This window comes from Equus caballus, unplaced genomic scaffold, assembly GCF_041296265.1.
Source record: "Equus caballus isolate H_3958 breed thoroughbred unplaced genomic scaffold, TB-T2T haplotype2-0000748, whole genome shotgun sequence".
In the NCBI taxonomy this organism is placed as follows: domain Eukaryota; kingdom Metazoa; phylum Chordata; class Mammalia; order Perissodactyla; family Equidae; genus Equus; species Equus caballus.
The window spans coordinates 42-142,696 of record NW_027221979.1 but is presented as its reverse complement, the minus strand read 5'-3'; the positions used below and the strand labels follow the sequence as shown (position 1 = coordinate 142,696).

At 46.4% G+C, this 142,655-nt stretch overlaps 2 protein-coding genes, 3 long non-coding RNA genes and 1 pseudogene across 7 annotated transcripts; 4 read left to right on the top strand and 2 right to left on the bottom strand.

Moving 5' to 3' along the window:
* Nucleotides 1-22,265: 22,265 nt before the first annotated feature.
* On the bottom strand, nucleotides 22,266-32,233 carry LOC100056032 (ral guanine nucleotide dissociation stimulator). The gene is made up of 14 exons (XM_023634734.2): nucleotides 32,065-32,233; nucleotides 31,510-31,626; nucleotides 30,455-30,645; nucleotides 28,890-29,002; nucleotides 28,395-28,756; nucleotides 27,397-27,612; nucleotides 26,934-27,037; nucleotides 26,390-26,456; nucleotides 24,805-24,858; nucleotides 24,312-24,386; nucleotides 23,715-23,747; nucleotides 23,228-23,349; nucleotides 22,918-23,021; nucleotides 22,266-22,592 (listed from the first exon to the last, which is right to left on the bottom strand). Exons 1-14 carry the CDS (start codon nucleotides 32,197-32,199, stop codon nucleotides 22,435-22,437), a joined length of 1,851 nt encoding a protein of 616 aa, XP_023490502.2. The 5' UTR covers nucleotides 32,200-32,233; the 3' UTR covers nucleotides 22,266-22,434.
* Nucleotides 32,234-46,391: 14,158 nt separating this feature from the next.
* On the top strand, nucleotides 46,392-56,346 carry LOC138922308 (ral guanine nucleotide dissociation stimulator-like). 2 transcript variants are annotated; one of them, XM_070259057.1, is made up of 14 exons: nucleotides 46,392-46,562; nucleotides 47,001-47,117; nucleotides 47,982-48,172; nucleotides 49,625-49,737; nucleotides 49,871-50,232; nucleotides 51,015-51,230; nucleotides 51,590-51,693; nucleotides 52,171-52,237; nucleotides 53,769-53,822; nucleotides 54,226-54,300; nucleotides 54,865-54,897; nucleotides 55,263-55,384; nucleotides 55,591-55,694; nucleotides 56,020-56,346. In XM_070259057.1, exons 1-14 carry the CDS (start codon nucleotides 46,428-46,430, stop codon nucleotides 56,175-56,177), a joined length of 1,851 nt encoding a protein of 616 aa, XP_070115158.1. In that variant the 5' UTR covers nucleotides 46,392-46,427; the 3' UTR covers nucleotides 56,178-56,346. The 2 variants fall into 2 exon arrangements, with proteins under 2 accessions (XP_070115158.1, XP_070115157.1); XM_070259056.1 differs by having other exon boundaries at nucleotides 46,405-46,562; nucleotides 54,865-55,384.
* An 18,327-nt stretch (nucleotides 56,347-74,673) lies between these two features.
* On the bottom strand, nucleotides 74,674-76,571 carry LOC138922311 (uncharacterized). Of its 2 annotated transcripts, none has more exons than XR_011435398.1 (2): nucleotides 76,442-76,571; nucleotides 74,674-75,559 (listed from the first exon to the last, which is right to left on the bottom strand). It is a non-coding gene; the product is annotated as an uncharacterized lncRNA (long non-coding RNA). The 2 variants fall into 2 exon arrangements; XR_011435397.1 differs by having other exon boundaries at nucleotides 76,370-76,559.
* A 14-nt stretch (nucleotides 76,572-76,585) lies between these two features.
* On the top strand, nucleotides 76,586-124,190 carry LOC138922310 (uncharacterized). Its single transcript, XR_011435396.1, has 3 exons — nucleotides 76,586-76,656; nucleotides 79,473-79,660; nucleotides 123,824-124,190. It is a non-coding gene; the product is annotated as an uncharacterized lncRNA (long non-coding RNA).
* On the top strand, nucleotides 109,928-114,182 carry LOC138922312 (uncharacterized). The gene is made up of 2 exons (XR_011435399.1): nucleotides 109,928-110,135; nucleotides 112,253-114,182. It is a non-coding gene; the product is annotated as an uncharacterized lncRNA (long non-coding RNA).
* A 17,336-nt stretch (nucleotides 124,191-141,526) lies between the features above and the next one.
* On the top strand, nucleotides 141,527-142,455 carry LOC138922309 (ligand-dependent nuclear receptor corepressor-like protein; annotated as a pseudogene).
* Nucleotides 142,456-142,655: the final 200 nt, after the last annotated feature.

Below are 142,655 nucleotides of genomic sequence, written 5' to 3'. Positions count from 1 at the left end.
GAGGTGATGTTGACAATCCCAAAGTTATTAAGTGTACAGCTGCCTCGGCCCATGAGGACAGTATTCACACTGTCTGAATAGCTGTGGGAAAAAGAATAGTACCTATTAAGGATAGAGGGGGAAAACCTAAATTCAGTAAAAACATTATAACATTTCCCCAAACTACACTATTCAATTATTTTAGATATGATCATTAGAAAAAAAAATGAAGAAAATGTATAATTACACATTTCTACTCAGTAAGAGAAATCTGAATTAATTAGAATTTTAAATTGAAAATATTAAAACAAAAATCAATACTCCTACACTAGAAAAAATGAAAATTAGAAATCTCATACCACACTGGAAAAGTTTATACCATTTCTTCAATTTCATTTTTCTATTAATGTGTGTAAACTCTGTAGAACTAGCCAAAGTAATTAAATAAAATAGACATAATATCCAAAAATCATGAAAGTTTATACATTTTGGTAAACTTTTAAAAGTTAAAATTTATCTTTCCTAATTGAAAACTGGGTTAAAAATCTATCACAAATATACAAGTACAAAATTGCAGTGAAAGTTCCATCTTTGGTATATTCACATGAACAAACAAAATAATTATCACCTCTTTGAACGGAAGTTATAGACTTTTTCAGGTCAAAATTCTGTTAAAATATAACTATTTGAAGTGTTCAAAAATTTGCATTAATGTTAATATGGCAACATTTTAATGTGGACAATAACAGAAAAACGTCATTCCCTCCACAGAATTCTGCCTCTAGAAGTACATTTAACAAAGTTGGAGGAAACAGGATGCTTGTTGATAGTGACAGGCTTATTTCAAAACCCAATTATATCTGTTCATTCCCTTTTGCTAATTAAAGCAAAAGGCATCAAAATCTCTCCTAACGATGTTCTAATCAATACGTGTTAGTGACCTTCCCCAGGCAGTGCTGCATCTGGACTAACGCTTCACCGCAAACCAGGTGCATACTGTAACTAGTTCCACCGGCACGGACTGTAAAGTCCCGACACAATCACCATTCGGGCTATGATTACCTAGAAAATAATCCTACATATGTGTCCACAGATGCCAACCCTGCCAAGATGTCCTAGTCCAGAACCCCCCAACCCAATAAACAGGCTATTCAAAACTCAACGCAACCGCAGGGGTCAGCAGCTCCTGGCACCCACCTCCCCCCGACTAAGCTCCAGAAAGCGGGCACGCACACTCAGGCCGTGCTCGCCCACTAGGAAGAGGTGGGTATCTCCAGGGACGATCCCGCTGCTGCCAGCAGCGACGTGCGGCAGCCTGGGGTCTCCCGCTAGTTGCTGAGAGCAGCTGGACCCTGAGTGGCCAGGACCGTCCACTTCCAGGCGTGGTGCTCTCGGGCACCAGCATCCTCAACCGAAGGAGGCGCGGGTGGCAGCAGCGCATCGGTGCGCTGGGGAAAACAGGGAGTGGGCGGGCAGCCACGGACACCACCGCCCGGACTAGAAACCCCCCCCCACCGGGCAGCTCCCCGCCTGGGCGCCCGCGTTCCAGTCGGAGAAGCCAGGCGGTCGGAAGCGCCCCGACTGCGTGCAGGGCTGCGTGGGGCGCCCGGGGCGCCGCTTCCGCGCCGAGAGCCCGGGCCCGCGGGGAAACGGAGGCCCGCCGGGTCCCCGGGAGCCCGGCTCGCGGAGCGAGCAGGTGACGGCGGGGGCAGGGCGGCTGCGACGCCGCGCGGGCGGCGGGCGGGTGTCGGGCGAGTCTGGGCGGCGTCGGGAGGGACCGGCGAGCGGGGGAGGGGCTGAGGCGGGGGGAGGAGGGAGGAGGAAGAGCGAAGGGCCCTGGCGGGACTCCCGGCGCCCAGCTGCCCGGCCCGAGCCCTCAAGCCACCGCCCCCAGGCCCCGCGCAGACGCTGGACGGTCCCCGCCTCCAAACCTCCCCCCCCCGGCCCGGTCAGAGAATAACTTACCCGTTTGCCGACGCAATCGCTCCTGCTGGCCCCTCTGACGGACTCCTCCGGCTCGTCGTCTTCCGGTGATGAAACCGGAAGTCCCACCCCTCCCCAAGAGGAAAACGGAAAGCCGAAGGAGTCAATCTAAGGAAGGGGAGACGCGCGTCAGGCTGAGAGCCTGGCGGCGTCTGACCGGGAAGGCCACCTGGCACTTCCAGCGGCTCCCCGAGCGGGTAACCCCCGGGCGATCCCGCCTCCTCCCTCTCCATCCCTCCTCACTCCACCCCTTCGCTCGCCCGCCCGCGGTAAAGAACCCCGAGGGCGGTGCGGGAGAAACGGACGCGCCCGGGCCGGGCGGGAGCCGGAGGCCTGCGGGCCGGGCGGCCGGCCTCCGCCTCCACCGGCCCAAGCGATGCCCGGCGCCTCTGAGGCCTCCTCTAACGGAGCGAGGTTTTCCTGCTGTGCCAGGCGCGTGCGCACCTCCGGGTTAGGAGAACAGCCTCTGGATGCTCCTAGCAGGGGTCCTCAGAGTCGCAGACCCTAGGAAGCCACGAGCCGAATTCGGATTCTAACGGGTTCTAATGAAAAATGCAGGAGGATCGGGGTCCAGTTCTCAGAAGAGGGGGCTGGGCTGCGCTGGGCTGGGCTGGTGTCTGGCTAACACAGAGGCTGAGGGAGGGATGCGCTGGAATGAACATGTGGAGCGAGAAGAAGCCCAGACCAGGTTCTTTGTGTGTCTGTGGCCGACTGCCTTCCTCCAGCTGCAAGTGCAGAGAACGTGTGTCACCACAGGGCTCTTGCACTGTCCAGCACACACTCACGCAAGGTTTATTTTTATGAATACAACGTAAAACCAAGAACATTCCCAGTCCTCGTTATCTTCCATAAGAGCATCTACCAAATCTAACTGACAGTCCAAACCTGGACAGTCCCAAACCTGACATGTTGCCCTCCTTCAATACGATGACGTCCCCTCCTGATCATGTCACTATATACTCCCAATAAGTATACTGGGTGGTCATCTTTATCCATGTGCATATGCTTCTTTGGTAAAATTTTTTAAAGCAAATACTTAAATTTCTCTATCCCCAACCTCTTTGTCTTCTTATTACTAGTTAATTGGTCTTCTGGCTAATCACTGGGCGGATTTCTGTCATCCCTCTGAATGTAATCTATCCGGAAAATACTTCCTATCTGGCTCCCAAACCACAGCAAGACCCAGGTAGCCACATGGCTTGGGTTTGGGTAGAAAACGTGGACCCATCAATGAGAGCTGGGGAGACCCATCATGACCCGGGGAGGCAGAAAACCACGGCTCTGGACTCAGGCATCCCAGGGTTGGAATCTCCTAGATTCAATGACCTCATTCGTCCTCCTCCTCTCCTCACCTGGTGGCAGCTGAATAATTGACCAAGACACTGCAGGTCTCAGAGATTCAGCAGGAATGCAGATCAGCAAATACATCTTCTTATTTAGTGACTTGGTAAAACTGATGTTCCCTTGCTCAGAAATGGTTATATTTTACAACCAACTTTTGTTAATTGACTACTATGAACACCCTTGTTAAAATATAAATTGGCGTCAGAAACCTCGTGTACAGTTAGTCCTTGGGACCTCTGCCAAATACATCAGGTAGGTCCACGGAATCCGAAAACCTCACAAGATTCAACCAAATCTGGCGAGCATGGACTGTGCTTAAATAGTGACGAGTACCAAACACCTGCGAATATTTAACCAAGAGGACTTGATGTTGTCCAGCACCAGAGAAGAAGTGGCTCCTTATGGATGCCTCAGCGAGGCTGATGCCACAGGTGGGTCCCGTTTCTGTGACAAGAGGCAGGGTAAGCTGGCCCCATGATCCAGCCGTTTTAGACATGACGCAGCAAGCTTTAAAACTGACATTTCAAGCACCCACAAAGAGATGGAATGTGTGGCACTTTGTTTTTATTTGGAATCATAAGAGAAACATTTTTAATAAACCCTTAACTTCTTCTCCATTAATGCTATTTAAATAGTGAATTCATAAAGACTGAAGTGATTTGTTTACTTATACTTAGCTGTAGAAAACTTACGTGCTTTTGTTTATTTGTTTACACCATCAAATCCAATCAAGCCAAACAAGATGGTCGACTGAAATGACTGATGAATGCAACCTGAGCTGACAGCTTCAAATTTGGGATGTGTTACTGATGTCAGGTTGATCAGTTCTCTGTCTAAAATTGATGCTATTTAAAGCTTTGAACAATTTAGATGTAGTCACTGAGTAAAATCCCAACGGGGTGAGAGAATTCCATCAGGGCTGATTCTGCTGTGGTGAATTTCCACGTGCGCAGGTGTCAGAGGGAGAGTGGCCTCTCCCGATGGGGTAGTGAGACAGAACAGGATGCAGGAGGGGCGGTGGGCTGGCGTCACTCACAGCAAAGGTAAAGAGGCTTAGAATAAAGATAGACGCATCTTCTCACAAGGAATCCCAAATGGCATAAGAGTGTGAATATTGGTCATTTCTGTTTCAAAACTTTTCAAGAAAGGAAAAAGTGAAGGGGAGGCAAGAAGTGAATATGTATCACGCTTCAATAACTCATCTGAAAATGAACCCCCAGGGAAATCATGGTAGTCGGTGGGGTAGACCAATGTTTTTATTAACAATATAAAAGGAATGTGTGGTGAAAGCAACGGTGACATAAGTACTGACAGTCAGTGGATGAATGATTATGTGTCCTGAGCACCTCAGGACACAGCAAACTAGAGCAATTCCACCAATCAAATGGCAAGAGAAGTCTAATCGAAGAACCCTCCTTGTGCTGGAAGGGCAGAATGAGTCCAGTCCGGGGACTACTGGGGCCAGACTTGGGGAAATCAAGTTGTTGAAGGTAGCTGTGACTTTAGAGAGGTGTGCAACAGAGACATTAAGCCATTTCCAGTGTCTCTACCTTTAAAATAGTTTATTACTGGTCCAAATGTCCAAAGACGTATTAAAGAGGGAAAATATTGTTTACTGGACAGAAATTCTCTGGATATTTAGATTCTATTCCTGTCCAGGGATGTGAGAGAGGGGATATGTCAGCAGCTCAGATGTAAGCTGGAAGGTTCCCGTCGTTGTTAATGCAGCTTAGCCGTCTCTAGGAAAAAGGCAGCAAATAATTGGGATCCTTCTATGTAGTTCCACCTAACAAAAGAAGAAATAAAGAGAAACTGTTATTTCCATTCAAATAATGGAGGAAAAGTAGTGTACAATTTAAACAGGAAGATTTGATGACATAAATTCAATCTAAAATATGCAGCATGTCGGAAGGTTACTGATGTGGACACCCTGTGGTTTGCACACTGAGAGATCAGCCCCCTCAAGAACCTGCTCACTGTTGATTTTCTCCTTCTGCGCGTGCTCTCCATCGTCCACAGTGCCCAGCGGGAGCATCATCACACTCTTTTGGATAACATCCTGGAATATATTGGCAATTGGTGTGGTTGATCCATCCCGGATCATATCTGGTTCTGTTCCAAACACTGAAACACAGGAAAAGAAGGCATTGAATAAATTAATGAGAAGACTACCCCCAGTGATCTCCGCAAATGTCGTGTTCACTTTATCTTTCTTTCTTTTTTTTTTTTTTTCCCACCATGAAATTTGGTGGCTGGGATAAGTAAGCGTCCTGATATCATGCAATTTATATTCTAAAATAGTCAATAGAGTCAAGAAGAAAACTGTGGTTGCCTTATTTACTATTATCTACTTTCAAAAAATATTTTTAAATAATATTTTAAAGTAACGTTAGACTTACAGAAAAGTTGCAAAAGTAGTACAGAGAGAGTTCTCATATATTCCTTACTCTGCTTTCCCTAATGTTAACATCTTACATAACTATTGTACAATTATCAAGAATAGGAAATTAACATTGGATAATATTATTAACTAGACTCAGCCTTTATTTGAATTTCACTCTTTCCCTTCTGCTGTACCAGGATCCAATGCAGAATCCCACACGGCATTTTGTCATTGCTCCTTAGTCTCCTCTTGTCTGTGACTGTTTCTCAGTCTTCCCTTGTCTTTCATGACCTTGACCCTGCTGAAGAGTACTGATCAGTTGTTTTGTAAAATGTCCCTCAGTTTGGGTTTATCTGACGTTTTTTCACGATTGGAAGAGGTCATGTGTTTTTGGCCAGAGTACCACAGAAGATGTACCTACCTACTTTTATGGTTGCTTCACGAATTAAGTATTAGAAACACTAATATTAAATATTAGGAACACATTTCTTTGGTGTTTTGTGTTTCTTTTGTAACCAACATATGAATAAATCGCTGTACTCAACTTTCACCTGAATGTTGCAGTGTTTGTACTCAACTTTCAAGGTATCCCAGGAAACAGTTTTAATGGATATCCTGGGGTCTAGAAAGAGATGAGTTGAAACCTTCTAGGCTATAGGGAAAGTTGCCAGAGATGGAGTGGGAATGAAAAATAAATGAAGACACAAAAGAGAACATGCCGTGTCTTCTGGATCCACAGAGCAAGGCGTGAATGTGAATAAAGATGATGTACACTCGTGCATTGCTTAACGACAGGATACATTCTGAGACATTCATCGTTAGGTGATTTAATTGTTAGATGGTTTAATTGTTGTGTACTCACACAAACCTAGGTGGTATAGCCTACCACACGCCTAGGTGATATGGTGCTAATCTTATGGGACCACTGTCATACATGCAGTCCGTTGTTGACGAAAAACTCATTATGTGGCAGACGACTGTCCTTTGTTGGCAGGACTGGTTTAGCACACAGACAGACAAAAAGGTGCCTTATGCATTCCTGCATTTTCCTGTATTTCATGTCTTTACTGTTGAATTTGACATTTCAATCACACATCTCTCTTCAGCTGGCATTCCATTTAACTTCCTAACTCTTCTTCCTCTTTTCTTCACCCCCAAATTTTACTGGTAAAATACTGCTACAACTGAGGGCAGTGGGGATGATTGTGTAGAGAAGTATGGCTCTCGGTGTTGGACTTGTCCTCTAATTTTTGACGTCTGTGTCCCTTGTACTCATAGATGCAGAGAGTTAGTGCTCCAAGGAGGTCTGGAGGCCATTAAACCCAGAGCTCTGTGACCGGGAAGAGCAAGTCCCCACAGGGCAGCCCGGTGCCAGCTTGCTCGCTCCACTACAGTTTAGCTTCTTCATTTTTAACCCCAGAGGACTTCCTTTACTTTCGTGCAAGTTCAGCTGTGCTTTTAAAAGTTTTTATGTATCGGCCAATATTTCCATGAGTTTTGCAGAAGGAGGGTTGGGAGGTTTCCAAGTCCATCATTTTCCCCCAAATTCAGGTCTCCAGAACGTGAGTTTGAACCCTGGCTTCGCTACTTCTAGCTGAGTGCCCTCCAGCAAATTATTTAATCTCTTCTCGCCTTAATCTGCACCCCGGGGAGGGCTGTTGGGAGGATTCATGAGACAGTGTGTGTAAAGAGCCCTGAACCACACCGTTTACCGTCAGTAATGCAGCCCATATAAAAGGAGAGTCCACAGTGAAGTTTTAAAAGTGTCTGCTTTATCTACAGCCCCACCGGGTACCACCCCTTGTTCCCAGTGTAAACCAGCAATCAAAATAGCATAAGTCTAACCTGTTTTGATGGCTCTTTTTGCTGCAAGATACTGATTATCTTTAATATTTGCGATCCATGGGTGTAGTCCTAGTGCCATAGAAACAACCATCTGGTTGGAACGATTTCTTTGGGAAAATATATATTCAAGATGCTGCTTTACCTAAAGGTAACATTTTCAGTTGTAAGAGAAAATTTTGAGTAGCTCTCATAGCCTTGTATCAAGAAACTGATTGGAATCCCAAGCTGACGCATTCAAGCGTTCTGATTTTCCCTCAGCTCTTCCAGAGGGAGGACGCGGAGTGAGCCGGGTCTCCAGGACGGAGAGCTGCGCCCAGTGTGAGGAATGCTTGCTCTCACTCCCACCCCTCCCGAGACCCCCCAATCCCCCCTCCCGTCCCCACCCCTCCCCGACCACAGTGTCTCACTGTTAATGTCGGCTTATTATGAATTTGGGTAATTATGAAACCTTGAATGATATTGTGGGTAATACAAATATGATGAATGTTTGAGGTAATTATGAAACACAACACAAGTAGAACTTCTCAATTTGAATATCCCTCTTTTTGGACTTATCAGTATCTTAAGGAATATTTTGGGAACATTACACACTTGGAAATTTCCAAAAAGTGGGAGCAATTTCACGCTAAGCTGTGAAGGAGGCTCATTGACAGCATCTTTCTCTCTCCCCTGGGCTCCATTCCGGTTGCCATTATGGAAATCCACCAGAGAAAAACTCCATACTCTGAAATATTCATCCCTTCGACAAACATTTAAGGCACACCTGTCACGTGGCAGGAACTGTTCTAGGTGCTGGGACATAGCTGTGAGCAAGACGAAGACCGTCCTGCGCTCATGTAAAGTGTGTGCTGTGAGGAGGAGGAACAGTCCATCCAGAAAGGGAAGGAGGGAGGAAGATGGAAACAAAAAGACGGAGGGACGCAGAGGGGAAGGAGGATCTTTGAGAATGTAATTAGCGCTAAGACGACGATAAAAGCGGACAGTGGATGGAGAGAGGGCGCCGAGGTATTCCTTGAGCTCCCTTCTTCAGAGTCTACCTTCTGTGCAACTTGAGGTACACTGATGATAGGTCGATACTTCAGGCACGCACCTCCTTCCACACACAAACATTTTCATTAAGGTGGCTGCTTTCAGGGGGTTCATTTCAGACATCATGGACGAACCAACGCTGGGGGTAAAGATTTTCCGGCTCAGTCCAGCCGTAGACAAGTAGCTTCTCCGTCTGTGTGTAAAACCCATCTTGCCTTTTTATGCACCATTTAGTTTTCAAAAATTTCCCATCACTCCAACTCCAAATGGTTATTTGTCTGATGACTGTAATTGCATATAATTGAGGGAAGAGATTTTTACTGAACAAAAATCCTGTTGGTTTCTTGACATTTGTTCCAGTCCCTTCTGTATTGGAAAAAAGTGATACTTCAATGCTAACAACTGAGTTGCTCACTACTGTGTGGCATGTGGCTCTCAGGAACGGCGCTGCTGGACAGAAGAACAATGCACGTTTGTTACCTGTGTTTCCACCACGGACATGTTCATGTGAGGGACTAGACGGATTGAAAATTTTCCTACAACTCGGCCAGGTATGACTGTTTTAGCTCCAGGCTCCTCAAAGGCGCCCTCAATCCCGTGAATAGAAAGAGATGGGTACCTCCATAGGTGCATTAGAATTTCCTCCTAAATTGAAATAAAAGTATTTTATTATATGAAAGAATGTTTAATTAAAACTCAGTTGAATTGTATTGCTTGCATCACCAATTTCTGTACATCTGTGACACGGTTAATGGCAAGTTAATTATCGCCTCACTTAGATATGTCTGGACAAACAGTACAAGTGGACTTTCCCCTCAGGACACGAGATCTCTGCTGCCTTCGCCTGCCCAAGCCACTCCCATTGGCGAGGGCCCCTCGTCGCTGAAGTTTGCAGTTACTAGATGGCAAAGGGGCCCTTTCAGAAACTTGGGTTCAGTTATAAATTTCTATCCCAGTCATTGCGATGATAATTTGTGTGCTAAATGTATTTTATTTTTCAGAAGGCTTCAAAGAACTCTGCAGATGTTTGAGCCAGTTTTCAATCTTGCTATGGCCGCTGTAGAGCTAGTCTGAGGAAGAGCTACACTTCATGATAAGAAACTCTATCGCTCTCTTCTGCATGCTTCTCCCTCTCTTGGCTGTTCCCCCAGGAACCAGCCATAGCTAGCAAACACCCTAGCAGGCAAGCGTTTTAGAAAGGAGGAGGAGGAGGAGGAGAAGGGAAAAGGAAAAAATCTAAATTTGCCAGTAACGCTTTCGGCTTTGGGTCTACTTATTACACCAAGGCAGCAGTGACGTGGCAGTCTACAGATTAGCCCCTAAGTCTCTTGGTTTTGTCTAGAAAAATGAACAATTAGGGTCATGGAGCTGGAATAACCTCAGACTATCCTCAATCTTTAAACAGTTAGGGAGCCCAGCTCACCGGCTGCAGGCCGGCTTGGGATTGAGTCCAGAAAACTGATTTGGAAAAACGCATCTGTGAAATGAGCAATTGCTCCACGGTTAGGTGCCTGAGTCCGGTGCCAGTGGGACCCCAGATAAAGGTCTGCTTGATCTAGACCACAGGGAAGTGGCCTTGAAAGTGAAAGTCCCCCTTGGAATTAACATCTGCTTTCAGTTCTAAGATGTGCAGATAAACAGGACACAGTAAATTAAGCCTTGGGAAAATATTTGTTACCATCATTCTTTGTTCAGATTATCCATCAACTTGTGATCATACCTTGGTGTCAAACAGAAATTTCTTAACCTGGCTGCTATTCCGGTATTCTTCTAGGTCCAGGTCAATGGCTTCGTACATTTTTTTTTTCCTCTTCAGTAAGAGGAGCCACGTGGTCATAGATTCCAGGGATCAGAATATGACCCGATGAGTCTACAAGGCTACCTACAAGATACACCCAGGAAACAAAGCCACACGGAGTCACCGGTATGCTGATGTTCTGGCCCTGGAGCAGGATCACTGGGGACTCTCCTGGGCTTGCAGCAGACCTTGTGACCGGCCCTGGTCCCCACAGCAGGGCCACTGACAGCAACTCACATCCCAGAGGTGATGGTCAGAAGAAAGAGCTGGTCACCAGGCAAACTCAGCCTGACTTGGACCCGCGTGAATGTCCACCTTGTCAATGGCGGGATGAAAACACACGGCTCTGCAGTAAATTCCATTGGGTATGACTTACCTGCATTATATCCCAGTTCTCAACTCCACCTTTATATCATAAACAAGCTTCTTTTTTTTAAATTTTATCTTATCCTGAGTTAAAAAGTAACACGTTCATTATTAAGAAACTTTTTTTTTTTTGAGGAAGATTAGCCCTGAGCTAACTACTGCCAATCCTCCTCTTTTTGCTGAGGAAGACTGGCTCTGAGCTAACATCCGTGCCTATCGTCCTCTACTTTATACGTGGGATGCCTACCACAGCATGGCTTTTGCCAAGCGGTACCATGTCCGCACCTGGGATCCAAACCAGCAAACCCCAGGCTGCCGAGAAGCAGAACGTGCAAACTTAACCACTGTGCCACTGGGCCGGCCCCCAAAATTTTCAATATATATGTTTATATATATATATATACACACATACCTGAGAAACTGAAAACCATCACTCCTTCTCAATTTTTCTCCTCCTACATACACCATAATAATATAATAAATACTCATCTTTAATCAAAAGCATCATATCCCTGAGGTCTAGTCTATGAGATATACATCATGACCACAAAAGCCTCCACAGTGAATAAGAAGATACTCAAATCTGTTCTTTATGAAAGAGTTTTGGACCGATAGGAATGGGAGAAAATCATCAGTGACTATCTATAAAAGAAACAGAAGTCAAGATTTAGCAAACACTGCTCAATATCTTGAGAAAGTACTTATCAAAGATACAATGCAACTAGCAAGTAGACGAACAGAAATGACAGGAAAATGTCTCCAGGGCAGCCAACTTAATCCCCATTCAAGTAAAGACACTTCATAAAGATACGCTTCATATTCTTGATGGGACAGTCTTTCTTGACAATATCAGAAAATTACTGCGAAGCACTGTACTTTCAAATCTTTCTGTTAAAGTCGATAATTACAAAGCACAGAGTTGAAGGCTCTATGAGGATGGATGCCTTCCACCTAGTGATTGGACACCTGCTGTGTTCTAGGCCCCAGAGGAATGAATACACAGGACAGCGCTGTCTCTGACCACAAAAGGCTAAATATCAAGTGTGACCCGACATGAGCAGACCACCAGGTGGCTGGCTCTGTAGAGACACAATCAAAGCCAAGGTAAACACTCTACCAAAATCTACAGTAGTGGGGACGGCAGTAGTGCGATACATAACGGGCTTCCCAGCACTCTGAGAATGATCATAGACAGCAAAGCCCTGAGGTCTGAGGGTGTCAAGGGAGCAAAATGTGAAGCGATGTCATCACTGTTCTGGTTTTCAACCACATCCTCCTTGGGCCCCCTCTCCTGGTCCTCCGAGGACTTTGCCCAGACTTGTGTAATCCCACTTTGGGGACAGTACTGCAGATTGCTGTGCATGCATCAGCCTCCCTGCAGGTCCTGAGTTATGGAATTCTCCTCATTTAGCCCAATCAAGCATGTTGTATACTGAGTAAATGACACAAACTCATTAGTAAAATTCAAGTCAAAATAATAAGCTGAGCACTGAGCGATTGGGACTGTCACTGATTGGCAGTCCACCCTCTAGCACCCTCACCAAAATCAAAACAAAACATCAAAGTACCGCCAATAATACAATCACTAAGTCTTCCCTTTAGGGTATGTCCCTCAACTTCTGCTGGCATTCTTGTGTGGAAGAACAGAGCTGCAAAGATGAATAAGAGACAGACCCTGCTCACAAACCAGCCAGAAAGATGCAGGGTAAAGAAATAACTCTGGGTCCACGTGCAAAGAGCTCTAAAGAGGGGCAAACCGTCAGGAGCACAGAGAGCACACGGTGAACCAGCCAAGGAGGAAGCGTCAGGGAAGACGACGGCATCACAGTGGGGCCTCAGAGGTTGAGTAGGAGGCGACAGGCACAGTCTCAGTGGTGAGAAGAGAGATGCATGTCTGAAACATCCAGATTGACAACAACGAAGACCCGAAATACTCTAGCAGCCAGGATGCTCAGTGTCCATCTTATGACACTGAGCTGTGACATTTTTCCTGTCAATTTAGCTGGTGTTACCAGACATTACCACAGTGCGTGTTTGTGTATTGGGGGATTCAGATGTCATTAGCACATTAGGCTGTGATTTGAGCAGCGCGGGCTCTCCACATGTCACTGCACATCTCCCGTAGAACTGCCCGGCCCGGTCCTCGGTGTAGGTTTCCACCTCGGACCCTGTTTTCTCAGGACACAAAGCAGCCATCCCAGCTGCTGGCTCAGGCTGTGCCAGCAGACACACATCCTGACAGGAGAGAAGCGACATGTCCTCCTTTTCCTTCCCTTTACATCCTACGGCGCCGTGATAGTTGGTGCGTCCTTCCGGGCTTCAGAAACAGTTCAGACCTTCACCGAGCCTTTCCAATCTAAAAACTTCTTGCCTTTCCCCTCACTTTCCACCAAGGGGGTCATCTCCTGCTATGTTGATGAGTTAGATCATTACAAGAAATACTTGAGCTCACTGCCGCAAAGTCTACAAATATCCCACCATTCTTAACCATCAATGACTCCTCTCCTGATTCCATTGAAAATTCATCTTGATCCTTGGTTTAGCCTAATTGTCTCCCTTCTTCCTCCTCTCTAGAGAAGTTTTATTATTGATTCCAAACGTCATGTTCTCTGCTAGCAATCTCCCCTCCCCTCCCCCATCGAATTCCTTTCACTCATTCAATCTCTTCATTGTTGAAACAACAGCCTCTCCTGAACCCATTTCTCTCTAGTTCTCGCCCCACGTCTTCCTTCCCCTTCACAATGAAGCCGAAAGATCAGTGTTCATGGAATTACCAGCTCCTCACTCCCCCACACTTCAGACAATGGTCTGTGTATTAATCAATCTTGATAATATCACAGCTATCTCCCCATAATTAAATCCAAAGAGTGTTTCTGCATCTTTCTATTACTTGGAACAAACGCAGAACCGGGCCACGATTTTCTTTTGGAATGATTCCCTGTCCTCCGTTTCTCGACATCTCAGGCTCCTGACTGCCTGTGAACCAGCTCACACTCCCTGGTGTCCTTCACAGGGTCCTTCTCACACAGCACTATTGCGAAAGCTCAGGACTCAATGTGAGCCCTATTCTCTCCATTGACCCTACGTTGTCTCAGTACTCTTGTGCATTTCTTCTATTGCTTCAATGCCTTCCACTGTTATCTCTATGATGGCGATGTCTAAAAACCACGTCCAGATCTTATTTCTGAGCTATAATGCTCCAGGTGTATGTTATAGGCACCTTAAGCAAACATATTTCCAACGGAAGCTGTTAACTCCCCCTCGCCAACTAGACACCCCTTCACCTCTCGGTCTCCGATCTCGTCTGATGACTACAGTTGACATCCAGGGAGTGATGTTTAACGCAAACTCTCAGAACCACCTGACAGAACAAGCACTGCTGCTGCCAGCACACTGAGCAGTCACCCTTCATCTCCGCCCCAGGATCCACACACGTATTCCTACTCTATACTCCGTTTCAGTTCAAAATGTCAGGTCCTCCGAGATCCCTTTGTTCAAACTGCTGCTGAAGTAAGCCTTCCCTCCCCGCCTGTTGTCTGGTGACTTTCCCTTCAGGCCACTGTGGAACAAATTAGGACATTCTTTTGATTGCATATTGTGTAACCTTTGAAATTGTCTCAAATAATAGTAAAATGATTATAATCACAGTGGATATTTGACAACTGAGATATGAAAGTAGAGAGCAGAATCCTGATTTTATAAAAACAAATGCATGTTGACCTCTGCAGGGAAAGTTCATCCTCTGTCGCACCAAACAGCATCATCCCAGGGGATGAGACAGTGAAGCACGAGGCCTGTGCTCATTAAAGAACAAGGTTCCTGCCAGGAGGCCAGAAAGTTTGTTTTTCCATTGTTTCACCTCACAGTTAGACGCTTTGCGTGCCCTACGTGAGCAATTCATTTGATTTTTTTTGTTTCTTTTCCAGATTGGCGCCTGAACCAACATCTGTTGCCAATCTTTTTCTTCTTCTTCCCCTTCTTCTTCTCCCCAACCTCCCCTCCCCAGTTCATAGTTGTGTATCCTAGTTGTAGGACCTTCTGGTTGTGCCATGTGGGATGCCCTCTCAGCATGGCCTGATGAGCCGTGCCATGTCCCTGTCCAGGATCCGAACCCTGGGCTGCTGAAGCGGGGCACGGGAACTCCACCACGTGGCTGTGGGGCTGGCCCCCCAACTCATTGAATTTAACATGTGCTCTCTCTCTCTCTCTCTCTCTCTCTGGGTTGTCTTGTTTCAGTTTCGATGGGCTGGGGAGTAAGGTGAACATCCCTGAGGACTCCCCTTGCTGAGTGGACATGTGTGGTCCTGGTGAAAGCCCTCACCCAGTGGGGCTCCTAGAGATGTGACTCAGGGCCACTAATTCCCTTTTGGTGCCTGGCAAACTGGGACTCATCTTCCTCTGTCTGCTATTTGCTCTGTATTATGTCTGCTCCTTTGGAAGACAAAAATTTGTGTCCAAAGGGAAAGTTCCAGAAATGCTTCCAGGGATGATGATGGGACTTTGATTTCCAAGTGAGTATTTCTGGCATCTGATTCAATTCCGTTGTCCTTAATCAAAAGCTGGCTCGTTCTGGATTGGTTCCATCCTTTCACAGCGATAGCACCATCTTCTACGGTCATTACCAAAAATGATCATTTCGTTTGAAAGCTCTTCCCTTAGAAGCCACTGCTGTGTTAGTACTTTATCAAGTTAAAACACTTAATTTTACATGCCTGGGTTTCTGTTTTGGTTTTTTGGTTTTTGAAAGCAGCTGAGCATGTTTGAACTGAAAATGAAAAGTATTTATTATGGAAGTACCCATGCTACCTCATTAGGATAGAATAGGACATATCATTTATTTGTTATAAGATGCGAAAATTCAGAAGTTTTCCCTTGATCGGTAAAATTGCCCCTCTCAAGAAAGGTTTTTTTCTTTATGTTCAGTAACTTATTTTGGAGACCCACGGGGTCATGTCCAGTGAGATAGTTCTGTTGGAGTGAGGATAGTGCTGCTACAACCTGTCCTTCGTGCCACCTGCGACATGCCCTACTCTGCACCAAAGACCAAGGACGGTCCTTCTGAAGACAGGGCTATGTTTGCATTATGAGTTGAGAGATGCTGAAAAGACCTCCTATGGTTTCCCTTATACCCTACACTACACAAATAGACACTTATGCTTTTAAGTCTTGACATTTCATCTCGAGTGTCTGTTAAAACGTGAGTATCTAGGATAGAAAGCGGCTGTCCTCCAGAATCTTACCAGGGTTTCCTGCTGGCCACTTTGGAGGACAGAGCAGAGTGACCCACTAGGGGAGGGGCGCATGACTGCCGGGCCTTGGGGAAGAGCTGACCGGAAGCTGACTCACCAAGGACTGTCCATGCTTGTCTTGGTTTGCAGTGACAGCAGCTGAACGCAACTTAAAGGATTTTAATTTGCATGCAGCTTTGCACAACAACTTTCCATCTTACTTCATCCTCCTTGCTTCCTGTGACATTTGGGGATGGGATTTTTTCAGGGATTCACTGAACTCGTTTACAGTGTTCAAATAGTCTTGTATGATGTGTGCGCTTGTTAATTGAGGTATAATTGACATATACTTTATATTAGTTTCATTTGTACAATATAATGATTTGCATGTATCGTGAAATAATCACCACGATAAGTCTAACTAACGTCTGTCCCCAGACGTAGTCAATATTCATTTTCTGGATGAGGACATGTTGTGTTTTAAGGTGCAGAAGAATCGGTAATGATGTCATACTTTTCCGTATGCAACTTGATGAATTTGAACATAAGTGTCCACCCATGAGACCATCACCACCATCGAGGCCATAAACATATCCATCATCTACCAAAGTTTCCTCCCACCCCCTTTACTATTATCATTATTTTGCTTTAAGAACACTTAACAGAATATATACTCTGTTAGAAATTTGAAGTACAAAACACAATACCGTGAGATTGCTACATTATACGCTAGGTTTAATTTTTAGAGGAACCTCCAGACTATTTTCCATCATTACAGTATTAGTTTACGTTCCCATCAACAGTTGCAAGGCTTCCTTTTCCTCCACAACCTCACCAACATTTGTCACCTCTACTTTTTTTGATAATAGCCGCCCTAACCGGTGTCAAGTGATATCTCCTTGTGGTTTTGATTTGCATTTCCCTAAAGATTAGTGATGCTGAGCACCTTTTCATGTGGCTGTTGGCCATTTGTGTGTCTTCTTTGGAAAAATGGCTATTCTACTCCTTTGCCCATTTGTTAACTGAGTGCCTTGGTGTTTTTGCTATTGACCCGAGAGATGAAAAAAGAAAAAAAAATGTCCAGGCATTATGGATGCTTCCCAGTTGATGCAGATGATTTTGTCTTTATGGTGATGACAAAATATCGTGTTGTGTGCTTTTTCTTCAGCAGTTATCATAAGACTAGCAGTAGAATGGCAAAGCAGATAATCAGGATCTCCCGGGTTTCCAGTTTTACAACACAAATAAGACGAGTGGTAAGGAATTTTTGATTATTTCAAGGAAATTATTGAGATCACAGTCCGTGGAATGTAGGACTGACAGGTCCACGAGGAAATTAAAGTGAGGACATGGTGATCTGGCATCACTTCCGATCTGAAGGAACAGGTATCTTCTGTACGAATGTTTGAAGACATATTGGAAATCAGGAATTTGTGGTGGATGAATACATTTTCTGAAGGGTTTATTTCTTTATTTAGGAGGAAGATTACCCTGAGCTAACATCTGTGCCAGTCTTCCTCTCCTTTGTCCGTGGGATGCCTCCACAGCGTGGCCGATGAGTGGAGTAGGTCTGCACCTGGGATCTGAACCCGCAAACCTCAGGCCCCTGAAGCAGAACACACGCAACTTTAACCACTCAGCCATGGGGCTGGACTCTAACTTATTTAGTTGTGAACATGATCGTTTGGGTTATGTAAATATCAGGACCTGGGAGTGAGTCGCTAAGAGTGGGGTAGTTGATAATGTCACAATTGATTTAGACCCTAAAGAGGCTAAGAGCAACAACTGGCCAATGGGTTAACCAAAGGAATAGTCAGAAAACACAGAAAGGATGGGAATTGGGATCTATAGTAAGCTGGGGTATCACGTGTCCTCAGAGAGAGTGCCAGGACTTGCACAGGTGAGAATGGCAAGAGCAACAAAAGAGAATAAAATCACACTGAAACAAGGAGGGGGTGTTACGAGACGGGGGAGGAAAACTGATCTGGAGCAGTCCTGAGTTTTGACCTTGAGCTTTCTGTCCTTGACCCAAATCTGCTTGACGATGTCCTGGGACACAGGTCAGAAGAGCTCCAGAGGGAGAGAGGAAGGGTGGAAGTACAGGGAAACTGAGATAATTGTCCTAAGAAGCCATGCTTCATTTCTCATTTGGGTCCAGTTTCATGATTACTTTTACAGGACGAGAGGAAAAGAAGTGATGATGGTCAAGTCTTCGCAGAGGAAGCTGCGTGATCGTGGGAATCAACCCAAACCAAAGCCCGGATTAAGAATTCCCATCTCTTTGAGGATGCGCAGTTACATATTCAGAAGGCCAGTTACTAGAATGCCATCCCACCCAGCAGTGAGGGGTCGCTGGGAGAGCACGTGGCACCAGCCCCAACAGGTCTGCTGGCAGGAGAGAAGTGGCAAGCCCTTTGGAACTTGCCGTAGCCTTGCAAAATTGCACCTTGCAGCAGAGGTGAATTCCTGCGGGGTGCGCTCGCATGGGGTGCCCCGTCCAGTCCCATACACACCCCTGCCCTTCCTCAGATTTGGCAGAGATGATTCTGGGAACTGGTCTGGGCATCCCATAGCTCCACGGCCAACAATTGCTGGTGACTGTGGAAGATCTGAGCAAACAGGAGGGGACGGGGAAGAGGGCGGGAGAGAGCGATTGTGGACAGGCTCAGCAGCCAGGCAGAGAAAGTGAGCGCCCAAGAAGGATGTGCTGACAGCACCAGGAAAGAGAGGAGACGCTGGTGCCCCTGAGATGGAGCCCGGCACTTCACTGACGTCTCCTTGAAGGGTCCCACGTTTTCTTGCTTGAGCTCTTGCAACTTCAAGACATACCAATCCTTTTCTTTTATTAAACTCCTCTGTGGGACGTAGGAAGCATAGACAGGGATTTCTTGTGGAGGAGAGACTGGATTTCAGCTGAGTAGAGCAAGGAGGGCTTTCCGTTTCACGGTGCTCTCGCATTTTCCTTTCCGAAGTATATTATTTATCTGCGCTTGAAAGTCACAGAGAGTTACCGATTCGCGGGATGATTCCGTTGTCGCCCTCACAGCGACACAGTAAAACCTACCTAGTCGGAATGGATCATTCCTTCTGTGCAATACTCCGGTAGACTCCAAAGATCATTTCAAAAGCGCTGGTATATCTCTGTTCTCAAATAAGAGGTCTGCTTCCAGGTCTCCATTTTTCTGCTCTTTATTGCATGTTAATTCAGAGTTGCAAGGAGGAAAGACCACATTTGCCTCAATCTTTAGATCTCTATGTGCTGGAAATTGGATTCACAGAAATGGACAAGGCCTTTGAGGGATCGTGCTGTCAACAGAGACCTTTTCCGGCATCAGCAACGTGACAATAAACCGCTGCTTGTTAGGACTTGATTGTCTATTGGAGGGATGGAGCTTGCAGTATTATGGAAATCCTCTTTAGAATTGCTTACCTTCACGTGACAGATTTATCAGTTTCTGAGAGTGATGTGTTAAAATAACCTAGGGTGGCGCAGGGCTTAAACTGGCCCACTCCACTTTGGAGGCCCGGCATTGGCACGTTCGGGTCACGGTTGTGGACATTCACACCGCTTATCGGGCCATGCTGTGGCAGACATCCCACGTGTTAAATAGAGGAAGATGGGCACAGATCTTAGCCCAAGGCTAGTCTTCCTCAAGCGAAAAAAAAAAAAAAAACCGAGGAAGATTGGCAATGGATGTTAGCTCAGGGTGAATCTTAGCCCTTGGGCATCTTCAGCTGTGGTCATTTGCAAAATATGTAGACCATGCATGTACTGGGCAAGCCCAGGCAGGACAGCGCAGCCGGCCTCCCGCCTGGGTGCTTGGGGCTGCTTGTTGTGGAGCCTCTGCTGGAACCGTCTGGGTGGATTCAGTGCAGAGAATGATGACAACGGACTGCCTTGCTTCACCCTCAGAGTTTCCCCTGAGTTTTCTCCATCTTGACATGCAAAGCAGACACTGTCTGGAGCCCTCGTGTTCCTCTGGGACTCGGGCTTCCCTCTGCTCCTCAGCCTGGAGAGGAGGAAGCCCACGTGTGGACTTCAGGAGATTCCTGACCGCGTTTTGTGGGCTAGCACGTCCTGGGCTTGAAGTCCCCAGGGAATGAGCAGAATCCAATCCAGGTAGGACTGCCATGACCCAGACCCTTCAGGAAGGCAGGTTATGGTCCCCTAACCAGGCAGAGCACCATGACCAGCCGCGGGGTTTGTGGAGGGCGAAGGGAAGATGAAATGGGTCCTGGAAGAAGGTGCTTATAAATACCAGCTACCGAGAGGGAACCAGCTGCAAAACCGTGCATTTGAGGAGTATGAGTATTATTTCTTGATTCTGTTTGGAATAAGTTAGAGTGCATGATATATTTGTGTGTGAGTGAACATATATATATAGCTCTCTCTCTAAAATTTATATCAAAGTAACATAAAGACTGATGAGATACAGGTGCTGCACATGTGGGCCTCTTTTTGCTGGCGATCAGTTCATTTTTGGCCATTGGAAGCCCAAAGAGGCAGCGAGTTATTGTCCTCTGCCGTCTGGTAGGCTCATGACAAACAAAGCGCTGCAACCAAAGGGTCGGCTCTCAGGAGCCTCACGGCCCTGTGAGGGAAACCCCTTGGACACGGTGTCTTCCTCCTGGGCCTGCACTAGCCTTGGGACTTGGCACTTCTCTTTCTCTGTGGCGGGAAGGTACAGCCGGCTCCGGCTTCCATTTAGAAAGTCACCTTCCTGGATGGCTGTGCCATACCAAGAAGGGCCTGGGCTGCTGGGAACCAGCATTTCTCCTCAGCTGCTGGCCGTACTGAGGAGGCCTCCCTGGCAGGGTTCACGCTGCTGTGTGTCTGGGTGACACTTGCAGCCATCAGAAAGGAGGGGAGAACTCAGAAGGGCCAAGCACTTCCTGTGGTCCTAGTCTTACAGGGTCTTTCCCGGGGTGGGGTGGGGGGGGTGGGCGTTCAAAATGCCAGGTGGTAACCCTCTAGCTCCTGGTCACCGGGTGGGTTCTTGGAGTGAGCTCGGAGCAGTGTCTGCTCACCACCAGACTGGAACCATTTAAGTGTTTTAATTTTGTCAGGCTGTGTTTACCCGTCATCCGTTTGCTTGCGTTCCCTGCTGGACCCCTCAACCACCCTCCTCTCACGACTCATCTCTGAAAGCTTCCAACGGGAAAGGTTCACACCCACACCATAAACGGAGCATAAGGCTGGGCAAGAGAACACAGCCCTCCGAGGGGCTGCATGGTTTATAGGCTCAGGTCCTCCTGCCCCGTTAGGATGAGTCAGAAACAACATGCCTGAGTGTGTGAACAGGTGATTGCCTGAGACCACACACCTCAGAACCACAGGGGCCCAGATGTCACCCTGGGCAGCGAGGGAGAGTATAGGTCATTCTTTGGCCAGGATTAGGGTATCTAATGTTTGCAAAGCAGACTCCACCCGTGATCCGTCAGACCCTGCCAGGGAGGAGTGGCCACGAGGTACGGGACAGAGAGGCCGAGGCATTCGAGGGAATTTCTGCCCTTCCAAGAATTGCAGAAGGAAGTGCACGGAGGCAGGAAATCCTGGTGGACAAGGAGCAGTGATGCGTCGGGAAGGATGCCCAGATGTAGCCTTCAAAGCTGCATCACAGATCTGTCCCCCTGGATACCAAACTTGCAGGGAAAGGAATTCAGAGCCGTGGACCAGGATCCCAGAGGATTCCAATCCAGGTGAAGGGTGAACATGGAGCCCCCAGAGGGGCCGGGGGAGGGAGGGTCCTGCCTGCCCTTAGTCCATCTGCACATGACCTTCTCCGGCCTTGACCCTCCACATGCACGTTTTGAGCTTTTACATCGTTCTCTGCACTTAGAGCTGCTGCTGTCCAGAGCCTCATTAGAAAACGACAAGTTCCTAACATCTGGTGAAGAGGAACCTCCACAAGAGAAGCCGAAAACGTGGCCTCTCCTCCAAAGGGGTGGAAAAGCAGCCACTGTCCTGGGGCAGGTCGTGGTGCTGGCCCGTGCCATTTTAAAGACACCCGCATTCCAGTGGTTGTTGCTCTGCCTGTGAAAGTACCTCCACCCTCTAAATGCCAGGAGCTCTGGGTGCTGTCTCTGCTCCTGGCCCACGTGAACCACACTGAAATGAAGCCGTCCTCTGAGTAAGGGGGGGCGCGGAGGTGTCCCTCAGTATCCAGGGAGGGGCCTGGCCCTTCTCCCTTCTCTCACATACAATAAGCCGAGACCCTGCAAGATTTCTTCATTCCAGGAGGAACGCGAGAGTCTGTGTCTCCTTGACACGAGCACAGGAGGGGAAAGAACCAGACCGTGACTCGCAGGCTGGAACAGAAACAGGATTTTAACATCAAATTCAAAACTAGTACTAACTATTAACACGAAAGAAATACGGCCCCTTCCCAAGTGGTAAACAGGCGCTGGGGTGGAGCTGCCAGGCCTGTGGGGTGAGGTCGTCCCCTCCCTCTTGGGCTCCAGGGCTCCCAGGAAAAGGCTTAGAATGTTCTTCTCCCCATCAGCATGGGAGGAGCCGGCCTGGGGCCCCGCGTGTTTCCCAGCCGCGTCCCCGCCGCTGAAGAGCAGGCTGCACTCGAGCTGTTGGAAGGACCGGGATCTGCCACTGTTGCTGGGTTCTGCGTCAGGGGTCTGGTGACTGAAGAGAAGACACTGATGATTGGGGGGGTCACACCAGTATCCCAGCCCAACACCTCAGCCCCACTGCATTCTGCTCCAAACCTTGTCCTGAGTGTTCAGTCAACACTACCCCATTGTCCCTGACATGGGAGCTGGCATTTCGCTTCACCCATTTCACAGAAGAGGAAGCTGAGTCCCACAAAGGTCAAGGGAATTGTCCCTCACAGGCCTGGTCAGCAGTGGAGCTGGGATCCCCGTGCCGGCTGTCCATCTCCCTAGGCCCGTGCTTAGCCCGAAGCTTTCCGGAGCCCCTGGCTTCAGTCCCTGCCTGTCTGGACACTCACCGAGCCCTGAGCTGAGAGACGCGCGGTTCTTCTTGGGCAGGAAAAACCGGCGCATCTTGCCGGCCCTCTCCTGTGGGGGCTCCAGGTGGCAGGACAGGCTGTAGCTAAAGGACAGAGGGGACTTTTCAGCTACCGGGAGCCACACCTCAGGTGACCCTCCCAGAGACGGCCAGCAGTTGGAGTCCCAGGGCCCCACGGGTGACCATGCGACAAGCCCCGGGACTGACCCGGAAGCCACGGGCACGGGCTCCCTGGAGCTGGCCATCAGAGAGAGTCCGCCTTGCCCTCACCAACTCCTGCCCCGCCTCACCTCTCATCCTCGCTGAGGGGCTCCATGGCCTCGAACCAGGCCCCAAATCGCTCCTCAGCCTCAATGTGGTAAAGATGGACTGCCTCCTGGAGCAGGAAGATCTGCTCGGTGACTTTGAATTCCTGGGAGAAAGGACATGATGCAGACGGGGCCTGGGTGGGGGACCGTGCTGGGGACTCAGACAGGTGAGAAGAGGGTCAAGGAGCTGGTCTGGGGTCTTGGCCCACATGGGAACCCTCCTTCCCTCCAATTCCGTGCAGGACTTGCTCGTTCTCACAGTTGGCTTGAAATAGCTCCTCCTGCAGGAAGGTGTCCTTGGTGCCAGCCCCTTCCCCCACGCACCAATGGGACGGCTTTCCCAGCTCTGGGTGCCGAACTCTCCCAAGGAAAGCAAGGCCCAAGGCATCGGGCCAGAGAAGGTCTTCCCCGGAGGAGTCTCTGATTGCCACAGCCCCACCCTCCGCACGGGGAGGCCACAGCTGCTCACCTCACTCCTTTTCTCAAAATTGATCTCATTTCCCTGGAAGGCAGAGAGCCAAAGCCCATGAGCAACAGCCCCCTTAGCCCATAGCTAGCCCCCGTCTCCACCCTTTCTCAGGTTGCACTACCAGCAGGGTCGACCAGGGAGCAGGCGCTACCAGAAACGGGAATGGGTCCCGGGCAAGACTCTGAGCTCCAGAGCAAGGAGGCCACGGGGCTATGGCTCAGGGACATTCTAAGACAGCCCTCTCTGACAGACAGACAGACTGAGGCCTCAGGCAGGAAGGGATGCTCAGCCACTCGTGTGCTTCCTGCCTTGGAGGGGCCTGGCTTCACTCCCTGCAGGGGCGGGGCCTGAGGGAGAGGCTGAGTCCAGCTCAGACACACCCTCCAGCAGCTCCGCAGTCAGGCAGCCTGGACTGGCGGCTCACCTGGATCCTATATTCACTCATCACTAAGATGGCCATGACACCCAGCTCCCGGGGTGGCTGTGAGGCCCTCACGAGAGGACTCTGCCAAGGGTTGTGAGCTCAGGCCTCAGTGCAAGTCTCTCCTCCCAAATCTCCGAATCCTGATCCCCAGCCCCACCTCCAGGCTCACTCACCTCCAGGTAATCCTCCATGTTGGTGTCCAGCAGCAGTAGGTAATTGAGGAATGTGCCAAGGAAGGGGATGAGCCCCTGTGCCAGCGGGGTGGAGACGGTGATGAGATCCCGCTCTCAGGAGCCGTCAAAGACCTCTCCTCCACTCCTCACCCCAGCCTCCTGCCCAGCCCAAGCTACCCACCTAGGCGGCCTCCCCCCAATTTCCTCCTCTTCTCTCCTCCAGGAACCCCAAACTCCTCCAGGCACCTCCCAGCAGCCGGCTCTGGCAAAACCCAGGGTACGTGGTCCCCGCCCCTCCCTGTCCCAAATCCGTTGTGCGCCCATCCGTTCCAGGCCTCCTCCTGGTCACTTCCAATGCAGGCATTTCAGGTCTGTGGCACCAGGAGCAGGGCTGGAGGAGAAAGGCTCCCTCTCTGCTGGTAGAGACCTCCGGCTAGGAAGGGGAGTCCCCTCTCCTGCGACTCCTGGGCCCCTCCTCCACAGGCACCCTTACCTTCTGGGCACCTGTGGGGCCCGTCTCCAGGCTGGTCAACATAGAGGTCGCCTCCTGCCAGGGTGTTGACAGGGCCAGTGAGCCGACGCTCCCCTCCAAGTGTCCTCCCAGACCCCTCCCAGATCGGGGACCCTGGACATGTGGCCCCAGTCACCTGGTGCCCCTGCGGCTCCCGCCTCCAGGGTGCTCTGATTCCAGAGCCATCCCAGCTCCAACACTCACTCCTGTGTGACCTTGGGCCCGCCCAGGCCTCCCTGAACCTGTTACCTCGTCTGGAAGGTTTGACGGACTCTGTCTGCCTCCCACAGTCTCCTGAGGCCCAAGCGTCATCTGACCGTCATCACTGCTCTCCGCTCAAGCCTGCCTCTGGAGCCAGGTCCAAGCTCCCCACATTCCTCCCCACCCTTGAGCCTCGGCACCCACTGTGAGGCCTGCACCACGGCTCATCTCCCTCTGGCTCCCAGATGAGGAGACCAAGGCCCACACAGGGGCAGGGACTTGCTCAGGGGGCCCCAGAGGAGAGGCTGCTCCCCCTCCCAGCCACAGGCCCCTGTCTCCTCTGCCTTCACACCACCCTCTGCCCAGCCGCTGACCACAGTGCTGTCCTCGGGACTCTCAGGCTGTGTTCGGGCCCCCAGCTGGGCCGAGCCACGGATGGAGGGAGATGAGGTGTCTCAGGAGGCCTGGTCAAGTGGCTTCTGCCAGCCCCAACGCCCAGGAGTCTCTGATCCCAGGCCGAGGCCAAGGCCTTGCTAAAGCCCTCAGCTCCCTAGGATCCCCTCAGGGAGTTCCCCTGCACAGAATTCTTTCTTCATCCGCTCAGGATGGGGACCCCGAATGCCACGTCTGACTAGCAGGGGAGGGGGCGACCAGGGCACTGCGGGGTGGCATTTCCTTTCTGTTTTACGAGGAAACTTCTGACGTCTGGGCGGGAAGGATCCCTGAAGAAGCCATCAGTTCCCTGGGCACTTGCCCTTGCCCTCCGGGGCACATGTCATCGCCAACAAGGACCTGGGTGAGCATCCCACTGGGACTGTCTGCAGCGCCCACTTTAGGGGCCAGAGTGGGGAGTCACCGAGGGGACACAGATCTGTCCCAGGTCCAGTGTCCGTCCCAAGGCTGGGAAGCCCCTGAGTGCCCCCGGCCCGTGGGATCCGGCAGTGCCCATCCCTCAGGCAGGCAGGGTGCCCTTCTTGCGAGGCACAGTGAAGACAGAAGGAGCAGTGGGGCCCTGGCTTCCTGAGCACAGACTGGGCTGACTTCGGAAGAAAGGAAGCCCGCCCACTCGCTCCAGCCAGTGGCCAGGAGGAAGATGCAGGGCAGCTGATGGAGCAGCATGGAAGCCAGACACCGGCACCTTCTGCCAGGTCCTCAGCCTCCTGGAACAGTCCAGCCCGCACCATTCTATCCCATGCCCCTGGCCTCCTGTCCCAAACTGCCCCCACCTGCCCATGGAGCTAGCACATCCCTCTTCCTGTCCATCTTTTCCTGACCAACTTCACGTGACAGGAGAACCAAAGCTCATCCTGCCGGGTCCCCTCCCCTCTCGCTCCCCCTCCTTCCAGATGTGCAGCCTCCGTCTTACCTTCACCAGCTGCCTCCTGCTCACCCACTGGTCTTTGATGAACCTCTTCAACTTTCGAGAGCTCTTCCTGAGGGGAGAGGAAAGGAGGAAAGAAAACCCGGGGCGGTTGAAGGCGAAATGCCTTTGGCTGAGAACCCGGAAGGTTCAAAGGGCCTGGGGCCTGGACGAGGGTTTTCCCCGGGTTCTTCGGAGCTCTGAGGTCACCGTGGGACTCGGGTGGAGGCTCTCCTGCGGTCACCTGGGGCCTCCATTCCCACTCCGACTGAGCACATTGTTTCTAACAGCGTTGGTTGCCGATGAGGGCTCCGTTGCTGCGAAGTACACCCTTGGAAATCTCCAGTGTGGCTCAATCCAGGATGTGACAAGGGGGGAGCCACTGCCTAGGGTCTCAGAGAGTCTCAGAGACCCGAGCAAGGAGGCCAGTCCCCATCCCTAGGGTCCGCTGCCTCCCAGATGGTCCTAGCTGAATGAGGGGTCCATGGCAGTCGCACGGGGGATGTCTGGTCCGCCCTGGTGGTGCTTGGATGGAGCACGGCCTACCCACCTGGCAACTCGTCCCCATGTCTTTTGCAGACGGCTGATGGAGGGGCTCTGCAGAGCAGACACGATGGCACGCAGGGACGCATAATTTCCAAGGACTCGGCACTCCTGAGGAAGGGAAGGGAATGAGCTGCGACGGCGGGCTGGAGCCCTGCTTCCTCTGGCTTGTGTCCCCTCGTGGGCTTCTGCTGTCCTGGATGAGGCAGATGCCCAGGGAAGCGAGGGAGGGCACACCTGGGAGCTGATGAGTAACGCTCGCGGGCAGGAAGATTTTAGCTCAACCCAGGGCGGGAAGGGAGCTTCCCACCACTGGGACCAGCACTCAAGGTCAGCAGGCCCTTGGCAGCAAGGGGCCTAGGACTTTGCCGAGGCCCAGACCACCGACTTCAAGGCTGAAAGCTGCGAGAGGAGAAGGGGCAGTCCCCCTGACTCCAGGGAGGGGCTCCCTGGGCCCTGCCGCTACTGACCTTGGCCACCTGAATCCACAGCTCGACGACTCTGGCCCTGTCCTGGGCCGTCATGCTGAGGTCCCCAAGGCACGTCGTGATGACGCAGCCGGACACGTGAAGAAACTGGTTGATAGTGGCCCGAACCGTGGGAGCCAGGTACTCCTTGCTCCCATTGGGCCGCTGGCACCACACAAAACCCAGGCAGTGGCGGGGCTCCACCTTCTTGAACAGCTCCTGGGGAGGATGGGGACTGTCACCTGACCCTGCCACACCCGAGCTCAGAGTCTGCAGGCCCCCGCAGCCCCAGGCAGGAGGCACTGGTCAGCTGCAGCTCAGGAACCTGAGGAGGTGGCCTGAAGCTTCTGGGAGTCTCTGGGTTTTGTCTGTGTCCGCTGAGGCCGCCCAGCGCAGGATGACCGAGGACCCAATAGGGGCGGGGAAGAGAAGTCCCATTGGCTCGCAGCCCAGTCTTGCTTCCCCCAAGCACCAGAACACGGCTCACACCTGCCCATCTCAAGGGGCATCTTCCACCCGTTCTCATCACCCCCTGGTCCCACTCCCCTTTCAGCTGCACGTTCCCCCGAGGCAGCAACAACCATGGGCTTTGTTTGCCTGTCTTCCATGTCGGTAAGGACGCACTAGGTGTCTAATAAGTACGGAGGCTGTTGAGGCCTCCTGGGCCGATGGGTGAGTGACCCAGGACTTGGCAGCACTCCAGTGAGCTTCCCTCCCCCACCAGAGGGCTATTCTCTGCCCCGCTTCCTCTCTGTTCGACCTCATCCATCCGCACAGCCACTCTGCCCAGCAGGTGCCCGCCCTTGGTGTGCTCTCTACTGTCCATGTGGGGACAGCAAGGACTTGGGGGCCAGAAGGTGGCCCAGGTCACCCGGTGGGTAAGTGGGGGAGCTGTGACTTGCACCCACATCGTTGGATTGCGGCTGAGGGAACAGGAGGTCTGGGGCAGCTGATGGCCCACCAAGGCGGGCCCCACCTAGCCCAAGAGCCCCGCTGCTCACCGCATCCATCCGGGTCAGCTGCTCGGCCACCAGCTTCGGAGGGAAGTCCAGCAGCTTAGGCCTCTCCTCTCTCAGCTCGGCGCTCGCTTCTGCGGTGACTTCGGCAGCTGGAGGCAGAGATCGTCCAAAAGTCAATGGCGCATCTTGCTCCAGCTCAGAAGCTGGCACTGGGGCTGAAGCTGATGGCGCTCGCTCCGGCCCTGGAGAGGCCGATGGAGGTGAGGCTGCTGGAGGTGAGGCTGCTGGTGGTGAGGCCGCCTCCAGCTCCGGCGCGGAAGGTGGAACTACAGCTGGAGCTGCCTCTGGCCCCGGAGCTGGCCCTTGCTCTGGCTCTAGAGCCGGCAGGAGCTCTGGAACTGGCGCTGCAGCGGGAGAAAGAGAAAGTTTCACCTACGTACCCGACTTTACAAGACAGGAGAGACTCCGCTGTCTTGAAGGGAACCCCAGCCCGTGAACCCCACCGCAGACAGTCTTCCCAGACTGCTGTGCCCTCACCTTCCAGCTCTGCCCTCCTGGGCCCCAGATGTTGCAGCTGGACCTGGGGAAGGTAGGCAGGGCCTCCCAGGTGCGACCCAGGCCAGATGACACGCAGAGAGGCCAGCCGCATCCTGAAAGAGGGAAAGGGCGTGGGCTCCCAGAAATCCTGCATTGGGTCCAGCCAGGTTCCCACCATAGAAGACGCGGTACTGGGCGGAAGCAGTTGGGCCACAGAGCCAGAGGCCTGGCCGTCGCTTCCACACTGTCCTCCCAAGGCACCCTGCTTTGGGTCTGGGCCCTGTGCCTGCCCCTTTCCACCAGGGGGGAGTCCCACCCCGGCGCTGACTCCTGTGTGGCCATCCTGGCAGTGGCAGGCCTGCTCATCCAGCAGGTGGAACACGGGGTTTGTGTGAGTCTCTTCTTCCCACTGCCACTCTTCTCGCAAAGAGGCTGGACACAGTCCAGCCCAGCCCTCCACGCCCTTGTGCAAGTGGACTGAGGACTGAGGCCGATGTGTGAGCGGCTCGCTAACACCCCTTCTCTTCTGGGCCTGCTGGTGGTGGTCAGAAGGGGTGGCTATGGAGAAGGGGAAGCGGAGGGAGACGGGACTGTGGTGGGGATGGGTCGCCAGGGAACAGCTCAAGCCAGCCTCCCCTCTGGTTCCCAGGGGCTCTGGGACCCCACCCACAGCTCTCTTTCACTCCTATCCCCTTGCAGTAGAAGCCATCAGACCTCAGCCCTCCCAGAGGAATCAAAAGATGAGTGAGATCAGAGTTGTGCCGGGCCCGCCCCAGCCACAGTCCTCTGTCCTCTTGTTCTCCCCCAGCCCTGTTCTGTGGAGACAGGAGGCCCTCGTCTGGCACTCAAAGAACACTCAGGTCTTTAGTTGGCGCTGGGGTCCATCATGCATGAGAACGTGGGAAGAGGCCTCCAGTCGTAAAGGAGCATAGGAGGGCATCCCCTGGGACAGGCGGGGGACAGGATCTGTGGATGATATGGTGTGTGACTATCTGAGTCTCAGGCTGCTGCGGGGGTCCAGGGGCTGTGTCTGCTTCATTCACTGCGTTGTGCCAAGTGTCTCTAAAGCTCCCGCATGTCACAGGTGCTTAATATACAGTGTTCTCGAATGAACTCCAACCAGAAGCATCCCCGGTAGCTGAGTGGGCCTGGGGCCCCTCTGCGGCCCCGGAGACCCCTCCTTGGCTACTCCAAGGACCCGCCCCACGACCAGCTGCATGGAATCCCACACTCCCTGCCAGAGTGCTTTCCGTGTGCCTTTGCAAACTCAGAAAGGCCCCATCCCAGCGATGGGGGAGCAGACTGCTCTTCATCGGGGAGAGGGAAAGAATAACCAGGAACAACCACGGCACGTCTCTCAGCCCCTTCTGTAGAGCCAGGCCCCAGGGAAGCACCTGCCGTGGCTCATCCCATTCGTGCCCACCAGAACCCGATGAAGTTTATCCTCTCCCACTCCACTTTGCAGAGGAGCAATCGAAGCTCAGAGAGATGGAGGGCCGTTTCCAAGACACACAGCTGGCAGTGGGCAGAGTCACCACTGTGCTGAGGAGGGGCTGGGCACTCACGTAGCAAGTAGGTGGTCCAGGACCCCGTGGGAGGTGAGGACAGCCGCGCAGTCAAACACGATGGTGGTGACGTTGGCCATGTTTCGAGGCGCCAAGGCTGGTCCTATGGACGGCGGCAGCCTCTCCAGCAGGCCTGCCTGGAGGGCCCGCATCCTGCAGGCCTCATTCCGCTGCCCGAGTGACTCTCCGCGCTGGGTGAGATGAGGAAGGACACAGAGTCACCAGCACCAGCGTGAACCTCCAGGAAGTCAAGGTCTGGAGGTCCCCCAGGAACTGTGAGCCCCTCAGGGATGTGTGCAGAGGAGGGACAGGATTGCCCACAGCCAACCGGTTTCCAGGCTTGAAAAGTCCAATTTGAGTTTGGGCGGGGGGAGGATTATACAATGAGTTCCTCAGGACACTTGGCTGGCTTGGCAAGGACAGACCGCCCCGCACCAAAGCGTGCATTAAGAGCACTGACCAGCGAATCCAACACAAACATCCCCATTCTAGAGATGAGAGGACGGAAGCTTCGGGCTGCCAAGTGGCTGCTCAGGGTCCTGTGCGTCGGAACTGAGAACCGCCCTAAGCCAGGGCTGCAGGACTCCCCCGCTCCCCCACCTGAGGCTTCATGTGCTCCTGACATGAAGGGAAATGTCTGGTGGGAACCTCAGCCCTCCCCAGTCGGGAGACAGTGCACGGGCAGACAGACGCTGTGAGGATCTGGCTGACTACAAGAAAGGACGCTGGTTTTTCTTTCTTTTACACGAAAGGGAGGTTTGAGACCCTCGTTACAGAGGTTTCAGATTCAGAAAATGGCAGATTTCAAAGATGCCCCTGGCCGAGTGTGAAGCGCAAACATCAGTGTTTTGTCTACTCCGCCTAGGGTTAGGAAAGAGCGACTTCCCACCCTCCTAGGTAGCTGGTGAGGAGGCGTGGAAGTCCAGATTCCTTTGGGACTGGGCCCTTGGGACACTCCAGTGGGAAAGCCCTGGGCGGGTCCAGGGGAGGGCTCCAGATTTGACTCTGGATTGTGGACACACCCCGGTGATCTCAGGGCCCCGGGTGTCACTCACTCTCCCCTCAGTCCAGCCCCGGGCAAGGTCGGTGGTCTGCTGCACTTGCCCCCTGTCCAGGGAGATGGAGCCGTAGGACCCATGCGCCAGCTCCTGGACCATCTCCTGGGTGGAGCTCTGCAAAGACAGCGTCCGGTGGCCGCGGCGGCAGGTAGCAGGGGCCTGCCTGCACTTGCCCACAGGGGGAAAACTCTCCCGCACACCGAGCACAGACAGAGGGGCATCCGCATAGACCTCCAGACAGGGAGCGAATGAGATGACACCTCACGGGCTTGGGATTCACCTACGGGTAGGGCGGCTTGGCTCCCAGCACTCACCTTCCATCCTGCCAGCCACCACCTGGGATATGAACACGACATACCGCCAGGCTTCCAAGCCCTAACCGTCTGCTCCCGTCCAGGGTAGCTCCACGCTCATCCCTGCCTTCCGTCACTCCATGCCCGCCAACACACACACACAATAAGGGTCAAGGGGTGTGGGGCTGCCCGCATGGGAGGGTGGGATCACACTTGTGGCCTGACCCGGAGTGGCCCGCCCTGGGCTGCCTTGTGTTACCTGAGGGTTCCTTCTTCCGAATGGCCTGAGGTCTTGGAGGTGCGGTCTCAGCCAGTGTCGACAGCGCTGGAGAAGACTGTCATTGTTGGCTCTCTGTGCGCCAGAGCCTCGCAAAGAGGGGATACACGAACACATCCTCCTGTGTCGAGTGTCTCTGGTCAAATGGGCTATGTGTACAAAATGGCTGCCTGGTGACCAGAGTTCTAAGCTCTGTTGGGGTCGGTCGCCAAGGAAGTGAGGTCATGTCTCCAAGGTTCCAGGATGGGGGGCCCTTCCCTCCATCAGACCCACCCAAAGCCCCCTCGGGGCTGTTGACCGCTCACCCTCCTTGCCCGTGTCATCTCCCGAGCTGTACAGAAAGTTCCATCACAGCCCTCCCCACAGCTCCTTGGGATCGGAACCAGCGCCCCAGCTTTGAAGAGAGAGCGCCCCAGTTCGGATCTCCTTTTTCCTAGCAGTTCTGTGTCCTGGAAAAGCCACTGTGCCTCTCAGGGCCTCCCCAGTCTCCCAACCTGCACGATGGGATGGCGCTAGAAACACATTCCCAGGGACGTCTTCGGGTGGACATGTGATAACGCCTCCCATATCTGGGAGGTGGTGCCGCCTGGGTCTGGTCCCCGAACTTAGAGGTGGAAGAATTACAAGAAGGGGTGGATGCAGTCGGGAATACCTCTCCAAACAGGCCTGGATTCCAGCCGTGTGATTTGGGAAAAGTCACTGCCCCTTGGGGGCTCCTTGTCAGGTCTCTGCACCTTCAAGGGTTGGAAGTTCGAGGAAATTCAGATATTGTCATTCACTAGCATTCAACCTTTCCCAGTCTCCTGTTGGCCTTAGAACCAGACCCAAGCGCCTCATTGTCGGCCTATGTGGTGGGCAGCCTCCACCAAGGCTCCCAGCGCTCCCTCCCTCCTGCTGTGCACATCCTTGTGGAACCACTACATCCTGAGTAACTGGTTTCTGAGCAATAGAATACAGCCCAGCTGATGGAATGTCACATCCAAGTTTTAATTACAAAAACTCTGTCACTTCCCTCTTGCTTGCTTTCCTGAGTTCCCTCCCTTTATCTCCCCCTCTGTTTCCATCTCTTGCGCTCTCTCTCTGTCACATTTCTGGAAATGAGATAGCAAGTGGCGATGATTTCAGTTGCCCTATGTAGAGGCCAAGGGAGGCGAGATCTGAGGGAGCGCCCAGCCAACAGTCACATGGAGACTCAGACTCTCAGTCCCAATGACTCCTGACACCACCCGTGTGAGTGACTTGGGAGCAAATCCTCCCCTAGTCTAGCCTCAGTTGAGACTGAAGGTCCTGCTTCACGGAGACCTGGAGGCAGAGGCTCCCAGCTAAGCCGTGCCCAATGCCTAGACCACGGAAACCGGGAGAAGTTCAATATTCGTACTTCAGAGGTGCAACTTTTGGGAGCAGTGTTGTGAGAGAGAAACCCAAATGAACGCAGACTACCGGGTTCCCCGGTCTGGCCCCATTAACCGCCGCCCCTGCCGCAGCTCCTGTTGCTTCTCAGGCTCCCTCCAGCCGCCTGGGCAGCTTTCTGACCTCCTCTGCTCACGCTCACTTCTGCCCCAGAGTCTCAGCACCAACAGCGCCTTTCCCCCGACTCCCTGTTCCCGGACCTACGCAGGCGTGGCTCAGTCTTGTCCTTCTGGTCACAGCCTAGGTCACTTCAGTGAGGCCTTTCAGAATCTCCCAGGCACAGTCTCTGCCACCACACATCTCACATCTGGAAGCGTCTTCAATTGTTTCCTCCTTCTTGCTCCCATTTGGATAAAGTGAGCCCAGGACGAGGGGCTGTCTGCTTTGGCTGAAGGAGATGTAATTCCTTCTGGTTACCCCGGGCACACGGCTGTCTCCTCCAGGCTGAGTTTTTCCCACCACCAGTCCGTCGGGAAGGCGCACTAGCCTTCCCTCTCTCCCGTGGGGCAGGTGTCCCAGGAACATGGTGAGCCGTCCTCTCTCCCTGTCATGCAGCACCAGCCCCTCACCCCACGGCCAGAGAACTAGCACCCGGTCTGAGACTCCACCACATCCTGAATTCAGTTACTGCTGAGACCCTCCCATCCATTTGGGGATTCCCTGGTACCTCCTGAGGGCGTCTTTCCCTGAGACCCCACTCCCAGCCTGCCCTTGCTTATTCCAGTAACAATGGCCTTTCCTCAGAGCCCCCCCAGTCTGGAGAAGAAAGGTGTTGAAAGGTTCTCCGTGTTAATTTTCAGGGCCGGGGGAAATTGGTAGAAGTAATTTGGGTGTTTCTGTGCAATAGTTCCCAGGAAGAAGATTCAGCCCTAAAAAGAAATGAACTTCTGACACATGGTACAACGTGGATGAACCTTGCAAACCTTACGCTCAGTGAAATAAACGCAACCCAGAAAGACACCTATGATACGGTTCCCCTTACATGACGTGCCGAGCACAGGCAAATTCATCGAGATGGAAGGAAGAATAGAAGTTCACAGGGGCTGGAGCTGAGGGTCATGGGGAGGCAGTGTTTAATGGGGACAGAGTTTCTGTTTGAGATGATGAAAAGAAGTCTTGGAAATGAACACGGTGATGGTTGCGCAGTATTGTGAATGCATTTGATGCCACTGAATTGTCCACGGAAAAATGGTTCAAATGGCCAAGTCTAGGTTATGCATACTTTGCCACAATCAAAAGGCACTTAAAAATGCAGCGGGGGGTCAAGATGCAGGTTCTGGGGCCCTCAAGTCAGCATATGGGCCAGGTAGGTGTCCAGGGTCTGAGATCTTGGACCCTGGTGAGGCTCTGGAGTGGTCCTGATTGATGCTAGTTTACAAGTTCAAAGTAACAGGATTGGAGCAATTTCACCGATTGGGGGATAAGAAAGGAAACAACTGCATTCAGTCCCATCCAACGTGGAAGAGACCTTTTTCTTAATGGGAAGCAAATGTCAGTCCTTCAAGGAAGTCACTTCTCAACGTCTCTACCCCTCCCCAACCCCACCCGCTACTCCCAGAAAGACGCCGCAGTGCAGAGCTCGGGTACCGTGGTTGTGGCCTCATCCGTGAGTCATGTTTGGGGTCAGATCCCCTGTTTTCCTTCCCCAGCCGTGTGACCCTGGGCATGTCACTCAACATGACTGAACCTCCATTTCTTCAACCGTAAAATGGGGAGAATCATCCTGGTAGGGAAATTATGAAGGTCACAAGACTTTCTCAGAGGAGGTAGCACATGGCAGAGGCATTATGCTGAGAGCCGCGCCCCACAGGTCACACGTTTTCTGATTCTGTTGATACGACCTTCTCAAAACAACAGCATTATAAAGATGGAGAACAGATGAGTGAAGGCCAGGGGCTGGCCGGGCAGATGTGACTATGAAAGAGCAGCACGAGGGAGGGCTTGTGGGGATGGGACAGTTCTGTGTGTGGATTGCAGTGGTGGTGGCGCAAATCTGCATGTGTCATAAAATGGCATAGAACCGCGCGCGCGCGCATACACGCACACGCGCGCACACACACACACACCGCCCAGTGAGCTCATGTCAAACTAGCGACATCAGAAGTCTGCGGTCTGTGGGTTTAACACTGTCAATTCATGTCCTGGTCGTGACACTGTACTAGAGTCCCGCAAGATGTTAACCCCCGGCAGAAGCTGGTGGAAGGGTCCAAGGCACTCTGTACTATTTTTGTTGCAACTTCATGTGCTTTCATATTTATTCAAAGGGAAAAGTTAACAGTGAAAGACACAACAGGACACAGCCTGGCACGTAGTAAGTGGCAAACAACACGGTTCTCGGTGACAATTCTTTGCGATTGTAATTGCACGTTCATTTCCAGTCTCTCTCCATACACAGTGACCTTGGTGAGGGACGGACACACCTCACTAACGTCGTCTGCCCTCTGCCCAGCACAGAGCACGCGCCCACTCAATATTTGTCCACTAAATCCCCCGTGGTCCCTGCGCCAGGTGTTCTTACGTCCACGTTCACGGACCCTCCACGACAACCTTAGGCAGTGTTATTCTTCGTGCTGGGCAGGTGAGGAAACTGAGGCACAGAGAGGGAAAGTAAATTGTTCCAGGTCAACACACTGGACCGACGAGGAGGTGCCATGCCCTGCTCTGGAGGAGAGCAGAGGCTGTCCATGGCAGCTCCAGGGTCCCTCACGGCGGCTCCTCTCTGCGACTGCCAGGTCCTAACTTTGAGGCCAAATAGCTTGACTTCCTAGAGGGAGCTGGAGAGAGAAGTCACCTACCTGTGGCGCTGGGGGAGGTCGGTGGCACCAGTGGGTTCTGTGGGAGGAGCATGGAGGTCACAGCAGCTGAGGAGAAATGGTCTGGAGTGAGACCGGGGACTCCGAGGGGGGGGCATGGAGGCCACCGCGTGCATCTTTCCTATCCAGCCTGAGCCACTGATTGCGGGTCCTCTGGCTTCTTCTCCCGTGGGTGCCCTGGGATGAGGAGATCAGTCGCTCTCCCTAAGGGGCCTGCAGCACACGGTCATCAGAGCCCTGAGGACTCACCGCGGGGAGTGAGGGCTGAGGTCCGATGTGTAACCTGCTGTGAGAAAAGGAGACAGAATTGGCATGCAAGAGGGGCACGAATGTCCAAAATACAGCCCGAGGACCACCAGCCCCACCCACAACTGACACTTCCAGTCTACACGGTTCCACATTAGGATTTAGGAGCAACTATCTCTTATTCCTAAAAGGCTGACAAATCAAAGATCCAGTCCCTGTTTTCATGAGTTTACAATTTATGTGTGAGATCAATGCGCTAACCTTGCTCGAACATGGGTTTGCAAATTGTGCTCTTCAGGTTCCAGAGGTATTTAGAGGTGCTGGCAGGGAGAGAGAGGAATAGCCAGACTCTTGAATGCCCATTGGCTTCAGAGGGATACTCTCTTTCATCTGACTGGAGAAAGGCTTCTGTGCCTCAGGCAAGGGGACGAATCACAGCCCCAGAGTGCAGAGCTGCAAAGGGAAGAGAAGGATTCACAAAGTGCAGGGCCTTGGGGTCCCTGAGCCTTGAGGGAGGTTGCTCAGCTGGAAGACTAGACACACAGGATGGCTCCTGAGGAACACTGGAGAGTGCACATCCTCCTGGGGCCCATCCTTAGCTTCAGTATGGGGTTACTAAATAGATGCTCCCCAACGACGTAGAGGCTGTCGCTGTCCAGGATGAAGGAGCCCAGCTGAGTGCCCCCACAGGTCTCATGTCTCAGCTTCCGTGACAGCCCCTCTTTTTCCAGCTTAAGGCCCACAGTGTCAGGATGGTGAGTGAGGACAGTATCATCTCCGCCGGCTGTTGCAGTTTTCTCAGGCCTGGAGCTGGAGGGACACAGGCATGGGGAGGTGGGGACTCCAGGCAGGGGCGCTGAAACGCCTCCCTGAGGGAGGGGACAGAGACAGCAGGAAGACTGACGGGCAGCTTGGAACAGCCTTGGTGCTGGGGGAGGGTTGTAAGTGAATAGGACAGCCAAGGTCCCTGAACACAGAGGACGTAGCACCTCCAAATGTTGGTGTCGGTGCTCAACTCTGAAAGGACGTTCATGATACGGCAACGCACACCCTAACAACAAAGCATGCGGCAGCGAGCGGAGGAGGACTCTGGGCACAGGACCAGGTGAAGCAAGGCAACATCAAGTTGCTTAAATTGCAGCTCTGCCACTCACTTTCTGCATGCCTCTGGGTAAGTCTCCCAACCCCTCTGGCTCCTTTTCTTCATCTGTCCAGTGAGGTGAGAGTTCAGACCTCACAGCACTTAGCACTAGTAACCGTTCGATGAAAAGCGGCCATTTTCCTTAGGTATTAATAGGGCCCGCATTCTTGGTGTCAATGGACCTGGCAGGGAGAGAGACTGAGCCTTTTGAAGGCAACACTTAGGGCAAGCAGCCGTCCTGGGATGGAGGCGGCGATTGGGCTGTGTGGGATCTCAGAGCCAGAAACATCTCAGGGCCAGTGGAAAGGGAAGACACGCTGCATCACGGCTGCAGGACAATGGCGAGGACCTTTGGAGCTGGGTCGTTTCATCCTCAGACAAACGGGTTCACGACTGGGAGGTTCACACGAGGGCTGAGGCCACCCAAGTGCTCCTGCGGGGGTTCCCACGTTGAAACAATAGATAATGCTTCTAAAAGATTGATCAACATGCTCTTGTCCTGAGAAGAGTGGGGAGAGGCTCAGTAGCTGTGCACTGTTTCCTCATGAGATGCCTCTGTCCTTCGTAGTCCTTTTGGGGTTGCTTAACACTTGTCGTTTCAGCAGGTGCCCTTGCCCTGGAGGGAAGAGATAGCAGGGCTGCTGAGCGTTGGGCTAGAGTTTCAGTCTAGGGGGCCGGCCCCGTGGCCAAGTGGCTGAGTTTATGTGGTTTGCTTTAGTGGCCCAGGGTTTCACCCGTTTGGATCCTGGGTGCGGACCTGGCACCACTCATCAGGCCACGCTGAGGCCGTGTCTCACATAGTGCAACTAGAAGGATCTGCAACTAGAATAGACAGCTATGTACTGGGAGGCACTGGGGAGAAGAAGAAGAGGAGGAAAGAAAACAACGTTTAGCAAAAGAATTTCAGTCTTGTCTCTCCTGTGTGTGAGGACCTCCACATTCCCAATCTTTGTTCCTCATAGCTGTCTCATTTCATCTTTTCTCTCGGTTTCTTTCTGTCGTTAACCACTTCAGACACTTGTCTGTTCTACTAATGTCCTAACCTCTATCAGGCCTTTATCCTGCCTCTTCCTGCAGAGCAGCTATGCCTGGCACCTCACTGCCGTTCAAATCTCAGCTCAACCATCAGCTGCTCTGAAAGACCTTGCCAGACCACCTTCTATGAAGTAGCACTTCTGAATACACACCTGGCCCTCAGGTTTTCTCTTCCCATATCACCCTGAGTATTTCTTTCATGGAATTTACTATCATTTGCTGTATTCAGTCTTTATGCATTTGTCACCTTGGCGCCGAGTACCTAGTTGACACTCGCTTTATGCTGCTTGCTGGAATGAATGCATGAATGTAGCAATGTCTGTACGTGTCCACATTTGTGGGTTCTATTTGAACAGACAGAAAATCTTTCTGGATCTTAGTCATGACTTTGACTCTAGCCCTGTCTCCTCATCTGGCCCCAATGTGGATCTGAGAGCCCCTGAGTTTCCAGGAACCTGATATAGAGGCTTGATTGATGCCGTGGAACCTGTCGTACCCCAGCTCTGAAGATTCATTTTTAAAATTGAGTCCATGGGGGCTGGCCCGGTGGCGTAGCAGTTAAGTGTGCACACTCTGCTTCAGCGGTCTGTGGTTCCGGTGAACTGGCCCACTCAGCTCCCAGGCGTGGACCTATGTACCACTTCTCAAGCCACGCTTTGGCAGGCATCCCACGTATAAAATAGAGGAAGATCAGCACAGATGTTAGCTCAGGGCAAATCTTCCTCAGCACACAAGGAGGATTGGCAGTGCATGTTAGCTCAGGGTTAATCTTCCTCAAAAAAAAGAAGAAAAAAGTCAAGTCTATGAGTCTTTTTCATGCTTGTGTCCTGACCCAGGCTGGGCCTCCCCATCCCTTAATCCTGCCATGTGAGTCTGGAGTCATGGGATATAAACCGGAGTCCTGAAATTTGAATTCCGCCTTCAGGAATTCTTTGTTTCGTGAGTCAAGACCCTGCACATTTTCTACATGCTGTAGACATGATGCACACTCTCCACTTCCTCACCGCTCCATCCTGACCAGCTCAACCATTTGTGTAACATGCCTAGTTCCAGCAGAATGTTAAATATGTGACATGTGCTACAGACCAAGTTATGTCTGCGCGCCCCCAGAAGGATTCCTGAGCAGTAGAGCACAGTGGTCACATGGTTTTTGGGGGGTCTGACAGGCCTGTGTTCCGATCCTAGTTCCCTGCTTCAAGACTGTGTGTCCCTGACCAGTTGCTAAACATCTCTGTGCCTCGGCCACCTCATCGGTCAATCGGAAGGGCTCAGTTTGCTTTTCTGCAGAACCAATTTAGCCCACATTCTGCTGGATAGTGATTTGTTCTGAATGCTGCTGGGAAGTTCTCCTGCCGGGGCTGGCTCAGCTGATCTCAGCTGAGGCTCACTGATGTGCCTGCGGTCGGCCGCTGGCTGGCGGACCTCGGGTCTCCCGCACATTCTCTCATCCCCCAGTGGGCACCTTGGGCTCATTGAGCTGCTCCGAGTTCCAGGAGCAGCAAGAAATGGCAAGCCCTAGTGTACACGTGCTTCCCAAGCCTCTGCTTCCGTCACATTCACTAACATCCATTAGCCAAGGCCTGTCATGTGGCCGAGCCCAGATTCAAGAGATGGGGAAGTAGACTCTGCTTCTCACTGGGGAGAGGAATTTGTGTGAGGATGAAAATGAAAAGTGCTTAGCAAAGGTCCCGACATGTAGACAACAAGCGGTAAAGGACTCGCACCCTTTCTTACACCCAACTGTGAGAAGGACCCCAGCACGTGGGAACCCCAGCATGAGCACTTGGGTGGCCTCAGCCCTCGTGTGAACCTCCCAGTCGTGAACCCGTTTGTCTGAGGATGAAACGACCCAGCTCCAAAGGTCCTCGCCATTGTCCTGCAGCCGTGATGCAGCGTGTCTTCCCTTTCCACTGGCCCTGAGATGTTTCTGGCTCTGAGATCCCACACAGCCCAATCGCCGCCTCCATCCCAGGACGGCTGCTTGCCCTAAGTGTTGCCTTCAAAAGGCTCAGTCTCTCTCCCTGCCAGGTCCATTGACACCAAGAATGCGGGCCCTATTAATACCTAAGGAAAATGGCCGCTTTTCATCGAACAGTTACTAGTGCTAAGTGCTGTGAGGTCTGAACTCTCACCTCACTGGACAGATGAAGAAAAGGAGCCAGAGGGGTTGGGAGACTTACCCAGAGGCATGCAGAAAGTGAGTGGCAGAGCTGCAATTTAAGCAACTTGATGTTGCCTTGCTTCACCTGGTCCTGTGCCCAGAGTCCTCCTCCGCTCGCTGCCGCATGCTTTGTTGTTAGGGTGTGCGTTGCCGTATCATGAACGTCCTTTCAGAGTTGAGCACCGACACCAACATTTGGAGGTGCTACGTCCTCTGTGTTCAGGGACCTTGGCTGTCCTATTCACTTACAACCCTCCCCCAGCACCAAGGCTGTTCCAAGCTGCCCGTCAGTCTTCCTGCTGTCTCTGTCCCCTCCCTCAGGGAGGCGTTTCAGCGCCCCTGCCTGGAGTCCCCACCTCCCCATGCCTGTGTCCCTCCAGCTCCAGGCCTGAGAAAACTGCAACAGCCGGCGGAGATGATACTGTCCTCACTCACCATCCTGACACTGTGGGCCTTAAGCTGGAAAAAGAGGGGCTGTCACGGAAGCTGAGACATGAGACCTGTGGGGGCACTCAGCTGGGCTCCTTCATCCTGGACAGCGACAGCCTCTACGTCGTTGGGGAGCATCTATTTAGTAACCCCATACTGAAGCTAAGGATGGGCCCCAGGAGGATGTGCACTCTCCAGTGTTCCTCAGGAGCCATCCTGTGTGTCTAGTCTTCCAGCTGAGCAACCTCCCTCAAGGCTCAGGGACCCCAAGGCCCTGCACTTTGTGAATCCTTCTCTTCCCTTTGCAGCTCTGCACTCTGGGGCTGTGATTCGTCCCCTTGCCTGAGGCACAGAAGCCTTTCTCCAGTCAGATGAAAGAGAGTATCCCTCTGAAGCCAATGGGCATTCAAGAGTCTGGCTATTCCTCTCTCTCCCTGCCAGCACCTCTAAATACCTCTGGAACCTGAAGAGCACAATTTGCAAACCCATGTTCGAGCAAGGTTAGCGCATTGATCTCACACATAAATTGTAAACTCATGAAAACAGGGACTGGATCTTTGATTTGTCAGCCTTTTAGGAATAAGAGATAGTTGCTCCTAAATCCTAATGTGGAACCGTGTAGACTGGAAGTGTCAGTTGTGGGTGGGGCTGGTGGTCCTCGGGCTGTATTTTGGACATTCGTGCCCCTCTTGCATGCCAATTCTGTCTCCTTTTCTCACAGCAGGTTACACATCGGACCTCAGCCCTCACTCCCCGCGGTGAGTCCTCAGGGCTCTGATGACCGTGTGCTGCAGGCCCCTTAGGGAGAGCGACTGATCTCCTCATCCCAGGGCACCCACGGGAGAAGAAGCCAGAGGACCCGCAATCAGTGGCTCAGGCTGGATAGGAAAGATGCACGCGGTGGCCTCCATGCCCCCCCTCGGAGTCCCCGGTCTCACTCCAGACCATTTCTCCTCAGCTGCTGTGACCTCCATGCTCCTCCCACAGAACCCACTGGTGCCACCGACCTCCCCCCCCAGTGCCACAGGTAGGTGACTTCTCTCTCCAGCTCCCTCTAGGAAGTCAAGCTATTTGGCCTCAAAGTTAGGACCTGGCAGTCGCAGAGAGGAGCCGCCGTGAGGGACCCTGGAGCTGCCATGGACAGCCTCTGCTCTCCTCCAGAGCAGGGCATGGCACCTCCTCGTCGGTCCAGTGTGTTGACCTGGAACAATTTACTTTCCCTCTCTGTGCCTCAGTTTCCTCACCTGCCCAGCACGAAGAATAACACTGCCTAAGGTTGTCGTGGAGGGTCCGTGAACGTGGACGTAAGAACACCTGGCGCAGGGACCACGGGGGATTTAGTGGACAAATATTGAGTGGGCGCGTGCTCTGTGCTGGGCAGAGGGCAGACGACGTTAGTGAGGTGTGTCCGTCCCTCACCAAGGTCACTGTGTATGGAGAGAGACTGGAAATGAACGTGCAATTACAATCGCAAAGAATTGTCACCGAGAACCGTGTTGTTTGCCACTTACTACGTGCCAGGCTGTGTCCTGTTGTGTCTTTCACTGTTAACTTTTCCCTTTGAATAAATATGAAAGCACATGAAGTTGCAACAAAAATAGTACAGAGTGCCTTGGACCCTTCCACCAGCTTCCGCCGGGGGTTAACATCTTGCGGGACTCTAGTACAGTGTCACGACCAGGACATGAATTGGCAGTGTTAAACCCACAGACCGCAGACTTCTGATGTTGCTAGTTTGACGTGAGCTCACTGGGGGGGGTGTGTGTGTGTGCGTGTGCGTGTATGCGCGCGCGCGCGGTTCAATGCCATTTTATGACACATGCAGATTTGCGCCACCACCACTGCAATCCACACACAGAACTGTCCCATCCCCACAAGCCCTCCCTCGTGCTGCTCTTTCGTAGTCACATCTGCCCGGCCAGCCCCTGGCCTTCACTCATCTGTTCTCCATCTTTATAATGCTGTTGTTTTGAGAAGGTCGTATCAACAGAATCAGAAAACGTGTGACCTGTGGGGCGCGGCTCTCAGCATAATGCCTCTGCCATGTGCTACCTCCTCTGAGAAAGTCTTGTGACCTTCATAATTTCCCTACCAGGATGATTCTCCCCATTTTACGGTTGAAGAAATGGAGGTTCAGTCATGTTGAGTGACATGCCCAGGGTCACATGGCTGGGGAAGGAAAACAGGGGATCTGACCCCAAACATGACTCACGGATGAGGCCACAACCACGGTACCCGAGCTCTGCACTGCGGCGTCTTTCTGGGAGTAGCGGGTGGGGTTGGGGAGGGGTAGAGACGTTGAGAAGTGACTTCCTTGAAGGACTGACATTTGCTTCCCATTAAGAAAAAGGTCTCTTCCACGTTGGATGGGACTGAATGCAGTTGTTTCCTTTCTTATCCCCCAATCGGTGAAATTGCTCCAATCCTGTTACTTTGAACTTGTAAACTAGCATCAATCAGGACCACTCCAGAGCCTCACCAGGGTCCAAGATCTCAGACCCTGGACACCTACCTGGCCCATATGCTGACTTGAGGGCCCCAGAACCTGCATCTTGACCCCCCGCTGCATTTTTAAGTGCCTTTTGATTGTGGCAAAGTATGCATAACCTAGACTTGGCCATTTGAACCATTTTTCCGTGGACAATTCAGTGGCATCAAATGCATTCACAATACTGCGCAACCATCACCGTGTTCATTTCCAAGACTTCTTTTCATCATCTCAAACAGAAACTCTGTCCCCATTAAACACTGCCTCCCCATGACCCTCAGCTCCAGCCCCTGTGAACTTCTATTCTTCCTTCCATCTCGATGAATTTGCCTGTGCTCGGCACGTCATGTAAGGGGAACCGTATCATAGGTGTCTTTCTGGGTTGCGTTTATTTCACTGAGCGTAAGGTTTGCAAGGTTCATCCACGTTGTACCATGTGTCAGAAGTTCATTTCTTTTTAGGGCTGAATCTTCTTCCTGGGAACTATTGCACAGAAACACCCAAATTACTTCTACCAATTTCCCCCGGCCCTGAAAATTAACACGGAGAACCTTTCAACACATTTCTTCTCCAGACTGGGGGGGCTCTGAGGAAAGGCCATTGTTACTGGAATAAGCAAGGGCAGGCTGGGAGTGGGGTCTCAGGGAAAGACGCCCTCAGGAGGTACCAGGGAATCCCCAAATGGATGGGAGGGTCTCAGCAGTAACTGAATTCAGGATGTGGTGGAGTCTCAGACCGGGTGCTAGTTCTCTGGCCGTGGGGTGAGGGGCTGGTGCTGCATGACAGGGAGAGAGGACGGCTCACCGTGTTCCTGGGACACCAGCCCCACGGGAGAGAGGGAAGGCTAGTGCGCCTTCCCGACGGACTGGTGGTGGGAAAAACTCAGCCTGGAGGAGACAGCCGTGTGCCCGGGGTAACCAGAAGGAATTACGTCTCCTTCAGCCAAAGCAGACAGCCCCTCGTCCTGGGCTCACTTTATCCAAATGGGAGCAAGAAGGAGGAAACAATTGAAGACGCTTCCAGATGTGAGATGTGTGGTGGCAGAGACTGTGCCTGGGAGATTCTGAAAGGCCTCACTGAAGTGACCTAGGCTGTGACCAGAAGGACAAGACTGAGCCACGCCTGCGTAGGTCCGGGAACAGGGAGTCGGGGGAAAGGCGCTGTTGGTGCTGAGACTCTGGGGCAGAAGTGAGCGTGAGCAGAGGAGGTCAGAAAGCTGCCCAGGCGGCTGGAGGGAGCCTGAGAAGCAACAGGAGCTGCGGCAGGGGCGGCGGTTAATGGGGCCAGACCGGGGAACCCGGTAGTCTGCGTTCATTTGGGTTTCTCTCTCACAACACTGCTCCCAAAAGTTGCACCTCTGAAGTACGAATATTGAACTTCTCCCGGTTTCCGTGGTCTAGGCATTGGGCACGGCTTAGCTGGGAGCCTCTGCCTCCAGGTCTCCGTGAAGCAGGACCTTCAGTCTCAACTGAGGCTAGACTAGGGGAGGATTTGCTCCCAAGTCACTCACACGGGTGGTGTCAGGAGTCATTGGGACTGAGAGTCTGAGTCTCCATGTGACTGTTGGCTGGGCGCTCCCTCAGATCTCGCCTCCCTTGGCCTCTACATAGGGCAACTGAAATCATCGCCACTTGCTATCTCATTTCCAGAAATGTGACAGAGAGAGAGCGCAAGAGATGGAAACAGAGGGGGAGATAAAGGGAGGGAACTCAGGAAAGCAAGCAAGAGGGAAGTGACAGAGTTTTTGTAATTAAAACTTGGATGTGACATTCCATCAGCTGGGCTGTATTCTATTGCTCAGAAACCAGTTACTCAGGATGTAGTGGTTCCACAAGGATGTGCACAGCAGGAGGGAGGGAGCGCTGGGAGCCTTGGTGGAGGCTGCCCACCACATAGGCCGACAATGAGGCGCTTGGGTCTGGTTCTACGGCCAACAGGAGACTGGGAAAGGTTGAATGCTAGTGAATGACAATATCTGAATTTCCTCGAACTTCCAACCCTTGAAGGTGCAGAGACCTGACAAGGAGCCCCCAAGGGGCAGTGACTTTTCCCAAATCACACGGCTGGAATCCAGGCCTGTTTGGAGAGGTATTCCCGACTGCATCCACCCCTTCTTGTAATTCTTCCACCTCTAAGTTCGGGGACCAGACCCAGGCGGCACCACCTCCCAGATATGGGAGGCGTTATCACATGTCCACCCGAAGACGTCCCTGGGAATGTGTTTCTAGCGCCATCCCATCGTGCAGGTTGGGAGACTGGGGAGGCCCTGAGAGGCACAGTGGCTTTTCCAGGACACAGAACTGCTAGGAAAAAGGAGATCCGAACTGGGCGCTCTCTCTTCAAAGCTGGGGCGCTGGTTCCGATCCCAAGGAGCTGTGGGGAGGGCTGTGATGGAACTTTCTGTACAGCTCGGGAGATGACACGGGCAAGGAGGGTGAGCGGTCAACAGCCCCGAGGGGGCTTTGGGTGGGTCTGATGGAGGGAAGGGCCCCCCATCCTGGAACCTTGGAGACATGACCTCACTTCCTTGGCGACCGACCCCAACAGAGCTTAGAACTCTGGTCACCAGGCAGCCATTTTGTACACATAGCCCATTTGACCAGAGACACTCGACACAGGAGGATGTGTTCGTGTATCCCCTCTTTGCGAGGCTCTGGCGCACAGAGAGCCAACAATGACAGTCTTCTCCAGCGCTGTCGACATTGGCTGAGACCGCACCTCCAAGACCTCAGGCCATTCGGAAGAAGGAACCCTCAGGTAACACAAGGCAGCCCAGGGCGGGCCACTCCGGGTCAGGCCACAAGTGTGATCCCACCCTCCCATGCGGGCAGCCCCACACCCCTTGACCCTTATTGTGTGTGTGTGTTGGCGGGCATGGAGTGACGGAAGGCAGGGATGAGCGTGGAGCTACCCTGGACGGGAGCAGACGGTTAGGGCTTGGAAGCCTGGCGGTATGTCGTGTTCATATCCCGGGTGGTGGCTGGCAGGATGGAAGGTGAGTGCTGGGAGCCAAGCCGCCCTACCCGTAGGTGAATCCCAAGCCCGTGAGGTGTCATCTCATTCGCTCCCTGTCTGGAGGTCTATGCGGATGCCCCTCTGTCTGTGCTCGGTGTGCGGGAGAGTTTTCCCCCTGTGGGCAAGTGCAGGCAGGCCCCTGCTACCTGCCGCCGCGGCCACCGGACGCTGTCTTTGCAGAGCTCCACCCAGGAGATGGTCCAGGAGCTGGCGCATGGGTCCTACGGCTCCATCTCCCTGGACAGGGGGCAAGTGCAGCAGACCACCGACCTTGCCCGGGGCTGGACTGAGGGGAGAGTGAGTGACACCCGGGGCCCTGAGATCACCGGGGTGTGTCCACAATCCAGAGTCAAATCTGGAGCCCTCCCCTGGACCCGCCCAGGGCTTTCCCACTGGAGTGTCCCAAGGGCCCAGTCCCAAAGGAATCTGGACTTCCACGCCTCCTCACCAGCTACCTAGGAGGGTGGGAAGTCGCTCTTTCCTAACCCTAGGCGGAGTAGACAAAACACTGATGTTTGCGCTTCACACTCGGCCAGGGGCATCTTTGAAATCTGCCATTTTCTGAATCTGAAACCTCTGTAACGAGGGTCTCAAACCTCCCTTTCGTGTAAAAGAAAGAAAAACCAGCGTCCTTTCTTGTAGTCAGCCAGATCCTCACAGCGTCTGTCTGCCCGTGCACTGTCTCCCGACTGGGGAGGGCTGAGGTTCCCACCAGACATTTCCCTTCATGTCAGGAGCACATGAAGCCTCAGGTGGGGGAGCGGGGGAGTCCTGCAGCCCTGGCTTAGGGCGGTTCTCAGTTCCGACGCACAGGACCCTGAGCAGCCACTTGGCAGCCCGAAGCTTCCGTCCTCTCATCTCTAGAATGGGGATGTTTGTGTTGGATTCGCTGGTCAGTGCTCTTAATGCACGCTTTGGTGCGGGGCGGTCTGTCCTTGCCAAGCCAGCCAAGTGTCCTGAGGAACTCATCGTATAATCCTCCCCCCGCCCAAACTCAAATTGGACTTTTCAAGCCTGGAAACCGGTTGGCTGTGGGCAATCCTGTCCCTCCTCTGCACACATCCCTGAGGGGCTCACAGTTCCTGGGGGACCTCCAGACCTTGACTTCCTGGAGGTTCACGCTGGTGCTGGTGACTCTGTGTCCTTCCTCATCTCACCCAGCGCGGAGAGTCACTCGGGCAGCGGAATGAGGCCTGCAGGATGCGGGCCCTCCAGGCAGGCCTGCTGGAGAGGCTGCCGCCGTCCATAGGACCAGCCTTGGCGCCTCGAAACATGGCCAACGTCACCACCATCGTGTTTGACTGCGCGGCTGTCCTCACCTCCCACGGGGTCCTGGACCACCTACTTGCTACGTGAGTGCCCAGCCCCTCCTCAGCACAGTGGTGACTCTGCCCACTGCCAGCTGTGTGTCTTGGAAACGGCCCTCCATCTCTCTGAGCTTCGATTGCTCCTCTGCAAAGTGGAGTGGGAGAGGATAAACTTCATCGGGTTCTGGTGGGCACGAATGGGATGAGCCACGGCAGGTGCTTCCCTGGGGCCTGGCTCTACAGAAGGGGCTGAGAGACGTGCCGTGGTTGTTCCTGGTTATTCTTTCCCTCTCCCCGATGAAGAGCAGTCTGCTCCCCCATCGCTGGGATGGGGCCTTTCTGAGTTTGCAAAGGCACACGGAAAGCACTCTGGCAGGGAGTGTGGGATTCCATGCAGCTGGTCGTGGGGCGGGTCCTTGGAGTAGCCAAGGAGGGGTCTCCGGGGCCGCAGAGGGGCCCCAGGCCCACTCAGCTACCGGGGATGCTTCTGGTTGGAGTTCATTCGAGAACACTGTATATTAAGCACCTGTGACATGCGGGAGCTTTAGAGACACTTGGCACAACGCAGTGAATGAAGCAGACACAGCCCCTGGACCCCCGCAGCAGCCTGAGACTCAGATAGTCACACACCATATCATCCACAGATCCTGTCCCCCGCCTGTCCCAGGGGATGCCCTCCTATGCTCCTTTACGACTGGAGGCCTCTTCCCACGTTCTCATGCATGATGGACCCCAGCGCCAACTAAAGACCTGAGTGTTCTTTGAGTGCCAGACGAGGGCCTCCTGTCTCCACAGAACAGGGCTGGGGGAGAACAAGAGGACAGAGGACTGTGGCTGGGGCGGGCCCGGCACAACTCTGATCTCACTCATCTTTTGATTCCTCTGGGAGGGCTGAGGTCTGATGGCTTCTACTGCAAGGGGATAGGAGTGAAAGAGAGCTGTGGGTGGGGTCCCAGAGCCCCTGGGAACCAGAGGGGAGGCTGGCTTGAGCTGTTCCCTGGCGACCCATCCCCACCACAGTCCCGTCTCCCTCCGCTTCCCCTTCTCCATATCCACCCCTTCTGACCACCACCAGCAGGCCCAGAAGAGAAGGGGTGTTAGCGAGCCGCTCACACATCGGCCTCAGTCCTCAGTCCACTTGCACAAGGGCGTGGAGGGCTGGGCTGGACTGTGTCCAGCCTCTTTGCGAGAAGAGTGGCAGTGGGAAGAAGAGACTCACACAAACCCCGTGTTCCACCTGCTGGATGAGCAGGCCTGCCACTGCCAGGATGGCCACACAGGAGTCAGCGCCGGGGTGGGACTCCCCCCTGGTGGAAAGGGGCAGGCACAGGGCCCAGACCCAAAGCAGGGTGCCTTGGGAGGACAGTGTGGAAGCGACGGCCAGGCCTCTGGCTCTGTGGCCCAACTGCTTCCGCCCAGTACCGCGTCTTCTATGGTGGGAACCTGGCTGGACCCAATGCAGGATTTCTGGGAGCCCACGCCCTTTCCCTCTTTCAGGATGCGGCTGGCCTCTCTGCGTGTCATCTGGCCTGGGTCGCACCTGGGAGGCCCTGCCTACCTTCCCCAGGTCCAGCTGCAACATCTGGGGCCCAGGAGGGCAGAGCTGGAAGGTGAGGGCACAGCAGTCTGGGAAGACTGTCTGCGGTGGGGTTCACGGGCTGGGGTTCCCTTCAAGACAGCGGAGTCTCTCCTGTCTTGTAAAGTCGGGTACGTAGGTGAAACTTTCTCTTTCTCCCGCTGCAGCGCCAGTTCCAGAGCTCCTGCCGGCTCTAGAGCCAGAGCAAGGGCCAGCTCCGGGGCCAGAGGCAGCTCCAGCTGTAGTTCCACCTTCCGCGCCGGAGCTGGAGGCGGCCTCACCACCAGCAGCCTCACCTCCAGCAGCCTCACCTCCATCGGCCTCTCCAGGGCCGGAGCGAGCGCCATCAGCTTCAGCCCCAGTGCCAGCTTCTGAGCTGGAGCAAGATGCGCCATTGACTTTTGGACGATCTCTGCCTCCAGCTGCCGAAGTCACCGCAGAAGCGAGCGCCGAGCTGAGAGAGGAGAGGCCTAAGCTGCTGGACTTCCCTCCGAAGCTGGTGGCCGAGCAGCTGACCCGGATGGATGCGGTGAGCAGCGGGGCTCTTGGGCTAGGTGGGGCCCGCCTTGGTGGGCCATCAGCTGCCCCAGACCTCCTGTTCCCTCAGCCGCAATCCAACGATGTGGGTGCAAGTCACAGCTCCCCCACTCACCCACCGGGTGACCTGGGCCACCTTCTGGCCCCCAAGTCCTTGCTGTCCCCACATGGACAGTAGAGAGCACACCAAGGGCGGGCACCTGCTGGGCAGAGTGGCTGTGCGGATGGATGAGGTCGAACAGAGAGGAAGCGGGGCAGAGAATAGCCCTCTGGTGGGGGAGGGAAGCTCACTGGAGTGCTGCCAAGTCCTGGGTCACTCACCCATCGGCCCAGGAGGCCTCAACAGCCTCCGTACTTATTAGACACCTAGTGCGTCCTTACCGACATGGAAGACAGGCAAACAAAGCCCATGGTTGTTGCTGCCTCGGGGGAACGTGCAGCTGAAAGGGGAGTGGGACCAGGGGGTGATGAGAACGGGTGGAAGATGCCCCTTGAGATGGGCAGGTGTGAGCCGTGTTCTGGTGCTTGGGGGAAGCAAGACTGGGCTGCGAGCCAATGGGACTTCTCTTCCCCGCCCCTATTGGGTCCTCGGTCATCCTGCGCTGGGCGGCCTCAGCGGACACAGACAAAACCCAGAGACTCCCAGAAGCTTCAGGCCACCTCCTCAGGTTCCTGAGCTGCAGCTGACCAGTGCCTCCTGCCTGGGGCTGCGGGGGCCTGCAGACTCTGAGCTCGGGTGTGGCAGGGTCAGGTGACAGTCCCCATCCTCCCCAGGAGCTGTTCAAGAAGGTGGAGCCCCGCCACTGCCTGGGTTTTGTGTGGTGCCAGCGGCCCAATGGGAGCAAGGAGTACCTGGCTCCCACGGTTCGGGCCACTATCAACCAGTTTCTTCACGTGTCCGGCTGCGTCATCACGACGTGCCTTGGGGACCTCAGCATGACGGCCCAGGACAGGGCCAGAGTCGTCGAGCTGTGGATTCAGGTGGCCAAGGTCAGTAGCGGCAGGGCCCAGGGAGCCCCTCCCTGGAGTCAGGGGGACTGCCCCTTCTCCTCTCGCAGCTTTCAGCCTTGAAGTCGGTGGTCTGGGCCTCGGCAAAGTCCTAGGCCCCTTGCTGCCAAGGGCCTGCTGACCTTGAGTGCTGGTCCCAGTGGTGGGAAGCTCCCTTCCCGCCCTGGGTTGAGCTAAAATCTTCCTGCCCGCGAGCGTTACTCATCAGCTCCCAGGTGTGCCCTCCCTCGCTTCCCTGGGCATCTGCCTCATCCAGGACAGCAGAAGCCCACGAGGGGACACAAGCCAGAGGAAGCAGGGCTCCAGCCCGCCGTCGCAGCTCATTCCCTTCCCTTCCTCAGGAGTGCCGAGTCCTTGGAAATTATGCGTCCCTGCGTGCCATCGTGTCTGCTCTGCAGAGCCCCTCCATCAGCCGTCTGCAAAAGACATGGGGACGAGTTGCCAGGTGGGTAGGCCGTGCTCCATCCAAGCACCACCAGGGCGGACCAGACATCCCCCGTGCGACTGCCATGGACCCCTCATTCAGCTAGGACCATCTGGGAGGCAGCGGACCCTAGGGATGGGGACTGGCCTCCTTGCTCGGGTCTCTGAGACTCTCTGAGACCCTAGGCAGTGGCTCCCCCCTTGTCACATCCTGGATTGAGCCACACTGGAGATTTCCAAGGGTGTACTTCGCAGCAACGGAGCCCTCATCGGCAACCAACGCTGTTAGAAACAATGTGCTCAGTCGGAGTGGGAATGGAGGCCCCAGGTGACCGCAGGAGAGCCTCCACCCGAGTCCCACGGTGACCTCAGAGCTCCGAAGAACCCGGGGAAAACCCTCGTCCAGGCCCCAGGCCCTTTGAACCTTCCGGGTTCTCAGCCAAAGGCATTTCGCCTTCAACCGCCCCGGGTTTTCTTTCCTCCTTTCCTCTCCCCTCAGGAAGAGCTCTCGAAAGTTGAAGAGGTTCATCAAAGACCAGTGGGTGAGCAGGAGGCAGCTGGTGAAGGTAAGACGGAGGCTGCACATCTGGAAGGAGGGGGAGCGAGAGGGGAGGGGACCCGGCAGGATGAGCTTTGGTTCTCCTGTCACGTGAAGTTGGTCAGGAAAAGATGGACAGGAAGAGGGATGTGCTAGCTCCATGGGCAGGTGGGGGCAGTTTGGGACAGGAGGCCAGGGGCATGGGATAGAATGGTGCGGGCTGGACTGTTCCAGGAGGCTGAGGACCTGGCAGAAGGTGCCGGTGTCTGGCTTCCATGCTGCTCCATCAGCTGCCCTGCATCTTCCTCCTGGCCACTGGCTGGAGCGAGTGGGCGGGCTTCCTTTCTTCCGAAGTCAGCCCAGTCTGTGCTCAGGAAGCCAGGGCCCCACTGCTCCTTCTGTCTTCACTGTGCCTCGCAAGAAGGGCACCCTGCCTGCCTGAGGGATGGGCACTGCCGGATCCCACGGGCCGGGGGCACTCAGGGGCTTCCCAGCCTTGGGACGGACACTGGACCTGGGACAGATCTGTGTCCCCTCGGTGACTCCCCACTCTGGCCCCTAAAGTGGGCGCTGCAGACAGTCCCAGTGGGATGCTCACCCAGGTCCTTGTTGGCGATGACATGTGCCCCGGAGGGCAAGGGCAAGTGCCCAGGGAACTGATGGCTTCTTCAGGGATCCTTCCCGCCCAGACGTCAGAAGTTTCCTCGTAAAACAGAAAGGAAATGCCACCCCGCAGTGCCCTGGTCGCCCCCTCCCCTGCTAGTCAGACGTGGCATTCGGGGTCCCCATCCTGAGCGGATGAAGAAAGAATTCTGTGCAGGGGAACTCCCTGAGGGGATCCTAGGGAGCTGAGGGCTTTAGCAAGGCCTTGGCCTCGGCCTGGGATCAGAGACTCCTGGGCGTTGGGGCTGGCAGAAGCCACTTGACCAGGCCTCCTGAGACACCTCATCTCCCTCCATCCGTGGCTCGGCCCAGCTGGGGGCCCGAACACAGCCTGAGAGTCCCGAGGACAGCACTGTGGTCAGCGGCTGGGCAGAGGGTGGTGTGAAGGCAGAGGAGACAGGGGCCTGTGGCTGGGAGGGGGAGCAGCCTCTCCTCTGGGGCCCCCTGAGCAAGTCCCTGCCCCTGTGTGGGCCTTGGTCTCCTCATCTGGGAGCCAGAGGGAGATGAGCCGTGGTGCAGGCCTCACAGTGGGTGCCGAGGCTCAAGGGTGGGGAGGAATGTGGGGAGCTTGGACCTGGCTCCAGAGGCAGGCTTGAGCGGAGAGCAGTGATGACGGTCAGATGACGCTTGGGCCTCAGGAGACTGTGGGAGGCAGACAGAGTTCGTCAAACCTTCCAGACGAGGTAACAGGTTCAGGGAGGCCTGGGCGGGCCCAAGGTCACACAGGAGTGAGTGTTGGAGCTGGGATGGCTCTGGAATCAGAGCACCCTGGAGGCGGGAGCCGCAGGGGCACCAGGTGACTGGGGCCACATGTCCAGGGTCCCCGATCTGGGAGGGGTCTGGGAGGACACTTGGAGGGGAGCGTCGGCTCACTGGCCCTGTCAACACCCTGGCAGGAGGCGACCTCTATGTTGACCAGCCTGGAGACGGGCCCCACAGGTGCCCAGAAGGTAAGGGTGCCTGTGGAGGAGGGGCCCAGGAGTCGCAGGAGAGGGGACTCCCCTTCCTAGCCGGAGGTCTCTACCAGCAGAGAGGGAGCCTTTCTCCTCCAGCCCTGCTCCTGGTGCCACAGACCTGAAATGCCTGCATTGGAAGTGACCAGGAGGAGGCGCACAACGGATTTGGGACAGGGAGGGGCGGGGACCACGTACCCTGGGTTTTGCCAGAGCCGGCTGCTGGGAGGTGCCTGGAGGAGTTTGGGGTTCCTGGAGGAGAGAAGAGGAGGAAATTGGGGGGAGGCCGCCTAGGTGGGTAGCTTGGGCTGGGCAGGAGGCTGGGGTGAGGAGTGGAGGAGAGGTCTTTGACGGCTCCTGAGAGCGGGATCTCATCACCGTCTCCACCCCGCTGGCACAGGGGCTCATCCCCTTCCTTGGCACATTCCTCAATTACCTACTGCTGCTGGACACCAACATGGAGGATTACCTGGAGGTGAGTGAGCCTGGAGGTGGAGCTGGGGATCAGGATTCGGAGATTTGGGAGGAGAGACTTGCACTGAGGCCTGAGCTCACAACCCTTGGCAGAGTCCTCTCGTGAGGGCCTCACAGCCACCCCGGGAGCTGGGTGTCATGGCCATCTTAGTGATGAGTGAATATAGGATCCAGGTGAGCCGCCAGTCCAGGCTGCCTGACTGCGGAGCTGCTGGAGGGTGTGTCTGAGCTGGACTCAGCCTCTCCCTCAGGCCCCGCCCCTGCAGGGAGTGAAGCCAGGCCCCTCCAAGGCAGGAAGCACACGAGTGGCTGAGCATCCCTTCCTGCCTGAGGCCTCAGTCTGTCTGTCTGTCAGAGAGGGCTGTCTTAGAATGTCCCTGAGCCATAGCCCCGTGGCCTCCTTGCTCTGGAGCTCAGAGTCTTGCCCGGGACCCATTCCCGTTTCTGGTAGCGCCTGCTCCCTGGTCGACCCTGCTGGTAGTGCAACCTGAGAAAGGGTGGAGACGGGGGCTAGCTATGGGCTAAGGGGGCTGTTGCTCATGGGCTTTGGCTCTCTGCCTTCCAGGGAAATGAGATCAATTTTGAGAAAAGGAGTGAGGTGAGCAGCTGTGGCCTCCCCGTGCGGAGGGTGGGGCTGTGGCAATCAGAGACTCCTCCGGGGAAGACCTTCTCTGGCCCGATGCCTTGGGCCTTGCTTTCCTTGGGAGAGTTCGGCACCCAGAGCTGGGAAAGCCGTCCCATTGGTGCGTGGGGGAAGGGGCTGGCACCAAGGACACCTTCCTGCAGGAGGAGCTATTTCAAGCCAACTGTGAGAACGAGCAAGTCCTGCACGGAATTGGAGGGAAGGAGGGTTCCCATGTGGGCCAAGACCCCAGACCAGCTCCTTGACCCTCTTCTCACCTGTCTGAGTCCCCAGCACGGTCCCCCACCCAGGCCCCGTCTGCATCATGTCCTTTCTCCCAGGAATTCAAAGTCACTGAGCAGATCTTCCTGCTCCAGGAGGCAGTCCATCTTTACCACATTGAGGCTGAGGAGCGATTTGGGGCCTGGTTCGAGGCCATGGAGCCCCTCAGCGAGGATGAGAGGTGAGGCGGGGCAGGAGTTGGTGAGGGCAAGGCGGACTCTCTCTGATGGCCAGCTCCAGGGAGCCCGTGCCCGTGGCTTCCGGGTCAGTCCCGGGGCTTGTCGCATGGTCACCCGTGGGGCCCTGGGACTCCAACTGCTGGCCCTCTCTGGGAGGGTCACCTGAGGTGTGGCTCCCGGTAGCTGAAAAGTCCCCTCTGTCCTTTAGCTACAGCCTGTCCTGCCACCTGGAGCCCCCACAGGAGAGGGCCGGCAAGATGCGCCGGTTTTTCCTGCCCAAGAAGAACCGCGCGTCTCTCAGCTCAGGGCTCGGTGAGTGTCCAGACAGGCAGGGACTGAAGCCAGGGGCTCCGGAAAGCTTCGGGCTAAGCACGGGCCTAGGGAGATGGACAGCCGGCACGGGGATCCCAGCTCCACTGCTGACCAGGCCTGTGAGGGACAATTCCCTTGACCTTTGTGGGACTCAGCTTCCTCTTCTGTGAAATGGGTGAAGCGAAATGCCAGCTCCCATGTCAGGGACAATGGGGTAGTGTTGACTGAACACTCAGGACAAGGTTTGGAGCAGAATGCAGTGGGGCTGAGGTGTTGGGCTGGGATACTGGTGTGACCCCCCCAATCATCAGTGTCTTCTCTTCAGTCACCAGACCCCTGACGCAGAACCCAGCAACAGTGGCAGATCCCGGTCCTTCCAACAGCTCGAGTGCAGCCTGCTCTTCAGCGGCGGGGACGCGGCTGGGAAACACGCGGGGCCCCAGGCCGGCTCCTCCCATGCTGATGGGGAGAAGAACATTCTAAGCCTTTTCCTGGGAGCCCTGGAGCCCAAGAGGGAGGGGACGACCTCACCCCACAGGCCTGGCAGCTCCACCCCAGCGCCTGTTTACCACTTGGGAAGGGGCCGTATTTCTTTCGTGTTAATAGTTAGTACTAGTTTTGAATTTGATGTTAAAATCCTGTTTCTGTTCCAGCCTGCGAGTCACGGTCTGGTTCTTTCCCCTCCTGTGCTCGTGTCAAGGAGACACAGACTCTCGCGTTCCTCCTGGAATGAAGAAATCTTGCAGGGTCTCGGCTTATTGTATGTGAGAGAAGGGAGAAGGGCCAGGCCCCTCCCTGGATACTGAGGGACACCTCCGCGCCCCCCCTTACTCAGAGGACGGCTTCATTTCAGTGTGGTTCACGTGGGCCAGGAGCAGAGACAGCACCCAGAGCTCCTGGCATTTAGAGGGTGGAGGTACTTTCACAGGCAGAGCAACAACCACTGGAATGCGGGTGTCTTTAAAATGGCACGGGCCAGCACCACGACCTGCCCCAGGACAGTGGCTGCTTTTCCACCCCTTTGGAGGAGAGGCCACGTTTTCGGCTTCTCTTGTGGAGGTTCCTCTTCACCAGATGTTAGGAACTTGTCGTTTTCTAATGAGGCTCTGGACAGCAGCAGCTCTAAGTGCAGAGAACGATGTAAAAGCTCAAAACGTGCATGTGGAGGGTCAAGGCCGGAGAAGGTCATGTGCAGATGGACTAAGGGCAGGCAGGACCCTCCCTCCCCCGGCCCCTCTGGGGGCTCCATGTTCACCCTTCACCTGGATTGGAATCCTCTGGGATCCTGGTCCACGGCTCTGAATTCCTTTCCCTGCAAGTTTGGTATCCAGGGGGACAGATCTGTGATGCAGCTTTGAAGGCTACATCTGGGCATCCTTCCCGACGCATCACTGCTCCTTGTCCACCAGGATTTCCTGCCTCCGTGCACTTCCTTCTGCAATTCTTGGAAGGGCAGAAATTCCCTCGAATGCCTCGGCCTCTCTGTCCCGTACCTCGTGGCCACTCCTCCCTGGCAGGGTCTGACGGATCACGGGTGGAGTCTGCTTTGCAAACATTAGATACCCTAATCCTGGCCAAAGAATGACCTATACTCTCCCTCGCTGCCCAGGGTGACATCTGGGCCCCTGTGGTTCTGAGGTGTGTGGTCTCAGGCAATCACCTGTTCACACACTCAGGCATGTTGTTTCTGACTCATCCTAACGGGGCAGGAGGACCTGAGCCTATAAACCATGCAGCCCCTCGGAGGGCTGTGTTCTCTTGCCCAGCCTTATGCTCCGTTTATGGTGTGGGTGTGAACCTTTCCCGTTGGAAGCTTTCAGAGATGAGTCGTGAGAGGAGGGTGGTTGAGGGGTCCAGCAGGGAACGCAAGCAAACGGATGACGGGTAAACACAGCCTGACAAAATTAAAACACTTAAATGGTTCCAGTCTGGTGGTGAGCAGACACTGCTCCGAGCTCACTCCAAGAACCCACCCGGTGACCAGGAGCTAGAGGGTTACCACCTGGCATTTTGAACGCCCACCCCCCCCACCCCACCCCGGGAAAGACCCTGTAAGACTAGGACCACAGGAAGTGCTTGGCCCTTCTGAGTTCTCCCCTCCTTTCTGATGGCTGCAAGTGTCACCCAGACACACAGCAGCGTGAACCCTGCCAGGGAGGCCTCCTCAGTACGGCCAGCAGCTGAGGAGAAATGCTGGTTCCCAGCAGCCCAGGCCCTTCTTGGTATGGCACAGCCATCCAGGAAGGTGACTTTCTAAATGGAAGCCGGAGCCGGCTGTACCTTCCCGCCACAGAGAAAGAGAAGTGCCAAGTCCCAAGGCTAGTGCAGGCCCAGGAGGAAGACACCGTGTCCAAGGGGTTTCCCTCACAGGGCCGTGAGGCTCCTGAGAGCCGACCCTTTGGTTGCAGCGCTTTGTTTGTCATGAGCCTACCAGACGGCAGAGGACAATAACTCGCTGCCTCTTTGGGCTTCCAATGGCCAAAAATGAACTGATCGCCAGCAAAAAGAGGCCCACATGTGCAGCACCTGTATCTCATCAGTCTTTATGTTACTTTGATATAAATTTTAGAGAGAGAGCTATATATATATGTTCACTCACACACAAATATATCATGCACTCTAACTTATTCCAAACAGAATCAAGAAATAATACTCATACTCCTCAAATGCACGGTTTTGCAGCTGGTTCCCTCTCGGTAGCTGGTATTTATAAGCACCTTCTTCCAGGACCCATTTCATCTTCCCTTCGCCCTCCACAAACCCCGCGGCTGGTCATGGTGCTCTGCCTGGTTAGGGGACCATAACCTGCCTTCCTGAAGGGTCTGGGTCATGGCAGTCCTACCTGGATTGGATTCTGCTCATTCCCTGGGGACTTCAAGCCCAGGACGTGCTAGCCCACAAAACGCGGTCAGGAATCTCCTGAAGTCCACACGTGGGCTTCCTCCTCTCCAGGCTGAGGAGCAGAGGGAAGCCCGAGTCCCAGAGGAACACGAGGGCTCCAGACAGTGTCTGCTTTGCATGTCAAGATGGAGAAAACTCAGGGGAAACTCTGAGGGTGAAGCAAGGCAGTCCGTTGTCATCATTCTCTGCACTGAATCCACCCAGACGGTTCCAGCAGAGGCTCCACAACAAGCAGCCCCAAGCACCCAGGCGGGAGGCCGGCTGCGCTGTCCTGCCTGGGCTTGCCCAGTACATGCATGGTCTACATATTTTGCAAATGACCACAGCTGAAGATGCCCAAGGGCTAAGATTCACCCTGAGCTAACATCCATTGCCAATCTTCCTCGGTTTTTTTTTTTTTTTCGCTTGAGGAAGACTAGCCTTGGGCTAAGATCTGTGCCCATCTTCCTCTATTTAACACGTGGGATGTCTGCCACAGCATGGCCCGATAAGCGGTGTGAATGTCCACAACCGTGACCCGAACGTGCCAATGCCGGGCCTCCAAAGTGGAGTGGGCCAGTTTAAGCCCTGCGCCACCCTAGGTTATTTTAACACATCACTCTCAGAAACTGATAAATCTGTCACGTGAAGGTAAGCAATTCTAAAGAGGATTTCCATAATACTGCAAGCTCCATCCCTCCAATAGACAATCAAGTCCTAACAAGCAGCGGTTTATTGTCACGTTGCTGATGCCGGAAAAGGTCTCTGTTGACAGCACGATCCCTCAAAGGCCTTGTCCATTTCTGTGAATCCAATTTCCAGCACATAGAGATCTAAAGATTGAGGCAAATGTGGTCTTTCCTCCTTGCAACTCTGAATTAACATGCAATAAAGAGCAGAAAAATGGAGACCTGGAAGCAGACCTCTTATTTGAGAACAGAGATATACCAGCGCTTTTGAAATGATCTTTGGAGTCTACCGGAGTATTGCACAGAAGGAATGATCCATTCCGACTAGGTAGGTTTTACTGTGTCGCTGTGAGGGCGACAACGGAATCATCCCGCGAATCGGTAACTCTCTGTGACTTTCAAGCGCAGATAAATAATATACTTCGGAAAGGAAAATGCGAGAGCACCGTGAAACGGAAAGCCCTCCTTGCTCTACTCAGCTGAAATCCAGTCTCTCCTCCACAAGAAATCCCTGTCTATGCTTCCTACGTCCCACAGAGGAGTTTAATAAAAGAAAAGGATTGGTATGTCTTGAAGTTGCAAGAGCTCAAGCAAGAAAACGTGGGACCCTTCAAGGAGACGTCAGTGAAGTGCCGGGCTCCATCTCAGGGGCACCAGCGTCTCCTCTCTTTCCTGGTGCTGTCAGCACATCCTTCTTGGGCGCTCACTTTCTCTGCCTGGCTGCTGAGCCTGTCCACAATCGCTCTCTCCCGCCCTCTTCCCCGTCCCCTCCTGTTTGCTCAGATCTTCCACAGTCACCAGCAATTGTTGGCCGTGGAGCTATGGGATGCCCAGACCAGTTCCCAGAATCATCTCTGCCAAATCTGAGGAAGGGCAGGGGTGTGTATGGGACTGGACGGGGCACCCCATGCGAGCGCACCCCGCAGGAATTCACCTCTGCTGCAAGGTGCAATTTTGCAAGGCTACGGCAAGTTCCAAAGGGCTTGCCACTTCTCTCCTGCCAGCAGACCTGTTGGGGCTGGTGCCACGTGCTCTCCCAGTGACCCCTCACTGCTGGGTGGGATGGCATTCTAGTAACTGGCCTTCTGAATATGTAACTGCGCATCCTCAAAGAGATGGGAATTCTTAATCCGGGCTTTGGTTTGGGTTGATTCCCACGATCACGCAGCTTCCTCTGCGAAGACTTGACCATCATCACTTCTTTTCCTCTCGTCCTGTAAAAGTAATCATGAAACTGGACCCAAATGAGAAATGAAGCATGGCTTCTTAGGACAATTATCTCAGTTTCCCTGTACTTCCACCCTTCCTCTCTCCCTCTGGAGCTCTTCTGACCTGTGTCCCAGGACATCGTCAAGCAGATTTTGGTCAAGGACAGAAAGCTCAAGGTCAAAACTCAGGACTGCTCCAGATCAGTTTTCCTCCCCCGTCTCGTAACACCCCCTCCTTGTTTCAGTGTGATTTTATTCTCTTTTATTGCTCTTGCCATTCTCATCTGTGCAAGTCCTGGCACTCTCTCTGAGGACACGTGATCCCCCAGCTTACTATAGATCCCAATTCCCAACCTTTCTGTGTTTTCTGACTATTCCTTTGGTTAACCCATTGGCCAGTTGTTGCTCTTAGCCTCTTTAGGGTCTAAATCAATTGTGACATTATCAACTACCCCACTCTTAGCGACTCACTCCCAGGTCCTGACATTTACATAACCCAAACGATCATGTTCACAACTAAATAAGTTAGAGTCCAGCCCCATGGCTGAGTGGTTAAAGTTGCGTGTGTTCTGCTTCAGGGGCCTGAGGTTTGCGGGTTCAGATCCCAGGTGCAGACCTACTCCACTCATCGGCCACGCTGTGGAGGCATCCCACGGACAAAGGAGAGGAAGACTGGCACAGATGTTAGCTCAGGGTAATCTTCCTCCTAAATAAAGAAATAAACCCTTCAGAAAATGTATTCATCCACCACAAATTCCTGATTTCCAATATGTCTTCAAACATTCGTACAGAAGATACCTGTTCCTTCAGATCGGAAGTGATGCCAGATCACCATGTCCTCACTTTAATTTCCTCGTGGACCTGTCAGTCCTACATTCCACGGACTGTGATCTCAATAATTTCCTTGAAATAATCAAAAATTCCTTACCACTCGTCTTATTTGTGTTGTAAAACCCGGGAGATCCTGATTATCTGCTTTGCCATTCTACTGCTAGTCTTATGATAACTGCTGAAGAAAAAGCACACAACACGATATTTTGTCATCACCATAAAGACAAAATCATCTGCATCAACTGGGAAGCATCCATAATGCCTGGACATTTTTTTTCTTTTTTCATCTCTCGGGTCAATAGCAAAAACACCAAGGCACTCAGTTAACAAATGGGCAAAGGAGTAGAATAGCCATTTTTCCAAAGAAGACACACAAATGGCCAACAGCCACATGAAAAGGTGCTCAGCATCACTAATCTTTAGGGAAATGCAAATCAAAACCACAAGGAGATATCACTTGACACCGGTTAGGGCGGCTATTATCAAAAAAAGTAGAGGTGACAAATGTTGGTGAGGTTGTGGAGGAAAAGGAAGCCTTGCAACTGTTGATGGGAATGTAAACTAATACTGTAATGATGGAAAATAGTCTGGAGGTTCCTCTAAAAATTAAACCTAGCGTATAATGTAGCAATCTCACGGTATTGTGTTTTGTACTTCAAATTTCTAACAGAGTATATATTCTGTTAAGTGTTCTTAAAGCAAAATAATGATAATAGTAAAGGGGGTGGGAGGAAACTTTGGTAGATGATGGATATGTTTATGGCCTCGATGGTGGTGATGGTCTCATGGGTGGACACTTATGTTCAAATTCATCAAGTTGCATACGGAAAAGTATGACATCATTACCGATTCTTCTGCACCTTAAAACACAACATGTCCTCATCCAGAAAATGAATATTGACTACGTCTGGGGACAGACGTTAGTTAGACTTATCGTGGTGATTATTTCACGATACATGCAAATCATTATATTGTACAAATGAAACTAATATAAAGTATATGTCAATTATACCTCAATTAACAAGCGCACACATCATACAAGACTATTTGAACACTGTAAACGAGTTCAGTGAATCCCTGAAAAAATCCCATCCCCAAATGTCACAGGAAGCAAGGAGGATGAAGTAAGATGGAAAGTTGTTGTGCAAAGCTGCATGCAAATTAAAATCCTTTAAGTTGCGTTCAGCTGCTGTCACTGCAAACCAAGACAAGCATGGACAGTCCTTGGTGAGTCAGCTTCCGGTCAGCTCTTCCCCAAGGCCCGGCAGTCATGCGCCCCTCCCCTAGTGGGTCACTCTGCTCTGTCCTCCAAAGTGGCCAGCAGGAAACCCTGGTAAGATTCTGGAGGACAGCCGCTTTCTATCCTAGATACTCACGTTTTAACAGACACTCGAGATGAAATGTCAAGACTTAAAAGCATAAGTGTCTATTTGTGTAGTGTAGGGTATAAGGGAAACCATAGGAGGTCTTTTCAGCATCTCTCAACTCATAATGCAAACATAGCCCTGTCTTCAGAAGGACCGTCCTTGGTCTTTGGTGCAGAGTAGGGCATGTCGCAGGTGGCACGAAGGACAGGTTGTAGCAGCACTATCCTCACTCCAACAGAACTATCTCACTGGACATGACCCCGTGGGTCTCCAAAATAAGTTACTGAACATAAAGAAAAAAACCTTTCTTGAGAGGGGCAATTTTACCGATCAAGGGAAAACTTCTGAATTTTCGCATCTTATAACAAATAAATGATATGTCCTATTCTATCCTAATGAGGTAGCATGGGTACTTCCATAATAAATACTTTTCATTTTCAGTTCAAACATGCTCAGCTGCTTTCAAAAACCAAAAAACCAAAACAGAAACCCAGGCATGTAAAATTAAGTGTTTTAACTTGATAAAGTACTAACACAGCAGTGGCTTCTAAGGGAAGAGCTTTCAAACGAAATGATCATTTTTGGTAATGACCGTAGAAGATGGTGCTATCGCTGTGAAAGGATGGAACCAATCCAGAACGAGCCAGCTTTTGATTAAGGACAACGGAATTGAATCAGATGCCAGAAATACTCACTTGGAAATCAAAGTCCCATCATCATCCCTGGAAGCATTTCTGGAACTTTCCCTTTGGACACAAATTTTTGTCTTCCAAAGGAGCAGACATAATACAGAGCAAATAGCAGACAGAGGAAGATGAGTCCCAGTTTGCCAGGCACCAAAAGGGAATTAGTGGCCCTGAGTCACATCTCTAGGAGCCCCACTGGGTGAGGGCTTTCACCAGGACCACACATGTCCACTCAGCAAGGGGAGTCCTCAGGGATGTTCACCTTACTCCCCAGCCCATCGAAACTGAAACAAGACAACCCAGAGAGAGAGAGAGAGAGAGAGAGCACATGTTAAATTCAATGAGTTGGGGGGCCAGCCCCACGGCCACGTGGTGGAGTTCCCGTGCCCCGCTTCAGCAGCCCAGGGTTCGGATCCTGGACAGGGACATGGCACGGCTCATCAGGCCATGCTGAGAGGGCATCCCACGTGGCACAACCAGAAGGTCCTACAACTAGGATACACAACTATGAACTGGGGAGGGGAGGTTGGGGAGAAGAAGAAGGGGAAGAAGAAGAAAAAGATTGGCAACAGATGTTGGTTCAGGCGCCAATCTGGAAAAGAAACAAAAAAAATCAAATGAATTGCTCACGTAGGGCACGCAAAGCGTCTAACTGTGAGGTGAAACAATGGAAAAACAAACTTTCTGGCCTCCTGGCAGGAACCTTGTTCTTTAATGAGCACAGGCCTCGTGCTTCACTGTCTCATCCCCTGGGATGATGCTGTTTGGTGCGACAGAGGATGAACTTTCCCTGCAGAGGTCAACATGCATTTGTTTTTATAAAATCAGGATTCTGCTCTATACTTTCATATCTCGGTTGTCAAATATCCACTGTGATTATAATCATTTTACTATTATTTGAGACAATTTCAAAGGTTACACAATATGCAATCAAAAGAATGTCCTAATTTGTTCCACAGTGGCCTGAAGGGAAAGTCACCAGACAACAGGCGGGGAGGGAAGGCTTACTTCAGCAGCAGTTTGAACAAAGGGATCTCGGAGGACCTGACGTTTTGAACTAAAACGGAGTAGAGAGTAGGAATACGTGTGTGGATCCTGGGGCGGAGATGAAGGGTGACTGCTCAGTGTGCTGGCAGCAGCAGTGCTTGTTCTGTCAGGTGGTTCTGAGAGTTTGCGTTAAACATCACTCCCTGGATGTCAACTGTAGTCATCAGACGAGATCGGAGACCGAGAGGTGAAGGGGTGTCTAGTTGGCGAGGGGGAGTTAACAGCTTCCGTTGGAAATATGTTTGCTTAAGGTGCCTATAACATACACCTGGAGCATTATAGCTCTGAAATAAGATCTGGACGTGGTTTTTAGACATCGTCATCATAGAGATAACAGTGGAAGGCATTGAAGCAATAGAAGAAATGCACAAGAGTACTGAGACAACGTAGGGTCAATGGAGAGAATAGGGCTCACATTGAGTCCTGAGCTTTCGCAATAGTGCTGTGTGAGAAGGACCCTGTGAAGGACACCAGGGAGTGTGAGCTGGTTCACAGGCAGTCAGGAGCCTGAGATGTCGAGAAACGGAGGACAGGGAATCATTCCAAATGAAAATCGTGGCCCGGTTCTGCGTTTGTTCCAAGTAATAGAAAGATGCAGAAACACTCTTTGGATTTAATTATGGGGAGATAGCTGTGATATTATCAAGATTGATTAATACACAGACCATTGTCTGAAGTGTGGGGGAGTGAGGAGCTGGTAATTCCATGAACACTGATCTTTCAGCTTCATTGTGAAGGGGAAGGAAGACGTGGGGCGAGAACTAGAGAGAAATGGGTTCAGGAGAGGCTGTTGTTTCAACAATGAAGAGATTGAATGAGTGAAAGGAATTCGATGGGGGAGGGGAGGGGAGATTGCTAGCAGAGAACATGACGTTTGGAATCAATAATAAAACTTCTCTAGAGAGGAGGAAGAAGGGAGACAATTAGGCTAAACCAAGGATCAAGATGAATTTTCAATGGAATCAGGAGAGGAGTCATTGATGGTTAAGAATGGTGGGATATTTGTAGACTTTGCGGCAGTGAGCTCAAGTATTTCTTGTAATGATCTAACTCATCAACATAGCAGGAGATGACCCCCTTGGTGGAAAGTGAGGGGAAAGGCAAGAAGTTTTTAGATTGGAAAGGCTCGGTGAAGGTCTGAACTGTTTCTGAAGCCCGGAAGGACGCACCAACTATCACGGCGCCGTAGGATGTAAAGGGAAGGAAAAGGAGGACATGTCGCTTCTCTCCTGTCAGGATGTGTGTCTGCTGGCACAGCCTGAGCCAGCAGCTGGGATGGCTGCTTTGTGTCCTGAGAAAACAGGGTCCGAGGTGGAAACCTACACCGAGGACCGGGCCGGGCAGTTCTACGGGAGATGTGCAGTGACATGTGGAGAGCCCGCGCTGCTCAAATCACAGCCTAATGTGCTAATGACATCTGAATCCCCCAATACACAAACACGCACTGTGGTAATGTCTGGTAACACCAGCTAAATTGACAGGAAAAATGTCACAGCTCAGTGTCATAAGATGGACACTGAGCATCCTGGCTGCTAGAGTATTTCGGGTCTTCGTTGTTGTCAATCTGGATGTTTCAGACATGCATCTCTCTTCTCACCACTGAGACTGTGCCTGTCGCCTCCTACTCAACCTCTGAGGCCCCACTGCGATGCCGTCGTCTTCCCTGACGCTTCCTCCTTGGCTGGTTCACCGTGTGCTCTCTGTGCTCCTGACGGTTTGCCCCTCTTTAGAGCTCTTTGCACGTGGACCCAGAGTTATTTCTTTACCCTGCATCTTTCTGGCTGGTTTGTGAGCAGGGTCTGTCTCTTATTCATCTTTGCAGCTCTGTTCTTCCACACAAGAATGCCAGCAGAAGTTGAGGGACATACCCTGAAGGGAAGACTTAGTGATTGTATTATTGGCGGTACTTTGATGTTTTGTTTTGATTTTGGTGAGGGTGCTAGAGGGTGGACTGCCAATCAGTGACAGTCCCAGTCGCTCAGTGCTCAGCTTATTATTTTGACTTGAATTTTACTAATGAGTTTGTGTCATTTACTCAGTATACAACATGCTTGATTGGGCTAAATGAGGAGAATTCCATAACTCAGGACCTGCAGGGAGGCTGATGCATGCACAGCAATCTGCAGTACTGTCCCCAAAGTGGGATTACACAAGTCTGGGCAAAGTCCTCGGAGGACCAGGAGAGGGGGCCCAAGGAGGATGTGGTTGAAAACCAGAACAGTGATGACATCGCTTCACATTTTGCTCCCTTGACACCCTCAGACCTCAGGGCTTTGCTGTCTATGATCATTCTCAGAGTGCTGGGAAGCCCGTTATGTATCGCACTACTGCCGTCCCCACTACTGTAGATTTTGGTAGAGTGTTTACCTTGGCTTTGATTGTGTCTCTACAGAGCCAGCCACCTGGTGGTCTGCTCATGTCGGGTCACACTTGATATTTAGCCTTTTGTGGTCAGAGACAGCGCTGTCCTGTGTATTCATTCCTCTGGGGCCTAGAACACAGCAGGTGTCCAATCACTAGGTGGAAGGCATCCATCCTCATAGAGCCTTCAACTCTGTGCTTTGTAATTATCGACTTTAACAGAAAGATTTGAAAGTACAGTGCTTCGCAGTAATTTTCTGATATTGTCAAGAAAGACTGTCCCATCAAGAATATGAAGCGTATCTTTATGAAGTGTCTTTACTTGAATGGGGATTAAGTTGGCTGCCCTGGAGACATTTTCCTGTCATTTCTGTTCGTCTACTTGCTAGTTGCATTGTATCTTTGATAAGTACTTTCTCAAGATATTGAGCAGTGTTTGCTAAATCTTGACTTCTGTTTCTTTTATAGATAGTCACTGATGATTTTCTCCCATTCCTATCGGTCCAAAACTCTTTCATAAAGAACAGATTTGAGTATCTTCTTATTCACTGTGGAGGCTTTTGTGGTCATGATGTATATCTCATAGACTAGACCTCAGGGATATGATGCTTTTGATTAAAGATGAGTATTTATTATATTATTATGGTGTATGTAGGAGGAGAAAAATTGAGAAGGAATGATGGTTTTCAGTTTCTCAGGTATGTGTATATATATATATATAAACATATATATTGAAAATTTTGGGGGCCGGCCCAGTGGCGCAGTGGTTAAGTTCGCACGTTCTGCTTCTCGGCAGCCCGGGGTTTGCGGGTTTGGATCCCAGGTGCGAACATGGCACCGCTTGGCAAAAGCCATGCTGTGGTAGGCATCCCACGTATAAAGTAGAGGACGATAGGCACAGATGTTAGCTCAGAGCCAGTCTTCCTCAGCAAAAAGAGGACGATTGGCAGTAGTTAGCTCAGGGCTAATCTTCCTCAAAAAAAAAAAAAGTTTCTTAATAATGGACGTGTTACTTTTTAACTCAGGATAAGATAAAATTTAAAAAAAAGAAGCTTGTTTATGATATAAAGGTGGAGTTGAGAACTGGGATATAATGCAGGTAAGTCATACCCAATGGAATTTACTGCAGAGCCGTGTGTTTTCATCCCGCCATTGACAAGGTGGACATTCACGCGGGTCCAAGTCAGGCTGAGTTTGCCTGGTGACCAGCTCTTTCTTCTGACCATCACCTCTGGGATGTGAGTTGCTGTCAGTGGCCCTGCTGTGGGGACCAGGGCCGGTCACAAGGTCTGCTGCAAGCCCAGGAGAGTCCCCAGTGATCCTGCTCCAGGGCCAGAACATCAGCATACCGGTGACTCCGTGTGGCTTTGTTTCCTGGGTGTATCTTGTAGGTAGCCTTGTAGACTCATCGGGTCATATTCTGATCCCTGGAATCTATGACCACGTGGCTCCTCTTACTGAAGAGGAAAAAAAAAATGTACGAAGCCATTGACCTGGACCTAGAAGAATACCGGAATAGCAGCCAGGTTAAGAAATTTCTGTTTGACACCAAGGTATGATCACAAGTTGATGGATAATCTGAACAAAGAATGATGGTAACAAATATTTTCCCAAGGCTTAATTTACTGTGTCCTGTTTATCTGCACATCTTAGAACTGAAAGCAGATGTTAATTCCAAGGGGGACTTTCACTTTCAAGGCCACTTCCCTGTGGTCTAGATCAAGCAGACCTTTATCTGGGGTCCCACTGGCACCGGACTCAGGCACCTAACCGTGGAGCAATTGCTCATTTCACAGATGCGTTTTTCCAAATCAGTTTTCTGGACTCAATCCCAAGCCGGCCTGCAGCCGGTGAGCTGGGCTCCCTAACTGTTTAAAGATTGAGGATAGTCTGAGGTTATTCCAGCTCCATGACCCTAATTGTTCATTTTTCTAGACAAAACCAAGAGACTTAGGGGCTAATCTGTAGACTGCCACGTCACTGCTGCCTTGGTGTAATAAGTAGACCCAAAGCCGAAAGCGTTACTGGCAAATTTAGATTTTTTCCTTTTCCCTTCTCCTCCTCCTCCTCCTCCTTTCTAAAACGCTTGCCTGCTAGGGTGTTTGCTAGCTATGGCTGGTTCCTGGGGGAACAGCCAAGAGAGGGAGAAGCATGCAGAAGAGAGCGATAGAGTTTCTTATCATGAAGTGTAGCTCTTCCTCAGACTAGCTCTACAGCGGCCATAGCAAGATTGAAAACTGGCTCAAACATCTGCAGAGTTCTTTGAAGCCTTCTGAAAAATAAAATACATTTAGCACACAAATTATCATCGCAATGACTGGGATAGAAATTTATAAATGAACCCAAGTTTCTGAAAGGGCCCCTTTGCCATCTAGTAACTGCAAACTTCAGCGACGAGGGGCCCTCGCCAATGGGAGTGGCTTGGGCAGGCGAAGGCAGCAGAGATCTCGTGTCCTGAGGGGAAAGTCCACTTGTACTGTTTGTCCAGACATATCTAAGTGAGGCGATAATTAACTTGCCATTAACCGTGTCACAGATGTACAGAAATTGGTGATGCAAGCAATACAATTCAACTGAGTTTTAATTAAACATTCTTTCATATAATAAAATACTTTTATTTCAATTTAGGAGGAAATTCTAATGCACCTATGGAGGTACCCATCTCTTTCTATTCACGGGATTGAGGGCGCCTTTGAGGAGCCTGGAGCTAAAACAGTCATACCTGGCCGAGTTGTAGGAAAATTTTCAATCCGTCTAGTCCCTCACATGAACATGTCCGTGGTGGAAACACAGGTAACAAACGTGCATTGTTCTTCTGTCCAGCAGCGCCGTTCCTGAGAGCCACATGCCACACAGTAGTGAGCAACTCAGTTGTTAGCATTGAAGTATCACTTTTTTCCAATACAGAAGGGACTGGAACAAATGTCAAGAAACCAACAGGATTTTTGTTCAGTAAAAATCTCTTCCCTCAATTATATGCAATTACAGTCATCAGACAAATAACCATTTGGAGTTGGAGTGATGGGAAATTTTTGAAAACTAAATGGTGCATAAAAAGGCAAGATGGGTTTTACACACAGACGGAGAAGCTACTTGTCTACGGCTGGACTGAGCCGGAAAATCTTTACCCCCAGCGTTGGTTCGTCCATGATGTCTGAAATGAACCCCCTGAAAGCAGCCACCTTAATGAAAATGTTTGTGTCTGGAAGGAGGTGCGTGCCTGAAGTATCGACCTATCATCAGTGTACCTCAAGTTGCACAGAAGGTAGACTCTGAAGAAGGGAGCTCAAGGAATACCTCGGCGCCCTCTCTCCATCCACTGTCCGCTTTTATCGTCGTCTTAGCGCTAATTACATTCTCAAAGATCCTCCTTCCCCTCTGCGTCCCTCCGTCTTTTTGTTTCCATCTTCCTCCCTCCTTCCCTTTCTGGATGGACTGTTCCTCCTCCTCACAGCACACACTTTACATGAGCGCAGGACGGTCTTCGTCTTGCTCACAGCTATGTCCCAGCACCTAGAACAGTTCCTGCCACGTGACAGGTGTGCCTTAAATGTTTGTCGAAGGGATGAATATTTCAGAGTATGGAGTTTTTCTCTGGTGGATTTCCATAATGGCAACCGGAATGGAGCCCAGGGGAGAGAGAAAGATGCTGTCAATGAGCCTCCTTCACAGCTTAGCGTGAAATTGCTCCCACTTTTTGGAAATTTCCAAGTGTGTAATGTTCCCAAAATATTCCTTAAGATACTGATAAGTCCAAAAAGAGGGATATTCAAATTGAGAAGTTCTACTTGTGTTGTGTTTCATAATTACCTCAAACATTCATCATATTTGTATTACCCACAATATCATTCAAGGTTTCATAATTACCCAAATTCATAATAAGCCGACATTAACAGTGAGACACTGTGGTCGGGGAGGGGTGGGGACGGGAGGGGGGATTGGGGGGTCTCGGGAGGGGTGGGAGTGAGAGCAAGCATTCCTCACACTGGGCGCAGCTCTCCGTCCTGGAGACCCGGCTCACTCCGCGTCCTCCCTCTGGAAGAGCTGAGGGAAAATCAGAACGCTTGAATGCGTCAGCTTGGGATTCCAATCAGTTTCTTGATACAAGGCTATGAGAGCTACTCAAAATTTTCTCTTACAACTGAAAATGTTACCTTTAGGTAAAGCAGCATCTTGAATATATATTTTCCCAAAGAAATCGTTCCAACCAGATGGTTGTTTCTATGGCACTAGGACTACACCCATGGATCGCAAATATTAAAGATAATCAGTATCTTGCAGCAAAAAGAGCCATCAAAACAGGTTAGACTTATGCTATTTTGATTGCTGGTTTACACTGGGAACAAGGGGTGGTACCCGGTGGGGCTGTAGATAAAGCAGACACTTTTAAAACTTCACTGTGGACTCTCCTTTTATATGGGCTGCATTACTGACGGTAAACGGTGTGGTTCAGGGCTCTTTACACACACTGTCTCATGAATCCTCCCAACAGCCCTCCCCGGGGTGCAGATTAAGGCGAGAAGAGATTAAATAATTTGCTGGAGGGCACTCAGCTAGAAGTAGCGAAGCCAGGGTTCAAACTCACGTTCTGGAGACCTGAATTTGGGGGAAAATGATGGACTTGGAAACCTCCCAACCCTCCTTCTGCAAAACTCATGGAAATATTGGCCGATACATAAAAACTTTTAAAAGCACAGCTGAACTTGCACGAAAGTAAAGGAAGTCCTCTGGGGTTAAAAATGAAGAAGCTAAACTGTAGTGGAGCGAGCAAGCTGGCACCGGGCTGCCCTGTGGGGACTTGCTCTTCCCGGTCACAGAGCTCTGGGTTTAATGGCCTCCAGACCTCCTTGGAGCACTAACTCTCTGCGTCTATGAGTACAAGGGACACAGACGTCAAAAATTAGAGGACAAGTCCAACACCGAGAGCCATACTTCTCTACACAATCATCCCCACTGCCCTCAATTGTAGCAGTATTTTACCAGTAAAATTTGGGGGTGAAGAAAAGAGGAAGAAGAGTTAGGAAGTTAAATGGAATGCCAGCTGAAGAGAGATGTGTGATTGAAATGTCAAATTCAACAGTAAAGACATGAAATACAGGAAAATGCAGGAATGCATAAGGCACCTTTTTGTCTGTCTGTGTGCTAAACCAGTCCTGCCAACAAAGGACAGTCGTCTGCCACATAATGAGTTTTTCGTCAACAACGGACTGCATGTATGACAGTGGTCCCATAAGATTAGCACCATATCACCTAGGCGTGTGGTAGGCTATACCACCTAGGTTTGTGTGAGTACACAACAATTAAACCATCTAACAACTAAATCACCTAACGATGCATGTCTCAGAATGTATCCTGTCGTTAAGCAATGCACGAGTGTACATCATCTTTATTCACATTCACGCCTTGCTCTGTGGATCCAGAAGACACGGCATGTTCTCTTTTGTGTCTTCATTTATTTTTCATTCCCACTCCATCTCTGGCAACTTTCCCTATAGCCTAGAAGGTTTCAACTCATCTCTTTCTAGACCCCAGGATATCCATTAAAACTGTTTCCTGGGATACCTTGAAAGTTGAGTACAAACACTGCAACATTCAGGTGAAAGTTGAGTACAGCGATTTATTCATATGTTGGTTACAAAAGAAACACAAAACACCAAAGAAATGTGTTCCTAATATTTAATATTAGTGTTTCTAATACTTAATTCGTGAAGCAACCATAAAAGTAGGTAGGTACATCTTCTGTGGTACTCTGGCCAAAAACACATGACCTCTTCCAATCGTGAAAAAACGTCAGATAAACCCAAACTGAGGGACATTTTACAAAACAACTGATCAGTACTCTTCAGCAGGGTCAAGGTCATGAAAGACAAGGGAAGACTGAGAAACAGTCACAGACAAGAGGAGACTAAGGAGCAATGACAAAATGCCGTGTGGGATTCTGCATTGGATCCTGGTACAGCAGAAGGGAAAGAGTGAAATTCAAATAAAGGCTGAGTCTAGTTAATAATATTATCCAATGTTAATTTCCTATTCTTGATAATTGTACAATAGTTATGTAAGATGTTAACATTAGGGAAAGCAGAGTAAGGAATATATGAGAACTCTCTCTGTACTACTTTTGCAACTTTTCTGTAAGTCTAACGTTACTTTAAAATATTATTTAAAAATATTTTTTGAAAGTAGATAATAGTAAATAAGGCAACCACAGTTTTCTTCTTGACTCTATTGACTATTTTAGAATATAAATTGCATGATATCAGGACGCTTACTTATCCCAGCCACCAAATTTCATGGTGGGAAAAAAAAAAAAAAAAGAAAGAAAGATAAAGTGAACACGACATTTGCGGAGATCACTGGGGGTAGTCTTCTCATTAATTTATTCAATGCCTTCTTTTCCTGTGTTTCAGTGTTTGGAACAGAACCAGATATGATCCGGGATGGATCAACCACACCAATTGCCAATATATTCCAGGATGTTATCCAAAAGAGTGTGATGATGCTCCCGCTGGGCACTGTGGACGATGGAGAGCACGCGCAGAAGGAGAAAATCAACAGTGAGCAGGTTCTTGAGGGGGCTGATCTCTCAGTGTGCAAACCACAGGGTGTCCACATCAGTAACCTTCCGACATGCTGCATATTTTAGATTGAATTTATGTCATCAAATCTTCCTGTTTAAATTGTAGACTACTTTTCCTCCATTATTTGAATGGAAATAACAGTTTCTCTTTATTTCTTCTTTTGTTAGGTGGAACTACATAGAAGGATCCCAATTATTTGCTGCCTTTTTCCTAGAGACGGCTAAGCTGCATTAACAACGACGGGAACCTTCCAGCTTACATCTGAGCTGCTGACATATCCCCTCTCTCACATCCCTGGACAGGAATAGAATCTAAATATCCAGAGAATTTCTGTCCAGTAAACAATATTTTCCCTCTTTAATACGTCTTTGGACATTTGGACCAGTAATAAACTATTTTAAAGGTAGAGACACTGGAAATGGCTTAATGTCTCTGTTGCACACCTCTCTAAAGTCACAGCTACCTTCAACAACTTGATTTCCCCAAGTCTGGCCCCAGTAGTCCCCGGACTGGACTCATTCTGCCCTTCCAGCACAAGGATGGTTCTTCGATTAGACTTCTCTTGCCATTTGATTGGTGGAATTGCTCTAGTTTGCTGTGTCCTGAGGTGCTCAGGACACATAATCATTCATCCACTGACTGTCAGTACTTATGTCACCGTTGCTTTCACCACACATTCCTTTTATATTGTTAATAAAAACATTGGTCTACCCCACCGACTACCATGATTTCCCTGGGGGTTCATTTTCAGATGAGTTATTGAAGCGTGATACATATTCACTTCTTGCCTCCCCTTCACTTTTTCCTTTCTTGAAAAGTTTTGAAACAGAAATGACCAATATTCACACTCTTATGCCATTTGGGATTCCTTGTGAGAAGATGCGTCTATCTTTATTCTAAGCCTCTTTACCTTTGCTGTGAGTGACGCCAGCCCACCGCCCCTCCTGCATCCTGTTCTGTCTCACTACCCCATCGGGAGAGGCCACTCTCCCTCTGACACCTGCGCACGTGGAAATTCACCACAGCAGAATCAGCCCTGATGGAATTCTCTCACCCCGTTGGGATTTTACTCAGTGACTACATCTAAATTGTTCAAAGCTTTAAATAGCATCAATTTTAGACAGAGAACTGATCAACCTGACATCAGTAACACATCCCAAATTTGAAGCTGTCAGCTCAGGTTGCATTCATCAGTCATTTCAGTCGACCATCTTGTTTGGCTTGATTGGATTTGATGGTGTAAACAAATAAACAAAAGCACGTAAGTTTTCTACAGCTAAGTATAAGTAAACAAATCACTTCAGTCTTTATGAATTCACTATTTAAATAGCATTAATGGAGAAGAAGTTAAGGGTTTATTAAAAATGTTTCTCTTATGATTCCAAATAAAAACAAAGTGCCACACATTCCATCTCTTTGTGGGTGCTTGAAATGTCAGTTTTAAAGCTTGCTGCGTCATGTCTAAAACGGCTGGATCATGGGGCCAGCTTACCCTGCCTCTTGTCACAGAAACGGGACCCACCTGTGGCATCAGCCTCGCTGAGGCATCCATAAGGAGCCACTTCTTCTCTGGTGCTGGACAACATCAAGTCCTCTTGGTTAAATATTCGCAGGTGTTTGGTACTCGTCACTATTTAAGCACAGTCCATGCTCGCCAGATTTGGTTGAATCTTGTGAGGTTTTCGGATTCCGTGGACCTACCTGATGTATTTGGCAGAGGTCCCAAGGACTAACTGTACACGAGGTTTCTGACGCCAATTTATATTTTAACAAGGGTGTTCATAGTAGTCAATTAACAAAAGTTGGTTGTAAAATATAACCATTTCTGAGCAAGGGAACATCAGTTTTACCAAGTCACTAAATAAGAAGATGTATTTGCTGATCTGCATTCCTGCTGAATCTCTGAGACCTGCAGTGTCTTGGTCAATTATTCAGCTGCCACCAGGTGAGGAGAGGAGGAGGACGAATGAGGTCATTGAATCTAGGAGATTCCAACCCTGGGATGCCTGAGTCCAGAGCCGTGGTTTTCTGCCTCCCCGGGTCATGATGGGTCTCCCCAGCTCTCATTGATGGGTCCACGTTTTCTACCCAAACCCAAGCCATGTGGCTACCTGGGTCTTGCTGTGGTTTGGGAGCCAGATAGGAAGTATTTTCCGGATAGATTACATTCAGAGGGATGACAGAAATCCGCCCAGTGATTAGCCAGAAGACCAATTAACTAGTAATAAGAAGACAAAGAGGTTGGGGATAGAGAAATTTAAGTATTTGCTTTAAAAAATTTTACCAAAGAAGCATATGCACATGGATAAAGATGACCACCCAGTATACTTATTGGGAGTATATAGTGACATGATCAGGAGGGGACGTCATCGTATTGAAGGAGGGCAACATGTCAGGTTTGGGACTGTCCAGGTTTGGACTGTCAGTTAGATTTGGTAGATGCTCTTATGGAAGATAACGAGGACTGGGAATGTTCTTGGTTTTACGTTGTATTCATAAAAATAAACCTTGCGTGAGTGTGTGCTGGACAGTGCAAGAGCCCTGTGGTGACACACGTTCTCTGCACTTGCAGCTGGAGGAAGGCAGTCGGCCACAGACACACAAAGAACCTGGTCTGGGCTTCTTCTCGCTCCACATGTTCATTCCAGCGCATCCCTCCCTCAGCCTCTGTGTTAGCCAGACACCAGCCCAGCCCAGCGCAGCCCAGCCCCCTCTTCTGAGAACTGGACCCCGATCCTCCTGCATTTTTCATTAGAACCCGTTAGAATCCGAATTCGGCTCGTGGCTTCCTAGGGTCTGCGACTCTGAGGACCCCTGCTAGGAGCATCCAGAGGCTGTTCTCCTAACCCGGAGGTGCGCACGCGCCTGGCACAGCAGGAAAACCTCGCTCCGTTAGAGGAGGCCTCAGAGGCGCCGGGCATCGCTTGGGCCGGTGGAGGCGGAGGCCGGCCGCCCGGCCCGCAGGCCTCCGGCTCCCGCCCGGCCCGGGCGCGTCCGTTTCTCCCGCACCGCCCTCGGGGTTCTTTACCGCGGGCGGGCGAGCGAAGGGGTGGAGTGAGGAGGGATGGAGAGGGAGGAGGCGGGATCGCCCGGGGGTTACCCGCTCGGGGAGCCGCTGGAAGTGCCAGGTGGCCTTCCCGGTCAGACGCCGCCAGGCTCTCAGCCTGACGCGCGTCTCCCCTTCCTTAGATTGACTCCTTCGGCTTTCCGTTTTCCTCTTGGGGAGGGGTGGGACTTCCGGTTTCATCACCGGAAGACGACGAGCCGGAGGAGTCCGTCAGAGGGGCCAGCAGGAGCGATTGCGTCGGCAAACGGGTAAGTTATTCTCTGACCGGGCCGGGGGGGGGAGGTTTGGAGGCGGGGACCGTCCAGCGTCTGCGCGGGGCCTGGGGGCGGTGGCTTGAGGGCTCGGGCCGGGCAGCTGGGCGCCGGGAGTCCCGCCAGGGCCCTTCGCTCTTCCTCCTCCCTCCTCCCCCCGCCTCAGCCCCTCCCCCGCTCGCCGGTCCCTCCCGACGCCGCCCAGACTCGCCCGACACCCGCCCGCCGCCCGCGCGGCGTCGCAGCCGCCCTGCCCCCGCCGTCACCTGCTCGCTCCGCGAGCCGGGCTCCCGGGGACCCGGCGGGCCTCCGTTTCCCCGCGGGCCCGGGCTCTCGGCGCGGAAGCGGCGCCCCGGGCGCCCCACGCAGCCCTGCACGCAGTCGGGGCGCTTCCGACCGCCTGGCTTCTCCGACTGGAACGCGGGCGCCCAGGCGGGGAGCTGCCCGGTGGGGGGGGGTTTCTAGTCCGGGCGGTGGTGTCCGTGGCTGCCCGCCCACTCCCTGTTTTCCCCAGCGCACCGATGCGCTGCTGCCACCCTCGCCTCCTTCGGTTGAGGATGCTGGTGCCCGAGAGCACCACGCCTGGAAGTGGACGGTCCTGGCCACTCAGGGTCCAGCTGCTCTCAGCAACTAGCGGGAGACCCCAGGCTGCCGCACGTCGCTGCTGGCAGCAGCGGGATCGTCCCTGGAGATACCCACCTCTTCCTAGTGGGCGAGCACGGCCTGAGTGTGTGCCCGCTTTCTGGAGCTTAGTCGGGGGGAGGTGGGTGCCAGGAGCTGCTGACCCCTGCGGTTGCGTTGAGTTTTGAATAGCCTGTTTATTGGGTTGGGGGGTTCTGGACTAGGACATCTTGGCAGGGTTGGCATCTGTGGACACATATGTAGGATTATTTTCTAGGTAATCATAGCCCGAATGGTGATTGTGTCGGGACTTTACAGTCCGTGCCGGTGGAACTAGTTACAGTATGCACCTGGTTTGCGGTGAAGCGTTAGTCCAGATGCAGCACTGCCTGGGGAAGGTCACTAACACGTATTGATTAGAACATCGTTAGGAGAGATTTTGATGCCTTTTGCTTTAATTAGCAAAAGGGAATGAACAGATATAATTGGGTTTTGAAATAAGCCTGTCACTATCAACAAGCATCCTGTTTCCTCCAACTTTGTTAAATGTACTTCTAGAGGCAGAATTCTGTGGAGGGAATGACGTTTTTCTGTTATTGTGCACATTAAAATGTTGCCATATTAACATTAATGCAAATTTTTGAACACTTCAAATAGTTATATTTTAACAGAATTTTGACCTGAAAAAGTCTATAACTTCCGTTCAAAGAGGTGATAATTATTTTGTTTGTTCATGTGAATATACCAAAGATGGAACTTTCACTGCAATTTTGTACTTGTATATTTGTGATAGATTTTTAACCCAGTTTTCAATTAGGAAAGATAAATTTTAACTTTTAAAAGTTTACCAAAATGTATAAACTTTCATGATTTTTGGATATTATGTCTATTTTATTTAATTACTTTGGCTAGTTCTACAGAGTTTACACACATTAATAGAAAAATGAAATTGAAGAAATGGTATAAACTTTTCCAGTGTGGTATGAGATTTCTAATTTTCATTTTTTCTAGTGTAGGAGTATTGATTTTTGTTTTAATATTTTCAATTTAAAATTCTAATTAATTCAGATTTCTCTTACTGAGTAGAAATGTGTAATTATACATTTTCTTCATTTTTTTTTCTAATGATCATATCTAAAATAATTGAATAGTGTAGTTTGGGGAAATGTTATAATGTTTTTACTGAATTTAGGTTTTCCCCCTCTATCCTTAATAGGTACTATTCTTTTTCCCACAGCTATTCAGACAGTGTGAATACTGTCCTCATGGGCCGAGGCAGCTGTACACTTAATAACTTTGGGATTGTCAACATCACCTCTCTTCTCTGAGTGTTATTGAAAAATTTGAGTAATATTTCTGTAACTATACCTCACAGTGATGCTAGCGTCAAATGAGATAATAAGAATGCTTTTTAAGTGGTAAAGAGCTATAAGTTTTACTACTGTATTTTTAGTATCTAATATGTTTACTAATGTTCACTAGCTTACAAGTTGACAATCAAAATGAGTTAGTCATTGTCTTTGAGTTTTGCCCTCTGCATTTTAAATCAATGTAGTGAACCTGAGTGGAGAAGGGAAAAACAGTCTCTGAAAATAAAAGTCAGAGCAGTCAAACTTAGTTGTATAAGAAGGAATAGTTCCAAGTTCAATGAATGTGATAAATCCTTCATTTTACTGGGTAATTGGGCAGAGTCTTTTAAAGTAGCACTCTTGTTATTTTATCTGATGTCCTGTCAGAATTAGACAAGTGGATATGAGTTGTTTCTGTCCATTCCTCATGGACCCATTTCATGGAGAGGGGGCACAAAACTTCAAAATTAAATTTGGATTTTAATTAGTATCCAATTGTAATCTTGCTTATTTTGGTTGGCAGAATAATGCAACTCCTCCTTAGCCCTATCCCTCCCAATACAAAAGATTCCACGTCCTAGTTGCTAGAATCTGTGACTATGTTATGTTACATAGTCTATGGAATATGTAGTAACGTGTAAAATGTAATAATATGTAGTGTTATAATTTAAAGCAAAGTTATTCGTTAAGGTCTATTTCAAAGTGAAATATTTTTTTTGGTAAGGTTGATTGGCCCTGAGCTAATGTCTGTTGCCAATCTTCCTCTTTTTGCTTGTACACTTAATAACTTTGGGATTGTCAACTGACCTAACGTCTGAGCCCATCTTCCTCTATTTTATGTAGGATACTGCGAAAGTGTGGCTTGACAAGTGGTGCTAGATCCGTGCCCAGGATTGGAACCTGCGAACCCCTGGCTGCTGGAGCAGAGTGTATGAACTAACCATTACACCACTGGGACGGCTCCAAAAGTGAACCATTTTATTAATGTTCATTCATTCTGTTTTTTATTGTGAACTTCAGAAGAACGCTAGGTGAGTGGTTTGGCCCTGGCATGCATCATGTATGTGTCCTGGGTTAGTGTTCTGAGGCCTGTATTGGACATCTTTAAAATGTGGTTGTTAGGGAGGCAATTGTAGTTAGTGTTAGAATTCTTGGGGGTTCATATTCCAGCCTCTATGTATTAGTTGTAGGAAAATGGCCTTAGTTTCTTCCTCTCCAAGTGGAGAAATGATGTGTCTTTGAGTAGTTGATGAGATAATGTGTGTGAGCGTGGCTTAGAAACTATAAAATGCTGTCTCTGCACAGATTATTAAGACTACTCTACAGTCTTTAAATCCAGCCTTAATACATGCAACGTGAGAGTTCTGCACAACAAGAGGTCGGAAACATGGATTCTGTACCATGGGTTCTGTGGAGCAGGCAGAACCTTACCTTGCTGCCATATTGGTTTTGCCTTCTCTTACTTGAAAAACCAGACAGGCGCTTCCTTCCTTCTTTTTAGTCCCATTTGTAAGATTGATTCAGAATGGGAGTATAGGAATTAGTTTGCATTTTTCCAGAACTAATTTGTTACCTTTTTCATTTCTTGTCAAACATTTTAAGTTTAAAGAAAATGATTATTTTCCGTTTATTTAAATTCCCAAAATGCTTTATGTTCCAACAAATTCACTTCATTTAAAATTAATGAAGTTTTTGAAAAGTCTTTGTGCTAGGCACAAAAAGTAAACCATCCCACTTCTTGTCCTTGTAATCTTCAGTAACCCCAGCAGTCAGTCCCAAGATACTGGCTGTAACAGAACATTTGTCAGTGCCAGAGGTGCACGGCGGAGTAATTAGCTTGGCCTGGAGAAGTCACAGAAAATATCACAGCAACGTGGAAGACCCATGGGAGTTTTCTGTGCGGATGTAGGAGGAGAGGGCTTTTTGGGCAAAGAGGGCAGCTTGTTGGAAGGCACACCTGGTTGAGAACCAGTCAGCAGCCTAATGTGGGTCTTAGCAGGGCCTAAAAGAGGGAGAAGCGCCGAAAGAGGACAAGGTTTAGTTTGTCAAGGGCTTTGAATTGAAGGCTGTGTGCTTTACTTGGTACTTTTTCCTATGGTCAAGTTGAAACCGTCAAAGCTGTCAGATCTCCCACCCTCTGGTGTTGTCCCTTTTCCTTAATAGGTACCATTCCCTTTCGCACAGCTATTCAGACACTGAATACTGTCCTCAGGGGCTGTGTGAGAAGCTCGCTTCAGTAACTGAGGCTTTTCTGTGGAGGCCCCATTAGAGGAGGCTCTCTCCCTGGAGCCACTGAGGCACGCGAGAGGCTGGAGTTGATGACGTTCCACATAAGGCAGTAGAAGTAGAGTACAGAGGATAGAGTGGAGAGACATTTTTGATGTGGAAAGGACAGGATTAAGGGCCAGTGAAGGAGGAGGTGAGAGAGGGAGGAACTAAGAATAGTTTAGAGCACTGATCTTTGTGTAGAGAGCTGGCAGACTAGCTCCATGGAAGCAGGTTTGGGAGAGGAGAGCAAGATGAATTTGTTTTTGGTTGTATTGAGTGTTTGATATCTGTAGGTCATCCAGGAAGAGATGCTGAGATTAGAAGTAAGGTAGAGACTGGAAATAAAGGCAATGAGTCCCTGGACCATTTGAGGTGGCTGGAGAGCACGCAGAATGAATGAAGTAGACCAGGGAGGAAGATCGAGGCTGGGCAGGGGAAAGAAAAATACAAATAGCTGGGATTTGAGCATGTTCCTTCTTAGTATATGCCCGATGACGTCTGCAGAGTTTATCATTCCCTTTTAAATAGCAGGGGTCAGAACAAAGAGGACCCGAAAGGCCAGGTATTTGCTTTATTGGTGATTGTGTTTCAGCTCTGTGTGCTTTATGTTTCTCCTGTTGTACGATCAGTGTCTGAGTTGGTGATCTCTAAGCAGACGTGGAACCGTGAAATAGCATATCTCAAATTGCAGTCCAAGTTAGGAAAAAAACACACGAGGGATTTGAAATAAAAGATTTCCAAGATTCTCAAAATTCTAGGACTTTTTATTAAGTCTTGAATATACATTGAGTTGACACCTTCACAAACACAAACCCCTTTAGATTAGGAAATGACGTGGGAACGACGTTACACATTAAAAAAATCGGTCATTATATATTTATTAAAATCCTGAGGAAAACTTCAGATTTATCTAGAGCATTTTAGTATCTTACGTTCCTTTTGTATAATGCAGTGAACATATCCATTTTGTTAGTATTATGTAATTAAAACATAACTTCTATTAAATTTTAAGTCTCTAAGTGATAGAGTTTTTAAAAAAAAATATATTACATAGTTATTTTTTAAATATCCTCCTCCAGTGAGCAGATTTGACCTAGGCATTTGGAAAACTTGGCTCAGGTTGTTTTGTCCTGATAATTAACATTAATCTTTAAATAACTCTTTTGGCTTCAACATGGGGGAAGTTTATTAAAAGGGAAATGTCATTTGCTCTCTTTTAATGAATAAAACAAAACATAATAGCTGCCAAATTTTGTAGTATGTGCACAAAGATACTATATTATAGGGAATAGCCTGTGTTTTAGCAATGTATGATGTCCTACTGTTTTATTACTATTGAGTATGTGACAGTGACCGTCATTGCAAATATTTTAAATTTAAAACAATTTACGCCCTGCGGATAGATTATTGTGCAATAGCCATTTCTTTCTAAATGACGGTTAATGGATTTATCCTTTGAATACTATGTTTAGCATAATATAGCAGAACTAAAAGTAATGATCAAAAGACCAAGGTTAGCATGTGACGTTTCCTAAAGGCTTGAAATAACTTGGCGTTATGTATTAATAACATTCAGAAAACATAGTCATGCCTTAACATATTAATCTGCTTATATATTTCAGCTGAGGTGGTGATTTTTACTTTTGGCCGTCTTATAGAAAAGCTTTTTGAAAAGTTAACTTTCTCACATCAGCTGAAGTCTTTAAAAAATCTGATTAGTATTTTATAGAGAATACTTTCTTGCCTCTTTTGAATAATATAGGCTAATCATAGGCAGTAGCTTCATATATTGTTGGAAGAAGTGTAATTACAAAAATTAACTTGTCATACACCACAGCTCAGCAAAGTAACTTTCTTATAAGTCCATGGTCACAGTATGTTTTTGCAATTCAGCATCTGGCTCTGTGGGATATCGATGGCTTCTATGAAGAAAAGTACCAGGGTGAGCAATTAAATGCAAAATGACAGCATAAAATATGATCATTATGGTTATACAAAAGACGCATTTATGAATTTTGCAGATAACTGTCATTTTTCTGCTCATATTTTTCTGTTGCTTTGTTAGCTTAATAATTTTAGTACAATTTATTTTTTTCTTCTAAAAAATGAACACTGCCATTTTTATTATCCTGGCACTTGTTTATATGTCTTTTTTGTTTGTCAGTTTTGAAGATTAATGATAGTTGTTTCACTGTCTTTTGACACAATACTTTCAACTTGATTTCAAAATTGAAGAATTTAAAAAAATTGCATAGCAGTTGTATTATAAGAGTACCACTTCTTATGATGAGTAGTATTTTATCACGTGTGGTTTGGATAATAATCACCACCCGAAAGTAAGTTTTGCCAGTAGTTTCCTCGTAACATCACGTAGTGTTTTGAAGTATTTTTTATGGTATCAACTCTCTGATTTGGTCCAGGGTAAAACAGTGTTGACATGAGGAATCATATAGCAAAGTTGTTGTCTTTCTTTTGTCTCTTACTTGCAAAATGTATTCTACATGCAATGAAACTGCTGGACGTTGCGGAGAGGGAGTCACTCTGGAGGACTAAGTGTCCGTGTGACCTTTGGAGCATGCCATTGTGTGAAGCTCCGTAATGTTAACCTCCATTTTGTTAAGTTCCATTATGTTAACCCCTCTTGGCTCCTCTGCAGCCCTGCCTGTCTTTCCAGCCTTACCTTTCACTGCTGCCATTTTTGAAAACCTATGTGTTACCCAGTTGCTCTCGTTTTCTTTTACTTGTGCTTATAGTATCCCTGTCTCCCGAAATACAGTAGTCCCCCCTTATGTGGGGGGGATACGTTCTAAGACTCCCAGTGGGTGCTTGAAACTGCATAGTACTGAAGCCTGCATATACGTTTTTTCCGACATGTACACTGCTGTGATAAACTTAGAAATTGGGCAAAGTAAGAGAGTAACAGCAATAACTTCTGTTTGGCATATCCAGATTTCCAGCACGACTGCTCTTACACGTTGGGGAAATTATTAAATAAAATACGGGTGACTTGAACACCAGCACTGTGATACCTTGACAGGCGCTCTGATAACCAAGAGGGCTACTGAGTGACTGACAGGCGGGTATCGTGGATCCGGTGGAGAAAGGGATGATTCACGGCCCCGGTGAGAGGGAGCTAGATGGCACAAGATTTCATCACGCTACCTAGAATGGCGAGAAATTTAAAATTTGTGTATTGTTTATTTCTGGAATTTTCCATCGAATATTTTTAGACCTCTGCTGACTATAAGTAAGTGAAATTGCAGAAAGTGAAACCACAGGTAAGGGGGGGACCATTGTACTTTTTTTAGCCATTTGGTTAAATTCATCCTGAGCTTGAATGTGTGGTTGGAACTCTGTCCATTCTGTGAAGACTTTCTAATCTTAGCAGTCAACAGGAACTTCTTACTTTATGCTCTTGTGGCATATTTTGGGTGTCTGTTGTTATTATCAAAATATGCTTTGCAGATAGAGCATAGCTTAAGTTTTTTTTAATAAGTTTAAAAAAATCGTATTTACTGAAATCCTACTATATGCTGAGTACTGTGCTGGGTTCTGGGATGCTAGTGAAAGAGTTTATTTCTTCTGCTCAAGAAGGTCACATGCCAGTTGTAACGCAGAGTAGTAAGAACTGTGGTGGGGGCAGATGGGAATGTGCAGGCAGAGGGCTAATCCAGTGTCAGGGTTGGCAGTCTGGTTCTTGGAGGAGGCAGCAAGCCTGAGGCCTGAGGACAGCAGAGCACAGCCATGGAGCACGCGCAGGCCTTGCCCACCAGCCATAACTGCTTAGATGGCTTGGTGGATGGACCCGAATCATTGGGGACTTATGTCTCATGATGTTCTTGTTTTTTTTTTTTTTTTTTTTAAATTTAATCATTTTCGTGAGAACCTTTGAAAAAATTAATTTCCTAGTTTTCAACTTTTGGAACCTCTCCATAACCTGATTTAATATTGTCTCAGTGACTTAGGATTATTATTTTGTGCGTTGTCATGTTGGGCTCTAAGAAATCATGTCCTCTGGGCATTTTGACCCAGAGAAGGGTGTTTTTAAATATCTGAATGTTCCCTGATTACTTTTAATTTTTTCTGTCTGCTTTTTCTAGTTTTTCTTCCCTTTTCCCGTTTCACTGCTATCAGTGATCTTGTCTAGAGTAGCACAATTGCTCTCCATTATTTGCCATCGATAAGAAGCCAATGAATCAGGTTTATCAGTAAGTATCAGGAAGGGGTGATGGATCTGAGGAAGGAACTTAGAGACTCACCTTCAATCCCAGTACCTAAATTCAAACATCGTCTCTTCAAATATGTTTTGCCGCTCCAAGCCCTTTTGGGCAGGTTTCTTACTTTTAGCTAAGGCTTGGTGGGTGATGTTGCTGCCTTGGTGAGTTTTTGATAGCTGAGGTGTTCGTGTTTCCCTGCATCACGATTCAGGTCATTTTGTTTTCGTTGCTCTCCTGATGTGGTCTAACTGTTTTGTCTGATTTCAGGAATGCTTTTAAATGGTTTATGTTTTAAGAATTAATAGACAAGGCTTATATTATCCATTTGTTCTTATATAACTTACTTCAATTATAGTATCAAAGCAGGCATTTTTTATTGTGATCAATTTTGAAGAAATTAGGTATATCAGTTTTATTTATTCATTATTAATTTCGTTAATAATCAAGTTCATGAATGATGAGTTTAGGAATCAGTGACACCCTCTGAATTAATTGCTTTGTTTATTTGGCAGTAAAGCAAAACTAGGACAGTATTATACATTTGCGATATGTTTCTATATTTAGATAGAGAGAGGTACTATCTGTTGTTATTAATGTTACTGTTATCTTTACCTTTTAAAAACAAATATATATACTAACAAACATGTCTGTGTGTGACTGAGAGAGAGAGTGTGTAAGTGTGTGTTTTTGTGTGTGTCCATACATATCTTTTAGCATTTCCAAATTGGCCCAGGTGATTCTAATCTAACCTTTCTGGTCAGAATTTTAAGTATGTAAAAATTCTGTATGAAAATGGTAATAAAAACGCAGTCATTCAGTTTCATAGTGCAATTACTTATTGTGACAATTCTTGTTCAGGAGGAGTCTGTTTCCACCAGCATTGTTTTGGACAGGGAGATGGCAAGTGTAGACTATACTCTTGAGTCTGTTAGGGAGTGACGCTTTTTCTACTGTAGTGCTGTAATAGCTTTACATTTTGTGATTCTGTGGGCTACGCAGACGTGATGTGTTCAAGATGAATCAGACGATAAAATTGACTTGTTTTCCATCTGATAGCTGGTACTGCTTTCAGCAGTAAAACTGAATTATTTCTACAGATCGAAAAACAATCTATGAGATATGAGGTCATTTTCCTTATATAGCCATAGTTAAATGATTTGTTTCTATGACTGGTTTTTATAGTATAACCTGTTAAGGTTTTATCCCCTTATGCTCAAGACAGATTTAAGACTTAAAACAGACAAATTAGAAGAAACAAAACTAGAGATTTTTTAAAAAGTGTAACTTGTTTACAGAGTTTCCTCACCATTTAAATTTTATTCTTTCCTTTTCAACAGGTGTATAATGCTTATTTGCTTTAAAACCCTTGTTCATTCACTCACTTATTCTTTTGTTTATTTTTTTGCTCAAAAACTTTATTGCAGAATAGTTTACATACAATAAACAGCATCTATATAAAGTGCACAATTTGATGGGTTTTGACAGTTCTATACACCTCTGAAGCCATCTACAGAATCAAGATAAAAGAACATTTCTCTTACCCCCTTAAGTATCCCCATGCCTCTTTGCAGCCCACCACCTCTTCCTGCCTGCCACAGGGAACCCGTGACCTGTTTTCTGTCACTGTAAATTAATTTGCTATATCTTGTCGTATGTGCTGTTGTCTGAGTCTTTGTGTGAACACGTGTTTTCATTTCTCTTGGGTAATTACCTAGGAGGGAAATGACTGGGGTAATGTGATGACTCTGTGTTTAACTTTTTAAGAAACTGCCATCGAGTCTTCTTTAATTTCTCTCAGTCGTGTTCTCTAGTCTTTAGTGCATAGGCCTTGCACATTTTTTGGTTAAATTTATTTTTGCACAATTTTAAATCAAATCGCATGCTGTTAATATTTAAAAGTGCAATTGATTTTTGTTTATTATCCTTTGAATTTCCTAAATTCATTTAATTGTTCTAGTGTGGGCGTGTGTGTGTGTATGTGTGTATTTTGCATCCTGAGGATTTTCTATGTAAACGAGAATGGAAGTAGTTTTACTTGTATTTATCCGGTATTTATGCCTTCACTTCTTTGTTCCTCTTCACTTTTAGTAAGTCTTCTTCCTAAAATCTGTTCTTAGATCTGGCATTCATCTACCCACTGTGGCTGTCCTGTGGTTACAGATTGCATGAGAGTATCATTTCCAGGTTTTATATTTTGAATATTTTTGTCTCTGAATGTTAATTGTGTCTTTTATGCTTAGCACATAGTTTTGATCTTTTAATACAATCTGATAATTCTTTTTAACTGTAGTGTTTATTAACATTTAATGTAATGTAGTTGGTTGGATTTATACTATTTTGCTCTTTATTATTCTGCGTCTCCTGTGTTTTCTTTGTCTGTTCCTCCTTTACTGCCTTATTCTGTGTTGACATGAATTCTGTCATCTTCTATTTATCTGGGAATGTCTTTACTGCCCCTTCATTATTAAAGTATAGTTTTGCTGGATATGTGATTCTTTATTGATGGTTTTTCTTTCAGCACTTTGACTGTATTATTATTCTGGCTTTCGGCCTCTGTTATTTCTTCTAAGTCAGCTCTTATTTGTATTTTTTTCTCCTCAGTGTGATGCAAAGTCACCTGTTGAACATGTAGCTGTTCCTTGTATGTGGTGGATTTGATTGCTTTCCAGATTTTCTTATTGTCTTTTTCTTTTTAGTAATTTGACTATGATGTTTGTAGGTGTGACTCTCTTCGTGTTTGTACTTATTCATGTTTGTTAAGCTTCTTGTATCTGTAGATCAATGTATTTCATCAAATTTAGAAAGTTTTCAGCTATTACGTTTTAAAATATTTCTTCTACCCCTTTCCCTCTTTTCTCTGTTATTGGGATTCTTACTGCACATTTGTTGAAATACTTCAAATTGTCCCATAGGTCTCTGAAGCTCTTTTCATTTTCCTTAAAGTTTTCTTTCATTTCCAATCTTCTGAGTCGATAATTAATATCATTCTATCTTTAATTTGACTGATTCTTTCCTCTGCCTTCTCAAATCTGCTGTTTTCCCATGTAATAATTTTTTCATTTCTCTTATAGTGCTTTTCATCTCTAGCATTTGTTTGGTTGTTTTTATCATTCTCATTTCCTTATTCGCATTCCCTATTTGTGGAATCACTGTTATTATATTTTTAAAAAATTTTTGAAAATTTGAAAGAGTTCTTAGAACCTCTTTACAGGAGATACTTGAAGACTTTCTCTGCTACATTGACATCTGGGCCAATTTTCCATTGACGTTTTTCTCTTCCTGAATCTGGACCATAGTTTATATTTTCTTATAAACACAGCTTATGATTTCTTTCTTTGTTGTTGTTGAAAATAAGACATTTTGTATAGTGTGATGTGGTAAGTTTGGATTTTGATGCACTTTTCTAGAATGTCTTTTTTTCCCTTAACTTGCATGGTCTTAAAAGCATAGAATTTTATCTCCCTGTGGTGTACAGACACTGATGTTTATGTTCAGTTTTTAAATGCTTGCTTACTTGTATTTTGCTTTACTCTCTGGGTGTTTCCCCTGTAAATGTAAGAATTAATGGTCACACAATGATTTGGGCAGAATTTGTAGTCAAACACCTTGAGCCCATTATGATCTTTGCCATCTGTCTTTCTGTTTGTGGGTGTACAGGGGGCACATTCAAAGTTTACCTAGTTACCAAGCCTCTGTTCTGGGGCTTTTACTGTCTACCACGTTCCCTCGAATTTTCTTTGCTTAGTCAACCAGGCGTGTGTGGGGAACTTCATCTGGTCCTTTTATTGGCCTTTCATTTATAGGATCTCCTTGCTGAGTTTCTTGCTAGTCTGACAGTTGCCCAGACTGGGCTCATACCTCTGTGGACCAATGTTGTGAGATTTCTTTGGTTGCTTCCCACCAACTTTGGTCCCTTCTGGCTGACAGAGCGATAGAGGTTTGCTGCCTGCTCCAAATAGCTTCCTCCCTCCACCACCTTAGCTCATAGCTCCTCTTTTTGTGCCAGTCATGTGTTGGTAGAGCTAGCATGCTCTCTCACCAAGTCGCGGGGATGGTAGTCTCCCAGGCAAGTGCTCCTTTCTCAGCCTCTTACCTAGGGCTTTGGATAAAGTGCATTTTCCACTCGTTGCCTGAATATGGTTTTCAGAATCATAAAATTGTTGCTTTTGACAGTCCTATGCAGTTTTATACTTGTATCTGCTGAGAAGGTTCACTGACTTCTTTATTTTGCCAAAGCTGGATATTCCTGAGTAAGCCGTTGTTTCTTCAGAAGTGTCTTCTGCTCCGTTTTCTTTCTCTCTCTCTCTTTTCCTCCGGGACTCTAGCTAATTAGTTATACATCAGACCTTTTGTAGTCCTCAGATAGGACCCTGAGAGTCTCTTTTCTTTTTTAAATTTATTTTTTATTTATTTTTCTGAGGAAGAGTGGCCCTGAGCTAATGTCTGTGCCATTCTTTCTCTATTGTGTATGTGGGATGCTGCCACAGCATGGCTTGATGATGGTGTTGTAAGTCCTCATGCGGGGTCTGAACTCATGAACCCTGAGCCGCTGAAGCAGAGTCCGTGAACTTAACCCCTACACCACCAGGCTGGCCCCTCTTTACTTTTTTTTTTAATTCTGTCTTTTTCCTTAGATTCTTTTTGTTAGATGATTGCTGTTGATCTGTCCTCAAACTCACTGATTCTTTACTTTGTCATTTCCATTTTGTTATTAAGCCCCTTTTTTTATTCTAAATATTTTATCTTTTGTTTCTGACATTAACATGTGGCTTTTTAAAGAATAATGTTTATTTCTTTGCTGAAATTTATTATTTTTTTTTCCATTTGTTTCAAACATATTTTCTTTACTTCACTTAATATTGTTGTAACAGCTACTGTATGGTTCTTTTAAAATAATTCCATCATTTTGACCATCATGTTTGCCATACATCTTTTTGCTTGAGATTTGGACACGGTTTTCTGACTCTTCCTAACTCAAGTAATTTTGGTCATTTTGAATTTTATGTTGTGTGGTCTCTGGATTTTGTTGTGTTGCTTTAAATATTGTTGGTGTTTTCATTTTAGCAGGCAGATGACTTGACTACGACCACATCGTTATCTGTCATGTCTGCAGTAGTCAGCCACTCCTATCTCATTCCTGGTGTTTAATTGCAATCTGCTTTCACTCTTGTTCATACATGGTTTATGTTTTCTGGGTTTATTCATAGATTCAGGTGTTCCTTTAGCTCTCTCCTTTATGGTATTTACTTCTTACTCTTCTGTGGCTATCATTGCATTCGGACACTTTCCCTCTGATCCAGAAGTACAACTGGTTTTTCCCTTGTGATTTAGCTGCCTGTCTTTCGTCAGTGGTCTCCGACCCTGGATATCCTCTGGGTAAAGCCTCCCAAAAGGGGAGGCGTGCTGGATTACCTTTTGACATTTGCTTGCTTTGGGCCTTGACTCCACACTAAAAACTTCCAGCTTTTGTTTAGTCTCCAGAGCCATCACATAGTTATTTTTTTAGTATTTTATCCAGACTTCGTAGCTGTTATTTGTGAAAGGTTTGGTTTGTTAGAAGCTTAGTATTTTGTACCAGAAGTATATGAAGTGAAAGAAAAAAAAACCAAACCTCTTTTTTTTTTTTTTCCAAATTGAGGAAGATCAGCCCTGAGCTAACATCTGCTGCCAATCCTCCTCTTTGTGCTGAGGAAGACTGGCCCTGAGCTAACATCTGTGCCCATCTTCCTCCACTTTATATGTGGGACACCTACCACAGCATGGCTTTTGCCAAGCGGTGCCATATTTGCACCCATGATCCAAACTGGCAAACCCTGGGCCGCCAAAGCAGAACGTGCACAGTTAACTGCTGCACCACCGGGCCAGCCCCCAAACCTCTTTAAAAATAGTTCTAAATTTTGTTGTCAAGGCATTATATGCTCGTTGTAGGAAATTGAGAGGAATTAATAAATTCTAATGAATCTGAAAAAAAATTACCCATATCCACTTTAATATTTTGATTTTTTGGGGTGGGGGGTATTACACAACTGAATGTGCTATGCATAATATTTTAAAATCTGCTTTTGGTTAAAATCATGTGAGAAGTGTTTTTCTTTGTCATTAGATATTCTTGGTAGATATTTTTATGGCAGTATAATACTTCGTATGCATGCATATGTTGGTTTATATGACCATTTTTTAATGCTTGTTACGTTGGTTGTTCAGTTTTTTACTTTTATATATGACCCTGTGGTGGACATCTTTTTGTATACATCATTGCAACCTTTTCATATTATTTTCTTAGGACAGGCCCCTAGAAGTAGACATACTGGGTTTCAAAGTGAATGATGAGGTTTTAAAGTTGTTCTTAGATACAACTGAATTGCTTTTCAGAAAGTCTGACCCATTTGACACTTGTGAGTGCTGTCCAGCTTACTGCACCTTCTAACCATTAGCATTAGATTTTTGGTATTTTCTCATTTAATGGATGGAAACTCTCATAATCTGCTTTTGGCAGTTTTTGATGAACTATTTTGGCCAAACTTCTTTATCTAATTTTTAAAAATTTACATCTCTCTGTTTTAAAATGATCCATTCATGTTCTATGCCTATTAAATGTATGTTTCAGTCTATTGTTTAAATAACTGCTTTTAAAACTATTTTAATGGTAGATGAGACAGAACCTAATTTTGTACCTGTAATACTATTAACTATGAAAACAGTTTTTTAGTATATCATTTCTTTTTGACTATCTCTTTGAATATCTTCATGTTTGCGTCTCCCCTTCCTTAGATTGACTCCTTCGGCTTTCCGTTTTCCTCTTGGGGAGGGGTGGGACTTCCGGTTTCATCTCCGGAAGACGACGAGCCGGAGGAGTCCGTCAGAGGGGCCAGCAGGAGCGATTCCGTCGGCAAACGGGGAAGTTATTTTCTGGCCGGGCCTGGGGGGAGGTTTGGAGGCGGGGACCGTCCAGCGTCTGCGCGGGGCCTGGGGGCGGTGGCTTGAGGGCTCGGGCCGGGCAGCTGGGCGCCGGGAGTCCCGCCAGGGCCCTAGGCTCTTCCTCCTCCCTCCTCGCCCCGCCTCCGCCCCTCCCCCGCTCGCCGGTCCCTCCCGGCGCCGCCCCGACTCGCCCGACACCCGCCCGCCGCCCGCGCGGCGTCGCAGCCGCCCTGCCCCCGCCGTCACCTGCTCGCTCCGCGAGCCGGGCTCCCGGGGACCCGGCGGGCCTCCGTTTCCCCGCGGGCCCGGGCTGTCGGCTCGGGAGCGGCTCCCCGGGCGCCCCACGCAGCCCTGCACGCAGTCGGGGCGCTTCCGACCGCCTGGCTTCTCCGACTGGAACGCGGGCGCCCAGGCGGGGAGCTGCCCGGTGTGGGTTTCTAGTCCGGGCGGTGGTGTCCGTGGCTGCCCGCCCACGCCCTGTTTTCCCCAGCGCACCGATGCGCTGCTGCCACCCGCGCCTCCTTCGGTTGAGGATGCTGGTGCCCGAGAGCACCACGCCTGGAAGGGGACGGTCCTGGCCACTCAGGGTCCAGCTGCTCTCAGCAACTAGCGGGAGACCCCAGGCTGCCGCACGTCGCTGTTGGCAGCAGCGGGATCGTCCCTGGAGATACCCACCTCTTCCTAGTGGGCGAGCACGGCCTGAGTGTGCGTGCCCGCTTTCTGGAGCTTAGTCGGGGGGAGGTGGGTGCCAGGAGCTGCTGACCCCTGCGCTTGCGTTGAGTTTTGAATAGCCTGTTTATTGGGTTGGGGGGTTCTGGACTAGGACATCTTGGCAGGGTTGGCATCTGTGGACACATATGTAGGATTATTTTCTAGGTAATCATAGCCCGAATGGTGATTGTGTCGGGACTTTACAGTCCGTGCCGGTGGAACTAGTTACAGTACGCACCTGGTTTGCGGTGAAGCGTTAGTCCAGATGCAACACTGCCTGGGGAAGGTCACTAACACGTATTGATTAGAACATCGTTAGGAGAGCTCATTTGATGTATACTCTGTAGACTTCATGTAGCACGGCAGCCGTGTAGGGTCGGAAATACTAGTCCCTTTTCACAAACTGAGACTAAAGTTAAACAGTTTGACCAAAGTTAAGGTCAGGATTAGCGTCTCAAGTGTTTGTTACTCATTGTTTTTCAAGTTTGCTACATGTAAGGTTACTGACTCCTGCTGGCACGTCTGAAAAACACTGAGGCAAGGCTCTCTAGTAGCTGGTGTCTTCTTGCGTGACATGTAAGGCAGGTGTGATTATTACTGATAATACACTGGCTCCTGGTGCCTTTTTTAAAAAACCTGTGTATTTTGGAATAATCTCAGATTTGCAGAAAAGCTGTGAGATAGCACAGAGAGTTCCTCTTGTATTCAGCAAAGCAGAGTGGCTCCACTTGAGCAAACTGCTTCATGCCAGTCACCATTCTAGGTGCTGGAGAGAGTAACACGCTGCCCTAGATGATTCCAAGGTCTGGTGGAAGAGACAGATCCATAAGCAAGTATAGTGCCTTTTGCTCAGTGCTGAAATGGAGAAAGGGGAGCACAGAGTGATTTATGTCTGACTGCCCGGGAAGGAGTGGCGCGAGCTTGCAGGATACAGCATTTGAGTTAGGTCTCAAGGATTAGTGGGTATTCACTTGATTGATGGGACATTTCTGCCCACATTCGTGCTACCTAGGTTTGTGTTCGAAGAGAACTCTCTAACCTTTATAAAACGGACTCTTCTTATTTGATTCTCCTCTCTCCCTCTTTCTCACATCTCCTCTGAGAGGTTTTTGTCATAGTTTCCACAGGCTGTGAGAAGAATCGCGGTTTATAAATCCATGACTAGGAGATGAAATTAAGCTGTGTTTCTTAGTAATGGAAGCATCTAGATCTGTACGTTTTAAAATTCTTTCTCTTTCATAGTTGCTGAGTACTTCAGTGGTCTGATCACACACGTTCTTTATGCGAGGTTGGAGCACAGTTCTTCTGAACTATGCCCACAGCAGAGGGGTATTTTGAGTGAGTGTGTTGGTCGTTGTGGGCTGCTCTAGGAAAACACCATAACCCCAGGTGGCTGAAACAACAGTCATTTACTTCTCCCAGTTCTGGAGGTTAAGTCCAAGATCAAGGTGCTGATTCCTGGTGAGGGCTCTTCCTTGCTTACAGACAGCCACCTTCTTGCTGTGTCTTCACATGGCAGAGATGGAGAGAGAACTCTGGTCTCTCTTCGTCTTCTTCTAAAGACGCTGATCCCGTCTTGGAGACCCTACCGTTCTGACCTCATCTAAACCTAAGTACCTCTCAGAGACCTCATTTCCAAATACCATCACATTGGTGATTAGGGCTTCGGCATCAAAATTGTGTGTGTGTGTGGGGGGGGGGGGTGCACAATTCAGTCTGTAGTAGGTGGGTTTCTTGGAATTTTTGTTATTATGAGGAATTGCTCCAAAATAGACTTGATAGAGAACTAAATAGGAAACTGTAAAATTAGCATTTATATGGCTTTTGCTACAGCAAAGTAGTAAACAGAATTTTATTTAAAATCAGAAGAAATTATTGTAGCTATGTTAACTCTGATTCAGAGGCTGGTGGATGCCAAGAAGAAATTTTAATTGTTTCATTTGGATGAAAGAGAGAGATACGTGGTGAAATACTGCAGTGGTGTTTTCACTTTTAGGCCTTATACAAATGAATGCTTTCATGGTTATCAAATTAGGGTGTAAGGACTGTGGTAGTGAGCTATTGCAGTTCCCTCACTGATCAGGAGGCTGAGCCCCACAGAAGCTGAGCGGCTAATGCATTGTAGAGGTGTTAGTGGCAGAGCAAGGATTGGAATCAGGCCTCCGGATTCACGGGGCCAGTCTTTCTGCTGTTCCATCAGTGGTTCTCAAACTGATGGTGCATCAGAGTCAGCTGGGGGGGCTTGTGAAAACGCAGATGCTGGGCTGGGTCTCTGAATCAGCGGGTCTGGACTGGGACTGAGAATTTGCATTTCTGACAAGTTCCTGGGTGATGTTAAAGCTGCTGACTCTGAGGGCACACTTTGAGAACCCCGGCCTTCTGTGATGTTGCCTTTGACCTCTTCTAAGAGGATAGTAAGTAAACGTCTGTGGGTTTATACCAGCTTGACCCTTCCTTGACGTTCAGAGAATCAAGTTCTTTAATTTTGTGTTGTGTACTGTAATGCACCAACAACATAATGATTAGATGGAAAAAAAGTACTAGAAATGGAGTATGTTTTAGAGTCATTTTGGCATCTTCAGGGATAATTTTTGGAGATAATTGTAGAGGTCAGAACCGCTTATGCTGAAGGGGATGCACTTGAGCTCCTAGCAGCAATCACACTAAAAAGGGTGCCGGTATTGATTGCTAGATTGTATGGGAGTGAAAAGTTCCTTCCAGTTTTGTTACTCTATGTTTTTCTTTGTCATTTTGTGTACTGAAATGTTCTTAATGTATCAAAATCTTATCAGGCCCCAGCACAGTTCCATGCCCATAGTAGATGTTAAATAAATATAAGTTGAATTGAATTAAAAAAGATTAATAGGGAAAATGAGGTAGATTATTTATCTGGAGAGACTTCAGTGCCCTAGGAAAGTTAGTCGGCTCTCTAGATTATCCCAATCACAGGTTTTTAGTGAATACTTACAGATTATTCTGGTTTACGCCTTATTTGCAATTACTGGGTTTTTTTTAGCACAATTATTGGAGGAGGTAGCATAGTTTTTTTTTTCCTTTTTCTCCCCAAAGCCCCCCAGGACATAGTTGTAGATTCTTCGTTGTAGGTCCTTCTAGTTGTGGCATGTGGGACACCACCTCAGCGTGGTTTGGTGAGCAGTGCCATGTCCACGCCCAGGATTCGAAGCAACGAAACACTGGGCCACCTGCAGTGGAGCGCACGAACTTAACCGCTCAGCCACAGGGCCAGCCCCGAGGAGGTAGCATATTTTTATGTAAGAGTTATTGAGTGATCCCCCATATCTCTTTATCATTCATGTGAACTTACTTTTGCAAACATTTTACTTTGAAATAATTTTAGAAGTAGAAAAAAATGGCAAAATTAGCCCAGAGAATTCCTATATACCTTAGAACCAGCGTCCCTTTGTTAGCCTCTTATGTAACCATAGTGCGGTTATTGAAACCAGGCAGTTGATAGAGTTAATCTAAAGTCTTTAGTCGGGGGGCTGGCCCCGTGGCCGAGTGGTTAAGTTCGCGCGCTCCGCTGCAGGCGGCCCAGTGTTTCGTTAGTTCGAATCCTGGGCGCGGACATGGCACTGCTCATAGAACCACGCTGAGGCAGCGTCCCACATGCCACAACTAGAAGGACCCACAACGAAGAATACACAACTATGTACCGGAGGGCTTTGGGGAGAAAAAAGGAAAAAATAAAATCTTTAAAAAAAAATAGAAATAAAAAATAAAGTCTTTATTCGGGTTTCACCCCTGATGTCTTTTTTCTGGTCGAGGATCCAGTCCAGTAGCCCACACTGCATTTAGTTATGGTGTCTCCTTGGTGTCTTCCAATTTGTGACAGTTTTTTATCTTTCGTGACCTTGGTACTTTTCCAGAGTACCGGTCAGTTATTTTGCAGAATGTCCCTCAGTTTGGATTTATCTGGTGTTCTTTCATGATTAAATTGAGGGTTAAGCATTTGTGACAAGAATACCACAGTGGTGAGGTTGTTCCCTTCTCAGTGCATCATATTGGCACATGTGTGATGTAGATAGGTCTTATCGCTGGTGAATGTTAACTTTTGATCTCTTGGTTGAGGTGTCTGACATGTTTCTGTGCTCCAAAGAAAAAAATTTTCCCTTTGTAATTAATGACTCTCGTAAGTTTACTGATTGTAGTGCAGATGTTTAAATGAAATGAATATAGAATGTCAGAATCCTTTGAGCCTGACCCTAATTATGAGATCTTTCTTATCTTGGAGGCTTCATTATTATTTGTTAGATCCCAACATAGTAGGGAAGGGTAAAGCTGTAGACTTGTAGAAGAACAGTTATTTGTTCAAGAACTTGTACCTGATCTTGGTCAGTCTTAGTCTTGAATTGTCAACAGCGGAAGCTCTTTGTTCCAATTCTTTTTCTGTGGTTCTGCGATCTGTCTCGCATCTGTCTTCCAGTGGATGACTTTCCATAACTACATTGCGTTTCTTAAGATTCTCCCTAGAGCATTTTTGTAGAAGATTTGTGTGCTTCAGTTCATCACAGGGCAGTTGCTCCAAGTATCCTCTTGTTGACCCACTTCCTAGTCCATACAGCTGAGTGTGTGTGTTCTCTTTGTAGACTATGCTGATGAGGTGCTGCAGATATTACATAGATACACAGACACATAGAAATGGTCTGTATTTTCAAACGTATATCCCTTTAATATGCCAACAGGAGTCAGTTGGAAGATATGTATGTGGCCTGTCTCCCTCCCCCTCATCCCCCTCCAAAGCTTGTAAGCTCCTTAGAAGCAGGGAACAGATCTCTTTTTGTTTACCAGTCACTTGCTTGGTGCTTGGCATACACAAGGCTCTCCATAAATATTTGAGAATAAAAGAATATCATATGTGCATCTTGTTAACTGGTTTTGGAAATTACCAGACTATTAGAAACATCTTTCCACATTAACACAGCTATGTAATCATCATAGTATTCCACTATAGTCATGCCTTGCTTAACAATGGGGATACGTTCTGAGAAATGTGTAAGTGATTTTATCATTGTGCAAACATCATAAAGTGTACTTTCACAAACCTAGATGGTCGAGCTGTTGACACGAATAATCAATAGTCATTCTACAGCGGGGAGTTTTATTCGAGCCAAGCTGAGGACTGCAGCCTGGGAGTGCAGCCTTCGTAAGTGCTGTGAAGAAGAGTGATTTTTCAGCACCATTATATACCATTTCCAAACAGACATACATCAAGTGTGACAGGGGTACATTCTTTCAAGGGTTCAAGGAGATACTTTGTTATAGATGAGTACATACACAGTGGGTCAGCATGACCCCAGTGTCATGGGAAAGGACACTTACCTTCAAAAAGTACTGGTGTCATAAGAAGAGAGGCATTGGTTCTTACCTTCAAAGAGTACATTCTGGGGCCGGCTCTGTGGCTGAGTGGCTAAGTTCGCGCACTCTGCTGCCGCGGCCCAGGGTTCGGATTCTGGGTGCAGACATGGCACCGCTCATCAGGCCACGTTGAGGCGGCTTCCCACATCCCACAACTAGAAGCGCCTGCAACTAAGATATACAACTGTGTGCGGGGGGGGGGGGTGGGGGGGGGGGTTGGAGAGATAACGCAGAAAAAGAAATATTGAAAAAAAAAGAGTACATTCTTTATTTTGGGACAATATACAACGAACATTTGACAGGCTGTAAGTCAGGCTTCTTTGGTTTAAATAAAATTTAGTCCAAATCGCATTTAATCCAGAACGGCTTCCCCATACACCTCAATATATAAAATTTTCTTCTATCATAGCCTCCTACACATGTAGGCTCTGTGGTACTAATCTCATGGGATGGCCATCATCTACGTGATCTACTGTTGACTGAAACGTCCTTAGGTGGCGCATGACCATATATGGATGTGCTGCAGCAGCTACGTCTGTAACCCATCCTTCGTTGTTGGAGATTAGGCTGTTTCCAATTTTTTCTATTATAAAGAGTTCCATGGTGAATATTCCTAAATATGTGTTTTGTTCAGTTGTCTCCTTAAGATAAGTTCTGTAAAGAGTCATTGATAGCTCAAAGAAGATATGTATTTTAAGGCTTTTGATATATTGCAAATAACCCTCTAGAAAGTTTGTATAGATTTATATTCCAGCCGGTACTGTTGAGAATGCTCATTTTGCCACACTTTCCCCAATGCTCAACTTTCAGTTTTTTAGAATAAGACTAAATTCAGAGTTAAAAAGATTTGTTTTTTGTTTTTACGATTTGCACCTTTGTTTTTCTTCTTCTTCTCCCCAAAGCTCCCCAGTGCATAGCTGTGTATTGTACTTGTAGGCCTTCCTGGTTGTGCTCTGTGGGATGCTGCCTCAGCATGGCCTGATGAGCGGTGCCATGGCTCTGCCTGCAGCCAGGATCCGAACTGGCAAAAGCTGGGGCTGCTGAAGCCGAGTGTGTAAACTTAACCACTTGGCCACAGGGCTGGCCTCTTTTTTTGTGTGTGTGGTATTTTTAAGGATTCTTCCTGGAGTATGGTGGGGTGGGGATCATCGTCTGACTAATTTGCTAATAACCCTCCAAGTTTTCCGTATTGAAATTATCCAGTTTTTGGTTTGCCTCGATGAGAGAGCAGAATAAACCTCAATAAGGTAGGGGTTAACAGGAATCATTATCCTCTCTGAAGTTATAGTTGGTCATATCTGTGGGCCTTAGCCAATAGGAAACTTCTTGAGAGTGGGATACATTTCTAATTCATATCGTTCAGAAAAATCAACTACAGGTGAATTAAAGGCTTAAATACAGAAGGCAAAACTATGAAATTTTTGGAAGACAATGTAGGACAGTAATTGTGTGAGTCTAATACAAGGAAGAGCTTCTTAAACAGTTCACAGAAGGTGTAGACCATAAAGGAAAAGATTGACCGCTTTGACAGCATTAATTTGACAGCTTGTGTTTATGAAAAGAAACCATCAAGAAAGTGAGCAGACAAGTCACAAGTGAGAATAGATATTTTCAGTACATATTATTGAGAAAGGATTGTATCTAGAAAGGTAAACAGTGACAAATCAGTAAGAACAATAGAAAAATGGGCCTATGACCCAAGTAGGCATCTCACAGAAGAGGAAACCTGCATGCAGAGATTCTCGACTTCATTAGCAATTAGGGAAAGGCAGTTTAGGACCAACGTGGTGTATAGTTTCATAACATTGGGTTGGCAACAGTGTAAAAATCTGACAATGTCTGCTGTTTAGGAAGGGCGGAAATAACTGGAATGCTTACACACAACTGGTGGGATTGTAAATTGGTACCATAACTTTGGGATTACCTAGTAAAGTTAAAGATGGATGTACACTTTGACCCAGTGATTCTACTCCTGGGTCTTTATCCTGGAGCAGTGCTTCTAAATTGTGTTTTCAGCATCTCACAGGAACTTATTATAAATGCAAAATTTGGGGCTCCACCCTAGACCTATTGAATCAGAAGCTTTGGGGATGAGCCAGCTTTCAGTCTTAACAAGCCGTTCAGGTGGTTTAATGCATGCTAAAATTGGCAAACTGCTGCCCCAGAGAAACGCATGTATGTGAGTGCCTGAGGACATGACAAGAATGCTCACAGTTGCACTGTTTGTAAAAGGCAAAAACTGGAGGCAGTGTCCATCCGAGGAGAATGGATAAATTGTATTCCTATAGGAGTGCAACTGAATGGATTTTAGCCACCTGCACCACTGAGGATTATTGTCAGGAATATCATATTGAGGAAAAAAAGCTACTTCCAGAAGAATGCACATAGTATTTTTCCTTTTTTAAAGTTTTGAAACATGTGAAGCAAAAGTCCATACTGTTAGGAATACAGATATGGCAAAGTAATAAAGCAGATTAATTACAAACACATTCAAATTAGTGGGTAGCTCTATTAGAAGAGAGAAGGTGATAGGGATCCCGAAACGGAACTGAAAGATAGGAATTTAATTTTTTTTTTTTTTTTTTGATGGGGAAGACTCGTCTTGAGCTAACATCTGTTGCCTGTCTCCCTCTGTTTTGTGTGTGGGATGCCTCCACAGCATGGCTGATGAGTGGAGTAGGTTTGTATCTGGGATGCGAAGCTGTGAACCCAGGCTCCTGAAGCTGAGTGTGCAGAATTTTAACTGCTTGGTCATGGGGCTGGCCCCCTGAATTTAATTTTCTTAAACTGTGATCTGTACTCAGGGTTTTCTTATGTTATGCTTAGTGCCTCGCACATATTCAAATTATTTTTTGTACCTGCCAAATTTTTAAAAAACATACACTTATGTCTTTTCTTTTTGCGAAGTCTGTCTACACAGGGACTATTCAGTTTGTATGAAAAAGATCTGGTGGGGGTGATGGTGGAGAAGATATGTTCTGGCAGCATTATGGTCTGAAAGTACTTTCAGCAGTAGGGATATCAAACAGAAGATTGTTTTTGATGATGATGATGGTTAATACTTGCTGAGCACTTGCCAGGTGCCAAACACTGGTCTAAGGACATTACGTACTGAGTTTATCCTCAGTTAACTGAGGATTGAGCCTCACAGTGAGCATTTGGGGGTTGGTACCACGACTCCTGTTTCCTAGGGGAGGAAAGGTGTGTGTGGATACAGAGGTGAAAACGGTAGAGGCTGGCTGACTCCTAACACTCTGTCAGACCTGGTCAGAGGGAGAGGACAGCCAGACAAGTCTGTTATGCCTGAGAGTGTTGGAGTTTCGAGACAAAAAGGAAAAGTCAAAATAGGAATGGGAGTGTGGAAGACTGTGGAGAGGGAAGGCTGTATATACCCGCATTTTTGAAGTTGCTTTCTTTATCTTAGTAGGTTTGTTTCTAAACCAGCGTATATGAGTGTCATTCTAGCAGATGCTGAGTCCCTAAAGCAGAAAAGTAATTGCATTTTGTTTTTAGTTTTAAGGATTGCATCTTCCAGTTCATTAGAAATTGGTAAGATCACACCATAGGATTTGGGAAATCTTACTTCTTTGCTTAGGCAGTTTGGTTGCTAAAAAGGGCACTTTTGGGGACTCTCCCTTTGCCTATTGTTTTCTAGCCTTTGATAATTGTTTTTGTATCATGATTATCTCATATTATGAGGACTATTTCTTAGATACACATTGGTTATATTGTAAACTTTATTTTAAGCCACCGTAGTATGACAGTCACTCCTTAAAATTAACAAATACAGAAAAAATTAAAAGATGTTCCAGAAGCCATAAGTCAAATGATATGAAACCAAATAGCACTACTGTTTTTGTTTGGTATTCAATTCAGAGTGCTCAAATTGTCTAAACCACATGAACTGTCAAGCATTTGTAATTGTGTAATGTCATGCTTTCCAGCAGAGTCAGCCCCTTACTAAGCTGACAGCCAGGAGAGTCCTTCCATAGCAGGGATGTCTGCATTTGAGACACATGTAGTGCTTGTTGGAGATCCGAACATAGGCTTCTTAAAACAAATTTTAAGTACTTCAGCTCTTCTAGTTTCAGATGCATTTTGCTGAAGCTGGATAATCTCAGTCTTAATTGCCAGTGCTTTTCAATGTGTTTCATGTTCCTATTTCTCTTTTATTTTCTCTTATATGCTTTTCCCCCCTTTAAACAAAAACACAAAAAGTTTTAAATAAAAGCAAGTAAGGTAATAGGAAGCCTAATAGGAAAAAGATATTTATTGTTTGATGCATTTGGAATAATAGCAGTGTAATCATCAAATGTAGCCAAAGCCCAGCATGCTTGTCAGTTACTAAGGATAATGGAAACTTTGTGTTTTAAACCTAGAGCAAGCAACAAACCACTTCTTTCAAAGTGTGTAATTCACTTGTGATTTCTGCTGATCGTGGATTCCGGACCAGAATTTGATGCGTATTATTGGATCAATTATTCTAGAATGAGAAATCACAGTTATAGAAGTTCATATAACTATAAAACCATTAGAATTTAAACTAAGGTGGTAATCTACTTTTACAAATAGCTTAGACAATTTAGATCATTCGAGGAGAGGTAGTAGGAATTATAGTCTTTCAAAAAATGAGACCAAATGGTTTTCATTAAGAATCTTCAGGGTCTGTAATCTGGTTTTCCATATGGGTGGTGTTTAACACCCTAGGATTTCAGGGTGGGAGGTGGAGGCAGTGTTTGCTAAAAGTGACATTCCTCAGAGTCATTTTGCATGACAGATTGTTGACATCCCTATTGAGTGCACTTTGTTTACTCTCCTTCCTGATTCACCTTTCTTCTCCTTTTTTCCCCTCTTCTCCACACTTCAGCTCTCTGTCTAGTAAATATATGTTAGGTTTATATTATTTCTTTTGAAGTTAGAAGGGACTTTACTCCATGGGGTCCCAAATCTGGCTCATCAGAATCACTCAGGGAGCTCTCTGAAACTACAGATCCTTGTCCTTACCCCAGACTCTGTTAATCAGGATCTCTCCATGGGTGGGACCAAGGGATTCATGTTTGGCTGATTAGCTAAACTGATAAATGATTGGTATTGTCTGTGGTTCCCTTGTGTTACAGACGTGGAGGTAGTAAGTCCAGGCATGCTCTTCCAGGGACAGTTGCATTTCTCAGAAAAGGTTGTCGAAGGTCTCGAAAAGCCTTCATTAATGGTAGAGTGACAAGCGATATGATAATTTTTGGCCATTGGTATGTGGCAGAGATGGCTAGCTGTCCATCTAAATCAGTTCTGTCCTTCCATAAGATACAGTTCTACAGCTCCAGGTTTCACTTTTCATATTCCCTTGCGGCGAAGCAGGTATGAGTGGAAGTGGTAGATGCCCCTGTCCGGGAGGGGGAAATTTCCCCCTTATTCCTCTTGAGTTCTTGTGGCTGGCCTCATAGTAAAATGAACACAAGACAGATTAAAGAGAAAACTCGAATGTAATGCGTACACGTGGGAGATCATAAAATTAACGCTCAGAAGTGACCAAAGCAGGCAGCTTTTATACTTTTTACACACAGAAACACTAAATTTGTGAGGATTTGACAGGACAAAGATACTTAGGTTTGGGTGCTTCATTAGTAAGCAATCTAAGCAGAGTTTGGACTTGTGGTGGTAAATTAGTAAAAAAGTAACAAGGTGTGTTTATACAGGCCTCTCCGCCCTGAATTCCACCCCCTCCCAGCCCCACCCTTTTTGCTTGAGGAAGATTGTTCCTGAGCTATCATCTGTGCCAACCTTCCTCTGTTTTATGTGGGATGACGCTGCAGTGTGGCTTGATGAGCGGTGCTAGGTCCGCCCCGGGATCCGGACCTGCAAACCCTGGGCCGCCGAAGCAGAGCACGCCAACTTAACCCTTATGCCGTTGGGTCAGCCTCGTGAGGAAGCTGTTTTTCACATGGGAGATTCGTTTGCTGCTTTCAGGGGGAAATGGAAAGGGTCAAAGTGCAATTTTTGCATCAGCTGCTTCTCAAATAACTAAGTCAAAATAATCAGCGTGCCATTGTAGCATATTTTGGGGGCAGTCTGCCCTGGGTCCCAACACTGCTTTTGAGTCAAGATTGCAAGACTACTGTTAGTTATGTCTGACCAGATACTGAAAGTCAAAGGTCAGCAGATGGAAGCAGAGCTGGTTGGGACATGGAGAATTGTCTCAGAGCACGTCTCGATGATACTTCATCAAGAGTCTGCTGCTTCCAGGCTTGCTTTCTTCAGTCAGCTGAATGCAGGGAACGAGGAAGCTCCAGGGCAGAGCTGCAAGATGGAAGGAGCCAGGATCCCTGAGTCGGCCTGCAACAGACCGCCTGCTGACCAGGAACACCTGCCGTGGAAGTTTACCAGAGCGAGAGAGAGACTTCTGTTGTGCTTTGGCCAGTTGTAAGTGCACGTTTTATACCAGTATGGTATTAGGGCATTATCTTCTTGTTAGATGGATTCTAGCCACTGTATCCAAATCTCAAAGGAAAGGCAGGTTCTGAGTATGTAGAAAATTAGTATTCTGCAGTTTTCCTTCTCCACGTGTATAATTCTGTTATCTGTTCCTCAGAATGTAGACGTGTGATGTGACAGAGTTGGGACGTTTTATTAGGCTGCAGTACTTTCTTAGAGGTGTAATCTGAAGGAGGCTACTACTCATGTGAAAACTGGTGATTGAGGATTTGTGATGCCAACTGTGAAGGTTGCCAGCAGTGGAGGAGAGACTGATCTTCAGAGCACTCTCGTTTAATAATGATCTTAGGGCTAAGAATTATTAGTTTTTATTGATTTCCTAGAATTTACATAATTGAAAAATTAGCAAATGTATAAGGTATGTATGATGTGGCATTTTCCAAACTTAAGTCATTTCCCTACTCCTTCATTGTTTTTGCTGTGTTTTATACCACAGCATTTTATCTCACTCTTGTTTTTTGTTTGTTGTTCTGTTTGTTTGGTAACGTCTGTTGCCAAGCTTCCTTTTTTTGCTTGAGGAAGATTCTCCCTGAGCTAACATCTGTGCCAGTCTTCCTCTATTTTGCATGTGGGATGCTGCCACAGCATGGCCGATGAGTGGTGTAGGTCTGCACCTGGGACCCGAACCCACCAACCTGGGCCACTGAAGTGGAGTGTGCCGAACTTAACCACTACACCACAGGGCCGGCCCCTTTCTCACTTTTTTCTTTTTAAACTTAGCATTGTCATAAGAAGTAATACATGTGGAGTCATAGGTTGGTGTGTTATTTTTTCCTAATATCTATTTGAATAATACATACTTATTTAAAAATCCCAACATGTGGTAGATAACTTTATTTTAAACGCCACTAGTGATATTTCTATCATACCTGGGAAATGCTGTTCACATAATGAATATTATTTTTTAGGATCTTCAGTGCTTAATCCATAAAATTCTAATAGAAATAGATGCAGTCACAGGAACTAGCGGACGTACTGTGTCTAACAGGGCTTTGGTTACAGCTTTTTCCTATCACAGATTAGTATTCTATTTGATTAATATCTACATTTGTTTGTGACTGAGGGACAACGAAAACAGTGTATTTAAATAATTTTTGAACAGTGTTAAGCAGGATGTGCTTCTAAAGTTAGTGAGGAATGGGCCTAAGGAAGTGCTAATGACCGTGACATTAAGATACAAAAATCTTGGAAAATACTGATACTTGTGGTAGAGAAAGAATTTGATAATCCCGTGATCCGAGGGTGAAGAAGATAATGAGGCTTGACCGGCCCCGGGGAAGCGTTGTTAGATTAGTGACTTAAATTTCAGGTATTGAGGAAAGAATTCCAGTAGGGAAGTTTTTCGCATTTTCCTCTTCTTCTCCTTTTATTTGCCCATATCTTTTTGTTCACTTGAGAGTATGTAAGATGTTGTCCTGGGGACATTTCCTATCAGTGTCAGCAGGAAAGAGTACTTTGTTGGAGGGGTGCCCTGGCGATCCTTGGTAGCTGAGGAAGTACCCACGTGCTGCTTCTCTCCCCTCTCAAATGGTTTTAAAGTTCTAGAATTTGCCTAAACCATTGGATTTATATATAATTTAAATGTTAACTTCTTCCGTCATTTTGGTAAGTTTGTCCCTTGGTGTATAAATTAATACTTTAAATTTGTTCTAAAACATCTGTGTTTAAAGTTGAAAAGCAAGTTGCTTATTTCAGGTGTTCCAGAACTTTGTAGATGAGTCTTATACACTATAGACAGTGAGCACATTGAAACTTAGTCTTTTTGGTTTTCCTTTTGAAGAGTCTAACTTCATATATAGTCCTGTTTTCGCTCCTGACTTCCTTTACCCATTTTTTATGATTTGAATCATTAACACCCTATACCAGCAGGCAGGATAGTAAAAGCAGGCAAGGTAAATAAAGGAAAAGTGATAGAACTTCAGATGAGTTAATTTTGTAATTTGTGTTAGATCAGTTAAAACAGGAGTATGTTAAAATAGTCAAAGAACAATCGTTTAAACTTTGGAGATTTTTTGCCCTTTTCTCACTTAGAACAATTAATTGACAGTGAGATGTGAGAGACACTGACAGAGCTTTAGTGAAAAGCAGCAAAATGGAATTCAGAAGGAGAATTTAGAGGGAAAACTTGAAAATGGAAATGCAGTTTTGCTAGGTGAAAACTAAGGAAAAGGGGATCAGGAAAGTTACAGAAAAATGATAGCATTCTCGAATGAATGGCATAACGTTTATAGAGAGAACCTGCTGAGATGGTGAAAGAGTCTAGAGATGTGTGTGATTGCAAACCTCCCCCCTTTTTGAGCGAATAGACCGTTCAAACTAAATTAAGAAAAGGATATAAAGTCTGTTGTTTGTTTTAATATTTCATGACTGATTTTATAGATGAAATTATATTTTACAATAAATAGGAAGAAGAATTTATGTAGCCTGTTCTATTTGATGTGAAACAGCAAATCCCGTCTCTCTGTAGCTGTGAAGAAAATTCGTTATAATGTCTTTAGTTGTAAGAGATGGTTTCATTGTGATTAGTTACATTGATGATAAAACAACCTTTTCAAATGGCATACGACACGAATGATCGTGTGTGTCTGCTTTTAATGGCATTGAAATTTTTCATTTTCTGTTTTACTCATAGAATTTTCCTTTTTTTATGCTGTTTTCCTGTTCCAATAAGAATTTTCTTCCTTTTGAGAAAAATCAAAACAATTAGATGGAAATATTAACAAAGCATTAATTTTAAAAATACATTTTGAAAGGAGATATATTGGATTTTAACTTTTTGTGTAAAATCTTTCCTACTACACAAGATAGCTTTGTCAGAGGTGGTTAAGATCGCCATAAAATTGACTTTATTACTGGATCAATTTAATGTATTTGGAAAATAGTACTTGAAGTGTAGGAACATTTTAATAAAAGAAACAGCCAAGTAAGAAAACTGGGCTAATGTTACAGTTTATTTTTGTCCCATGACTTGTCACGTTATGTTGCTGTTACTACATCCTCACGAGTAGTGTTGGGAAGGGGAGACTCTTTGATAATGAAAGGGGTGAGGTCTGTTTATTCTGTTACAGTCACCATGGCTTGATCCCTATTAGTATGGCTTTTTAATGATTGTTTTAGCTCTAACTTAAGCGCTAAACAAATATTCTAATTTTTAACTTGCAGGCAGAATCAAATTAGGTATTTGAAACAGAACATGGGTATCCCCTGGAATAGGAACAGTATTCTCTTCTGACTTGAGTGCGAATTTTTTTCTCTCTGTCGATAGTTTTATTTACTCTGACCATTTGGGCTTAAGAGCACATAGTTCTAGCTTGTCTTGGGTTTGTCCTTGGACTCTGGCTGGGGAAGGTTATTTTTAGAAGTAGGCTAGACATGGCATGTGAGATGCTTTGGAGGTGGAACTTAATCAGATGTGAGTCCTGTGACCAGAGGCCCCTACATCTCCGAAGTTTGAATGCCTCCTGCTAGGTGAGGGTGAGGAAGTTTTGTATTCTGTGTGGCCAAAAGGATTGTGACTCATTCAGCCCCAGTGGCATGTGGCTGTATAGGTGTTTACTGCATGGGCTGCCCCATCAGGTTTGGGGAAGAGTAGAAATAGAGGTTGCTAACATTTCTGAGCTTAGCTGGACAGGAACTCATGGCTACTGTTATCTTTGAGGCAAGTTGTTTGCTATAAATGATTCTAGGGGCCAATAAGAATGAATGCCTTCATCCAAAATGAGGTTTTTCAGGAAACATGAAGACATTTCTTTTATTCCATACAAATCTAAATTTGAAACTCTCTACCTCATGTCTTTGTTAGTTAGCTCTTTAATAATTCTTGATTTTAGTATCCCAGTTTTTCATTGTAAGCCGTGTCAAGTCTGGTTTTGGTAGTGGGAGAGGCATAAATGTAAATGTCAGTTTATTAAGTTTTGAAATCTTTCAGAAGTTTGATGGGAATTCTTCTCTTCAACCAGTATACTTCGTGGACCTCCTCCCGTGTACCTTAATACTATTGTGATAGTATAGAACATTCTTGTTAAAGGTTGGAGGGTATAGGAAAGGAAATCTATGTAAAATATATACAAACGAGGGGTGAACTTGAGCCCTATCTACTCTTGCCAAGGTGCAAAGGAGAGAGAGGGCATTATATTAGTTATCTACCGATGTGTAACAAATTATGTCAGAACTTAGTGGCTTAAAGCAAATAAGCATTTATTATCCCCCAGTTTCTGTGGGTCAGGGTGTGGAGTAGGCTCATTACCCAGTTGGTCGTGGCTGCAGTCAGGATTTTGTAGGGGCTGCAATCATCTGAAGGCTTGCCTGGGGCTGGAGGAGCTGCTCTCCAGGCAGCTCACTCCCATGGCTGTTGGCAGGAGGCCCCAGTTCCTCTTTGGCTCTTGGTAGGAGGCTTCGGTTCCTTGCCCCCTGGGCCTCCATGTGCACAGGCTGCAGAAGTGTTCTTGCGACAGGTCCCCCACTTCCCTGGGCGGAGTGATCAAGAGAGGGGGCAAGCAGGATACCGGCACCTCTGTGACTGTGTCTCCAGAGCCGAAAACCCTCACTGCCACTGTTTTCTGTCCCTTGCAAGCACTTGGTCACCAAGGCCAGCCCACACCAAGGGGAGGGAATTAGGCTCCACCTTTTGAAGGGAGTGTCAGAGAATTTGTGGACTCATTCTGAATCGCCACAGGCATTTTCCTAGTGGGGGAAGGTAGAGTTAACAGACTTACCCTTAGGAATGCAATGCAGCCTGTCCCTGGCACGTTGAGGAGGTGGGTTTGGCTGGACCCGAGTGTTCAGGAGCTGATCCCATTGTGAATAAACAACTATGTTACACATCCATTTGTGGTAAAATTGCTTCTGATGTTACCAATAAATGGTTTTTAGGGTGTTAAATTTTACTCTTTTGTCATGGAAGAAGTTATTCAACTTGTGACTGTTAGCATTTTCATAGAAGAGTGATTTTTTTCTTTGTAGGATCAGATACTTTATTTTGTGGTCTCTGTTACAAAGTGATGTTTCTGATGGGAGAGTGTGGTGAGAGGAGGATTACATAAAGCACAGCTCCCTTTGGTTCCCCTTAGGTTATGCACATGGTGTTTTGTAACGACAACGAATACTACAGTTTTCTCCTGAACAGACTATATATGGACTTGGTGGTACTTTATTAAATCAGGTAATCGTATAAGACATATACTTTCGATAAAAGGTCCAATTGAAAATGGTAGATTAAGAAAGAGATCTGAGCAGTCCGCTAATTTCCGTTTATTCCTGTCTTGCTCAGCTCGCAATAGGCTTGTAGGAAGTCTTACGTGTCCTACCTTGCCCTTCCAGGAGGAGACTGTGCTGTAGGATCTCCACAACTTCTGGAGTTCGTCCTTTTTTGACCTCCTCAAAGGGAAAGGGCAAAAGAGCATTGGGAGCTTTTATAAATGCACGTGTGTGCACGCCAGCCATGCTGCACACTATCCCCTGTTGTGACTTTACCATGGGCCTGGTGCCAACACGTGCTAACTGCACACTGCTTGCACCACTAATTTGGGTAAGTCTAGGAGGGGTGAAGGGTGAGATGGCGTGGGACGGAGGCAGGGAGAAGGTGGTTTCCTGTGTGGGTGGCCTTGTACCAGTGAGAGAGGATGTCTGTGAGTGTGAGTGTGTGTGTGTGTGTGTGTGTGTGAGTGAGTGAGAGAGGGTGTGAGAAAGAGACAGAAAGCAAGCTCAAGCTGCCTTAATGTCTACTGGTTAGAAAAGAGAGAAGAGATGAAAAGAGAAGTGAAGACTGGAACAAAATAAGTGAAAACTGGAACAAAAAGGAGGGAAATGAGGGGAGAGACTTCATGTGTGCTGCCCATAGTCAAGATAGCATGTGAAGTGGTTGAGAACTGTTAACGTTTCCTGGAATAATTTCTTTAAAATGCTGAAAGAAACTTCCTGTGAGAAGCGGCCACCAGGTGTCATCAGAGGGCTGCTATTGATTTGTTTTGTTCTTGTTCTTAAAGAGTATTGGAGTGTTTCGATTTCTTTCTTGCAAGTGTGTTTTTTTTTTCTTCTTTTTAAACCACAGCAGAGACTGTTTCAGTCAGAGCGGGGACTTTCTTTTGGGAGTTTCTTGCTGGGCTAATAATTTTTTATGGGTAACACTGAAGATCAAGTTACAGGTAACTTTTTAGTCAAGGAACAGCTAGTTGAGAATTTGGATAAGAGTTGATAGTCTAAGTGGAATTGCATATTTGAAAATCTTTGTGGAGTTGGATGTTGTTGAATTTGCATAGGCAGCATGTGCTTTAAGATTTGGGAATAACATATCTCATTATTGTAGTCTGAACACCTGCTATGTCTTGTGAGTCTTGAAACCTGACTATGGGAAGAAATTCGAGGCTCATTTTCTTTCTCCAGTGGAACAAGTCCCAGTTCTTTCAGAGAGGACAGAGATGATGCCTTTCTTAAGGGCCAACAGTGAATCCCCTGCTTGTTCTGTTGTTTGCTTTGTTCTTGAGGGAATTAACGATGCTTTCTGGTACACAGTAGGCTTGCAATAAGTGTTTGTTGAATGAGTAAACGAAATCTGTCTCCAGAAAAATGAGCCCTTAAACTGTCCGTCCCAATTGGGTGATTTTTGAATTCTTCTTTAAGAAAGACCCCATCCCCTGTCTCCGTTGGTTACAAGGTACTTGTTCGAATAAGCTTTCTGATGAAGATTTTTCCTTTTAATTTATATTTGCATAAATTTCCTCATTTCTGTTTCATCTTCTGTAGATCACTATAAGATACTTTTCTAGATCACTTTAAGATACTTATTAAATCACCTTGCACTCCCGCTTACTGACATCATTCTAGTTCTGGGCTTTATCAGTTAAACTATTAGAATGTACTTTTTCTGTCTCGAGGCTTTCTCGACCTATACTATGTCCTGTGTACTGAAAAATTAACCTTCCTTAAGCGGTGCTGTGTTTTGGTGACTCCCCACTGACGCTACTGGATAAATCCCAGCTTTGAAGTCAGAGCCTTCTGTGGTCTGGTCCGGGCTGGTCATTTGCCTTTGTTTTAAGTTGCTGTGCAGTAGACAGCCAGTGCTGTCGCTGTCTGGACTGCTCACGGCCTTGCACACTCACTGTGTGTGTTTTTGGCTTTGCCTAATCCCTTCCTTCTACTTGAGATGTTTAACTCTTCCTATCTGCTTCTTCAACAGAAGACAAAAACGGTTTTAGTTTCTTCAAGGTTTAGCTGAAATAACATTTCTACTATTTTAGCCAGCTATTCTACTTGGGAGTAGGATCTCTTGCTCATTATACTGCTATAGATCTTGGTGTGTATCACACACGTGATCCTATTTGGCCTTGTGTGAGTTCCTTTGCGTATATGTCACATGGCTTCTAATAGAATATGAGGGCAAAGAATGGGTTCATATCAGTGTCCTTCCTTTCGTATGCTAGGCACTCAATATATATTTGTTGAATGTTTGTTCTTTCTTGCTATAATGAGATGATGAATTGACGACCTCAGATGTGTATGGATGAGATTTGTGCACCATACAGCTTTGCGAAATGTGAAATTGCCCTATAGATGAAGCGCAATCTGTTCTTTTGTGTATTTTACTAAAGAATGTCAACTGAATTCCTGGGGAAGGGGAAATGCTGATATGTCCTCCCCTGTCTTCAGGACACAGATGGCCCAGACGTGTTTGTGGCTCAGTGAAGGTGAGGGAGCTGCTGAGCTGCCAGTCCACAAAGATTGATGAAATCTGAGAACTTCAGAGGAAAGAGCTGGCGTGGCACCAAGGCCATTAGCATATGGAATCCTTATCAAGTGTATCTCGGCTTACTTGCACATTGAATTTTCAGTTAGACTTCTTTTAGTTTACTTAATTACCTGCTTATAACAATTCAAATAAATCCTGAGAAGTTATGTTTTGTGTAGCTAGGGAGCTGACTTCATGTAGATTAACACTGGAGTCCAAAATCGGAGAGAAGGGAAGAGTCTCACGTATAAACTTCACATTGTGTCTTTGTACTCAGTTCACTTTGGGTTCTGTCTAATGGAATGCAGTGCCTTAAAACGTTACATGGTTGTGTTTTCAACTAGTTTTATCTTCTGTAGTATATTTATTTTCTAGAAGGATATATTTTAAATGTTTTGGCACCGATAAAATGTAGAGAAATGTAAATATAATGGCAATTAGACAGTTTCATTTTTAAGATTAGTAATTTCTCTTTCAGTGAAGAGAAGGTGAGTCAGGTATGGTAATTTTTCTATTTAAAATGGGGTACTAGCATTATAGCATATGCATATATATTTTTCTTTAAAATCAATGAGTATTCAGTATTGGTACTAAATTTAAACCTGGTTGTTCTTTAACATTTTCTAAAATTGATCTTCCCTTAATGGGCTTTCCGTAGATAGGACATAAGTTGAGCCTCATGTTCAGTGATTTCTCTCCTATTTCGGAGCCCAGTTAATCTTCACTATGGCCATCACTCCGTCACTTAATCCACTTCATGTACTTACACTCTCAGCGATATCCTAGATTCAGTGTTCAAAGCCTAAAGTTCAGCCAAGTTCCCTCATTAGAATTCCCACCTTTGGTTAGTCTCGTCATAGAATTTTGAGAGAAAAGACCCGAAGCTCACTCTTCTACATGAACCTCATAAGAGTTAGCATTTCCTAGCTTAGAATGGAACCAGGGACACGGTATGAATGTCAGAGCCTTAGGACTTCTCCCCTCCTCACGCCTGAATTGTTGTAAGTCATTCTAGTTCTTCCACGTGGGATGCTGCCACAGAATGGCTTGATGAGCAGCGTGCAGGTCTGCGCCCAGGATCGGAACCGGTGAACCCTGAGTCACCGGAGCGGAGCACGTGAACTTAACCAATCGGCCATGGGGCTGGCCAGCTAATTTTGTATGTAAACTTAATTCTCGGTCAAGATGTCCTGGATGCTCTTGGTATTTTTAATCTCACATTGTTCATTTTCACTCTTAACTTCAGTCTACAGAATATGTCAAAATGGGGGCCCACAGAGAAGCTTTCTACACTGAAGTTTTTTTTCTTGGACTGATTCTTCAGGCCTAGAAGCTCTCTTTATTGGGCAAGTGACAGGGTAGCAAGTTCCTCCCCGGCTCTCAGTATCAAGAAGGGTTTGATTATAAAAGAGAGCTTCTCTAAACCTGTTCAGGAAAATAAATAGTAAAATATAAGTCTATCATTTTCATAGGACTACCTCATTGCCAGAAAGAGTCCTACAATCTTTTCCGTGTTGTCATGTACCTCTACTTAAAGGGCATAAAAGAATATCAGGAATCACTTTGAAGAATTAATCTAGCCCAACACACCCTTATAAAGAAGATTTAATAGTTTATTTAATAGTTTATTTGACCACCTACTCAAAATTTGTTTATCTTCAGTTTTCCTCTAATTCTGCAATTTTGTTACAGTTTTACCTAAGTTTCAAACAGATAATCACAATTTAAATTAAAAACAAACACTTCACAATATAGGAAAAGCCTGACTGAAAGATAAATTGTACATCTCAAGTTAGCACAACAAAATGTGTTTGATAAACTGCCAAATAAATCTTTGAGTTGCCTCCCCGACCCTTGAACTGATTTTTTCTCTTAAGGGCATAATTAAGCTTTCATTCAGAATGCCGTATACCTCACATTGCGATTATTGCTCTTATCAAAATCAACCAGTTGTTCTCCTCAACTTGCCCTGAAATTTTAACTCCTCCGGAAAGCTCTCAGTTGCACACTCTCTACAAACATTCCACCCATCTCTGGTATCCAATGCCCACAGCAACTCAAGGAGGCGTTTGCAATTTTAATACGTTCCAGAAACAGGAGTTGAAAAATGACGAATTCACGATGATGAGAGGAAATTCTGGAGGTTTTTAAAAAAGAAAAGATTCTATCATATTACTGGACTGTAAGAAATATCACTAGCAATCTTTTTTCATACAATCCTAGAGTTCATTAACATTAAACCTTTGATCATGTAAGTAGAGTTGCATGACCCCATTTCATTACTGTTATTAAAAATAATGGTACCTACCCTGTATCTCCCAATCCATGAAGGAAAATCACCTACAAGAGAAAAAATTAATAAACAATGCCCAAATAAACCCACACAGAATTGATACACACTAGCGTTGGTCAATTCTGGATGCCAGAATTTCAGAACACTACCTTCAGCAAATCAAACTCCATAGAGCTCTCTTCAGTGGGAAAAATACTTAATTTCTCTCACTGTAGTTCCGAAGATAATTAATGTGCGGCCTTAGCACTTAAAGAGGTCCCAGTTAGACATTCTTAAGTGCAAATAACATTCTAGGAAAAATAGTTTGTTTCAAGTCAAACCATGCAAGTCTCATGTAAACTGTAGACTTTTTCCATCACAAAAAGGAGCTTCCGGGGTTAAAAAGACATTTGAGCTCCTCGTACACGGTTTTCTAAAAAACAGCACCCTGTGATGTCATAAGTTGCCAATCTTCAAACTTCTTTAATTCAGGACACGAGTGCAAGGTAAGAAAATAAAGTCATTTTCTTGAGGACTTCAGACTTCCCTCACCCACAAACAAGAGAGAAACGAGCAACGGAGCCACCTCGAGTTAGGGTGCCTGGCCGCTAACGCCGGTCCCTACAAGCTGGGGACTCGCTCCGCAATGCAGAGGGCTCGGGGCTGACGGGGGCGGGCGCGCTGATCCTCCGGCCCGGCCGCAGCCCCGGAGCCCTCCCGACACCGACCACCCCACCCCACCCCACCCCACCCCACCCAGCCCACCCCGGACCCGGCGGAGGGAACCCACCCACCGGCCGCCAGGCGGTCAGCGACGCCAACCCTGCGCGAAGGGCAGTGGTGAGCAGCGGGCCGAGGGTCCCCTCCGAGCCCCGGCTGCCGCCACTCACCGCAGCAGTGGCCTTCCGGGCGGCGGGGATGATGGCGGGAAGCGGGGCAGACGTGTTATTACCGCACATACACCGGCTCGACCGACAACGCGCGTCGCAGGCGGAAGGGAGAGAGGGCTCCCGGCCCGCCCCACCGGGCGCGCGCTCAGGTGTCGGCGGCCCGGCGGCGCTCTTTCCTGCTGGGCGTCCGGGACACCCTGGGGGAGACGCTCTCAGCCCCAGCGGGACTGCGTGGTCCCTGGAGCCTGGGCTTGCCTTCCGCTCCTGGGGCGCTGTAGTGAAAAGAATGAGCCCCAAAGCCAGTCATCCGCAACCCCACATACTCCTTCGTTTCCTGAAGCTGGGGTGGACTCGTTTGCGCTGGGAGAGGTCGCTCGAGCTTTCGCTGTATTTCCGTTTGGGGCTACACCAGTGTGCAGTTTTGGAGTCGACTCCCCTCCTCCTTTAAACTTCAGCTGAAAGAGAAAACATTCAGTTGTCACCGAGAATGCACAACTTATTGATCGATGGATAGTGACATAGTACTGATTTAAGCATGAGACTAGACGGTCCCTTTTCTGCACAGGTGGGTCAATGCATATTAAATACATGGTATGATCTGGGAAAGCGCAAGAGATAGAAACCCCGTAGAACCAAAATGGCCAGACCTTCTGAAGTTTATCGTTCAATGGAGAAAGTTAAATGATATACACAGTCCTTAGGGAGTACAGTGTAAGATAGGGAAAGAAGCTGGTGAACAAAAGGCTTTAAAACACACACACACACACACACACACACACACTCACTCACACTCACTCCACTTTAATTCATAGGATAACCAGAATGCAGTCGTACTGTTTTTTATCTTTCTTGTCTTGGATTTGAGTGCTGAGAATTTGGGGGGCTCTCCGAAATGTTAAATTGATGCTGATTTATTGAAAATGATAATGTGACATTTCACTTATGAGTCTACAATTATGTCAGGCTTTTAAGTACTTGGTTGTGATTTAAGTATTTGGTTGTGATGTTAATAGAGACTAAAACTATCTTTAGCTGTTATGTCAACCTAAATGAAGCTGTCTGGGGGGCAAGCTCAAAAAATGAGTTTATTTGGGAATAGCCGAGGAATTGCAATTCTGGACGTGCAAACTATGGTGAACCATAGGCAAGTTGGAAGAGACAAGGGGAAAGTTAGTTTTTATTAGGTGTTAGGAGGAAATTAAGGAGGGTTATTTAGAATAAAAGTTCATTGGAGAAGAACAAGAGTGTAAGGTTGTGACAATGCGTTGTCGCTGCGGCAGGGACGGATCTTCCTTCCTTTTCTTAAAAGCAGGAGATGAAATTCCTAGGTGAAGATGTCCTCCGTTGCACCAGCAGAAAAGTTACATTCTTATCATCACGGATAAGAAGTTGGGACTGAGAGAATTTTATACAAATAGGCCTGGTTAAAATAATTCTTATCGTCCATCTTCCTGCCAGTTAGGCAGGCAGCAGTGAGTGGTATGTACGTGAGAGGTCCCCCTTCAGGGTTTCATGACTCCATTTTAAAAGAGGTTTTCCTTTATTTTCACACTTACTATGAACAAAACATGTTCCAAGACACTACTAGTCTGAGTTTTTCTGTGATGTAATATGTAGAGTTCCAGGTGCCACCAGCGGTTCTATCAACTGACTTCCGTTAGTTGGGAGTAGGACAGCTCAATTTTATCTAGAGACATGCACAGCATAACAGCGTTTGGGTCAAGGACGGAGGGCATATAGGAGGGTGGTCCCGTAAGATTAGTACCATATAGCCTAGGTGTGTAGTAGTCTATACCATCTAGGTTTGTGTGAGTACACTCTATGATGAATTGTGTAAGTACGCTCAATGATGAAACTGCCTAACACATTTCTCAGAATGTATCCCCATCATTGAGCAATGCGTGGCTATATTTCTGTCATCCTCCCCTCTTAGCCAGTCCAATTGCTGCTATTCCTGCAAGATTCACCGAAGTCTTACATCCTCTAAGGAACCTTAGTGTTCTAATTAATCTCTTTGTCCCCCAGATAAGAGAAAGAAAGAAATATAGTAATAGAAAAAAGACAAAATTAGCATTATTTTCAGAGGATGATGATGCTAAGGTGTTTAAAGCAAAAGCCAACTGAGTAAATTTGAAGATTGAATTGGCTCTATTCAACAATTCATGAATTGAGCAGCATCCCAGCTAGCAAATAGAAGGGAGGTCCAAGGAGCTATGCAAAGTGGAAGGCTGTTATGGGCAGAAGGGACGGAATAAAGGAAGTTTCTAGCAAAGAGCAGATTCGGGCAAGATCACCTTCCTTTGGGGAAGAGTAGTGTGGGGATCTATGAGGCAGATTACTCACTCATGCCGACCAGGTAATTCCAGATTGACTAGTTAAAGGTCACATTCCTGTGAGAGACTGAAAGTGCAATTAAGTCTTGATTTATTGATGTGGGACTTAGCACAAGTGACACCATTTTGTTCCTGTTTTTTCTTTTTTAACAGTTCTCCCCCTTTGCATGAGACTCTTAGCATAACTTGAAAGATGTGATCAAAATTTAAGGCATTAGTGCCACTCTCAGCTACCGCTCTGTTGGTCTCACAGCTTTTACTGTTTCTCCGTGTTATAGTCACAGGTCATGAGGTTTTCTGCTGAATCCTGTGGTATTCACAGGTCACGACTTCACATTCATTTGCTTGATGGTTAGCAGCTGCAAACACGCATTTAAAGCTTTTGAGAGAATACAGTGCATCAGGGAGATTACTATGACTGTTACTGGTAGGATAATTCCCATGTCTGGAGTGCACTTCAGAGCCATGGTCCCCAAGACCCAAACCAATCAAAATCCAATAAGTGAAAGAAATACTCTGTTGAAGGAGTCACCTTTTTAAGCCAAGTGGCGCACTCAGTGATTTTATGTAACTAAATTTCAGCTTCCCCAGAAGTGTTAATCCAGGTGCAGCGGGTGGTGGCCACAGCACAGACACATCCTTGCTCAGCTAACAAATGATCAAGGGCTGTCATATTATCAAGAACTACTTTGAGCTGAGAGTCTAGAGATTTTCATTGGGCAGCTATTGCTTTAGCAGCGAATTCTGCAATACTTTCAAGAGTTAAGGAGGGATTTCTGATCACAGCCTCATTTGTACTCACTCCTAACAAAGGAAGTAGGGACCTGCCGAAAGAAGCACATCCTGAATCATGAAGGCCTCCTGGCAGGTCTTTTCGAATTGGATGATTAGGGGAGTTGACCAATGAAGTGTCTTAGCCTATTTGAGAACAGTTGAGTGGCACAGTTAGATAACCTAAGGGGCATTGCCCAGTTATGTGTTAGCCATCTAAGCATTTATAGGTCCAAGGAGAATGATCACCACCACCGATGAAATTAAATCCTGTTGGGGCGTAAACCATTACTGCTCAGGTGGCATTGTTCATGGGTTCCAGCATCATGAACAGATTGGAGTTTTTGATGATGAATCCAGCTGTCTGAAAGGTTGCTCTCCCTTAGTAATGGCTTGGGAGATATGATGGTGGCATTATCTTGCCAGGCCAATGCCAGAGTAAAGGAAAGAAAGAGAGGAAGACAGTGTTTCATGTTTAGTTAAAATGGGAAATCTTGATCTGGTGTCTTGGGTGGAAGCAGTCTACGTCAATGTCAGCTGCTTCTCCTGCTCATCAGTTTGATTCAGAGGTCTTCAGTGTTTGTAAAGGACCAGAGGTCAGGAGGAGCTTTCTTCCACTGTGAGATGTGTAGCCAAGGTTTAAGTCCTGGAGGTTTGGCTGCCATCTGGGTCGGGAGGAAGACCTAGTATATTCCTTTCCAAGGAGATTCAAGGACAGTCTTTGGTCTCAGTGATTCCAAATCAGAAGGATGGGAGGCAATAGGAAACATTCGGTTGGAGAGTGGTAGCCAGATATTTGAGAAAATTAGAAGAATTTAGGATCCAGTTCAGTTTACAGGTATATAACAAAACCTCAAAGACAATTAACAGGGTTAGAATCTAAATATCTACAAAGGTGCAAACATAATTTTTCTCTCTACAATTACCCCATTTTTTACCAAAGATAATCAGAGTAAAACTAATTTGTTTGTATTAAACTTGGCCTGATTATTTACATGAGTGTAGCAAGAATGGTGATTGACCACATAAGCTCTTTTAAGACTGCTTTGCTGGAACTTTTTATAAGGAATCTCAGATTTGACTCTTTCAAAGCCTCTGAGGCCAGGAAGCCGAGCCAAGTTTCAGGCAGTTCCTTACAGCTGTCTGGTCATGTCTGAATCTATGCATCTCTCTCTCAACTATGACATTCCAGTCAAAGCCTTGGTAACATAGCCAATGTTTTCAATTGTACCCTGTTAGAAGGAGAACAGATTCTTATTGAAATTATGCAAGTAACTTACTGTATTGCCATGAAAAGAACACTTGAGTTTCTAAATTCTGGAGGGATCATACAGGGAGAAAAAGTAAATGTTTCCTCTTTGTTTACAAAGGTATACTTTACCAATTGTAAATCATAGGTAGCTTAAGAGAAAAAGTTTCCTTAAATCTGGAAAAACAAAACACCAAAGAACCAGAAATGTTTCAAACAAGAAGTCGTAAAAATTGTAACTATCCTTCTCAGCTTATTCAGTCCCAGGTTATTAATTCTTGTTCTGCTTGAACCCAGTTGTTTCTTTTAGTTCTGGAAATTCTTTTAATCTTAAAAACTAATTCTAAAATTCATAAACATGTAGGAGTATCCAGGAATGTTAAAAAAGAAATAGAGTAATTGGCAGTTTATTGAAGGGGATTAGAATGCACCACCCAAAATATGCCATATGGATTATTTTGAGGTAAGGCCATTGAGAATCAACAGATACAGAAAGAAGCCTTCTTGGAGATTCTTTATCTGACTAAGAGCAGAAACTTCTAAAAGCTGAGGGCTGCCATAAGTCTCTTCTCCTAAGGGAGTTTTATGGCTATGAAGAAGACAGAAAATCGGCACCAACATGAGCCTGCACAAACAAATTTTAATAAATAACCTTTATCTTTCCTTAGTTTCCCCCTATATTTACCTCCTCACAATTTACCACCCTTAGAAGCTCAAACCTCTTTTCCTTTGTCTTGTCATTTCTTCACAAATTTATTTCCCTTTGTGAAAATGGTAACAGTCTGCCTCTTTAGGATTTTCATGTCATTTCTGAGGCCCCTCCACCATATGCATATGAAATAAACCTTTTTCTCCTGTTAATCTGTCTTTTGTCAGTTCAATTTGCAAGACCCCAGTTATTGAACCTGAGAAAGTAAAGGAAAAAATTTTTTTCCTCCTCATCAACATCATCTAGAATTACAAAAATTGCAAGAGTAAATTACCAATGTAGGAAAGGATAAGCAGATCAGGTCATTTACTGAATGCCCTTAGTTACTCAGATTTATTTCTAGAACAGAATTAAAACTCCAGGAAAAAAAAAAAGCACACGGGAGAAATAAGTACATATTAGAGGTGGCATTTCAAATCAGTGGAAAATGATAATTTTTCAGCAAATGATATTAAAGTAATTGGCTACATTTGGGAGAAAATTCAGGTGGTTCCTCCATTATTCCTCCCACCAAATTTTAGTCAGTATCCAGAAATTCAAATGACTAGCATTTACAAGGAAGTGCCCAACTTTTCTAATAATTAAAGAAGTACAAATTAAAACAATTTATTACTTTAGATCCATGATATTGGAAAGATTGGAACAAGCTTAAATTGCGTACACTGCTAATGGTGTGTGGTATAAAAGGGAATGACCCTGAAGAACAATTTGGGAAGATCCAGTAAAGTGGCAGATGTGCATAGCTATGACCCAGCAACTCTACTCTGGGGGCCTACTTTGGAAACCCTCACATGTACGTACACAGAGAGACATATAAGAATATTAACTGCAGCGCTCTTTCTAAATTGAAAACTGAGAACAACCTAGACACTCATCAACAAGAAAACGGATAAATTCATTTATATGTGAAAACACATTAAAGTACCATATATTGTTTCTTTCCGATGTTTTAAGATATGTGATGTACAATGAACTGCACATACCTAAAGTGTACAATTTGATAAGTTTTGTCTTGTTATATACTACTCAAACTATAACCACGATCAAAATAAGGAACATATCCATCACACACAAAACTTCTCTTGCTCCTTTGTAGTCTATCCCTGTCTCTTCCCTCTGTGCCCCATCCCCAGGAGACCTCTGATTATTTTGTCACAATAGATTTGTTTGCATTTTCTAACACTTCTTTCTCTCAGCATCACTGTTTAGAGATTCATCCATGTTGTTGTATCAGTTGTCATTTCTTTTATTGCTAAGTAGCACCCATTATATAGATATAACGCAATTTGTTTATCTGTTCCCCCGCTGATGGGCTTTTGAGTTGTTTGCGGTTTGGGGCTATTACAAATAAAGCTGCTATAAAGAATCTTGTACAAGTTTTCATGTGCATGTATGTTCACATTTCTCTAGGAGTGGGAGTACTGAATCAACTGGAAGGTGAAGTCTTGACTGTTTAAGAACCTGCCAAAATGTTTTCCAAAATAGTTAGTTTAAACATCTGATCAAATCTTTTGCCCATGTGATAAACTGGATTCTCTTATTATTATTGAGTTGTAAGAATTTTATGTCTATTCTAGATACAGTTACTTTGTCAGATACGTGTTTTGAAAACACTTTCTCTCAATCTGTGGCTGGATCGTCTATTTTCTTATGTGTCTTTTAAGGAACAAAAATTTTTAATTTTCATGAAGTCAAATTTATTGACTTTTCTTTTATAGTTTATGCCTTTTATTTTAGTTTATGCTTTATTTAAGAAATTTTTGCTTAACCCAACATCACTAAGATTTTCTCCTATATTTTCTTCTAGAAAATTTATAATTTTGGCTCTTATATTTAGACACTTATTATGATCCATTTTGAACTAATATTTCCATATGGTGTGAAACAACGATTAAGACTTTTTTTTGCGTATATGGCTCTCCAATTTCCTATCACCATTTATTGAAAAGATGATCATTTCCTCTTTGAATTCTCTTGGCTTCTTTGTCAAAAATCATTTGTCCACAGGATAGCCACATAAAAAGAATGAAGTTGTACAGCTATCTCATACCATATACAAAAATTTACTCAAATGGATCAAAGAGCTAAATGCAAGAGCTAAACCTATAAACTCTTACAAGACTACGTAGATTTAAATCTTTGTGACCTTGGATTAGGCAATGGTTTCTCAGATTTGAATAGACATTTCTCCAAAGAAGATATACAAATGGCCAATAAACACATGAAAAAATACTCAACATAATTAACTAATAGGGAAATGCAAATTAAAACCAAATGAGATACCACTTCACATCTGCTTGGATGGCCATAATCACCAAAGACAGGTAAGTGTTGGCTAGGGTGTAGAAAAATTGGAACATTCATGCTGTTGGGAATGTAAAATAGTGCAACTGCTTGGGATATTTTCCAAAGTCTGGCAGTTCTTCAAAAGGTTAAGCATAAAGTTACTCAGCAATTTCACTCCCAAGTATATAACCAAGATAACTGAAAACGTATGTCCTCGCAAAAACTTGTAAACAAATGCTCATAGCAGAATGATTTGTAAAAGCCCCAAAGGGGAAGCAAATGTCCATCAACTCATGAATAAATAACCAAAAAGGTGGTATATCCATACAATGAAATATTACTAAGCAAGGAAAAGAAATGATACATGCTACAACATTGAAAGCATTAAACTAAGTGAAGAATCCAGTCACAAAAGACCACATATTGTATGATACCATTTATGTGAAATGTCTAGAATAGGCGAGTCCATTGAAACAGAAAGTAGATTGGTGGCTGCCTAGGGCCAGGGTAGGAGGATTCAGGAGGAAATGGGGAGTGACTGCTAATTGATACAGGGTTTCTTTTGTGGGTGACCTAAATTTTCTAAAATTAAATAGTAATGATGGTTGCGCAACTCTCTGAATATACGAAAAACCGTTTAATCGTACATTTAAAATGCGTGAATTGTATTGTATGTGAATTATATCTTAATAAAACTGTTACTTTAAAAATCTATTGTCCATAAATTTGTGAGTCTACTTCTGAACTCTCTATGGTGTTCCGCTGGCCTGTGACTATTCCAATACCACGTTGTCTGGATTACTGTCTCTTTATGATAAGCTTGGAATCAAGTAGTTTTAGTCCTTCTACTTTGCTCTTCTATTTCCAAGTTGTTTTGGCTATTCTATATCCTTTGTAGTTCCATATTCATTTTAGGGTTGACTAATGTATTTCTTCAAAAGAACCTATTGAGATTTTCATTGAGATTCTCTCAAATCTACAGGTCAATTTGAGGAAAAATGACAACTGAGTCTTCCGATCCATGAACCAGTATCTCTCTCCATTTATTAAGGTAATCTTGGATTTCTGTCAGCAATGTTTTACACTTCTCAGTGTATAGTCCTGAATATCTTTTCTCAAATTTATTCCTAGAAAATCCATGTTTACGTTATTGAAAATGGTACTTTAAATTTCAGTTTGACCATTTCTTGCTAGACATAGAAATGTAACTAATTTTTGCATATTGACCTCGTATCTGCAATGTTGCTAGACTCACTTAAAAGTTCTAGTAGCTTTTATTTGTAGATTCCTCAGGGTTTTCTTAGACAATTATGCACTTGAAAATAAAGACAGTTTTACTTCTTTTCCAATCTGCATGTTTGATTTTTTCTTTTGCCTTACGGTACTGTCTAGGACCTCCAATAGAAGTGGTAGGTAAACATTGTTGCTTCATTCCAGATCTTAGGGTAAAAGCATTCAGTCTTGCATCCTGAAATATAATGTCAACTGTAGGGTTTTTGTAGATACTCTTTATCAGGTGGAAAGAATTCCCTTTTATTCCTTGTTTGTTGAGAGTTATTGTACTGAATGAATCTTTGTGCATCGAATGTTTTTATATATATATTAAAATGATTATTTTTTCTTTAGTTTGTTGATATGGTAAACTATATTAATTGATTTTAACATTAAGTCAACTTTGCATTCCTGGGTTAAACCCCACTTGGTCATGATATATTTTGTTTTTTCACTCAATTCATGATAAGTTGTTTGTTCAAAAATTGTGAAGAATTTTTCCATCTATTTTCATGAGGGATATTGGTTTATAGTTCTTTTTTCTTGTAATGTCTTTATCTGGTTTTGGTATCAGGATAATGTTGGCTACATAAAGTGAGTTGGACAGTATTCCTTCCTCTTTAAAAGTCTGGAAGATTTTGCGTAGAACTGGTGTACTCCCTCCTGGGATGTTTGGAAGAAGGTGGGGGGGGAATAGGGAAATGCTTGTCAAAGGGTACAAACTTGTAGTTATAAGACAAATAACCTTTGGGTCCTATTGTACAGCATAGTGATTATAGTTAATGATACTGTATTGTATACTTGAAATTTTTTAAGAGAGTAGTTTTGTTTGAGGAAGATTAGCTCTGAGCTATCATCTGCCACCAATCTTCCTCTTTTTGCTGAGGAAGATTGGCCCTTAGCTAACATATGTGCCCATCTTCCTCTACTTTACATGTGGGACGCCTGCCACAGCATGGCTTGATAAGTGGTTCCCATGTCCGTGCCCAGGATCCGAACCGGTGAACCCTGGGCCGCTAAAGCAGAGCACGCAAACTTAACTGCTATGCCACTGGGCCAGCCCCAAGACAGTAGATCTGAAGTGTTCTCACCACACACAACAAAAAAGTAACTGTGATGGATGTGTTAGTTAACTTGACTGTAATAATCATTTCACAATGTATGTGTATATCAACGGTTTGCATTGTACACCTTAAGTACATGCAATTTTTATTGTCAATTATACTTCTGTAAAGTTCGAAAAAAAATGTTTAGTAGAATTCAGCCATAAAGTCATCTAGGCCTGAAGTGGAAATCAATTTCCTTAGTAGGCATAAAGCTAGTTATGTTCTTTATATCTTTTTATTAAGGGTAAAAAACAGCTTTATTGAGATATAATTTACATACCATACCACTCACCCATTACAAGTGTACAATTCAGTGGGTTTCGATATATTACATTATTGATTTTTTAAAATTGTGGTAAAATATATTCAACATAAAATTTGTCATTTTAACCATTTTTAAGTGTACAATTCAGTAGCACTAATTCCATTCAAAATGTTGTGCAACCTTCACCACTGTTTTCAAAACTTTTTCATCACCCCCAACAGAAAGTCTGTAATTGTTAAGCAATAAGTCTCCACCCTACCCTCTCTCTAACCCCTGGTTATGTCTAATCTACTTTCTATTTCTATGAATTTGCCTATTCTAGATACTTCATATCAGTGGATTCATACAGTATTTGTCCATTTGCATGGCTTATTTCATTTAGCATAATGTTTTCAGTGTTCATCCATGTTGTGTCATGTATCAGATCTTTATTCCTTTTTATCATTGAATAATATACCTTTGTACATATACACTACGTTTTGCTTATCCTTTCATCTGTGGATGGACACTTGGATTGTTTTCACCTTTTGGTTTTAGTGAATAATGCTTCAATGAACATTGGCATAAAAATATCTGTTTGAGTCCCTGCTTTGAATTCCTTTGGATATATACTTTCAGCTTTCAACATCTGACCATGATGCGTCTTGGTGTAGCCCTCCTTTCATTTCTCCGACTTAGAGTTTGTTGAGCTTCAGGGATATATATTGTTTTTATCATATTTGGGAAGTTTTCGATCACTACATAGTCAATATTTTTCTGCTCTTTTCTCTCTCTCCTCTCCTTCTGTTACTTCCATTACACATAGGTTGGTGTGCCTAATGGTGTTCCACAATTCTCTAAGGCTCTGTTCATTTTTCCTCATTCTTTTTTCTCTCTGCTCCTCAGATTGCATAATCTCCATCAGTCTGTGTTTAAGTTTTCGGGTTTGTCCATCTTTCGGTTCAGATTTATTGTTGGGCTCCTTTAGTGAGTGATTGTCCAGCCACACCCTTGATGTTCTCTCCAGAACAGATTTTCTCATTTTTTTGTAATGTAGATAGGTTGAGAACTTTCAAATCTTCAATTTTGGTTTCTTTTTCTAACTTGCACCTCAGAACTCTTCCAGCCTCTACCCATTCCCCAGTTCTAAAGCCACTTCCACAATTTTAAGTATCTGTTACAGCAGCACCCTACATCCTGGTACCAAAATCTGTATTAGTTTGCTAGGGCTGCCTTAACAAATTACCACAGACTGGGGGGCTTAAACTACGGAAATTAATTTTTTCACAGTTCTGGAGGTGAGGAGTCCAAGATCAAGTTGTGGGCAGAGCTGTTTCTTCTGAGGCCTCTCTCCGTGGTTTGTAGGTTACCGTCTTCTCCCTGTGTCTTCACGAGGTCTTCCCTTTAGACGAGTCTTTGTCCAAATTTCTTCTTCTTGTTTGGACGCCAGTCATATTGGATTAGAGCCCATCCTAATGACCTCATTAAAGACCTTTTCTCCAAATACAATCACATTATGAGGTACTGGGAGTTAGGACTTCAACATACGAATTTTTCAGGAACACACTTCAGCCCGTGACATACTTCCTGGTATGGAACCTGCATCCTGTCAGCAAGCTGGGGTGTGGGTGCTCAGGGCCCAGTGTTTTCAACCTGCTCCTACCTGTGGTAGAGGTCCACCTTCCAAGTAGGGGCTACTTGGGGTAACAGAGCCCCAGTCCTCTTGGCTACATTTGCCTGGAATAGAACTTCTGCAACATGAAGCTGAGAACGTTAGAGACTGCAGCAGCCTGCTCTCCCAGGGAGAAACTCTCACCCTAGACTGCGAGCTAAGAGGAGAGAGAGGGTCTCATTTTCTTGTAAAGCTGGATCACTCCGACTTGTAGGAGGGGTGGAGGTAGGAGTGGGACATGGCTCAAATGGCACAGACTTGCTGTTCTTACCCAGATTTACTAGATTTTCCTGAGTAAATGTTTTTTAATTTGCTGTATGCCATTAGGACAATTTCCAGAAAATTTAAATTTAAAAATAATAATAATTTTTACCATTTTTTTTTTGAGGAAGATTAGCCCTGAGCTAACATCTGCTGCCAATCCTCCTCTTTTTTTGCTGAGGAAGACTGGCCCTGAGCTAACGTCTGTGCCCATCTTGCTCTACTTTATGTGTGGGATGCCTACCACAGCATGGCTTGCCAAGTGGTGCCATGTCCACACCCAGGATCCGAAGCGGCGAACCCCGGGCCGCCAAAGTGCAATGTGCGAACTTAACCACTGTGCCACAGGCTGGCTCCAATTTTGATCATTTAAATGATCGTTTCATGGGGAAATGTTCTGCCGAGCTCCTTATACCACCATTCTGGAAGTCCTGTCTCTATTACTTCTTGAGTCAACTTGGCTAGTTTGTGTCTTTCAAGGAATTTGTCTATTCAATCTAAGTCATTAGTTTGTTGGCGTAAAATTGTCTACTCTATTCCCATATCACTTTTAATGTTTGAAGGTTCTGTAGTGATGTCTTCTCTCTCTTTCCTGATATTATTTATTTGTGTCTTTTCTCTTTTTTATCCTTATTGGACTTGCTTGAGATTTGTCAGTTTTATTGATCTCAGACAAATCGTTTTTGGTTTAATTGGTTTTCTCTCTTTTTGTCATTTTTGGTTGTTTTTTATTTTTATTGATTTCTTCCTTTCATTTACTTTTTTCCTACTTATTTGGGTTTACTTTGCTCTTCTTTTTCTGGCTTCTTAAGCTTTAACCATAGTTTTGAGAATTTTCTTCTCTTCTCTTCTGAGTTTTTAATGCTATAAATTTTCCTCTAAGAACTGCCTGGGTATACCCCACAAATTTTGATATGTCATGCTTTCATTTCCATTCTATTCAAAATATTTTAAAATTTCTTCTGGGATTTCTTCTTTGATGCATGAGTTATTTAGAAATACGTTTAGATTCCATATATATGCGGATTTTTCAGTTATCTTTTTTAAGATTTTATTTTTTTCCTTTTTCTCCCCAAAGCCCCCTGGTACATAGTTGTATATTCTTCGTTGTGGGTCCTTCTAGTTGTGGCGTGTGGGACGCTGCCTCAGCGTGGTTTGATGAGCAGTGCCCAGTCCGCGCCCAGGATTCAAACCAACGAAACACTGGGCCGCCTGCAGCGGAGCGCGTGATCTTAACCACTCGGCCACGGGGCCAGCCCCTCAGTTCTCTTTCAAATACTGTTTTCTCTGAGTTTGAAAATTTTTGTAATTGAGGTCACGTTGGTTTTTAATATTGTGTAAATTTCAGGTGTACATCATTATATTTCAGCTTCTGTATAAGTTACATCATGTCCACCACCAAAAGTCTAGTTTCCGTCTGTCACCATATATATGTGCCCCTTTACCCCTTTTGGCCTTCCCCCACCCTCTTCCCCTTTGGTAACCACCAATCTGTTCTCTGTTTCTGTGTGTTTGTGTGTTTGTTTGTTTATATTCCACATGAGTGAAATCATACAGTATTTGTCCTTCTCTGTCTAACATTTCACTTAGCATAATACCCTCAAGGTCCATCCGTGTTGTCTCAAATGGCACAATTTCGTCTTTTTTATGGCTGGGTCGTATTCCATTGTGTGCATATACCACATCTTTATCCATCATCTGTTGATGGGCACTTAGGTTGCTTCCCGGTTGTGGCTATTGTGAATAATGCTGCAATGAACATAGGGGTACATGTATCTTTTCAAATTAGTGTTTTCGTCTTCTTTGGATATCTACCCCGAAGTGGAATAGCTGGATTGTATGGTAGTTCTATTCTTAATATTTTGAGAAATCCCCATACTGTTTTCCGTAGCGGCTGTAGCAGTTTGCATTCCCACGAGCAGTATATGAGGCTCCCCTTTTCTCCACATCCTCTGCAACTCTTGTTATTTCATGTCATTTTAGTAATAGCCATTCCAATGGATGTGAGGTGATATCTCATTGTAGCTTTGGTTTGCATTTCTCTAATTATCAGTGATGTTGAGCATCTTTTCTTTTCTTTCCTTTTTGGAGAAGATTAGCCCTGAGCTAACTTCTGCTGCCAATCCTCCTTTTTTTGCCGAGGAAGACTGGCCCTGAGCTAACATCCGTGCCCATCTTCCTCTATTTTATGTGGGATGCCTGCCAGAGCATGGCTTGAGAAGCATTGTGTAGGTCTGCCCCCGGGATCTGAACTGGAGACCCCAGGTTGCCAAAGTGGAAGGTGTGAACTTAACCGCTGTGCCAACGGGCCGTCCCCTGAACATCTTTTCATGTGCCTGTTGGCCATCTGTAAATCTTCTTTGGAAAAATGTCTGTTCATATCCTCTGCCCATTTTTTGATTGGATTGTTTGTTTTGTTGTTGTTGAGTTGTGTGAGTTCTTTATATATTTTGGAAATTAACCCCTTATTGGATATATGACTTGCAAATACTTTCTCCTAGTTGGTGGATTGTCTTTTCATTTTGTTGATGGGGAAGACTTTTAGTTTGATGTAGTCCCGTTTGTTAATTTTTTTCTTTGTTTCCAGTGCCTGAGGAGACATGGTATTCAAAAAGATACTGCGAAGACTAATGTTGAAGAGCATACTGGCTATGTTTTCAGCTAGGAGTATTATGGTTTCATGTCTTACATTCATCTCTTTAATCCATTTTGAGTTGATTTTTGTGTATGGTGTAAGATAATAGTCTACTTTCATTCTTTTGCCTGTGGCTGTCCAGTTTTGCCAACACCATTTATTGAAGAGACTTTCCTTTCTCTATTGTCTGTACTTAGCTCCTTTGTCGAAAATTAGCTGTCCGTAAATGTGTGGTTTTATTTCTGGACTCTCAGTTCTGTTCCATTGAGCTGTGTGTGTGTTTTGTACCAGTACCATGCTGTTGTGATTACTGTAGTTTTGTAGTATGTTTTGAATTCAGAGATTGTGATACCTCCAGCTTTGTTGGTTTTTCTCGAGATTGCTTTGGCTTGTTGTTAGTTTCTAATGTAATACCATTGTGGCCAGAAAGCATAGTTTTTATTATTTGAATTCTTTTACATTTATTGAGACTTTCTTTACGGCCAATCTTACAGTCTATCTTGGTCAGTGATCCAGTTGTATTTGGGAAAAATGTTAGGTAGAATGTTGGTTGATAGAGTTATTCGGGTCTTCCTTTACTGATTTTTCTGTCTACTTCATTTGTCATTTATTGAGAGAAGGGTATTGACATCTATAATAGTGGCTATAATTGTGGATTGGTGCAGTTCTTTTAATTTTATCATTTTCTGTTTTATGTATCTTGAAGTTCTGTCATTAGGTGAATATGTATTTAGTGTTGTTGTTCTTTTCCGTACAATTTGACAGTCTCTACCTTTTCATGACAGTCTCTATCTTTTCCTGTTTCAAAAATCTCTGCCTTTTGATTTTTTTTTACAGCATTCACAGTTAAAATGATTACTGGTTGTTGTGATTAAAGTGGTTAAATGTACCATTGTGCTATTTATTCATTCTCTCTCTTATTTGTGATCTCTTTGTATTTTTTTTCTGCCTTCTTTTAGAAGGCAGAAAATTTTACATTTTCTAATTCCATTTAATCTCCTTTATTGACTTGTTAGGAATAAGTCAATATTCTTTTCATGTTATCTGTACTCTTTGTTTTCTTTATTTTATAAGTTGTTTTAGGGTTTATATTAGACATCTTCCACTTATTGCGCTCTACCTTCTGATCATATTATTATCCTTCATGTATAGTATAAGCTCATTACAATAGTTTACTTTCATTTCACCTTTCCTAGATTTTAGGTTATTGTGGATATACATTTTATTTCTACATATATTAGTAACCCCACATGCATTGTTACATTTTTGTTTTAACCGGTCAGTAATGTTTTAAAGATGTTTAAAAATTAGGGAAAAGTGTATTTTGTATTTACTCACAAACTTTGCGTTTCCAGTGCTCTTTATTTCCTTGTGTATATCCAGAATTATAGTTGGTGTCATTTTCCTTCTGTCTGGAGGATTTTCTTTAATATGTATTATAATACTGGGCTGCTGGTGATGAATTTTAGCTTTGATATGTCTGAAATAGTATTTATTTCATTTTCATTTCTGAAATGTATGTTTACTGGATATAGAATTCTGGGCAACCATTATTTTTCTTTCAGCTCTTTAAAGGTGTTGCTCCGTTGTCTTCTGGCTTTCATTCAATCCAGTGAGAAGTCTGCTGTAATTCTCATTTTTCTTCTGTACACGTGTCTTTTTTTGGGCTGCTTTTACGTTTTTTCCTTATCACTGATTTTAAGCAATACGATTATGATGTGCATTGGTGTAGTTTTCTTTGTTTCTTCTGCTTGGGGTTCATTGAGCTTCTTGGAAATATGAGTTTATGGTTTTCATTAAGTTTGGAAAAATTTCATCCGTCAGTCCTTCAAAATTTTCAGTCCTATCCGTCTCCTCCTTTTTGGGAGTGCAGTTATATCTGTATTAGGGCACATGATGTTTTTCTATAGCTCGCTGATGTTTAGTTTTTTCCAATCTTTCCTCTCTCTCATTTTAGATGATTTCTGTTGTCTTTAAGTTCATTAATCTTCTTCTACAGTGTCTAACCTGTTGATAATTTTAACCATACTGTTTTTCTTCTCAGACATTGTATTTTCACTTCTAGATGTTTATTTGTGGTTTGTTTTGTTTGTTTCCTTTTAGATTAACAAAGGTTCTTTTACCATGCTAAAAATATAAAATATACCATCTTAACCATTTATGAGTGTAGCACAATTCAGTAGTGTTAAGTAAATTCATATTGCTGAGGAATAGATTTCTTTTACATCTTCCATATCTCCTTAAAATGCTCATCTTTCATCCTTCTTGAACATATGAACTATATTTATACTAAGTGTTTAAACATTCTTGCCAACTATTTCTGTCATCTCTGGGTCTGTTCATATCGATTGATTTTTCTTTTCATTTTAGGTCTTATTTTCCTGTCTCTTGCATATCTGGTAATTTTTTTTTGTCAAGTGCCACATAGTGTGAATTTTATTTTCTTAGTTGTTGGAGTTTCTGTATTTTTTTTCTAAAATATTTTCAGGCTTTGTTTTGAGATTCAGTTAAGCCATTTGTAATCAACTCTGCCATTTTGAGGCTTGCTTTCTTGCTTTGTTAGGTGGATCCAGTACAACTTTTAGTATAGGACTAATTTGGTCCCAACACTGATGTGATACCCTCTTGAGAATGTCCTTGTATTAGGAGGTTTTTTTTATTTGGCTAGTGGGAATATAGAGTATTACCAGCCCTGTGTGAGTTCTGGGATGGCTATACTTGAATCTTTCTCATGGTCTTTCACTGGCCTTGAGTAGTTTCCTCACACACCTGCATTGATCAGTACTCATTTGGAGCTCTTCCTGCGCAGATCTGTCTTCTCTCATACTTCATCCCATAAATGCTCATAAGATTTCCTTGTATGAGCTCTGTATCTTTAGCTCCTGGAACCAGCAGGCTCCGTTTGGGTACTTCCTGCCTGCACATAGCCTAAAAATTCTCTCCAAGCTGTAAGCTGGGGCAATAATATGGCTCACATCTTTTGTTTCATTTCTCTCAGAGATCATTATCTTTCACTGACTGTTGTCTAATATCTGGAAACCACTGTATGTTTTGTCCGGTTTCTTAGTTGTGTGTGGTGGGAGGATAAGTCTTGTTGTTTTCTTTTTAATCCAGTTGTGTTTACCCCATCATTGCTAGAACCCCAAATCTCAAAAATACTACATATTGATAACAGATACATACAGATGTAGTAAAAGTACAAAGAAAAGCACAAGAAGGATAAATTCTAAATTCAGAATAGTGGTTACTTCTGGGGAAGCTGGGAGAAAGAGGAATGTGATTAGGTATAAAAAGAGACCTATAGGGGGCCATCCCCATGGCCGAGTGGTTAAGTTCATGCTCTCCACTTCCACGGCCTGGGGTTCGCTGGTTCGGATCCTCGGCATAGACCTACACACCGCTCATCAAGCCATGCTGTGGCAGCCTCCCACATAGAAGAACTAGAATGACTTATAACTAGGATATAGAACTATGTACTGGGGCTTTTGGGAGACAAAAAAGAGGAAGCTTGGCAACAGATGTTAGCTCAGGGCCAATCTTCCTCACCAAAAAGCGTGCAAAAACAAGACCTATGACTATTTTTATAATATTTTATTTCATAAGCTGGGTATTGGGCACATAGGTATTTGGCTTAGTGTTAGTCACATTTAATATCAGTCCTGAAATATTTCACAATTGAAAGATTTCAAACAGAACAAAGGATTAAGTTTTTTAAAAAGACAAACTGAAAATGCTAGAAGAAAAAGCAGGTATGTCTTAGTGGTGTCTATAACCTTTTACTCCCTCTACAAATGGATGTATAATATGTAAGAAATAGTCTTCAAATTAATATTATCAATCATTCATAAAAAACATTGAGCCGGTCTTGTGCCCATTTCTTTGATTTTTGCTCTGAGAAGTTGATATGGAGAATATATGTATTTCCAGACTGTTCTTGACTTTTAGAAAAGTTTAAGGCACCTTGACTGAAGTGAGCAAACTAGAATCCTGAGTAGGGACAATGAGGTCACATTCTGTGGATTCATTCTTCCAGGTCTGCAAAACAGTAAGAAACCATTTCCTCAGTATTAGAGGGATCAGATAGCAGCAAGACTCGGAAAGCTTCACCAAACTGTCTTCTGTTTCTACCATATGCCTCCCAGAGGAACCAGAACTAGCAATTCTAATGGCCTTGCACAGTTGTAGGAGAACTCCTGCCACTACCATGCATGTATCTATGACTTTCCCTCCTTTATATTTTCCCCTGTGAACATGAAGGACTATAGTAGTAGTTAATTATGTTTTCCGAATATTTCTGATTCTCTGCCTTCCAGGACGTGGTAGGACTGCGATTCCCAGATTCTTGGTTTGGGTGGGGTCATGTGAATAGTTCTGGTTAATAAAGTATAGGTGGAAGAAATCTGTGTCACTTACAGACTAGAGCTTTTCATTGCTGGTGTGAGGCCCTTCAGAATCTTACTTCCTTTTGTCACAGCAACCTGCAAGTTTCAGTTTGGTGGCTGCTCTCTCAGCCTGGGTCCTGGAATTAGATAAAAACTAGAGTTCCCAGATGATCCTTGATGAGATTATGATACAATCAAGAAATAAACCTTTGCTGAGAAAGTGCTAAAAATTCCTTTGTATCATTCAGTTCAAATGTCCCTTCAGAGAGGCAATCCTTGACCACGCAGTCTAAAACCCACCGCAAATATCAGTTGCTGTCTAACACAATCCCCTGTTTAATTGTCTTCATAGTACTCTTTACTTTCAGAAATGGTTTTATTTATCTGCACTTCTTTATTCTATTCCCCACCCCCTGCCAAAAAAAGCCCCCAGAATACTCCATGAGAATAGAAGACTTGCCTGTTTCATTCACTGCAGTATTCCCAGCACTTTGAGGATAGAGAGACATGAAAGAATCAGATTAGCCTGATTTTTACAGGCCATGGTAAGTGCAATGTGAAGTCACTGAAGGGTAATGAGACTCTGACTACTTTTGGAGAATGGACTGGAAGTGGGCAACAGTGGAAGTGAAAGTAGATCAGTCAGTAAACTCTAGCATTGTTCTAGGCAAGATAAAGGGGGGTTGAACAAGTATGGTGTTTGCAGATCAAAAAGATAGGTCTTGTTTATGTGGGAATTAGGGAAGAGAAGCATCAAGAAGACTCTTAGGTTGCTGGCTTTAATAACTAGATAAATGGAGGTGCCATTTAATGAGATGGGGAATATAAGGGAAGAGCACTTTGGGGGGACTGTGGCAGAGAGTTGGATATCTAGAATTTCCTTCTGACTATGTTATGAAGACATCCTAGTCAAGATATCAATTAAACAGCTAGATACTGTCCATGAAAATAATCCATAAGCAATCTATAAACGAAAATATGGGTGAATTTGTTCTGAGCTGAAATCTGAGGACCATGGCCCGGGGCCTTTCTTCCCACAGGAAGAAAGGGCACCAAAGAAGTGAGGTGTACAGAGTGGTTATATACCGCCAAGCAGGACGTTTCACATATGATTGAAATGTCCCTCCCACAATAGTCACAAGATTGCCCTGTCGGCACAGCTCTTGATGGACACCGCAGGTAGTGGGTCTGCTATCTCAGAGGGCGTAGCAGGAGGCAAGTCTGTTGTCTCGAGCTGGGCAGTCACAGGTGAGCACAGCAATCAGTTTCTAGCCTAAGGAAAGACGCTTAAGCCTTAAGGAGATGCCAACTTTGGGAGAGGGAGGGAAGTTGCACCTTTATCTCAAGGGCCTTTGTTCTTGCCATAGGGAATATCTAAAGCAGATATACAATGCATGCTCAACAGCCACGGTCAGGCCCTTTTGGAAAGACAAGGTGAGGCCGAATTAGGTTTACACCAAATGGCTTCCTCATATTCTCCAATATATCCTATTGCTTGCCATTTTTATTTGTCAATACAAACAAGTTGAACTCAGATTTGGGATGCAGATATAAACCTGAGAATTTATAAACCATTTAAGATCACCTGTGTTGGGGAAGTGGGAGAATTCCTCCCCCACCCCTTTTTCTTAAGGTTCTTATGGCTGGTCAAATAATTTAAAAGGCAGGTTAGCAGGAGAAAAATCAAACAAAGTTTAATAGCATGTATACATGGGAGAAACTCAGGAGAAACAGTAACTCAGTCATCTGGCTGAGGCTGCCTGTTTAAATTTCTTCAGCTACAGACAAGGAGGATGTTGGGGGTAGTGATTTGGAGCTTCAAAGGGGAGGAAGGCAACTCCTGGAAATGGAAAAGCAAATGTTTGGTAAATAGAACTTTGATAAGAATGGGCTTAGCAAGGATCCTCCCAGTCTACCAGATACCCAGAGTTATCTAAGGTGATGGCTTGTCCTGGGGACTGGCCTTTATTTTAAATTTCTTTTAGTCAGTTGGGGAGAAGGTGGAATGTTCTTCCTGAGTCTTCTGAGCTTTTATTTTCTTCAGCTTGAAATAATCCACATACCAGAGTGGTGCATCTTGCGGTGGGCGGGGCGGGGGTGTGGGCATGCCCTGAACCCCATCACCTGCATAGGAAAAATAGATTTCAACATTTAGGGGTTAGATAGTATAAGAGGAGCCACTAAAAGTGAGAGAAGCATGGGCTATCCAGAAACCCAACAAGAAAAGTATTTCAAGGAGCAAGTACTCAACTGCTTTGAATGCTGCTAAGAACTCATTTAAGAGAACAGAGAATTTATATTTTTTTCAGCTTTGTTGAGGTATAATTAACATTAAAAAATTGTACATAGTTAATGTATACATTGTGATGAAGTTGGACAATATGCTTACACCCATGATACCATCACCACAATCCTGGTAATAAATATATCCATCACCTCCAAAAGATTTCTTACGTCCCTTTGCTTTTGTGTGTGTGTGTGGGAAGAACATTTAACATAAGACTTATCCTCTTAAGTTTATAATGTTGTAGATCTCTAGAACTTATGTATCCTGCATAACTAAAACTTGATGCTGAACAACAACTCTCCATTTTCCCCACTCCCGTCCCCTGGCAACCACCAATCTATTTTCTGCTTGTCTAAGTTTGACTATTTTAGATACCTCCTATAGGAGAAATCATGCTATATTTGTCATTCTGTGACTGACTTGTTTCAGTTAGCATAATATCTTTTTTTTTATTGAGTTAATGATAGGTTACAATCTTGTGTGATTTCAGTTGTACATTAATATTTGTCATTCGTGTTGTAGGTGCACCATTTCACCCTTTGTGCCCGCCCCCCACCCCCCCTTTCCCCTGGTAGCCACTAATCTGTTCTCTTTGTCCACATTTTTAAATTCCTCCTATGAGTGGAGTCATACAGAGATTATCCTTCTCTAACTGGCTTATTTCACTTAACGTAATTCCCTCAAGGTCCATCCATGTTGTTGCAAATGGGATGATTTTGTTCTGTTTTGCAGCTGAGTAGTATTCCATTGTATATATATACCACAACTTCTTTATCCATTCATCTGTTGATGGGCACTTAGGTTGCTTCCATGTCTTGGCTATTGTAAATAATGCTGCAGTGAACATTGGGGTGCATAGGACTTTTGGGATTGCTGACTTCAAGCTCTTTGGATAGATACCCAGTAGTGGAATGGCTGGATCGTATGGTAGTTCTATTTTTAGTTTTTTGAGGAATCTCCATACTGTTTTCCATAGCGGCTGCAGTAGTTTGCATTCCCACCAGCAGTGTATGAGGGTTCCATTCTCTCCACAACCTCTCCAACATTTGTTACTATTAGCTTTAGATATTTTTGTCATTCTAATGGGTGTAAGGTGATATCTCAGTGTAGTTTTCATTTGCATTTTCCTGATGATCAGCGATGATGAGCGTCTTTTCATGTGCCTATTAGCCATCTGTATATCTTCTTTGGAGAAATGTCTGTTCATGTCTCCAGCCCATTTTTTGATCGGGTGGTTTGATTTTTTGTTGTTGAGTTGTGAGAGTTCCTTATATATTATGGATATCAAGCCTTTGTCAGATATATGACTTGCAAATATTTTTTCCCAGTTAGTGGGTTGTTTTTTTTGTTTCAATCCTGTTTTCATGTGCCTTGAAGAAGCTCTTTAGTCTGATGAAGTCCCATTTGTTTACTCTTTCTGTTGTTTCCCTTCTCTGAGAAGACATGGTGTCCGAAAAGATCCTTTTAATACTGATGTCAGAGAGTGTACTTGCCTACGTTTTCTTCTAGAAGCCTTATGGTTTCAGGTCTCACCTTTAGGTCTTTGATCCATTTTGAGTTTATTTTAGTGAATGGTGAAAAAGAATGGTCAGTTTTCATTCTTTTACATGTGGCTTTCCAGTTTTCCCAGCACCATTTTTGGAAAAGACTTTCTTTTCTCCATTGTATGCACTCAGCTCCTTTGTCGAAGGTAAGCTGTCCATAGATGTGTGGTTTTATTTCTGGGCTTTCAATTCTATTCCATTGATCTGTTCACCTGTTTTTGTACCAGTACCATGCTGTTTTGATTACTGTAGCTTTGTAGTAAGTTTTGAAGTCAGGGATTGTGATGCCTCCCGTTTTGTTCTTTTTTCTCAGGATTGCTTTAGCAATTCGGGGTCTTTTGTGGCCCCATATAAATTTTAGGATTCTTTGTTCTAATTCTGTAAAGAATGTCATTGGGATTCTGATGAGATAGCGTTGAATCTGTAGATTGCTTGAGGTAGAACGGACATTTTAACTATGTTTATTCTTCCAATCCATGTACATGGAATGTCTTTCCATCTCCTTATGTCGTCATCCAATTCTCTCAGAAAGGCCTTGCAATTTTCATTATATAGGTCCTTCACTTCCTTGGTTAAATTTACCCCGAGGTATTTTATTCTTTTTGTTGCGATTGTGAATGGTATTCAGTTAGCATAATATCTTCCGGGTCCATCTATGCTTTTACAAATGGTAGTATTTCCTTAATTTTTAAGTTTGAATAATGTTTAATTGTGTGTCTATCTCGCATTTTCCTCATTTTCTTTATCCACTTGACTATTGATGGACATTTGAGTTGTTTCTATATCTTGACTATTGTGAATAATGCTGCAATAAATGTGGGAGTGTAGATATCTCTTCACAATCCTAATTTCAAGTCTTTGCATATATACCGAGGAGTAGAATTGCAGGATCATGTGGTAGTCTATTTTAATGTGGTTTTTTTTGGTGAGGAAGATTGACCCTGAGCTAACACACCTGTTGCCAATCTTCCTCTTTTTGCTTGAGGAAGATTGTCGCTGAGCTAACATCTGTGCTAATCTTCCTCTACTGTATGTGGGATGCTTTCACAGTGTGGCTTGACGAATGGTGCTAGGTCCATGCCCAGGATCTGAACCTCCGAACCCCAGGTCGCCAAAGTGGAGCACACGAACTTAACCACTATGCCATCGGGTTGGCCCCAGTCTTCCTCTATTTTTTGTACGTGGGATGCCACCACAGAGTGGCTTGATGAATGGTGTGTCGGCCCACACCTGGGATCTGAACCCATGAAACCCCAGCCGCCAAAGTGGAGCGAATGAACTTCGCCACTATACCACCAGGCCAGCCTCTATTTTTAATTTTTCTTTTTTTTGAGGAAGACTGGCCCTAAGCTAACATCTGCTGCCAATCTTCCCCTTTGTGCTTGAGGAAGAGTGGCCTTGAACTAACGTCTGTGCCAATCTCCCTCTATTTTATATGTGGGTTGCTACCACAGCATGGCTTGACAAGCGGTGTATGTCTGCACCCGGGATCTGAACCTGCAAACCTGGGCTGCAGAAGCGGAGAGAGCTGAACTTAACCACTACACCACTGGGCCAGCCCCTACTTTTAATTTTTTGAGGAACCTCCATACTGTTTTCCATAGTGGCTGCACCATTTTACATTCCCATCGACAGTGTACAAGGGTTCCAATTTCTCCACATCCTTGCCAACACTTGCCATTTTTTGTTTTTTGGTAATAGTCATCCTAACATTTGTGAGGTGATATCTCAATTGTGATTTTGATTTGCATTTCTTATCAGATTTGGCAATATGGAGGTTATTCATAGGAAAACGTATGAATCAAAGAGGAGGAAAAGAGAGTCCACGTAGAACTCTTTCAAGAAGTTTTGCTATGAAAGCAAGCAGAGAAATAGGCTCAGCTAGAGGGATTACGGGGTAAAGAAAAGTGGTGTTTTGTCTTTGTTTTTTTAAGGTGAGCGATATTACAACATTTTTTATGATGAAGAGACCATCCAGCCTGAGGAGAGATTGATGATGCAGTAAAGAGAGGGGATAAGGAAAACAACTAAACCCCTAAGTGGGTAGCAGACATAGGAGTCCAGATCACAGCTGGAAAGACTGAAGATTAACAGAAGAAAAGCCACTTCCTTCTCTTTAATATGATGCAGAAGATAAATGCAGTTGTAGGAAGGATTGTACATTTAGTGGTGGGATGTGGGAGAAGTTCCCTATCTCGTGACTTTTTTCTGAAGTGTAAAGGAAAATCATTGGCCAAGAGAGAACATACAAAATAGTCATCGCGGAGAGCGAAAAAGTAAGTTTTCTAAAACCCTGGAAAAGGATGACCAGCTTAAGGTTTGTGATCAGGAATTTAAAGAAAGCTTGTCAACCTGAAAGCCAGTTCTTTGTGGCCAGGAAAGAGGGCAATAATGAAAAGTGTTCTAGAGAGAGCAAATACAGTGATTGTTGTAGCTTCTTATTTACCCTAAATGATCACTTAAAGTGTATAAGTACATTATAATCTATAACAATGTTAAAGAAAATATATAGCTAACAGAAGTTGGCAAGTAGAAGGAGCAAAGAAGTGTGAGAGGTTAGGTGTGTAAGTATCTTCATCTCGCACAGAGTGAGGAGCTAATGTATAATTTTGAAAGTTGAAAATCCAAAAAAACAGATGTTTGAAGTACTTACCTTATTTAAATTATACGGTTTATCATAAAATAACTAAAATACTAAGAGGAAATAGTTTAAATTATCTAAATCCTCACCTGTCATAAGTGAATCCACAATGTCAAAAATTGATAAAACAATTAGTGATTGAGATCCTTTAATTTATAAATATGGAGGCAGTCACCGGAAGAAATAAAAAACAAAGTGAAAAGTAATTGCCTGTGGAGAACTTTTGTCCCTCATTATTATTTTGTATGACTTGATTTTTTTCATAACAAATGTATGCGTTAGTATACTTTAATAAAATTAAAACAGAAACTATTTAACTGCGAATGAAGGCCTTGAAGTCAGGGCCAAGCTTTGATACAACTGGGTAGGTTTTGTCGAGGTGACATTTATTTCCAGCCCCTTCCCGTGCCCTCTGATTGGCTCTCTCGGAATTGGTTTTCTCCCAGTATCAAAGGGATTCACTGCCCTCCTGCCCCTGGCTTCCTCCCGCCTTCACTGAGGAAAAGCACATCTCTGGTTGTTTTCTGCTCCTCAACTTTGATCATTACAAAATGAGTCTATTCTTGGTCTCATTCTTAAAATGATTTGTTTTTGGCGCTCCGGGGCTCGCGCCCCTGCCTCGTGCCTGCGCCGCTCGTATGTAAATGAGGCGCGTGACGCGGGACGCGGATGGACAAGGGAAGAGAGAGAGTGGCCGCTGCCCTCGCCGCCCGGTGCTGGAGCCCTCGGTGCGCGGCGGAGAGGAGAGGATGCCGGCGGGAACTCGACTCTTGGCGCCACCGTCTCATGCACTGTGTAGGTTTTGAGAGTATTTTAGAAGGGCTTTATGGACCACGGCTACGAAGAGCCCTGAGTTTATTTGAAGGATTGTCTACCATCTCTTGATTCTTCACAGTCAACACCAACAGAGAAACTGTCATCTCAGGGCCAGTCCAACACTGAAAGACTGAATGCCAAGCAGAAAATTAGCTAAATGCACTCTTTCGAAAGAAAGACCTTCCTCAGAACTGTGATCCTAACATTCCCCTAGTTGCTCAGGAATTAATGAAAAAGATGATACGTCAGTTTGCAATTGAGTATATTTCAAAAAGTGGTAAAATTCAAGAGAATAGAAATGGTTCAATTGGACCAAGTCTAATATGTAAAAGTATTCAAATGAATCAAGCAGAAAACTCCCTTCAGGAAGAACAGGAAGGCCCCTTAGACCTCACTGTGAATCGAATGCAAGAACAAAATACTCAGCAAGGGGATGGAGTGTTAGATCTCTCTACAAAGAAAACCAGCATAAAATCTGAAGAGTCGTCCGTATGCGATCCTTCTTCTGAAAATTCAATGGCTGGGAGACTACAGAGAAACAGAGAGGACTATGTGGAGAGAAGTGCTGAGTTTGCAGATGGTTTGCTCTCAAAAGCTTTGAAAGACATTCAGTCTGGAGCACTGGACAGAAATAAAGCAGGCATACCTCAAAAAACTTTACTTCTCCACTTAGAAGCCTTACCAGCAGGGAAGCCTGCATCTTTTAAAAACAAAGCTCGAGATTTCAGTGATAGTTACTCATATAAAGACAGTAAAGAAACTTGTGCAGTGCTGCATAAAGTAGCCCTGTGGGCAAGAGCTCAAGCAGAGCGCACAGAAAAAAGTAAACTCAATCTAATTTAAAGAAAAAAATGAAAGCCTACAATATGAAACTTCACGTCCTACTGTACAGTTAAAAATTCCTCAACTACGAGTAAGTTCTGTTTCAAAACCACAACCTGATGGTCCTGGTCT

Coding starts and splice junctions, on each gene's coding strand:
- LOC100056032 (XM_023634734.2), bottom strand. CDS start 32,199: ATGTGTTCGTGTATCCCCTCTTTGCGAGGCTCTGGCGCACAGAGAGCC. Junction 30,646..31,509: donor GGGGCTGGACTGAGGGGAGA/GTGAGTGACACC, acceptor CATCTCACCCAG/CGCGGAGAGTCACTCGGGCA. Junction 26,457..26,933: donor ACATGGGGACGAGTTGCCAG/GTGGGTAGGCCG, acceptor CTCTCCCCTCAG/GAAGAGCTCTCGAAAGTTGA.
- LOC138922308 (XM_070259056.1), top strand. CDS start 46,428: ATGTGTTCGTGTATCCCCTCTTTGCGAGGCTCTGGCGCACAGAGAGCC. Junction 49,738..49,870: donor CAGGAGGGCAGAGCTGGAAG/GTGAGGGCACAG, acceptor CTCCCGCTGCAG/CGCCAGTTCCAGAGCTCCTG. Junction 54,301..54,864: donor ACATGGAGGATTACCTGGAG/GTGAGTGAGCCT, acceptor TCTGCCTTCCAG/GGAAATGAGATCAATTTTGA.